Source organism: Salvelinus fontinalis, chromosome 30 (genome assembly GCF_029448725.1).
Source record: "Salvelinus fontinalis isolate EN_2023a chromosome 30, ASM2944872v1, whole genome shotgun sequence".
Classification (NCBI taxonomy): domain Eukaryota; kingdom Metazoa; phylum Chordata; class Actinopteri; order Salmoniformes; family Salmonidae; genus Salvelinus; species Salvelinus fontinalis.
In genome coordinates this window covers 27,063,647-27,194,176 of record NC_074694.1, presented here as the reverse complement: position 1 = coordinate 27,194,176, position 130,530 = coordinate 27,063,647, and the positions used below count along the sequence as shown (strand labels likewise).

At 44.7% G+C, this 130,530-nt stretch overlaps 1 protein-coding gene across 5 annotated transcripts; it reads right to left on the bottom strand.

The window, feature by feature from the left end:
• Positions 1-39,211: 39,211 nt before the first annotated feature.
• LOC129828911 (BAH and coiled-coil domain-containing protein 1-like) lies at positions 39,212-106,080 on the bottom strand. 5 transcript variants are annotated; one of them, XM_055890217.1, is made up of 23 exons: positions 105,319-106,080; positions 91,718-92,046; positions 78,212-78,361; positions 74,374-74,490; positions 72,005-74,194; positions 71,479-71,775; positions 71,163-71,312; positions 69,842-70,035; positions 65,347-65,686; positions 63,377-64,294; positions 60,340-60,506; positions 59,493-59,734; positions 54,307-54,542; positions 53,988-54,170; positions 51,455-51,855; positions 51,182-51,256; positions 48,514-48,649; positions 48,064-48,181; positions 47,591-47,892; positions 47,029-47,163; positions 43,708-45,125; positions 42,100-42,336; positions 39,212-41,941 (listed from the first exon to the last, which is right to left on the bottom strand). In XM_055890217.1, exons 2-23 carry the CDS (start codon positions 91,995-91,997, stop codon positions 41,732-41,734), a joined length of 8,496 nt encoding a protein of 2,831 aa, XP_055746192.1. In that variant the 5' UTR covers positions 91,998-92,046; positions 105,319-106,080; the 3' UTR covers positions 39,212-41,731. The 5 variants fall into 5 exon arrangements, with proteins under 5 accessions (XP_055746192.1, XP_055746193.1, XP_055746190.1 ...); XM_055890218.1 differs by lacking the exon at positions 105,319-106,080 and adding an exon at positions 104,784-105,256; XM_055890215.1 differs by lacking the exon at positions 105,319-106,080 and adding an exon at positions 104,664-104,777.
• Between the last annotated feature and the right edge of the window lie 24,450 nt (positions 106,081-130,530).

Sequence of the window (130,530 nt, the reverse complement as noted above, 5' to 3'; positions counted from 1 at the left end):
AATGTCTTCTGGTTTAATAAATGTCCCTTTTCTGAAGATCTCAGTCAAATGCCAGAGTATACAGGTTGTGTGGAGTACCATGGTGATAAGGAGAGTGACTGCACCCTGAGAATCACAGACCTGAGAGAGAGAGTGACTTGGCTATGTGCTGGTTCAGATTCTGGACAAATCTAAATGAAGGGAAATATAATGGAATTCCCAGAGTCTCTGTCACAGCTTTTACTTAAAGTCTTCAGGGGAAGGTGATACCTACAGGTACTACAATGACAGAAGGACAGAGAGATGTACTGACTTGCAGTACCACCTGTACTCTGAGTGACAACTCCATCTACATCTGGTACAAGAAGAGACACTCTCAACTGTGGCCTACTGCACAAGAATACTCTGTTTGGTCTAATACTGTATACAGCCACTGCTGTGCTGTGAAAAAGCTATGAAGATCTTCGCTCTCCTGCAGTTTGTGTCATGGGTCAGAACTGTAACAGAGTGACATACGCCAACAGGAAAATGTGTGCTTTAAAGCGCTCATCAGTGGACATATCCTGCACTTATAGTAGTGGTTCTAATATTGTCACATCAACTCTCTGGTTTAGTCCTACATGTATTGATCACAGTGCCATTTTTGTCACCAAAGCCCCATATACTACCCACCACTGCGACCTGTATGCTCTCGTTGGCTGGCCCTCGCTTCATATTCGTCGCCACACCCACTGGCTCCAGGTCATCTGTAAGTCTTTGCTAGGTAAAGCCCCACCTTATCTCAGCTCACTGGTCACCATAGCAGCACCCACCCGTAGCACGGGTGGTATATTTCACTAGTCACCCCCAAAGCCAATTCCTAATTTGGCCACCTTTCCTTCCAGTTCTCTGCTGCCAATGACTGGAACGAATTGCAAAAATCACAGAAGCTGGAGACTCATATCTCCCTCACTAACTTTAAGCATCAGCTGTCAGAGCAGCTCAGAGATCATTGCACCTGTACATAGCCCATCTGTAAATAGCCCATCCAACTACCGCATCCCCATATTGTTATTTCTTTTTTTGCTCCTTTGCATCCCAGTATCTCTTACTTGCACATTCATCTTCTGCACATCTATCACTCCAGTGTTTAATTGCTAAATTGTAATTATTTCGCCACTACGGCCTATTTATTGCCTTACCTCCCTAATCTTACCTCATTTGCACACACTGTATATAGATTTCTATTGTGTTATTGACTGTACGTTTGTTTATTCCATGTGTAACTCTGTGTCGTTGTCTGTGTCGCACTGCTTTGCTTTTTCTTGGCCAGGTCGCAGTTGTAAATGAGAACTTGTTCTCAACTAGCCTACCTGGTTAAATAAAGGTGAAAATACATTTTAAAAATTGATATGTGGAAGGATAAATCGATCCCTGAGGAACTGAACAGAGACCCAGGGTATGCAGGTCATGTGGAGTACCCTGAAAAATAGAGTGGTCACTCCACCCTAAGAATCACAGAGCTGAGAATTAGGACTGTTGCGGTGACCATATCACTGCCACACCGGCGGTCCCGAGTCATGAAGGCAGTCAAAGTCCACGTGACCATTTAGTCACAGTAATTCGGCTTTTCCAAACTCTGATGCTGCTGATGCTCATTAGTAGTCCACCAAACTTGCTAACTGCCTGGTACTCAGCACTCTATTGGCCCTCTAATCACTCTGACATCAATGCAAATGTTTCAAAAATCTAATAAAACACTTCATGAGAGCCCATGAGCTCATGTTGAGCAACATTTCAATAGGCTATGCAATTGCTTGAGAAAACAGAGTGATGGCCTCTACTAAAAAGAGGAGGATCAGCTTTCTATAGGCTAGGCCTACTGTATTTATTTTACAACTTTGCTAATATTAAGCACATTGCTTATATTTACATATTTCACATTTATATATTTCAACTTCCGCATTCAACAACCCGGTCGCATTCCGCTTCGCTCCACAGGTAGTATCACATTTCATTTCATTTCATTACAGTACAACGGTTTGATTTGTTTGATCTTAGCTAGCTACATAGCCGTCTTTGTATCAAAGATAATTGTGTAGTTTAGAGCAATTATCTAGGTTAGCTAGCCAGCTATTTTCGTCCTTTTAACGTAACGTAACGTAATCAACACTGCTAGCTAGCCAGCTAGCCACCGAATAGCAGCACTGTAGAAACTATTACATTCAACGGAACAACGGAACGACTTGATTAGTGTAGTGTTAGCTAGCTACATAGTTGTCTTTGCTGTCTTTGTATCTAAGATAACTGTGGAGTCTAGAGTAATTATCGGTTAGCTAGCCAGCTATTTTCGTCTGCCGCGCTGCCGTTCTCCTACCTAGTCAACACTGCTAGTCAACACTGCTAACACTGCTAACACTGCTAGCTAGCCAACTTCTACCGAATAGCAGCACTGTAGAAACTATTACATTACAATCGGAACGATTTGATTAGTGTAGTGTTAGCTGGCTAGTGTTAGCTAGCTACATAGTTGTCTTTGCTGTCCTTGTATCTAAGACAACTGTGTAGTTTAGACTAATTATCTAGCCAGTTACCGAGGTTACCTAGCCAGCTATCGAGGTTACCTAGCCAGCTACACTTTCAAACAAAGTCAACAACGCAGCCACTGCTAGCTAGCCTACTTCAGCAGTACTGTATCATTTTAATCATTTTAGTCAATAAGATTTTTGCAACGAAGCTTAACTTTCTGAACATTCGAGACGTGTAGTCCACTTGTCATTCCAATCTCCTTTGCATTAGCGTAGCCTCTTCTGTAGCCTGTCAACTATGTGTCTGTCTATCCCCGTTCTCTCCTCTCTGCACAGACCATACAAACGCTTCACACCGCGTGGCCGCGGCCACCCTAACCTGGTGGTCCCAGCACGCACGACCCACGTGGAGTTTCAGGTCTCCGGTAGCCTCTGGAACTGCCGATCTGCGGCCAACAAGGCAGAGTTCATCTCAGCCTATGCTTCCCTCAAGTCCCTCGACTTCTTGGCATTGACGGAAACATGGATCACCACAGATAACACTGCTACTCCTACTGCTCTCTCTTCGTCTGCCCACGTGTTCTCGCACACCCCGAGAGCTTCTGGTCAGCGGGGTGGTGGCACCGGGATCCTCATCTCTCCCAAGTGGTCATTCTCTCTTTCTCCCCTTACCCATCTGTCTATCGCCTCCTTTGAATTCCATGCTGTCACAGTTACCAGCCCTTTCAAGCTTAACATCCTTATCATTTATCGCCCTCCAGGTTCCCTCAGGGGGAGTTCATCAATGAGCTTGATGCCTTGATAAGCTCCTTTCCTGAGGACGGCTCACCTCTCACAGTTCTGGGTGACTTTAACCTCCCCACGTCTACCTTTGACTCATTCCTCTCTGCCTCCTTCTTTCCACTCCTCTTCTCTTTTGACCTCACCCTCTCACCTTCCCCCCTACTCACAAGGCAATACGCTTGACCTCATCTTTACTAGATGCTGTTCTTCCACTAACCTCATTGCAACTCCCCTCCAAGTCTCCGACCACTACCTTGTATCCTTTTCCCTCTCGCTCTCATCCAACACTTCCCACACTGCCCCTACTCGGATGGTATCGCGCCGTGCCAACCTTCGCTCTCTCTCCCCCGCTACTCTCTCCTCTTCCATCCTATCATCTCTTCCCTCTGCTCAAACCTTCTCCAACCTATCTCCTGATTCTGCCTCCTCAACCCTCCTCTCCTCCCTTTCTGCATCCTTTGACTCTCTATGTCCCCTATCCTCCAGGCCGGCTCGGTCCTCCCCTCCCGCTCCGTGGCTCGACGACTCATTGCGAGCTCACAGAGCAGGGCTCCGGGCAGCCGAGCGGAAATGGAGGAAAACTCGCCTCCCTGCGGACCTGGCATCCTTTCACTCCCTCCTCTCTACATTTTCCTCTTCTGTCTCTGCTGCTAAAGCCACTTTCTACCACTCTAAATTCCAAGCATCTGCCTCTAACCCTAGGAAGCTCTTTGCCACCTTCTCCTCCCTCCTGAATCCTCCTCCCCCCCCCCCCTCCTCCCTCTCTGCAGATGACTTCGTCAACCATTTTGAAAAGAAGGTCGACGACATCCGATCCTCGTTTGCTAAGTCAAACGACACCGCTGGTTCTGCTCACACTGCCCTACCCTGTGCTCTGACCTCTTTCTCCCCTCTCTCTCCAGATGAAATCTCGCGTCTTGTGACGGCCGGCCGCCCAACAACCTGCCCGCTTGACCCTATCCCCTCCTCTCTTCTCCAGACCATTTCCGGAGACCTTCTCCCTTACCTCACCTCGCTCATCAACTCATCCTTGACCGCTGGCTACGTCCCTTCCGTCTTCAAGAGAGCGAGAGTTGCACCCCTTCTGAAAAAACCTACACTCGATCCCTCCGATGTCAACAACTACAGACCAGTATCCCTTCTTTCTTTTCTCTCCAAAACTCTTGAACGTGCCGTCCTTGGCCAGCTCTCCTGCTATCTCTCTCAGAATTACCTTCTTGATCCAAATCAGTCAGGTTTCAAGACTAGTCATTCAACTGAGACTGCTCTTCTCTGTATCACGGAGGCGCTCCGCACTGCTAAAGCTAACTCTCTCTCCTCTGCTCTCATCCTTCTAGACCTATCGGCTGCCTTCGATACTGTGAACCATCAGATCCTCCTCTCCACCCTCTCCGAGTTGGGCATCTCCGGCGCGGCCCACGCTTGGATTGCGTCCTACCTGACAGGTCGCTCCTACCAGGTGGCGTGGCGAGAATCTGTCTCCTCACCACGTGCTCTCACCACTGGTGTCCCCAAGGGCTCTGTTCTAGGCCCTCTCCTATTCTCGCTATACACCAAGTCACTTGGCTCTGTCATAACCTCACATGGTCTCTCCTATCATTGCTATGCAGACGACACACAATTAATCTTCTCCTTTCCCCCTTCTGATGACCAGGTGGCGAATCGCATCTCTGCATGTCTGGCAGACCTATCAGTGTGGATGACGGATCACCACCTCAAGCTGAACCTCGGCAAGACGGAGCTGCTCTTCCTCTCAGGGAAGGACTGCCCGTTCCATGATCTCGCCATCACGGTTGACAACTCCAATGTGTCCTCCTCCCAGAGCGCTATGAACCTTGGCGTGATCCTGGACAACACCCTGTCGTTCTCAACTAACATCAAGGCGGTGGCCCGTTCCTGTAGGTTCATGCTCTACAACATCCGCAGAGTACGACCCTGCCTCACACAGGAAGCGGCGCAGGTCCTAATCCAGGCACTTGTCATCTCCCGTCTGGATTACTGCAACTCGCTGTTGGCTGGGCTCCCTGCCTGTGCCATTAAACCCCTACAACTCATCCAGAACGCCGCAGCCCGTCTGGTGTTCAACCTTCCCAAGTTCTCTCACGTCACCCCGCTCCTCCGCTCTCTCCACTGGCTTCCAGTTGAAGCTCGCATCCGCTACAAGACCATGGTGCTTGCCTACGGAGCTGTGAGGGGAACGGCACCTCAGTACCTTCAGGCTCTGATCAGGCCCTACACCCAAACAAGGGCACTGCGTTCATCCACCTCTGGCCTGCTCGCCTCCCTACCACTGAGGAAGTACAGTTCCCGCTCAGCCCAGTCAAAACTGTTCGCTGCTCTGGCACCCCAATGGTGGAACAAACTCCCTCACGACGCCAGGACAGCGGAGTCAATCACCACCTTCCGGAGACACCTGAAACCCCACCTCTTTAAGGAATACCTAGAATAGGATAAAGTAATCCTTCTGACCCCCCCCCCCCCCCCCCCCCTATATGCACTATTGTAAAGTGGCTGTTCCACTGGATGTCATAAGGTGAATGCACCAATTTGTAAGTCGCTCTGGATAAGAGCGTCTGCTAAATGACTTAAATGTAAATGTAAATGTACAAAATGAGTACCGCCTCCTGAGGATTGACCACAAGTTCTCAATGGGATTAAGGTCTGGGGAGTTTCCTGGCCATGGACCCAAAATATCAATGTTTTGTTCCCCGAGCCACTTAGTTATCACTTTTGCTTTATGGCAAGGTGTTTCATCATGCTAGAAAAGGCATTGTTCGTCACCAAACTGTTCCTGGATGGTTGGGAGAAGTTGCTCTCGGGGGATGTGTTGGTACCATTCTTTATTCATGGGTGTGTTCTTAGGCAAAATTGTGAGTGAGCCCACTCCCTTGGCTGAGAAACAACCCCACTACATGAATGGTCTCAGGATGCTTTACTTTTGGCATGACACAGGACTGATGGTAGCGCTCACCTTGTCTTCTCCGGACAAAGCTTTTTTCCAGATGCCCCAAACAATCGGAAAGGGGATTCATCAGAGAAAATTACTTTACCCCAGTCCTCAGCAGTCCAATCCCTGTACCTTTTGCAGAATATCAGTCTGTCCCTGATGTTTTTCCTGGAGAGAAGTGGCTTCTTTGCTGCCCTTCTTGACACTAGGCCATCCTCCAAAAGTCTTCGCCTCACTGTGCGTCCAGATGCACTGCCTGCTGCCATTCCTGAGCAAGCTCTGTACTGGTGGTGCCCCGATCCTGCAGCTGAATCAACTTTAGGAGACGGTCCTGGCGCTTGCTGGACTTTCTTGGGCGCCCTGAAGCCTTCTTCACAACAATTGAACCGCTGTCCTTGAAGTTCTTGATGATCCGATAAATGGTTGATTTAGGTGCAATCTTACTTGCAGCAATATCTTTGCATGTGAAGCCCTTTTTGTGAAAAGCAATGATGACGGCACGTGTTTCCTTGCAGGTAACCATGGATGACAGAGGAAGAACAATGATTTCAAGCACCACCCTCCCTTTGAAGCTTCCAGTCTGTTATTCGAACTCAATCAGCATGACAGAGTGATCAACACTTCCGGCGCCGACCAAGATGGCCGCCTCGCTTCGCGTTCCTAGGAAAATATGCAGTATTTTGTTTTTTTATGTGTTATTCCTTACATTGGTACCCCAGGTAATCTTAGGTTTCATTACATATAGTCGGGAGGAACTACTGAATATAAGAGCAACGTCAACTCACCATCGTTACAACCAGGAATATGACATTCCCGAAGCGGATCCAGTGTTTTGCCTTCCACCCAATACAATAGATCTGATCCCAGCCGGCGACCCTAAGCGACGCCGAAAAAGGGGCAAACGAAGCGGTCTCCTGGTCAGGCTTCGGAGACGGGCACATCGCGCTCCACTCCCTAGCATACTACTCGCCAATGTCCAGTCTCTTGACAATAAGGTTGATGAAATCCGAGCACGGGTAACATTCCAGCGAGACATCAGGGATTGTAACGTTCTCTGCTTCACGGAAACATGGCTCACTCAAGAGACGCTAACGGAGTCGGTGCAGCCAGCTGGTTTCTTTACGCATCGTGCCGACAGAAACAAACATCTTTCTGGTAAGAAGAGGGGCGGCGGTGTATGCCTTATGATTAACGAGACGTGGTGTGATCATAACAACTTACAGGAACTCAAGTCATTCTGTTCACCTGATCTAGAATTCCTCACAATCAAATGTCGACCGCATTATCTACCAAGGGAATTCTCTTCGATTATAATCACAGCCGTATATATCCCCCCCCAAGCAGACACATCGATGGCCCTGAACGAACTTTATCTGACTCTTTGTAAACTGGAAACCACACACCCTGAGGCTGCATTCATCGTAGCTGGGGATTTTAACAAGGCTAATCTGAAAACAAAACTCCCTAAATTCTATCAGCATATCGATTGTGCTACCAGGGCTGGTAAAACCTTGGATCATTGTTATACTAACTTCCACGACGCATATAAGGCCCTCCCCCGCCCTCCTTTCAGGAAAAGCTGACCACGACTCCATTTTGTTGCTTCCAGCCTACAAACAGAAACTAAAACAACAAGCTCCCTCGCTCAGGTCTGTTCAACGCTGGTCCGACCAATCTGATTCCACGCTTCAAGACTGCTTCGCTCACGTGGATTGGGATATGTTCCACATTGCGTCCAACAACAATATTGACGAATACGCTGATTCGGTGAGCGAGTTCATTAGAAAGTGCATTGACGATGTCGTACCCACAGCAACGATTAAAACATTCCCAAGCCAGAAACCGTGGATTGATGGCAGCATTCGCGTGAAACTGAAAGCGCGAACCACTGCTTTTAACCAGGGCAAGGTGACCGGAAACATGACCGAATACAAACAGTGTAGCTATTCTCTCCGCAAGGCAATCAAACAAGCTAAGTCCCAGTATAGAGACAAAGTAGAGTCGCAATTCAACAGCTCAGACACAAGAGGTATGTGGCAGGGTCTACAGTCAATCACGGATTACAAAAAGAAAACCAGCCCCGTTGCGGACCAGGATGTCTTGCTCCCAGACAGGCTAAATAACTTTTTTGCTCGCTTTGAGGACAATACAGTGCCACTGACACGGCCCGCTACCAAAACCTGCGGGCTCTCCTTCACTGCAGCCGAGGTGAGTAAAACATTTAAACGTGTTAACCCTCGCAAGGCTGCAGGCCCAGACGGCACTCCCAGCCGCGTCCTCAGAGCATGCGCAGACCAGCTGGCTGGTGTGTTTAAGGACATATTCAATCAATCCTTATCCCAGTCTGCTGTTCCCACATGCTTCAAGAGGGCCACCATTGTTCCTGTTCCCAAGAAAGCTAAGGTAACTGAGCTAAATGACTACCGCCCCGTAGCACTCACTTCCGTCATCATGAAGTGCTTTGAGAGACTAGTCAAGGACCATATCACCTCCACCCTACCTGACACCCTAGACCCACTCCAATTTGCTTACCGACCCAATAGGTCCACAGACGACGCAATCGCAACCACACTGCACACTGCCCTAACCCATCTGGACAAGAGGAATACCTATGTGAGAATGCTGTTCATCGACTACAGCTCAGCATTTAACACCATAGTACCCTCCAAATTCGTCATCAAGCTCGAGACCCTGGGTCTCGACCCCGCCCTGTGCAACTGGGTCCTGGACTTCCTGACGGGCCGCCCCCAGGTGGTGAGGGTAGGTAACAACATCTCCACCCCGCTGATCCTCAACACCGGGGCCCCACAATGGTGCGTTCTGAGCCCTCTCCTGTACTCCCTGTTCACCCACGACTGCGTGGCCATGCACACCTCCAACTCAATCATCAAGTTTGCGGACGACACTACAGTGGTAGGCTTGATTACCAACAACGACGAGACGGCCTACAGGGAGGAGGTGAGGGCCCTCGGAGTGTGGTGTCAGGAAAATAACCTCACACTCAACGTCAACAAAACAAAGGAGATGATTGTGGACTTCAGGGAACAGCAGAGGGAGCACCCCCCTATCCACATCGACGGGACAGTAGTGGAGAAGGTGGAAAGTTTTAAGTTCCTCGGCGTACACATCACGGACAAACTGAATTGGTCCACCCACACAGACAGCGTTGTGAAGAAGGCGCAGCAGCGCCTCTTCAACCTCAGGAGGCTGAAGAAATTCGGCTTGTCACCAAAAGCACTCACAAACTTCTACAGATGCACAATCGAGAGCATCCTGTCGGGCTGTATCACCGCCTGGTACGGCAACTGCTCCACCCACAACCGTAAGGCTCTCCAGAGGGTAGTGAGGTCTGCACAACGAATCACCGGGGTAAAACTACCCGCCCTCCAGGACACCTACACCACCCGATGTCACAGGAAGGCCATAAAGATCATCAAGGACAACAACCACCCAAGCCACTGCCTGTTCACCCCGCTATCATCCAGAAGGCGAGGTCAGTACAGGTGCATCAAAGCAGGGACCGAGAGACTGAAAAACAGCTTCTATCTCAAGGCCATCAGACTGTTAAACAGCCACCACTAACATTTAGTGGCCGCTGCCAACATACTGACTCAACTCCAGCCACTTTAATAATGGGAATTGATGGAAATTATGTAAAAATGTACCACTAGCCACTTTAAACAATGCCACTTAATATAATGTTTACATACCCTACATTACTCATCTCATATGTATATGTACTCTATATCATCTACTGCATCTTGCCATCTTTATGTAATACATGTAATACATGTATCACTAGCCACTTTAAACTATGCCACTTTATGTTTACATACCCTACATTACTCATCTCATATGTATATACTGTACTCTATACCATCTACTGCATCTTGCCTATGCCGTTCTGTACCATCACTCATTCATATATCTTTATGTACATATTCTTTATCCCTTTACACTTGTGTGTATAAGGTAGTAGTTGTGGAATTGTTAGGTTAGATTACTTGTTGGTTATTACTGCATTGTCGGAACTAGAAGCACAAGCATTTCGCTACACTCGCATTAACATCTGCTAACCATGTGTATGAGACAAATAACATTTGATTTGATTTGATCTCCAGTCTTGTCCTCGTCAACACTCACATCTGTGTTAACGAGAGAATCACTGACATGATGTCAGCTGGTCCTTTTGTGGCAGGTCTGAAATGCAGTGGAAATGTTTTTTGGGGATTCAGTTCATTTGCATGGCAAAGAGAGACTTTGCAATTAATTGCAATTCATCTGATCACTCTTCATAACATTTTGCAGCATATGCAAATTGCCATCATACAAACTGAGGCAGCAAACTTTGTGAAAATAAATATTTGTGTCATTCTCAAAACCTTTGGCCATGACTGTACACAGCTGTGACTATAACTGACGAGAATTCTCTTGGTAGGTAAAATGGCAGGGAAATGATTGTAAGGAATTCTAGATCGGGTGAGCAGAAGGACTTGAGTTCCTGTATGTTGTTATGATTACACCATGAGTCGTTAATCATAAAGCATACATTCCCGCCCTTCCTTTTCCCAGAGAGGTGTTTATCTCTGTTGGCGCAATGCATAGAGAAGCCTGGTGGCTGAACCGATTCCGACAACATTTCCCGAGAGAGCCATATTTCCGTGAAACAGAAAATGTTACAATCTCTAATGTCTCTCTGGAAGGCAACTCTTGCTCGAATTTCGGCTACCTTGTTGTCAAGAGACTGGACATTGGCTAGTAGTATACTCGGGAGCGCCTACTGGAATTAGCTCCATTGTCCTGGGTGGTGGTCCGAACAGAGGATCCACTTCGGGAAAGTCGTATTCCTGGTCATAATGTTGGTAAGTTGACGTTGCTCTTATATCCAATAGTTCTTCCCGGCTATATATAATACGACTTCAGATTTCCTGGTGTAACAATGTAAGAAATAATACATAAAAAACAGAATACTGCATAGTTTCCTAAGAACTCGAAGCGAGGCGACCGTCTCTGTCGGCGCCATAATGCATCTGGTACAAGAATGGATATCAAATAACCAACCCAAAGTTTCTAACCAACCACTTGTACCTAGACCCAGTGAAAAGAGGCAACCACTCTTGGAACAGACAATTACACCATCCCCAGCATTAGTCTTGAAGACCAGTACTTCTGTGAGGCTGGGAATGAGATGGGAGCTCAGCTCTCCTCTTCCTTGTTCCTCAACATAGAAGTAAATGACTCACCACCAACACCGAGCGGATAAGCAATGTATGTCTGGGCTTCTGTTGTGGGGGTTGTGGCTGTCCTGGCTTCTAGTCCTTATACTGAAGAGAAGATCCAAAGGAAGTAATGTCACAGCGGACACACCTGACCCAAACAGTCCTGACCAGAACATTGACACGTACACAGCTCTGAACATTAAGACCTGGTCCTCTGAGTGTGACACAGTTGCAGGTGTGAGGGACTTAGCCTCTGAGAGAGACACTGAGTCCCCAGGGTATGAGAGCATCCAGGGAAGAGAATCACGACAGAGCCTGGACTGAGGGCTTTTGGACAGAAATGGACTGGCCATTGGGAACAGCAGTAATGGCACCAAACCAAAGTTATGTACCTAACAGCTCCGCTTTTTTCTATATGTTATATTGATTTTGTCTATCCAATGGGCTTAAGCGGGTTTAAGCTTAATTTAGATTATATGCCTTGAAGTATATGGAAATGATTATTGCTAATTATTACTAAATACTTTTTGTTGTTGTTGATTTTTAACAGTAAATGTGATTATTAATGTATATTCTATGTTATGGAAAATGTTAAATATATTTCTGTCATTTACCATGGCAGGTTTGGATTACCTAATGCACCGTTCTGAGCTTCTAATGGGAATGAATTGAATGATTTTTCACTCACACAGCAAATTGGCCAGTGTTATCTAGTGTTGATTTTTCAGTATAACATAACAATTAACACTGTCAGTGTTAAATTAACACGTATTGGTGTAAAAATAACCACAGTGTTGGTTTTAATACCATAGTTTAACCCAAACCACGCCCATCATTATCATATTTCCAAGTGTGCTCTAATGCAGGTTGATTTTTTTAATTGTTTGTTTCAATATCAATGTTTTTGCATGTACATTGATCAATGAATCTTTTGCTACTCAAATATACGTTACATACATTTTCTAAACTAATGAAATATGTTACTTGGACTTATTGAACCCGTTACTGAAATGGTTGTTCCAGTTTAGATACTTTAGGTCGTCTCATCGTTTAATCCTCCCAACCCTGGCAGTCATTCTGAATGCAAGTTGCGGGTGAGAATTTTTTGGGGATTTCCTCACTCTGGCTTGATTCCAATAGGATTTACACATCACTTTGCAAGCCAGCATAATGTGACTTGCAGGCCTGCTGTGGCCTGTAAACCACGAGATTCAGGCCACTGTATTGGGGTGAAACTAGGTCCTCAAAATAAGGCCTTATGAAATACAAGTCAAGGGTTTTTCTTTATTTTTACTTTTTTCTACATTGTAGCATAATAGTGAAGATATCAAAACTATGAAATAACACATAAAGAATCATGTAGTAATCAAAAAAGTGATACAAAAATCGAAATATATGCATTCCAGGTGACTCATGAAGCTGGTTGAGAGAATGACAAGAGTGTGCAAAGCTGTCATCAAGGCAAAGGGTGGCTACTTTGAAGAGTCAAAAATCAAAAATATATTTTGATTTGTTTAACACTTTTTTTGGTTACGGCATGATTCCATATGTGTTATTTTATAGTATTGATGTTTTCACTATTATTCTACAATGTAGAAAATAGTTAAAATAAACAAAAACCCTTGAATGAGTAGGTGTGTCCAAACTTTTGACTGGTACTGTATGTATTGTATTGTGCTAATTATTTGCTTAGGATCTCACTTGATGAAGTCCACAGGACTTCATGAGGCAAGGCACTCTGGGAAATGAAAATAAAGCTTTACACTAAGCAGTGTGTTAATTCAACACTGTTCAGTGTCTATATGGGTCCACACTTTCATTGTTAAATCTAACACTCTCAGTGTTGATTTAACACTGGACATTTTGCTGTGCTTTTGATGTGGTAAAATGTGTGTGTGTGTGTGTGTGTGTGTGTGTGTGTGTGTGTGTGTGTGTGTGTGTGTGTGTGTGTGTGTGTGTGTGTGTGTAGCCCATCTGTGTCTGCTCAGTAGCTGGAGATAATGACATAAATAAATAAATAATGACATAAATCCAATGTTGGTTGTTGTATCAGAGAATGTAAACAATGTCTGCTGTGCCCTCTCCACCCCTCCCTCACTTTGTTTTCTTCTTTATCTCTCCTCTTATCTCACACTCTGATTCTGCACATCCATCTCGACTCTGTTCTCTATCTTGTCATCTGTCTGTCTGTCTGTCTGTCTGTCTGTCTGTCTGTCTGTCTGTCTGTCTGTCTGTCTGTCTGCCTGCCTGCCTGCCTGCCTGTCTGCCTGCCTGCCTGTCTGTCTGTCTGTCTGTCTGTCTGTCTGTCTGTCTGGTGCCTTTTCTCGCTCCCCCTTAGCATGTTCTTGTTCTCTCTCTCTCCCCATTTCTCATATTTATAAAACCTTCAGGTTCCAGAGAACCCTAAACACAATCCGCATTTGTTTTATTTTGTCACACAACACACACATATTTATTTTTCCGATACACTCACCGCTTCATTCATCAGTACCCAGTAGATTTATTCCCAGGTGTAACTGACTACCTAGGGGAACAGCATTTTTTTTTTAATGCCACTAACCCAGCCTCCATCTTTATTTGGCTTTGGCCTTAATGTTCACTGCCAGTAAGACGGTCGTACCCCGTTTATCACTTCATTGGGTGTGTCAAATCAAATTTTAGTGGTTGCATACACAGTTTAGCAGATGTTATAGTGGGTGCAGCAAATTGCTCATGTTACTAGCTCCTAACAATGCAGTGTAGTGTTAAACAGTACACCAAAAAATATTCAAGAAGAAATCAAGAAATGTCGGAACGAATCTAATTAACAACCCAAATAGTACTGTAACAATAATCCAAATACAATCTATACATATTTACACCAGATGAACTTACGAAACATACACTAAAATGTAGTGTACAGTAGTAGAAATTTTAGAATGAGCTATGTAAATTAACTTCCGGACCAGAGTCTGGAATATAAATCCAATCAAATCAAATCAAACTTTATTTGTCACATGCGCCAAATACAACAAGTGTAGAACTAACCATGAAATGCTGAATACAACCCCTTAACCAACAGTGCAGTTCAAGAAGAGTTAAGAAAATATTTACCAAATAAACTAATGTAAAAAATAAAATAAAAAAATAATTAAAAGTAACACAATAACATAACAATAACAAGGCTATATACAGGGGGTACCGGTACCGAGTCAGTGTGCGGGGGTACAGGTTAGTTGAGGTAATTTGTACATGTAGGTAGGGGTAAAGTGACTATGCATAGATAATAAACAGCGAGTAGCAGCAGTGTACAAAACATATAAATATATACTGTATATGTGTGAATGGTGTGTATAGACAGTATGTGAATAGAAAAGGTGTGTTCAGCAGTATTTATATAGTATGATCCACTACAATACAGTATATACATATAAAGTGGGTAAAACAGTATGTAAACATTAATAAAGTGACCAGTGTTCAATGACTATGTACATCGGGCAGCAGTCTCTAAGGTGCAGGGTTGAGTACCAGGTGGGACTCGCCTAGTAACAGTGTATGTGGCTCAGGGCAGGGTACTGGGCATAGGCTGGCTAGTAGTGACTGTTTAACAGTCTGATGGCCTGGAGATAGAAGCTGTTTATTAGTCTCTGTGCTCAGATTCATGTGACATTTCAAGTATTGGAGATCACTGTTACTGTAACTAAGTTTTTTTTTTCACAGAAAGAGTGGGTGGAGAAGAAGAGAGGGGGGACCGAGGGACAGAGTCCTCAAGGTATCTGCTCACCTGTCAAGAAAGAAGGGGAAGGGTGAGAGAAATGGGGGGGGAGATGGACAAAGGAAGCAAGGAGGACAATAAGTACAGTCCTGCTCTCAAACATCAGAAAACAGAGGCTTGTTCTTCCCTTACTGTGTTTACATTGTTATTTCTTCTTCTCCTCCTCCTTCTTCTCCTTCCTTATACCCCTCTTTTTCTCCCTCTCTCCTCCCTCCTCCCCTCCCCACTACCAATTAGCTGGGTGTCCATAATGGATGTTGTTTGCCGTGCTTTCCTGTCAGCAGAGTGAATTAGCGCTAGCTTGTCTGTGTCTGCATGTGTGTCCCTGTTTGTGTGAGTGTGTGTGTCTCTTTGTATGTATGTGTCTCTTTGTGTGTGTGTGTGTGTGTGTGTGTGTGTGTGTGTGTGTGTGTGTGTGTGTGTGTGTGTGTGTGTGTGTGTGTGTGTGTGTGTGTGTGTGTGTGTGTGTGTGTGTGTGTCTCTGTGTGTCAGTGTGCGTGTCTCTTTGTATGTATGTGTGTGTGTGTGTGTGTGCATGTGTGTCTTTGTGTGTCAGTGTGCGTGTCTCTTTGTATGTGTGTACGTGTGTGTGTGAGAGTGTGTGAGTGATCATCTTATCGGCTCTTAGTACTCTTAGTGTGTGTGTGTGTGTGTGTGTGTGTGTGTGTGTGTGTGTGTGTGTGTGTGTGTGTGTGTGTGTGTGTGTGTGTGTGTGTGTGTGTGTGTGTGTGTGTGTGTGCATGTGTCTCTGTGTGTCAGTGTGCGTGTCTCTTTGTATGTATGTGTGTGTGTGTGTGTGTGTGTGCATGTGTGTCTTTGTGTGTCAGTGTGCGTGTCTCTTTGTATGTGTGTACGTGTGTGTGTGAGAGTGTGTGAGTGATCATCTTATCGGCTCTTAGTACAGTAATGAAACACTGTTATAAATGGCTGCAATCCTGTTAACAAAACAGAACCTAAGTGCTGGCCGATAGATAAATCAAAATCAGGAGATTCCGACCCAGCGACAGTTGCTAAGGTGGGGAATCAGAAGTCACGCGAGACAGATTAATCACTTGCCTCATTGAAATCCCAGGTCTTAACCAATACACACACACACACACACACACACACACACACACACACACACACACACACACACACACACACACACACACACACACACACACACACACACACAGTGTGTATGTAAGTGCGTGGTGCCTGAAAGATGAAACAAGCATGCATTGCTAGTTTAAGCAGGACTGAGTTAGGATTATTCATAGTCACGCTTCCATTGAGAGATTGTTGAGAGATTGCATGTTTTTCTACTGGTGTGTGTGTGTGTTTTCTAGGTTGAGAGAGGAGTGTTTTGCAAGTAAAAAAGCCATCTGTGGACTCTCATTTTGAAACAAGTTTGCAACACCGTGGCTCCTATCTCAGATTGGATCAAATCCCAGTATTTTTGTGTCGCTCTGAAATGGTGAACTCTGTAAATGTTTTGTAACTCTTCTCCCCACACTCTCACCAGGCCCCAGAGCATGAGACAATGATACAGGAGTAAGAAAATAAAAAACACATAGCTCAGTCATCATGTGCTGAACATAACTCACTCAACCAGATCAGAGTAACGTCCCTGACTGTCTTCTGTCTGTCCTCACCTCATAGACGGAGCCAATAGTCATACACACTTTTTTTCACACACTAGCTTGACTGTGTACAACATTCTTGCAGCAAGCCATACAATTTCACTATCAATTGCGAAGGCCAATAAAATGACACTGAATAAAAATATTAACTTGTCATGTAAAGTGTTGGTCCCATGTTTCATGAGCTGAAAACACATTTGTGCACAAATTTGTTTACATCCCTGTTAGTGAGCAGTTCTTCTTTGCCAAGATAATCCATCCACCTGACAGGTGTGGCATATCAAGAAGCTTATTAAACAGCATTATCATTATACAGGTGCACCTTGTGCTGGGGACAATAAAAGGCCCACTCTAAAATGTGCAGTTTTGTCACAGAGCACAATGCCACAGATGTCTCAAAGTTTGAGGGAGCGTGCAATTGGCAATCTGACTACAGGAATGTCCACCGAAGCTGTTGCCGGAAAATGTAATATTAATTTCTCTACCATAAGCCGCCTCCAAGGTTGTTTTAGAGAAGTCCAACGGCCTCACAACCGCAGACCACATGTAACCACTCCAGCCCAGGACCTCCGCATCCAGCTTTTTCACCTGCAAGATCGTCGGAGACCAGCCACCCGGACAGCTGATGAAACTGTAGGATTGCAAAACCGAAGAATTTCTACACAAACTGTCAGAAACCGTCTCAGGGAAACTCCTCTACTTGCTCGTCGTCCTCACCAGGGTCTTGACCTGACTGCAGTTCGGCTTCGTATCAACTTCAGTGGGCAAATACTCACCTTCGATGGCCACTGGCATGTTGGAGAAGTGTACTCTTCACGGATTAATCCCGGTTTCAACTGTACCGGGCAGTTGGCGTCGTGTGGGCAAGTGGTTTGCTGATGTCAACATTGTGAACAGAGTGCCCCATGGTGGCGGTGGGGTTATGGTATGGGCAGGCATGAGCTACGACAACGAACACAATTGCATTTTATTGGAAAGAGAAACCGTGACAATATCCTGAGGCCCATTGTTGTGCCATTCAACTGCCACCATCACCTCATGTTTCAGCATGATAATGCACAGGGATGTCACAAGGATCTATACAATGTCACAAGGATCTATACACAACTGCTGGAAACTGAAAATGTTCCAGTTCTTCCATGGCCTACATACTCAGCAGACATGTCATCCATTGAGCATGTTTGGGATGCTCTGGATCATAGCCATTTGAAGAGGAGTGGGACAACATTCCACAGGCCACAATCAACAGCCTGATCAACTCTATGCAATGGAGATGAGTCACACCGCATGAGGCAAATGGTGGTCACACCAGACACTGATTGGTTTTGTGATCCTACATTTTTTTTACAGTATCTGTGACCAACAGATGCATATCTCTATTCCCAGTCATGTGAAATCCATAGATTAGGGCCTAATCTCTTGCACTGAGATGCAGTGCCTTAGACCGCTGCGCCACTCGCAAGCCGTATATGATTTCCATATATGAAGTGTAACTCAGTAAAATCTTTGACATTTTTGCATGTTGCGTTTATATTTTTGTTCAGTGTAGTTAAACTATTTTACTATCTGTTCCAATTACCATGGACACAAAAAAAAGAGATCACTGTTTTCGCACAAATATGATCGGTTACTGAAGCAATATATCACAGGTCCATATTTCATAGGAACTATCACTGGTGTCATATTGGGAAGCAGCGAACACTGAGTGGATATTTACTCTCTTTCCAACTGCCATGAAAGTTCCATAACATGTTTGTTGTCATGGCTGTTTGAGTATCTGTTTAACTGAAGACTAAAGCATTTAGCATATTCTGGAAATTAGACAATTCAGCACTTATTTTACCATCTATCGCAACTGCTGAAACTCCTCAATTGTGCTTGTGTGTATGTATGTGTGTGTGTGTGTCTTTAACAAACAGTATCCATGTCAAAGGTCAGTAACTGACAATTACAGCTAAACGGAAAGGAAGAATAAGACGAAAGAGAGAAACTGTGTTCGCGTGGGTTTGCCTCTGAGGTAGGCTACAAGGACACCACTGGTATGTGATATCTCCAGACTGTTGGGTTGGGCTTTGTAGATCGACTCTATAGAAAGAGACAGACAGAGAGAGAGAGAAACCAGACCACAAAGCAGGATTATCAAAATAGGATCCATTGATGTGTTTAATATGAGCAGCACCCAGATCAGAACATAGCCCTAAACAGACGTAATGAGCAGTGCTCTGTTGTGTCTACCTGGACATTTGTGCACTCCTTAATGTGTGTGTGTGCGTGCATGTGGTTGTGTGTATGTGTTTGTGTGTGTTCGTTCGTGTGTGTGTGTTTGTTCGTTCGTTCGGGTGTGTGTGTTCGTACGCGTGTTCTTGGGTTAAACGTCAGTGCTGTGATGTTGCATTAATTGCCTGCCTGCGTCCTCCCTGACTTCTCCGTTAATGAAGAAACAGCGGAGGGAAAGATCCAGAACGGTGCTTCAGTCACATGTCACACACACACACACACACACACACACACACACACACACACACACACACACACACACACACACACACACACACACACACACACACACACACACACACACACACACACACACACACACACCTCCCACCAGCACTCCTCTGTGGCCTGCTCTGCATTTAAACACTTTAATTTGTCTTTTATAATGAAATAAACGTGTCTGCTGGATTATTGTTATGATTATTCCTCCCTCTCCAGACTCCATGCTGTGATTGGATAATGACTTTGTGCTGACTGGCAGCCGTCCTATCGTGTCGTCCGGAGAGAAGGGGGCCAATGGACAGTTTTTCTAATGTAACACAATTATAATACCGCTGTTATAGCTAACTTTCCGATGTGAGCTACATGTGACGCAAATCAATTAAATTCTATCTTTATTGTCCCAGTAGGGACATTCAATAGATTAAAATGATGAAGGTCAGTGTTTGAGGTTAAGCGACAGTTTGGCCACCCGATCTCATCTGAAGCCAAGCAGGGTCTGTCCAGGTTAGTTCTAAGATTGGAAGGCATCAGTGATGTCCACTTGTTACTCCCATCCACTCTCTCCATCTCTCCATTCCCAACCTCTATTTTTTACTCTCTCACTCATCCCCTCTTCTAACAATTTTTCTCTCTCATCTCTTCTCATCTTGCTACCTCCTCTCATTCTCTTTTACCACCCCCCTCCGTCTCTCTCCCTCAATTCTCTGATCGCCCCCCCCCCCCCCGCTCCCTTTCTCCTTCTCCCACATGACTCTGTTGTTGTTCATGACTCTTTTCACTCCTTCTCTCTCTCTCGTTCCTTCTCTATAAACATCCCACTGTATTTATCCGTTTCTCTCCATCTCTGCCTTTCAACGCTCCTCTTTGTCTTTCCTTTTATAGTTCTGTAAGTGTTCAGGGCTCCACCTCCCCAGATACAAAACATAAAAGCACGCACACACACTCACCACACGCACACACACCTGACTATAGGGTATATGACTTAGCCTCTTGCTCAGACCACAGGCAGTTAACATAAGATACGTTCTAATATACATTACATACGCTAAAACATTTGGGTTCATCTAGGGTTCATTGGCAAGGGTGATGGTTCTCTGTGGAACCATACTGACCCAAAGAACCCTTTGAGCCCTTAAATGGTTATTTGCAATCCAAAAAAGGGTTCTTTCCTCTTTTAGTGATAATTCAAATACAGTGGCGGCAGTTCATTCAAATATTTTGGGGCGTGGTTTGCGCACAGCTCTTTTTGTGCAACCATGAGTGAGAGTGTCATTCCAGTTGGTCTGTTGTGTTGTGATATTGCATGTTATATATGACTGTGGTCAATGATGGTGTCTTGTGAAAGACTCACATATGGCCTTTCATCAATTGAGAAAGGTTGAATAAGTCTGTAGTTTTCAAGTCTCTCCTCAAGGACCCCCAGCTGTTCCAGAGCTAATTCAACTTGTTAATAAATACAATAATAAAACCTATGGAATTTTAACAATATAATATGGCTATTAAACCAGGATAAAAAAATTGTATGCTTCTAGCCTAGTGGTTAAAGCATTGGACCAGTAACCGAAAGGTTGCTGGATCGAAACCATGAGCTGACAAGCTAAAAATATGAAATTCTGCCTTTGAGCAAGGCAGTTAACCCACTGTTCCCCGGGCGCCGAAGACGTGGATGTCGATTAAGGCAGCCACCCGCACCTCTCTGATTCAGAGGGATTGGGTTAAATGCGGAAGACACATTTCAGTTGAATGCGTTCAACTCACTAGGTATCCCCCTTTCCCTTTCCCTTCTACAAATAACCTTTGAGATTGAGAAAGGTTCTTTATAGAACCACCTTCCATTAAGGTTATATAAAGAACCATAAAAAAGGGTTCTATATAGCCCCAAAATGCGCTGTAACGATAGCGTAACCCTTTTTTGGTGCTATATAGAACCTTTTTTTAAGGGTTCTTTATAGCACCATACAGGTTCCATTTAGAACCTTATGAGCATGGTTCTTTATAGAACCTTCAAAAAAAGATTCCATATAACACCAAAAAGGGTTCCGCTATGGTTACAAGCTGAATAACCCTAATTTGGCACTATATATAACCATTTGTTTTTAGTGTGTATATGTTAGAGTTAACTTCCCAGCAGGTGGACGGACGTTATGGGATGTGGTCAGATACCGCAGTTCGTATGGTTGGATGTCATAGGCCTGTATCTAAGCAGAGGAGATATTTAGAGAGAGAGGAGGGTCATATAAAATATAGGTCGTAAAGACAGGAGAGGTTGATTTCAACATGTTGAATAGCCTTGGCAAAGACAGTAGCCCTGGTTTCTGTGGTCGCTGCGGGATAGATGATTGTGTGTGTGTGTGTGTGGCATCCGAAGGACAGCTTATTAAAACCTGTCCTTATAAAACTGAAGAACAACATGTTCTACATGCCATACACGGGAGGGGGTCAACAGTGTGTGGGGGAGTATCGGGAGTACAGTATTTATTACTGTACTCCAGATCGAGATTCTGGCAGTCCTAATATGAAATGTTACTTCATTCCTAACCTTTGACCAAATTGCATTGAATACTTTCTGGTTACACAGCATATGTCGAACAGTGTGTGGAAATGCCACAGTGGCCTTCGCTTTAATTTTGCAATAGACAGTTATTAAATTAGATTTCCTGTCATAAAGATTTCTCTTCATACCAGGTGTGGGTTGGGTTTTTCCCCAGTGTGTGTGTGTGTGTGTGTGTGTGTGTGTGTGTGTGTGTGTGTGTGTGTGTGTGTGTGTGTGTGTGTGTGTGTGTGTGTGTGTGTGTGCGTGTGCGTGCGTGCGTGTGTTAATCTCAGCAGAGCCCAACATGCAGAGAGGAAGTGAGTCACATGAAGTCAAATCAAATCAATTGTACTTGTCACACACTTCGTAAACAGCAGGTGTAGACTAACAGTGAAATGCTTACTTACGGTTCCTTTCCAACAATGCAGAGAGAAAGATAAAGATTAAAACATAAAAATACATTTGAAATAGTGACACGGGGAATAAATACACAGTGAATAATGAACACATTGAGACGCAAACATGAGTCACTGAGCCACTTTGTAACATGGACCAATGCAGTAGAGCTGTTGTGCAGCTTGTTGTTTGCTCTTTGCATGCACATATATCACTGTATCATCTGCAGATATTTGAACTTCAGACCCAGTACAGACAGAGACAGAGGGCAGATCATTAATGTACAGGCTGAACAGGAGGGGCCCCAGTATTGACCCTTGGGGCATGCCCACATCTTAGCTAAGACTGGGAGACATCTCATTGCTCACTCTGGCACACAGGGTTCTGCCTTCAAGGTATGATTTCATCTATCTCAAGGCATCGGGGGAAAAGTTGAACTTGGACAGTTTTGTAATGAGAATCTCATGGTTAACAGTATCAAAGGCTTTCCTTAGGTCTAGAACACAGCCCCAACAACGCCCCCTTTGTCCATTTTGGACCTCACATTTCTGTGGAGCGTTTTGCGCTGAAGCCAAACTGCATGGAGTGTAATGTGAAGGGGCTGTTGTTGAGGTGGGCAATCATTCTCTGCTATACACTTTTCAGCAACCTTCGACACCACAGGTAGTAAACCAATGGGTCTGTAATTACTCACGTCAGCAAAGTCACCTGATTTAAAGATGGGCGTTATTATGGCCGACTTCCAGATCCTTGGAAACACCCCCTGGCAAATAGATGTGTTGGTGACCTTAGTAATGGGGCCAGTGAGTGACTCTTTGTAGTTTTTAAGAAAGGTAGAGTCCAGCCCAAACACACCTTTGGCTTTAGAGTTCTTTAGTGAGCCAAAGAAACCAGTGGAGGGGTTCTGTGTCAGTACCTTGACAGAGTCAACAAAGTAGAAATTAAAGGCTGTTGTTTCGACTGCATCCTGTGTTAGACTGTCCTTCGCATTGATTTCTAGTCTTTTTGCAGTGTTGCTATGGTCTTTCCCTGTTCACCTTTTTCGATTCTCCCAGATCATTTTAGAATTTCCCTTGGCTTCACCAATTATGTTGATTAAAATGTTTTCCTTGGCCTGTCTGATTTATTTCATCACCTTATTTCTCAACATGGTAAACCTACATCTGTCATGCTCCAATTTGGGACTTTTTAGAGCATGATCTTGTTCTTTCGTCAGTTTCCAAATGTCTCCATTTAGCCAAGGAAGAGTGCTCTTTTGGCCAGGTTTGGATTTCATTTTCTTCAGGAAGCCATTTACTGTAGTCAGGATTGTGGATAGAAAAACATGACTGTCAGCTTCCACATTTCTATAGGACAGAAGATCATTCCAGTTAATTCCCTTAATTGTGTTTTCAAAATCATTTAAATTCAGCCATATGTAGTCTGAGCTTATCAGGCTTTCTAACAGTAGAGAGGTTAAACCTGTTCTTAGAAAGCTTTCTGGCTATGAGTGTCAGATTATGGTCAGACAGCTCAGTAACCATATTGAATGATTTAGTCACTCTCTCTGGTTTATTACTGAACACCAAATCAATATGTGTTTTAGAAGAACAAGTCACCCTGGTTGGCCCTTTAACTAGCTGTGTAAGGTCAAAGGCATTAGTGATACGTTTGAGGGTTTTCCTACAAGACTTGTCTTCATAATTAATGTTAAGATCTCTCATTAAGATGACCTCTTTCCCTAAACCACATTTCCTACGTATGTTGTTAAACTGATTTATTTTAAAAACTTTTGGTGGAAGGTGGTCTGTACATTTCAATGAGGGTAAAAGACATTTGGGGAGACAGTGCAACGTTTAGGCCAATACATTCTAGTTCATTATCACATGACCACTCAATTTGTTTACATCGATATGTTCTTTAATGTAAATCATCACACCCCCTCCTCTTCCTTCAATCCTGTCTCTCCTGAAAACATTGTAGCCGGGCACAATCAAAGCAGCAGATGGAGAGTTTTTATGGAGCCATGTCTCTGAGAGGCAGAGGAATTCAAGGTTGGAGTCTGTTAGAAGATGTTGAATTTGAACACTTTTTGGAATGACACTACGAATGTTCAAGTTCCCCTCTAGTAGTCCATTGAGCTTAGCTTGTGGGTCCCAGATGACTCCAGCGTGATTGACACACTGGTGTTTTCTGACTGCTGGGTTTAGACCATTTTGTTTCGTTTTGATTAGGGGCAGTTCGTTAGTGCAATTAACTATCCCTTGCGCTTGCATTGGATGCGGGGAACTAATTAAAACAGCTTGCATGCCAGAAGCAGAGTCGGGGATCGAGTATAGCGACTTGGATATGTTTGTAGAGTCAAATTTCACCTTGGAGTCAGGTGACTCAAGAGAAATCATGGGACCATAACACTCACCCACCTCAGCGGCGGCGATGATTTGAGGACACAACCCTCCACTGCTTTCCACTCTGGTGAGTATTTCTGGTTCGGTGGTGGCCCAGGGTTGAGGTGCATCTCCCCAGAGAGCAGGAGGGTAGTGAATAGGTAGCTTAGCAGATTCTGGTAGGAGTTGGACTTGTGTTTGTTACTCCCAAGTGATTCAGTGGAATAGGGAGCGAGGTAGACTTGGCCATTATTCAGAACATTATGGTATGATGTGTACTGTCCTCTTGTGTGGAACGGTGAACCAAGGTGTTTGTCTGGGGAGTTTGCATTTCCCGACAGTATATTGATTGTGTCATCCCAGCAAGGACGCACTGAGACTATCAGTAGAGCAGCTACATAGCTGACAATCGTGGCAAAGTACTGGAGATAAAACACATAATTGCGCTTTAAATCTTTGCAAGAGTTATTTAGCTGGGGTCGGCGTACACCTGTACACACAATAACAGCATCTGGAGGAGAAACAGCACCTGCCGCACCGCCCTCTCTTCGATCCGCCATCTTTTTCTGTGTGAGGGAGAGAGGGATGTAGAAAGACAAAGTTTGAGTCCATATTAGTGAATTCAAGTGTAGACTAACAGTGAAATGCTTACAGGCCCTTCCTAACAATGCAGAGACAAAAAAATAGAGAAATGATAGAAAAGTACAACTAATAATAAAAGTAATAATAAATAACAATGAGTAAGGATAACTTGGCTATCTACACAGGGTACCAGTACCGCGTCGATGTGCAGGGGTAAGAGGTCATCTAGGTTCATATTTACATATAACTAGGAATAAAGTGACAGATAATAAACAGTAGCAGCAGCATATGTGATGAGTCAAAAAGGTTAGTGCAGGGCCTCCCGGGTGGCGCAGTGGTCTAGGGCACTGCATCGCAGCGCTAGCTGTGCCACCAGAGACCCTGGGTTCATACCCAGGCTCTGTCGCAGACGCACAATTGGCCTAGCGTCGTCTGGGTTAGGGAGGGTTTGGCCGGTAGGGATATCCTTGTCTCATCGTGCACCAGTGACTCCTGTGGCGGGCCAGGCGCAGTGCATGCTAACCAAGGTTGCCAGGTGCACGGCTGGCTTCCGGGTTGGATGCTTGATGTGTTAAGAAGCAGTGCGGCTTGGTTGGGTTGGGTTGGGTTGGGTTGTGTTTCGGAGGACGCATGGCTTTCAACCTTCGTCTCTCCCGAGCCTGTATGGGAGTTGTAGCGATGAGACAAGATAGTAACTACTAACAATTGGATACCATGAAAAAGGGGGTGAAAAAGAAAATAAAAAAAGGTTAGTGCGAGAAGGGTCAATGCAGTTAGTCTGGGTAGCTATTTGGTTAAGTAGCTAACTATTTAGCAGTCTTATGGCTTGGGGGGAAGAAGCTGTTCAGGGTTCTGTTGGTTCCAGACTTGGTGCACTGGTACCGCTTGCTGTGCGGTAGCAGAGAGAAAAGTCTACGGCTTGGTTGGCTGGATTCTTTGACTATTTTTTGGGCCTTCCTCTGACACCGTCTCTTATAGAGGTTCTGGATGGCAGGGAGCTCAGCCCCAGTGATGTACTGGGCTGTACTCACCACCCTCTGTAGCGCCTTGCGGTCGGGTGCCCTGCAGTTGCCGTACCAAGAGGTGAGGAAGCTAGTCAAGATGCTCTCAATGGTGCAGCTGTAGAACATTTTGAGGATGATGGCCCACGCCAAATTATTTCAGCCTCCTTAGTGCGAAGATGTGCTGTCTTGCCATCTTCACAACTGTGTGGGTGTGTGTGGACAATGTTAATTCCTTAGTGATGTGGACACTGAGGAACTTGAAGCTCTTGATCCGCTCCACCACAGCCCCATCGATGACGAAAGTGCTGTTTGAATGAATGCTTACGAGCCTGCTGGTGCCCACCATCGCTCAGTCAGACTGCTCTATCAAATCATAGACTTAATTATAACATAATAACACACAGAAATAGATCATTAATATGGTTGAATCCGGAAACTATTATTTCGAAAACAAAACATTTATTCTTTCAGTGAAACACGGAACCGTTACGTATTTTATCTAACGGGTGGCATCCATAAGTCAAAATATTCCTGTTACATTGCACAACCTTCAATGTTATGTCATAATTACGTAAAATTCAGGCAAATTAGTTCGCAATGAGCCAGGCGGCCCAAACTGTTGCATATACCCTGACTCTGCGCGCAATGAACGCAAGAGAAGTGACACAATTTCACCTGGTTAATATTGCTTGCTAACCTGGATTTCTTTTAGATAAATATGCAGGTTTCAAAATACATACTTCTGTGTATTGATTTTAAGAAAGGCGTTGATGTTTTTTGGTTAGGTACACGTTGGAGCAACGACAGTCCTTTTTCGCGAATGCGCACTGCATCGATTATATGCAACGCAGGACACGCCATGTGTAGTTATAACTAGTGATTATGATTTATTGATTGTTTTTTATAAGATAAGTTTAATTCTAGCTAGCAACTAGCAACAAAAATCGGCAAAATCGGCGCCCCAAATTACCGATTTCCGATTGTTATGAAAACTTGAAATCGGCCTTATTTAATCGGCCATTCCGATTAATCAGTCGACCTCTAGTATGCACGGTCACTGTGGGGATGACGTCGTTTATGAACTTATTAATGAAGCCGGTGATTGATGTGGTAATCTCTTCCATGTTATCATATGAATCTCACATATTCCAGTCTGGGCAAGTGAAACAGTCCTGTAGCTTAGCATCCTCTTCATCGGACCACTTCTGTATTGAGCGCGTCACTGGTACTTCCTGTTTGAGTCCCTCATTGTAAGCAGGAAGCAGGAGGATAGAGAGGGACCAAAGGGGGGGCGAGGGAGGGCCTTGTATGCGTTTTTATGTGTAGATTTTAAGTGATCTATTGTTTTGTTGCCTGTAGTTGCACATGCTGGTAAATATGAGGTAAAACGGATATCAGTTTACCTTCATTATAATCACCGGCCACGAGAAACGCCACCTCTGGATTTGCATTTTCTTGTTTGCTTATGGCCTTATACAGCTCGTTGAGTGCGGTCTTAGTGCCAGCATCGGTTTGTGGTGGTAAATAGATGGCTATGAAAAATATACTCTCTTGGTAAATAGTTTGGTCTGCAGCTTATAATGTCGTAGTCTAACTCAGGCAATCAAAAAGTCAAGACTACCTTAAGATTAGAGATCGCGCAACAGCTGTTGTCAACAAAGAGACACCCCTCCTCCCTTCATCTTACCCGAGTCTGCCGCCTGGTCTCGACGATGCATAAAAAAACCATTGAGATGTATATTATTCATGTCCTCATTCAAATCAAATCAAATCAAATTGTATTGATCACATGCACATGGTTAGCAGATGTTAATGCGAGTGTAGCTTGTGCTTCTAGTTCTGACAGTGCAATAATATCTAACAAGTAATTTAACAATTCCCTAACAACTACCTAATACACACAAATCTAAAGAGGTGAATGAGAATATGTACAGATAAGTATATGGATGAGCGATGGCCGAGCGGCATAGGCAAGATGCAATAGATGGTAAAACATACAGTATATACATGTGATATGAGTAATGTAAGATATGTAAACAGTATTAAAGTGGCATTGCTTAAAGTGACAAATGATCCATTTATTAAAGTGTCCAGTGATTGGGCCTCATTGTAGGCAGCAGCCTCTCTGAGTTAGTGATTGATGTTTAGCAGTCTTGAGATAGAAGCTGTTTTTAAATCTCTCGGTCCCAGCTTTGATGCACATGTACTGACCTCGCCTTCTGGATGATAACGGTGTAAACAGGCAGTGACTCGGGTGGTTGTTGTCCTTGATGATCTTAATGGCCTTCCTATGACATCGGGTGCTGTAGGTGTCCTGGAGGGCAGGTAGTTTGACCCCGGTGATGTGTTGTGCAGACCGCATCACCCTCTGGAGAGCCTTGCGGTTGAGGGAGGTGCAGTTGCCGTACCAGGCAGTGATACAGCCTGACAGGATGCTCTCGATTGTGCATCTGTAAAAGTTTGTCAGGGTTTTGGGTGACAAGCCAAATTTCTTCAGCCTCCTGAGGTTGAAGAGGTACTGTTGTGCCTTCTTCACTACACTGTCTGTGTGGGTGGACCATTTCAGTTTGTCTGTGATGTGTACGCCCACCAACTTAAAACTTTCCACCTTCTCCACTGCTGGCCCTTCGATGTGGATAGGGGGGTGCTCCCTCTGCTGTTTCCTGAAGTCCACGATCATCTCCTTTGTTTTCAGCTACGACTCTGAGAAACATAGAAATGTACAGTTTTTCAGGTTCCGTTGACAGGATAGTCTCATTGCTCCAAACGTAAAATGTTTTTTTTTTTTAAATGACACCCTGGATTGCTCCTCCTGCTCCACATCATTCCAAATGGTTAAGTTAAGGGTTCAAGATTTTGGATAGGGTTTAAAAAAAATTGAAGACAATCTTGAGCAATCTGGCTCAGTCTCTGGATGAAAAACAAACAGAACATGACAACTCCTCTTTTCACAATCACAAAAATACACCCCTTCTTCCCCATCCTTCCCTCCCTCCATCTGTCACGCCATCCATGTTTCCCGTAAGGCTACAGTCATGAAGGAGAGGCACCATTCAACCAGAACCAGCCTGACAAGTCAACCCAAACTGATGAATGTGTCATTTTCATACAGAATGCCAAACAATGTAACACTGTTGATCAAGGGCTGAATCTTAATGCAAACTCCCATTGACATTCAAGTTAAGCACGTTTTTCAAGGATTTACAGCATGTCTCCAAGTCAGTTAAAAAGCCTAGGGCTGATAGTCTCGACTGCTTGTGTATTAGGGGTATGGTGGAGTTGAAGGTATGGTGGAGTTGGAGGTATGTCTGTGTGTGTGTGTGTGTGTGTGTGTGTGTGTGTGTGTGTGTGTGTGTGTGTGTGTGTGTGTGTGTGTGTGTGTGTGTGTGTGTGTGTGTGTGTGTGTGTGTGTGTGTGTGTGTGTGTGTATGCGTGCGTGTTCCTCCCTCTCTTGTCATCACTAAAGGAGAGAGATGGAGAGATGGACAAAGGAGATGCCGCAAGGGACTCTCTACTCATCCAGCATGGCTGCCTATCTGTCGCCATGGAAACTGTGTGTGTGTGTATGTCCATTGATTTCGAGTGTGATGGAGGGGGGAGTAATGTGACTGTGGTGGGTAAGGTATATGTATATACCCTCTACCGTGTCAGAATACCTCCACTATACACTATACCGCAATGATTACATTGTGCGTGTGTGTCTGTGTATGTGTGCGCGTGGTTGTATGTGTGCGTGTGTGTGTGCGCGTGAGGGTGTATGCGCTTGTGTGTTTTCTAGGGGTGGAGAGATCCTATCGTTTAAATACAGGCCCCCTCTGTTGATGATGGATCAACAGAACAGAATGATTGATGAGGGATGGAGTGATGGGACGCTTGACGGGATGAAAGACGAGAGCTATCGGGACGCAAATGCAAACACACACACACACAAACGTGCACATGCACATGCACGAACGTCGAAAGTACGAGCACAGTCACACATACACAGTCTCAAGCGTGAAAGATGAAGAGATGATTACAGGTGAAAAGTTGAGGCGACAGAGATGTGAAGAGAATAACACAGTTTAGACTATAATACCACAAACACACACAGACACACCACACACACACACACACACACACACAGAAAGAGGAGTTAAAAGCAGCCATGACATCACATGGGTGACCAAACAAGATCTCACGGTCTCATGCATAATCATACATTTGTCCATAAATGTCAAATTTAGAAAGTTAAGTTTAGGCATTAATTCTGAATGTTTAAGTTAAGGGTTAAGGTTTGGTATAGGGTTAAGTTTAGGCATTAATTCTGAGTGGTTAAGTTGAGGCATTCATTCCGAGTGGTTAAGATTAGGCATTCATTCTGAGTGGTTAAGTTTAGGCATTCAATCTGAGTGGTTAAGTTTAGGCATTCATTCTGAGTGGTTAAGTTTAGGCATTCATTCTGAGTGGTTAAGATTAGGCATTCAATCTGAGTGGTTAAGTTTAGGCATTCATTCTGAGTGGTTAAGTTTAGGCATTCAATCTGAGTGGTTAAGATTAGGCATTCATTCGGAGAGGTTACGTTTAGGCATTCATTCTGAGTGGTTAAGATTAGGCATTCATTCTGAGAGGTTACGTTTAGGCATTCATTCTGAGTGGATAAGATTAGGCATTCATTCTGAGTGGTTAAGATTAGGCATTCATTCCGAGTGGTTAAGCTTAGGCATTCATTCAGAGTGGTTAAGATTAGGCATTCATTCCGAGTGGTTAAGATTAGGCATTCAATCTGAGTGGTTAAGTTTAGGCATTCATTCTGAGAGGTTAAGTTACGGGTGCCTAGCGATTTACGCCCATCCACCATCCCTGTCCACAATGCCCTAGCAAAATCCAAGGCTACCTAATGGTAATAGTCCTCACCACTGCCCCTAGTGGCCGGTTTTGAAGTCTAATTTCGCAGTGGATCTTGAGCAAGCTGGCTGGGGTGACGCAGTGGTGATAAAGTCCACTTTGAATGAATTGTTTTCCTCTTTCGCTGTCCCGTTTGAAGACAGAGAGAGAAGGCCATGGAGAAAGAAAAAGAGAGGGAGAGAGAGAGAGAGAGAGAGAGAGAGAGAGAAGGCGAGGGAGAAAGAGAAAGTGGGAGAGAGGAAAGAGTGAGAGTAGCGAGAGAGAGAGAGAGAGAGAGAGAGAGAGAGAGAGAGAGAGAGAGAGAGAGAGAGAGAGAGAGAGAGAGAAAAAGAGAAATTTTTCTGCCGTCGGGAGGCTATTTCAGAATGTAGTTCCCCTCCGCCCCCTCACCTTGTTGAACAGGCCCACCCAGCCCCCTGGCGCACGCACGCACGCACGCACGCACACACACACACACACACACACACACACACACACACACACACACACACACACACACACACACACACACACACACACACACACACACACACACACACACACACACCCTTGGCACCTGAAGAGTGTGTCCCGGTGCCAGGCTGTGCCAACATGTGGGAGCAGTTACAGCACTCACCCCCATGCCAAAACAACTCTGAGTAGGGCATACTTCTGCCAGACACACACACACACACACACACACACACACACACACACACACACACACACACACACACAAACACACACACACACACAAGTGAACACACTTGATCACAGGTACATCCACTTTGACCTGGCAAAAATAAACACACACAAAAATGTGTTACATAGTCACTCCCTGGCAACACCTTTCTCTCGCTCTATCTTTTTCTGCTCGTTCACTTTGTAAAATGTAAACCATATGCTATGGCCGTCTCAGTCACCAGGTCTCAACCCAATTGAACACTTATGGGAGATTCTGAAGTGGCGCCTGAGACAGCATTTTCCTCCACCATCGTCAAAGCACAAAATTATGACATTTCTCGTGGAAGAATGGTGTCGCATCCCTCCGATAGAGTTACAGACACTTGTAGAAACTATGCTGAGGTGCGTTGAAGCTTTTTGGTTCGTGGCCCAACACCCTATTAATACACTTTATGTTGGTGTTTCCTTTATTTTGGCTGTTACTTTTAGGTTTCCATACAGGGTTAACTGTCCATGTATTTTTAGATCCTATGCCAGGGTACGTGGGTAACCGTGTGTTGGCATTTTAAGAAATCTGACAATCCCTTAGGTGGATCGGAGAAGTTTGTGTTACATTCACACAGTGTGTGTGTGTTTATGAAATATTGATAAGCCATGAGGGAACTGGGTCTCATCCTCATTAGTTGTTCCGTTGTCTTGTCAGCACTGGAAAGAGGAAGCTTGTCACTGGCCAGAGGGCAAACACACACACATTCCTCATCTCACTGCCCAAGTCCTCCCGGACTCCTTACAGAGTGGATTTGGGTATCCCTGCATAACTCTGTGGTCTGGCAAGGGACTGGTAGGCAGGTCATCATGCCCAATAAGATCTCACAGTTTGACCAATTTCACTTCAGATTCCAACTTTTGTTCACATTTCTCCAAACATCAAATGTTGAAGTTGCACCAACCGTCAAATTTCTAGGTGTTTTGGACACCCTGGGTTGCTCCCCCTGCTGCAGTTGCACCCCGGGTTGTACTGCTCCTGTCACCAGTGCCTCACGGCTTGTTAAGTTCAAGCATTCATTCCAAATGGTTAAGTTAAGGGTTTAGGTTTGAGATGGGGTTAAAACAACAAAATAAAAAATGAGTGTCTTTCATTGGGATTGAATAAGCGACCCTCAGAGCCGGAGGTCACGTCTTACGCTCATCCGCCCCCCTCCTGTTAACAACGGCCTGGCAAAACCCAAGCCTACTTGATGGTAATAGCGCTTAACGTTGCCCGTGGTGGCTGGTCTTGAAGGCTTCTCTCGATGTCCTGGGTACCTGGACGGACGTCGGATTTAGAAGTGGATCTTGAGCGACCTGGATGACCATGCCGCACATAGACCAGCCATGTTAGTTTGACATAGACCGAGAGCAGAATGTGACATAGATACTGTGGGGGCATTGATTACGATGAGAGGCGCATTGCCCTGAGATGGTCCGTGGCAAGGAGAGCAGTTAGGGGAGAGGGGGCCATGGAGGGGCAAGATACAGAAATGGACACCGCCAGACAGGGAAGGGAATTTCTTAACTGTAGATATATGATGGCTAATATTTTATCTCTGCAATGTGGCTGCAGACACGATCGTAGGAAAGAACACACTGAGCGTGGAGCGTAATGGGGGATGGGGCAGGATGAGGAGAGGTCAGGGGAGGAATGGGGGTCTCCAGTTTCTGATGGATACCATACATTTACAGTACATTAACATTTTAGTCGTTTAGCAGACACTCTTATACAGAGCGATTTAAAGGAGCAATTACGGTTAAGTGCCTTGCTCAAGGGCACATCAACAGGTTTTTCACCTAGTCGGCTTGGGGATTAATCTCAGCAACCTTTCAGTTACTGGCCCGACATTCTTAACCACTAGGCTAACTGCAACCCATACAGGTGAAACGGAATGAGGGTCTCACAAATGAAAACAGTGTGTGTGTGTGTTGTGGCGGTGTTAGCTTGCCCTGTAACATTTACATTTAAGTCATTTAGCAGACGCTCTTATCCAGAGCGACTTACAAATTGGAAAGTTCATACGTATTCATCCTGGTCCCCCCGTGGGAGTTGAACCCTGGTCCCCCCGTGGGAATTGGACCCACAACCCTGGCGTTGCAAGCGCCATGCTCTACCAACTGAGCCATACGGGACAGAGTTGTAACAGAGTTGCAATGCCTGGTTGGGTCTTATATAAATATATGTCCTGTCACCTACTGTCTCCAGGGCAGACTAGAACAGCTTGGCACAGTCTGCCGCAGTTACTGTACACACACACACACACACGCACGCACGCACGCACGCACGCACGCACGCACGCACGCACACACACACACACACACACACACACACACACACACACACACGCACGCAAGCATTCCGCACTGACGCACACACACACACACACACTTCAACCACACACACACTTCAACCACATCCAGATCATATCCCAAATATCACACACATTCCCAAACAACCTCAGATCGTATCACTCATATCAGCTGCATCCAGTAAAAATGTGCACGATGTTTGACCTACACGATCCATTAAAACTCCAATGCCAGTTGGAAAAGTCCCCAGAGTTGGAACAGTCAACCACCACCAGTATCCAAGGCCTTAAATCTTCTCCTCGGAGGATCCAGTTCCTTCTCAGTATGTGGTGCTACGCCAAATTTCAGCCGGGTGAATCAGCACTAACTGGGAGTATTACCCGGGCTCTGTGCATGATATCCCTTTCAACATTAACATTGGTCAATCGTGGGTACAGTTGGTACAGCTGGGGCACACGATGAAGTTATTTTGAGTGCTGTGTGCTATCCCATAACTGGATCCACTTAAAAAGAAGTAGGAAGATTACTTGGACTTCTCTAGCATAACCTTCAAAAACGAATTGGTGGTACAACGGTATTTGTTACCCCACCTTCCCCTCCTCCGGAACTCATGCTTGTGACCCTGTGCAGAGTTCACAGCTCTCACTGCACAGCCATTGGCCAGTATCCAGGAAGAGGTTAGCAGGATCCACCAATCAATCACTCAGGCCTGAATGGGTATTCAGGAGAGGAGACAAGAAGGGTTAGGGTTGGGCCGGGGATGTAAACATGAAGTTAGGGTTAGGGATATGGTTAAGGTTGAGCCAGTGTGTGAACATGAAACTAGGGTTAGGGTTAGGGATATGGTTAAGGTTGAGCCAGGGTGTGAACATGAAACTAGGGTTAGGGTTAGGGATATGGTTAAGGTTGAGCCAGGGTGTGAACATGAAGCTAGGGTTAGGGTTAGGGATATGGTTAAGGTTGAGCCAGGGTGTGAACATGAAACTAGGGTTAGGGTTAGGGATATGGTTAAGGTTGAGCCAGGGTGTGAACATGAAGCTAGGGTTAGGGTTAGGGATATGGTTAAGGTTGAGCCAGGGTGTGAACATGAAACTAGGGTTAGGGTTAGGGATATGGTTAAGGTTGAGCCAGGGTGTGAACATGAAACTAGGGTTAGGGTTAGGGATATGGTTAAGGTTGAGCCAGGGTGTGAACATGAAACTAGGGTTAGGGTTAGGGATATGGTTAAGGTTGAGCCAGGGTGTGAACATGAAACTAGGGTTACGGTTAGGGATATGGTTAAGGTTGAGCCAGGGTGTGAACATGAAACTAGGGTTAGGGTTAGGGATATGGTTAAGGTTGAGCCAGGGTGTGAACATGAAACTAGGGTTAGGGTTAGGGATATGGTTAAGGTTGAGCCAGGGTGTGAACATGAAACTAGGGTTAGGGTTAGGGATATGGTTAAGGTTGAGCCAGGGTGTGAACATGAAACTAGGGTTACGGTTAGGGATATGGTTAAGGTTGAGCCAGGGTGTGAACATGAAACTAGGGTTAGGGTTAGGGATATGGTTAAGGTTGAGCCAGGGTGTGAACATGAAACTAGGGTTAGGGTTAGGGATATGGTTAAGGTTGAGCCAGGGTGTGAACATGAAACTAGGGTTAGGGTTAGGGATATGGTTAAGGTTGAGCCAGGGTGTGAACATGAAACTAGGGTTAGGGTTAGGGATATGGTTAAGGTTGAGCCAGGGTGTGAACATGAAGCTAGGGTTAGGGTTAGGGATATGGTTAAGGTTGAGCCAGGGTGTGAACATGAAACTAGGGTTAGGGTTAGGGATATGGTTAAGGTTGAGCCAGGGTGTGAACATGAAACTAGGGTTAGGGTTAGGGATATGGTTAAGGTTGAGCCAGGGTGTGAACATGAAACTAGGGTTAGGGTTAGGGATATGGTTAAGGTTGAGCCAGGGTGTGAACATGAAACTAGGGTTACGGTTAGGGATATGGTTAAGGTTGAGCCAGGGTGTGAACATGAAACTAGGGTTAGGGTTAGGGATATGGTTAAGGTTGAGCCAGGGTGTGAACATGAAGCTAGGGTTAGGGTTAAGCTTAGCCCGCTCTCAGGATAGGAAAATTAAGACTGCAACTCAGCTCCACCTGTTACTACTGCCAGCTATATTCACAGACACAGGTATGCACCCATGCACATGAACACACACACACACACACTTATCCATAAGCAGACAGATCACACAGGATATCAAGTGGACGATGGATGAGGCGAGTCGGAGTAGTGGTGATCCCCTTCTACTCTCTCCCAACCCATGTTCCCAAAATACCCCAACCACATACACGTAAGCACACACACACACGCACACACACACTGACACACACACAGGTTTTAAATACTGTGTTCTGTCTTTGTATCTGAAAGCCCTTGTCCCATTAACCCCAAGGTCATCCCTAGCTCCGCCCCTGGCCTCCTATTGTACCTCTATCTCCCTCGGCATGCTGGGTAAAGTAGTTTAACAATGTCAACAAGATAAGCCCAATGCAAACGTGCAGATAAGCAGTCAAAGACTGCTCTTAATGTCTGTGTTTTTTCAAGGCGTTGGTTGGATGAGAGGGCGAGTGGGGGGGATGTAGTAGATGTTAAAAGTAAGCAGTGTGTGTGTTCTCTGTGTGTACCTGTGTGAGTGTGTGTGTGTGTGTGTGAGTGTGTGTGTTTGTGTGTGTGAGAGAGTATGTGTATGTTCAGACTGGCAGGCACACAGCTTCATATCTCTGTGTTTCCGCCATAAAGAGGTAAACCGCCCACACATCCAGCTCTGAGAACAAAGAGGATAAACACACACATACCACAGGATAATGTATGGGTGCCAAACACACAGAAGTGGAACTAAACATACCGACCAGTGGAGGCTCCTAAGTTCGGATGTTCATTAATCTGATCCTCCTCAGTGAATTTCATTCATGTCAAACTTTTAAAACATCTAAACAATGATCCTTTTCAGATTAAACTATACTAAATACAGTGCATTTGGAAAGTATTCAGACCCCCTGACTTTTTCCACATTGTGTTACGTTACAGCCTTATTCTAAAATGGATTTAATAGTTTTTTCCCCTTATCAATCAATCAATACACGCAATACCCTATAATGAAAAACTGAAATATCATGTTTACATACAGTACCAGTCAAAAGTTTGGACACACCTACTCATTCAAGGGTTTTTCTTTATTTGTACTATTTTCTACATTGTAGAATAATAGTGAAGACATCAAAACCATGAAATAACACATATTGACCTTCAACGCTGCAGAAATGTTATGGTATCCTTCCCAGATCTTGGCCTCTACACAATCGTGTCTCGGAGCTCTATGGACAATTCCTTTGACCTTATGGCTTAGTTTTTGCTCCGATATGCACTGTATTGTGTGTAGATTGATGAGGATTTATTTTAATTTAATACATTTTAGAATAAGGCTGTAACGTAACAAAATGTGGAAAAAGTAAGGGGGTTTGAATACTTTCCAAATGCACTTTTTTTGCAATGAAGGTCTGCAGTAGCCTCAACAGCACTCTGTACGGTAGCACCATGGTGTAGCCGGAGGACAGATAGCTTCCTTTCTCCTCTGGGTACATTGACTTCAATAAAAAACCTAGGAGGCTTATGGTTCTCACCCCCTTCCGTAGACTTACACAGTAATTATGACAACTTCCGGAGGATGTCCTCCAACCTATCAGAGCTCTTGCAGCATGAACTGACATGTTGTCCACCCAATCAAAGGATCAGAGAATGAATCTAGTACTGAAAGCAGAAGCTATAGCTAGCTAGCATTGCAGTGCATAACATGTGGTGAGTAGTTGACTCATTGAGAGAGAAAGACAACAGTTGAACAGTTTTGAACAAATTAATTTCTTCCAAAATGAAGGAGAAGCAAGAGTGAGATAGAGAGATTGTCATTTCTTTTTTCACTTTCAGTTTCACTTACTTAGCTAGAAATTGCAGCTAACTAGTTTAGCCTACTGAAACACCCTGCTCAAACAGAGAAATGCTATGTTAGCTAGCTGGCTATGACTATCCAACACAATACTGTCACTCTTCCAAGTCAAGGTAAGCTTTTGGTTTAACTAATTTATTGCCACCGGGGCTCGCTGGTGTAAGTGCTAAACTGCTTAATGACTGTACACTGTAACGTTACTGCATGATTGTAGCGGGTTTACTAACGCGTTAGTTCTATTAGCAATGTTGACTAAAAAACTAAACCGTCCTCCCTCATCGTAAATGGCACCGACCGCCACTGGTCCCGACAAGGATCATTAGAACAGTCACTCAGGAAAGGAATGATTCAACTTTTCCAGTTTTAACCAGTCAAAAACACACCATAGGGGGCAGCACAGAAGCCATTTTGAATTTAAGAGCAGATCAACTTACATTCCCCAAATTCTGACCTAAAACATTACAGAGGAAAACAAAAGTGACCTTAGATCAGTGTTGAGATCCTCTACTCGTCCTCTGTAAGTTGCCATGAACCGACCACAGTAACATGAGGCTTTAGGCAGAGTATGGCAGAAATCCATGTGACAAAGGATACTGTCATAATGTAATAAACGGTAAGAATGTATCATGGGAAGTATCAAATAATATAATTCTCAAAGATATACACTTTGTCCTAGAAACTCTATACACTACAGGGGATTGTATAGGCTTTACACTCACACACACTGCGTGCTGCACACACACCAACGTGCACACACACAACACACACAGGTTTTAAATGAGTGTGTTCTTGCATGGGTAATGTGATATGGCTGCATTGTAGTCTTAATGGATCTGTTCCGTTTTTGTATTATTCTAAATACCTGACCCACCTGTACTGCTTAGAAAGTCTACCAGTAAACCTGTACTGCACACACACACACACACACACACACACACACACACACACACACACACACACACACACACACACACACACACAGACCATAGCTCTATCACTCTCACTCTTTCACTCAAACATGGTATAAAGTTTCCCTGCTTATTTTTCTTTCTGCACCTAACAGTGGATTGTGAAGGAATTGTAACTTCTAAACTAAATTCAGGTACTTGTATATGTACTATAAAAAATAAATTTAAAAACTTTGCTGGTATAATTTTTAGTGTTTTTTTTAATGAAACGCAACACAAAGGCAATAAAATTAAGATAAATAACTTTTCTTTTTTGTTTGTTTTTTACACAGGGGAAATATTTTAGTCATGTTTCCAACAATGACTGAGACAAATGTTACAAAGTATATATCAACCCTACAAAGTAAATTGTTTCCAGTGGGCTTCAAAAACAGGTTGCGCAAGGATGATGACACTTTACCCAATGTGATGTTTAGAACTGATTCCAGTGTTTCTTTAGGAAAATACAGCTTTTAAAAAAGTGTTTAAAGACCTACAAAAAGTAACATAATATGGATGTTCACATTAGATTTCTTTTATAAAGCTTTTGCTTCGCAGTGTAACAGCAACAATGTTTAAAAAAGTCGATGTATGTCGCAAACGAAAAGGCATTCATGTTCTCCTTGTAAAAACCTCAACACTGAAAACACAGTCATCTCAGGCTTGCATAACAGTCAGGAAAAAGACAATGGCAAAATAAAAATATTAAAAACAGAAAGAGACATTTTTGGCAATGCAGGAACAAGATTAAGCACAATTTTGATTTTATCTTTTTTTTTTTAAATATATATTACCCTCTTTTGATTGGCTCTGATTGTCCTTTACTTTCATGTGATGTCATATACGGTTGTCATGGAGCCTTCAAGTGCAACAGCCGGGCAATGTGCAGAAAGAAAACGTTGCTCCCATGGCAACATGGTGGTGAAGCGATGTTCTATGCCAACAGGTATGAGGGAACACAGGTATTTTACTTCAATATGATTGCAGGATCCCGGAATTTTGATTAGATTGAATATTTGTATATTTGTATATTTCTTCATATTGTATTCTAATGTGATCAAGCGTAAACATAGATGCGCTTTGGTTTTGTTTTTTTGAGGCCAGATAAATACCTACATAGATCTCCTCTAGGAATATAATATAGATATAGAACATCTAGAAATCTCCGGTCTAGATCTTTAAGGATCAGCAAATAGAAGAAACTCGGTTTCTGTCCAGTATTTCTATTCTGTTAAACCCCCTCAGGAGAATAAGCACATAACAATAGACACAATAAAAACCTATATGAAAAATATACAAAACAGACCAATGATGATGTGGACACAAAAAGCCTTTTCCACTTTTCTTATAAAAACATCCCCTTCTATCCCAAGTCACCAAATCCACCCTAATCCCAAAAATGGGACTTGAACCCTTCCCTTGTAGCATATTTACAGCTTTACCCCTCTTGGACCCCATACCATCCCATCCCCACCACATACTCAGTGCAGGAAGAGAGGACTAAAACCTCCTCCTCCCTAAGCCAAAAGAACAACTCAAAGAAAAGTATTTGAAAAATAACACAACCTAAAGAGCAACAAAGAGGGATATATTTCTCTCTTCATGTATATTATATATGTATACTATGTACAGTTTAATCATAACGTCTTTATACATAATGCTGTACAACACACAGAGATAGACAAATAATTAAGCTGTACATCTATGCACCTGAATAGGAGGATATGAGAGGTATTGAAGTGTATGGCTTGACTGGAGAAATAATCTTCCTTTTTGTCTTTTTTTTGTCTAGAGAAGAAGCTGTTAGTAAATCGATCTATATATTAATTAATATTTATAGATTTACGTTTAGTAGGTTTACTTTCTGAGTGTTAAAGACATTGAGGGTTTTCCATGGTGAGGTCTAGACTAGAGACCAATGCACGCACGCACAGACAAGCAAACACACACGCTAAAGCACTATTTACTCTGAGCTCTTCAAGTACCAAATGCATCCATTACAGCCACTCAGCACACAAACACACTCATACTCTCACTCTCTCACACACACACACTTCAGAACTACAGTGTTTTTGGTCCTGTTGGGATTTCTCAATCCTGCCGTTGTTCATTTATCAGTGTGGCCACCAGTAAGACCATTAAACTCTGAAGGGGGAGAGAAAAGTCTCTGCTCTCCTCATCCCCTCCTTACGTTCTCCCTCTCTCCCAGTCTCTTTCATGTATTCTATATAACCATATCTATAGGCTGAGAAGTGAAAACAACATATTCTCACTTACAGCAACAACCTGGTGAGTCTCTCTTTGTCAGATTGCCTGAGAGTCAGTCTATGACAGTCTTTGACTGACAGACATGACAGACTATAAAACAACTATTGGAGACAGAGTGTAGAGTGGGCACTGTTTGTCTTTGTTTTAGGTCAGTAGAGTACTGAAGTCCCTCTTCAGGTCAGATGACTCCAGTGCTGATAATAGAATCCACTGCGGTCCAAAGTGCTGTTATCCCTGTTGGGGTTTGGGATCGTCCACACCCAAATAAGACCAAGAACCAAGATCCAGAACCAGCAAGAACTAGAACCAGACCAAGGAAGATCCTCCTTTCCGGACTCTTCTAGTTCTGGACAGAACCATGCTTCACTGACACCAGCGCCAGTAGCTTGGTCCAGCCCTATGAGATGAGGTAGCCATCTTGAAGGCTTTGTTTTGTTTACACTCCATAGTTGTTGCTAGGGGACGATGGCCACACCTTCGGCGCTGACTAGCTGGCCTGTGGTTGGTTCGTAGGTCCCGGCCAGGTAGAACAGGTCCTGAGCTCCGCCCCCTGACTTGCGTCTGCGAATCAGGTGCTCGTACTCGGCACGGTTGACCACCTGACAGCGGTGTGAGATGGTCTGGACGTCATTCTCATCCTCGTGGCTTGATTGGTACAAAGCATGCTGGGTAGAGGGGGGATACATTGAAAATCAAAAGATAAATAAAGAGCCACTTCATTAATCCCATGGAGAAATAGATTTATGTTGATTATTTGTTGATCAAATAGTTGATACATTTGATCAAAAAGTTGATCAAGTTGTTGAATGATTATCCATCGTACCTTTCCGTCGTGGTGCCTCTTCCCCAGGCGTGTTTCCTCGGGATGGTAGAACCACTTGACCCTGACCACCATGCTGGAGGACCAGGACTCCCAGAGGCTCTCCACTCGCCCCACATAGGGCAGCTGGGGCCGACCGGGGGACAGGAATACAGCACAGTCCCCCACATGAACCGTCTCACCACCACGCACGATCGCCTTGTAGAACAGCTTACGGGCCTTACCCTTCAGACCACGCCTCTGTAGGGGGAGAAAGAGGGGGGAAGTTAGGAGGGAGTCCAGGTAAGAACATGGAACCAAACTTCTATGGTGGCAAAATGGTTAGGGCCAGAGCCTTTAAAGCCGTGGTACTAAAACCATGTATACGGGTAAGAGTCTAGCTACAATTTCAGATATCATAAGTTTCTAATTTTGTCAGAAAGTAGTTAACATTGCAAGTTAAAGCATACTGTTAGCTAGCTAGCGATTGTTATCTTGCTGGTATGATCTATATAGTAATATTATTCATATCTCAGAAATCCATTTGCATTGCTAGTTATAGCTAGCTAGCTAATATTGAACCTAGTTGGTTAGCGTTAGCTACTTGCAGATTCATACTCCAGCATGTCATGCTTGGTGGCTAGCTATGACAATCTGTTTGTACTGTAGCTACGGGTTGAGATTATGGTTAATTGTTTAGCTAGCAAGCTACATGTCTAAACAAAAGACTCCACTTCGCAAAATAATGATTGCATGACCCATCAAGTTAGCCAGGTGTGTCTGGGGGTGATTACGGCCATCTATTGTATTTCCTGAACATCTAGACAATAGTGACCATCCACTTAGCTAGATGTGGTTATAGGATTTCTTTCACATGACCCATCAATTGAGACAAGTGTCTGGGTAAGCTTCATCTAATAATTCTAAAATAATTAATAAAATATTTTTTATCTGAAAGTCATATTAGGATACTGGGCAAGGACTAGACAAAGTGTAGTTTTACATGGAGTTTTTCCCTTATTGTAGGCTACTACTTAAACCACTTTTAGTCTTGAAATCTTTGTTTGTTTACTACACCACCTTACTCACCCTGTTTAGCACATGGCCTCACATGTGAATCCTTAAAAAGATGGGTGGGGCTTAAGAGGGTGTGAACGATGCTGAATAGGTGTAGACAAAGAAGATCTCTCCAGTAGGTGTACCAAAACACCAATGGCCATTTTCTCAAAAGTTGGGTTATAAGTTTATGAACCTTCTAAGCAGAATTACTTTCCCATTGTTCATCAACTGCAGTGTATGATATACCATTTTATAGCTCAGAGTCTGTACTTTTTTCCAATGTAAAAAACCCCATTTAACAGGTAGGCCATCATTGTAAATAAGAATTTGTTCTTAACTGACTTGCCTAGTTAAATAAAGGTTCAATTTAAAAAAGTAAAATGTAAAATGTTGCCACGTAATACAGAATCGAGGCAGTCGGTCACAAATGTAGTGATCTTACTCAAAAAGTCAATTTAATAAGACCTTGCTCAATAAGTCTATTTCAGACTGTGTTAACCATCAAGCCTCCCACATACCAGCTTACAGGACAGGTTATAATGGCCTCTACTCTGACTCTGTGTGTCCTCTCACCTGCGTGGGGTTTCCAGACCACTTCCACAGCTGGCGACCCGGCAGGAGGGCGGACATATTGGGATGGGGGTCCGGTGACAACATCCTCTGCCTCTTGGCTGCTGGGTGGTCCTTCGGAGGTTTGGGCTGGGAGGCTGGGGTGTTGGGGGTCGAAGTGTGTGTGTTGGGAATAGCAATGTGTGTATTGGAGCCGGGACCATCTCTCCTCTTAGTTTGGCTTTTGGCTGCGTTACTGCTACTATTAGTCCTTCCCTTTGATGTGTACTCTTTCCTGTCCTCTCCTCTGTCACTTCCTCTCACCTTTGAACCTCCGGTGATGGCCATGGCTGCCTTGGCAACATAGGCGTGTGGTTGGGCAGAGGCTGAGGAGGCGGCGTTAGGTTTGGGGTTTGTGGAGGGGTCGGGGGTTAAGCGGTTAGAGGTCAAGCTCTGCCTGTGTTTGTGTTTCTGCTGCTGGAGCAGCGCTCTGTGGAGAAGGAGGGATGAAGACCCTTCTTCATCTGAGGAGTATGAAGAGTCATTGTCGGAAGAACAGAGGGAGGAGGAAGAGAGGGAGCCGGAGGAGGAGGAAGAGGATGAGGACGAGGAGCAGACGGAGAGACGGGAGAGAAAACGTCCCGCACCCGCTGCTGCTGCTCTCCTCCGAGCTACCTCTTCATCTCCATCATCATCATCCTCATCCAGCTCAGAGTAAGAGCTGGGGCAGTCGCTGGGGCAGTCCAGAGCTCCAAACTCTCCCCCCAGACCTCCTAAACCAGATGAGGGGAGGCCTTTTCTGAGGGCTGGAGCCCTCTTCAGGAGCAGCTCAGACCTGGACACTCCACTCTCTCCTCCTCCTTTCTTCCTGTCCTTCACTACCAGAGCAGGGTGGATGTACCTCAGGGGTGCACCCGCCACCCCTGCAGAGGGACCTTTGTGCACCCTGCCACCCCCCAGACGCAGCAGAGCTTTCCCATTCTTGGTTTTGGGCGACGTCACACCCTCGTGATCCAGCTTCACCAGGAACTGTTTTCTGTCCCTGTCGCTCGACTTCCTGTTGGAGGGTGCCGTTGTCATGGTGACAGAGTCCCTCAGCCCCAGAGGCATAACCGTGGTTACAGGCCGTTGGGTTCCGGTTCCGAAGGCTCCAGCGTAACCGTTGGCGATGCTACTGAAGGAGTCGATCTCGAATGGGGAACGGAAGATGCCCTTGAGGGGCGCAGGAGGGGCGAAGGGGTGTGTGGCGGGGCGGTGGAACACCCCCAAGTCTCGCTGGTGACCCACTCGGTGGGTTTTACGGGACGTCCCGTTGAACAGGAAGAAGTCCGCTGGAAGTCTCTTTGCTGGCCAGCTTAACGAGGAAGTGTTGCCACTGGTTACACTCTCTGATGTTGTTGAGGAACTATTGGCCCCTGGCTTGACCTTTTTGGGTCGTCCTACTGGAAGAATAAACAGAATAAAGAGAAAGGGTGAGAGTGAGAAAGAATGGTAGACAGCGAGAGAGAGATTTATAAACAAGATTGATCAACCTAACCTTCCTTTAAAGCAGGTAAGTCAATGAGAACAAATTCTTCATAACCATAAATAACAGCCCTTACTGTAGAGCTGGAGGCAACTTGTCACATTTAGTCTGTGTTGAGTTATGAGAATGCTGTTTGACTGGAGGGCATTCAGACCAGTGACAGTTGGAACAGTGATGACGTTAGACATGAGGGGGGTTCCATTGAGAAGGAAGAAGTGTTGAGATAAAATCATATTATATATGTGTATTATACATGAGTAAAGCTGGTCTGAATAGTAAGTTGGCCAGGCGGGCCTATGAAGCAGTTTGTCTTGGGGCTACAGTGACTGATTGGTTCTGGGATGGTGAATGATGAGATGACTGATGACTGGTTGTCTATGCTATCTATCTCACTGGTGCTGTAAGCCACAATTTCAAACAAATGGGAGGAACTGGCACCATCTACCCGGAAGAAAAATATAAACGCAACACACAACAACTGAAAAGATTTTACAGAGTTACAGTTCATATAAGGAAATTAGTAATTTGAAATAAATTCATTAGGCCCTAATCTATGGATTTCACATGATTTGAAATACAGATCTGCTGGTCACAGATACTTTAAAAAAAAGGTAGGGGCGTGGATTAGAAAACCAGTCAGTAGCTGGTGTTACCATCATCTGCCTCATGCAGCGTGACACATCTCCTTCGCATAGAGTTGATCAGGCTGTTGATTGTGGCCTGTGGAATGTTGTCCCACTCATCTTCAATGGCTGTGCAAAGTTGCTGGATATTGGCAGGAACTGGAACACGCTGTCGTACAAGTCGATCCAGAGCATCCCAAACATGCTCAATGGGTGACATGTCTGGTGAGTATGCAGGCCATGGAAGAACTGGGACATTTTCAGCTTCCATGAATTTGTTGTCTGTAGCTTATGCCTACACATACATACCGTAACCCCACCAACACCATGGGGCACTCTGTTCACAACATTGACATTAGTAAACCGCTTGCCCACACAACGCCATACATGCATGCTGTCTGTCATCTGCTCGGTACAGTTGAAACCGTGATTCATCGGTGAAGAGCACACCTCTCTAGCGTGCCAGTGGCCATCAAAGGTGAGCATTTGTCCACTGAAGTTGGTTACGACGTCAAACTGCAGTCAGGTCAAGACCCTGGTGAGGACACAGATGAGCTTCCCTGAGACGGTTTCTGACAGTCTGTGCAGGAATTATTTTGTTGTGCAAATTCACAGTTTCATCAGCTGTTCAGGTGGCTGGTCTCAGATGATTCCGCAGGTGAAGAAGCCGGATGTGGAGATCCTGGGCTGGCGTGGTTACACGTGGTCTGCGATTGTAAGGCCCTTCAAACATACTGCCAAATTCTCTAAAAACGACTTCGGAGGCAGCTTATGATAGAGAAATTAACATTAAATTCTCTGGCAACAGCTCTGGTGGACATTCCTGCATTCAGCATGCCAATTGCACACTCCCTTAAAACTTGAGACATCTGTGGGATAGTGTTGTATGACAAAACTGCACATTTTAGAGTTGCCTGTTATTGTCCCCAGCACAAGGTGCACCTGTGTAATGATCATGCTGTTGAATCAGCTTCTTGATATGTGACACCTGTCAAGTGGATGGATTATCTTGGCAAAGGAGAAATGCTCACTAACAGCGATGTAGATACATTTGCGAACAAAATTTGAGAGAATTTTTGTTGTTGTTGTGCGTATGGAAAATGTTTTATTTCAGCTCATGAAACATGGGACCAACCACATGTAGCGTTTCTGTTTTTGTTCAGTGTAATACCATGGAATTATGCTCTGAGCCATTACCTGGTCTCCGCTCCTGGCTCCTCTCTCCTGCCTCCCCATTGGTTGGTCTCTCTGTGGGCTTGTCTCTACTGTCCTGGGTGGAGCTTCTGCGACCACGACGACCAGGTGAGAGCAGGGCTGGAGATGGCTCCGCACCTGAGAGAGAGAGAGAGAGAGAGAGAGAGAGAGAGAGAGAGAGAGAGAGAGAGAGAGAGAGAGAGAGAGAGAGAGAGAGAGAGAGAGAGAGAGAGAGAGAGAGAGAGAGGGGGAGCGAGACGGGAGGGAGGTAGGGCAAACAATACTTATAGAGTGAAGCTGGATTGAATGTTGACAGACTCCAGTTTTCTCCAGACCATGTATTTACTCTCCAGGAATGTGTATATATATGAATATGAGAGAGAGAGAGAGAGAGAGAGAGAGAGAGAGAGAGAGAGAGAGAGAGAGAGAGAGAGAGAGACAGAGAGAGAGAGAGAGAGAGAGCGAGAGAGAGAGAGAGAGAGAGAGAGAGAGAGAGAGAGAGAGACAGAGAGAGAGAGAGAGAGAGAGAGAGACAGAGACAGACAGAGAGCCACAGTGTACTCACAGTGTATCTGGTAACCTGGGGGCAGCAGGCGTATGTTGGGCAGAGAGATTCTTCCTCTGTCTCCGTCATCAAACTCCACCATCACACTGCCCTCCTTCTCCTCCTCTCCCAGACCCCCTCTGTGGACGTATCCAGGGTAGAGGCAGCGGGAGCGTTCGCTCCAGTAGGCACAAACACGCATTCCGGCAGTCAAGATGGCTTCCGTCTGCGGCCGCACATCCAACACCGCTTCCTCTAATAGCTGTTCTAGGGAGTAGATCCTAGGTCTGTTCCCCCTCTCCCCCTCGATCACTACACGGAATCTAGGAGAGAGAGAGCGAGACGGAGAGAGAGAGCGAGAGAGACATAGTATTAAATGTAAATGTATTACATGTAATGTATTACAAGCCAGTCAGCCAGTCCTTTGCATCAACATGTCTATCTGTGATTAAGCAGGCCATATGAGTAGGTGTCAGTAGGTGTCAGTGCCTTACATGTCAGGCAGGTCCAGAGTGTGTAGTCGGGCAGCATACAGCAGCTCATCCTCCTTAGATATCAACACCTTCAGACCATCCACCAGCATCTCCCTGCTCAGCACACAGTTAAGCACTGCTGCAGAGAGAGAGGGCAGAGAGAGCAGAATAGAAAGCGAGAAAGAACGAGAGAGAAAAATATGAACATTTAGACTGGTTTGTGACCCTGTGGTGTGTGTGTGTGTGTGTGTGCGTGTGTATGTGTGTGTGTGTGTGTGTGTGTGTGTGTGTGTGTGTGTGTGTGTGTGTGTGAGTGTGTGAGTGTGTGTGTGTGTGTGTGTGTGTGTGTGTGTGTGTGTGTGTGTGTGTGTGTGTGTGTGTGTGTGTGTGTGTGTGAGTGTGTGTGTGTGTGTGTGTGTGTGTGTGTGTGTGTGTGTGTGTGTGTGTGTGTGTGTGTGTGTGTGTTCTCACCTGGTGCTCCGCGTGTGTGAGATATATGCTCCATGTCTTCCTCCTCCCCTTCGGAGAAGCTGCTCTCCTCGTCCAATCGGAATCCTTCATCAGCCGCAAAGCTCTCCAGCAGCCGGCTCACTGCACGCCCTTTAGCCTGCAACAGGAAATTACATCATTAGACTATATACATCTTTAAACTCCTAAACCAGTGGTCACCCTCTCACGTTCCTGGACAGCTACAGAGTGTACAGGCTTTTGTTCCATCGCAGCACTAATTCAAATGATGGTTTATTTTTTTATTTCACATTTATTTAACCTGGTAGGCCAGTTGAGAACAACTTCTCATTTACAACTGCGACCTGGCCAAGATAAAGCAAAGCAGTGCGACAAAAACAACAACACAGAGTTACACATAAACAAACGTACAGTCAATAACACAATAGAATAATCTATGTACAGGTTGTGCAAATGTAGTAAGGTTAGGGAGGTAAGGCAATAAATAGGCCATAGAGGCTTAGTAATTACAATTTTAGCAATTAACACTGGAGTGATAGATGATGATGATGTGCAAGTAGAGATACTGGGGTGCAAAAGAGCAAGAGAAAAAATAACGATATGGGGATGAAGTAGTTGGGTGTGCTATTTACAGAATGGATGTGTACAGGTACAGTGATCGGTAAGCTGCTCTGACAGCTGATGCTTACAGTTAGAGAGGGAGATATAAGTCTCTAGCTTCAGCGATTTTGCAATTAGTTCCAGTCATTGGCAGCAGAGAACTGGAAGGAAAGGCGGCCAAAGAGGTGTTGGCTTTGGGGATGACCAGTGAGATATATCTGCTGGAGCGTGTGCTACAGGTGGATGTTGCTATGGTGACCAGCGACCTGAGATAAGGCGGGGCTTTACCTAGCAAAGACTTATAGATGACCTGGAGCCAGTGGGTTTAGCGACGAATATGTAGTGAGTGCCAGCCAACGAGAGCATACAGGTCGCAGTGGTGGGCAGGATATGGGGCTTCGGTGACAAAACGGATGGCACTGTGACAGACTACATCCAGTTTGCTGAGTAGAGTGTTGGAGGCTATTTTGAAAATGACATTGCCGAAGTCAAGGATCGGTAGGATAGTCAGTTTTACGAGGGTATGTTTGGCAGCATGAGTGAAGGATGCTTTGTTGCGAAATAGGAAGCCGATTCTAGATTTAATTTTGGACTGGAGATGCTTAATGTGAGTCTGGAAGGAGAGTTAACAGTCGATTATCGTTAATTTATTGCTCATCGATTCATTTGGTATTTTAGTGCAGGCCTAGAACAAAAGCATGCACACCCTGTAACCTTTGCCATATACTGCTGTCAGAACTACCCCTGTCCACCAACACACACAAACACCTCTTCACCGACACACGCCCGCCCAAAACACACACACACACACACACACACACACACACACACACACACACACACACACACACACACACACACACACACACACACACACACACACACACACACACACACACACACACACACACACACACCAGCCCCTGTCCTATTCCGGTTTAAGCTGGTTTCCTAATGATGACTGATGACTGGTGATGGAGCTGTAAAATCAGCCTGTTCAACAGGTTTCTGCCTGTATCTGGGCTTTACAAAGAAAGGACCATATATTAGTGCCTGAAAGATGTGTGTGTAAGGGTGTGGTGTGTGTGTGTGTGTGTGTGTGTGTGTGTGTGTGTGTGTGTGTGTGTGTGTGTGTGTGTGTGTGTGTGTGTGTGTGTGTGTGTGTGTGTGTGTGTGTGTGTGTGTGTGTGTGTGTGTGTGTGTGTGTGTGTGTGTGTGTGTGTGTGTGCGTGTGTGTGTGTGTGTGTGTGTGTGTTTTGGGTGGGCGTGTGTCGGTGAGGAGGTGTTTGTGTGTGTGTGTGTGTGTGTGTGTGTGTGTGTGTGTGTGTGTGTGTGTGTGTGTGTGTGTGTGTGTGTGTGTGTGTGTGTGTGTGTGTGTGTGTGTGTTTGTTTGTCTGGGTGTTTTCCACATGAAGGGACAATATATTACAGTGACAGAGGTTTCATCACCAGAGGGTATGGAATATTACTCACCTCTCTGGGTTGGTGTGTGTGGAAATTGTGTGTATGCGCACATGAACAAGTGTATGTATTTAGCACGCGTGCGCGCATGTGTGTGAGTTTAGTAAGTATGTGTGTGTATATTGAGGTTTTTGTTCTGTGCTGTTTGCTTAGAGTCATGTGTTTGTCACATTCCCTCCGTATGACTATGATAAGGATCAGTCAGAGGCAACCACCTCAGGGCTGTTCTCACCAAAACACACACACACGACATCACCCTTATTCATCCGTCATATATCTCACCAGCAGACAGATTCACGGTTGTTTAAAACTGATCAGCTCATGCAGTTTGGTAATAATAAGATATGTCATGCAATAGCTTCTGACTTAAATTTGCCAAAGCACATTTACATCACCTTTCCAGTTACATTATGTACCTTTTCCCCATTACTCCATGCCCACTCATCCTTTCTATTCTACTCTACCCGTTGTTCCTGCTCGGGACTCTATCTCTCCACCAACTGCCATTTCCTGTTCCACACTGCCTCTTTTTGTTTGCCCCTATCCCTCCTTCTCTCATGACCCCCCTCCCTCCCCCTCCCCCTCCGCCCATGTTGACCCCGATCCTCACCTGTTTCTTCCTGCTCTTCCTGCCCCTGGTGGTGTCCTCTCTCTGGGTCTCAGTCTCCAGCCAGCAGCCTCTCCTCTGGAACAACCAAACAGGTCAGGACAGGTTAGCATTATAGACAATGATCATAATCACCATGTAGCTAGAGAGAAACCGTAACACGTGCATTTTAACAGTCTCAAGTAGCTGAGGGAGATTTTAACAGAGGAAGCTGTTTTTGATTAACCTAGAGACCCACAGTCCCTCCCCCCAGGTCCTCTCATTCCCCTTCCTCACCTGTCCCAGAATGCTTTGGGGTCCTGAGCTCTTCATCTCGGCCTCCGCCAGAGGTCCCTGGACCCCCCTGCTGTCCTGGAGGCTGTTGCCCACTGATGAGGCCCTCCAGCTAGGTACCGGTCCTCTCATAGCCCCCTGTGGCTCCTGGAGCTCTGGGCGTCTCTGGTCTGCAATAGCAGGACACGGCGTGCAGGGGGCTCCTCTCATCCTCAGCTCCGCACTGGGCATGCTTGCATCATCACCTTGCCTCTCCTTCTTGCTCCTGGCTTTCTGATTGGCTTGAAGCTTAGCGGCTGGGCCAATCGCAGCAGTGTTTATTGGCGTGTCTTTGGCGGATGGTGGCGTCATCTTGACGTCATTGGTTCCGTTGTCGCTGTCATAGCTCCCCTCATCTTCCTCCTCTGTGGAAGTAAGGGATCAATAAAATCGATTGGAAACTGTCTGGAGATCAGTTGTGACACAACCATCTCAAGCTCAGGCTCTAGTGAAAGACAGTGTAGAGAAGCTACAGTGGGGTCCAAAATTATTGACACCCTTGATAAAGATGAGCAAAAATGACTGTATAAAATAAATAAAACAAATACTGAGATATATTGTATGTTCCATTTTTTGGGGGGTAAATTATTGTCTTTTATACTAATACAATTGCTCAGAGAAAGAGTTTAACAAGTAATGTTTAACAAGTAATAATGTTTATAATGTAATGTTTAACAAGTAATGTTTAACAAGTAATTTGTTTAACAAGTAATAAATGTTTCTGTCAAAAAGGTAGGGGTAAAAATGATTGACCTCACCTTCCGAGGATAACAGCACTGAGCCTTTTTCTAGAAGGTTTTATGAGTTGGAGAACACATTGGGAGGGATCATTCCTCCATACAAAATCCTTTGAGATTCTCGATATCCTTAGTCTGCGCTTATGGACTCCCATCTTCAATTCAAACCACAGGTTTTCAATTGGTTTCAAGTCTGAAGACAGATGGCCATTGCAAAATGTTGATTTGGTGGACTATTAATAATTTCTTTGTGGATTTTGATGTGTGCTTGAGGTTATTGTCTTGTTGGAAGATCCACTTGCGGCCAAGTTTCAGCCTCCTGGCGGCAACCAGGTTTTTGACTAAAATATCCTAGTACTGTAAAGTTCATGATGCCGGTGACCTTTACAAGGGCTCCAGGACCAGTTGAAGCAAAACAGCCCCATAACATCAAAGCTCCACCACCATATTTACTGTATGAATGGGATTCTTTCCTTCTCATGCTTTCTCACCTGGACACCCAAACCCACCACTGTTGTCCATGGAAAAAAAACTCTATTTTCATGTCATCCAACATATGTAAATACCTGGAGTTTCCTAAACAGCATTGGCACTTGGATTGGAACTAGTGCTTTGGTCAGATGATATGAAAATAGAGCTCTTTGGCCACACACACCAGTGTGGGTTTGGTGTTGAAATGAGAATGCATGAGCAGAAAAGAATCCCTAGGTATTAAAAGATATTGAAAGGTATTGAAAACAGTGGTGCCAATAAACAAAAAAAGTATTACTTGTTAAACAAAGTCTCTTTCTCTGAGCAATTATATTAGTATAAAATAATATAACTTCCCAATTTTTTTACCATATAATATATCGCTGGATTTGAACTATTTATTTTAGACAGTAATTTTTGCGGTCAAGGAAACCCAATGGCTATCTCTCTTTCTCATGCACAGACAAGCATAAGCACACACACACGTACTGTACACACAAATAATCACGCACGCACCCATGCAAACACACAATCACACATGCACATATACACACACAGATCAGATCTTTATTGGCAGCTGTGGGTGGCTGACTGGGGGTCGTGTCGGGTGTCGACACGTTGCTGACACACTTGTCACTTACTCAGTGTCCTCGTCAACACTCTCTCACACACACACACACACACACATCACAAACACTCCGCTGCCTGCGAGGGGACAGGCAGATAGTGGCAAAAACACACACACACACACACACACACACACACACACACACACACACACACACACACACACACACACACACACACACACACACACACACACACACACACACACACACACACACACACACACCACACACACACACACACACACACACACACACACACACACACACACTCACACACACATACACACAGGACCTAATCAACTGACAGACATTGGGACACTTCACTTTATTTCTATGAAATGTTAATTTGAGATTATTGAGGAAAGGGGGACATTGTGTCTCTACTGGTTGTATTGGGGGGGGGGGGTGCAGGGGGGGGACGGGGGTGTGACATTCTAAAAGAGGCGATAGCGAGGTTCACGTTACAGCGCGGGTTTGGGGGCCGCATGCCAGTGGGCAGCCGTTAACGGTTTTAATGGTGTGACAGACGAGCCGGGAAGTGAGAGGAGGCCACCGGGATGGGAGACATCTCACTCACTTACACACACTCTCACACACACTCACACATTCACACACACTCACACACACAGCTGGGAGACATCTCATTGAGACGTAACTCACCCTGGCCGGAGGTCTCGCTATTGCTCTTCCCCTCGTTCACTTCCTGGTTCACAGAGGCCTCGCCCACTCTGCGGAGGACTCTGGTCGATGGTCCGCCCAGTTTGACCTTTGGCCGACCTCTCCTCCTCCTCCTCACCCCCTGATTGGGCGCCCAGTCCTGCTGGGCACTGGATGTATTGGCTGCTGGGTGGACATGGAGACATGGGTGTGTTAGTGTCAGGGAGTGTATGAGGTACAAGGTTTACATGTGTGTGTGTGTGTGCCTGTGTGTATGTGTACATACATGTGTGCATGTGTGGAGTGCATGTGTGTGTTTTACCTGTGTCACTCTCTCTGCAGTTTGCGTGGGCTCCAGGTCTGGGGTCCACTCTGTGGCGGTGCATGCCCCCTGATGGTGCACCTCTCTGGGCCACAGCCTTCTGCTTCAGCTGGGTCACCCTCCGTGCTAGTCTGGAGCTCAGGCTTGGACGACCTCTCCTCCTCTTGAGGAAGCCATGATTGGTCATCCTCTTCCTCCGCTTCTCTCCACCCCCTTCTGCTTCCTCATCCGCCACCCTAAAACAAATGAAGAAGAGAGAGAGATGGATTTTATTAAAGGGGGGAAGATGGAGAGGTGCAAACAGAAAGGCTAAAGAAGATCAAAAAAAAGGTAACAGGTCATGTCTTTCTTCTCTCTCTCTCTCTCTCTCTCTCTCTCTCTCTCTCTCTCTCTCTCTCTCTCTCTCCCCTCTCTCTCTCTCTCTCTCTCTCTCTCTCTCTCTCTCTCTCTCTATTTTTCCCTTCTGCTTTCTCTTTCTTTCTCCCTTTTTTCCCTTCTCTCTCTCTGGCCTTTGATGAGTAGAGAAGGGGGGGGGGTATTTTCCCGTACGGAGGCTGTTTGGAAGAGAAAGCATTCTGTCGGTAAACTCTGAAATATCCAAGAGGAGTGTGAATATGAGACCCTGCTGAATCACACCAAGAAAGTGGGAGAAATAGCTGGCGAGACAGCTACTGAAGAAAAACAGAGCGAGAGAGAGAGGGGGATGGGGAGAGTTGGAGGGAGCAAAAGAGAGAGAGCTAACAAAAGAGAGCACACAGAGCGAGAGTATGAGAAAGCGAGAGAGAGAGAGAGAGAGAGAGAGAGAGAGAGAGAGAGAGAGAGAGAGAGGGAGAGGCGAGGCGAGGCAGTCTCAGGGGAGTCTGTCCATTGACCTACGCTCCAGGGCTGGATCGATAAACACTAACCTCTATTGAACACCACTCTTCTCTCTACCCCTTTTCTCTCTCTCTCTCGCTCTCTTCCTCTCCTCTCTCTCTCTCCCCAGTGTCTCTCTTACTCTTTCTGTCTCCGTTTCTCTCTCTTTATCTCTCAAAGTGCACACACACATACACACACACACACACATACACACAGACACAACACACACATACACATGCACACACACACTGCTGTGAGCAGCTGGTGTCTGAGGCAGGTGAATCTTATATTCCCACAGAGTGCTCAGCATCTCCCATCAAGAAAAAGAGAGGGAGGGAGGAGGTAGATAGATTTGGGGAATGAGCGGAGTAAAGGGAGAAGGGAGGGAGAGGAGAGGAGAGGAGAGGAAAAGAGAGGGAGATTTTAGAGGATAAAACAGGGAATGAGTGGAGGAAAGGAGGAGCATGAAAAAGAGGAGGGGAAGATAGGATTTGTAATGTGAAACCTGAGAGAAATACGAGGTGGTCTAGTTTGTCATTTCAGACAAATTCAAAACTTTTCTGCTGAAGTTAAGATCTACAGAGAAGCCATCCAGTGGACACAGACGTCAATTTAACACCTATTCCAAGTTGGTTCAACGTAATTTCATTATAATTACTTGGAAACAATGTTGATTCAACCAGTGTGTGCCCAGTGGGCAGCTTCCTGAAACCCCCTAAACTGCCCCTAACAAAGTCCCACGTCCCCATACCCATCCCCCACATCAACCCTCCATGGCCCAGCCTTAACCTGTCTGTCACCATCACCCCTTACCACTCCTTTCAACCTTTGACCTTTTGACCTCCAGTCAGCCCTAAGCCCCAGCGTTAGCCCTTTGTCAGTGTGCAACGGCAGTCAGTTGACGTAGAATAATGTAAATCCACAGAGAATAGTGATTGGAGAAAAAAATCGGTATAGTTACATATCGGGATATTCTTTTTGACGATATATCGCATCATACCGTTTTGACAATATTGTTTTTGTGCTGGTTGGCTCTACCTGCACCAAAACTTCAGTATTTTTCCTTCATAGCTTGTTCTCCATCTTCTTTTTAAATATAGCTTGCCAGCTTGTAGTCCTAAAAATCAGAAATGAGTTACATCTTGTTCGTTCAGCTATTCCTATGGGAAAATGAATGGGAAAAGAATAGGGTTTTGGGATAAACGTCGGAAATAAGATCTGAGGTTAACACAGGCTTAAGAGATCTTATACGTTTTGTTCTATGAGATATTATCAGTCTGTTAACAAGACCTTTTTGAATTAGGAAGCCTTTATGTGCTTGTTTTGATGACATACATTCTTCAAAATTCACAAAAGGTGACGTAGCTGATGAAGATTATCTCATAGAACAAAACATATTGGATCTCCTAAACCTGTGGTAACCACAGACCTTATTTTCCGCGTTTATCCAAAAACCATATAAAAACTCCATTCATTTTCCAATAGGCTTTGTCCAACGAACCCTGGCGGAGTTGGTACCTACAAAAAGAAACCATTACTATTGCTCTCTATAGGGAGACAATTTGTTTTCAGCACTTTTATTTCCATGACTGATCAAAACTAGTTTTCTCCTGCTCTCTCTCGTCCCTTTGCAGCAGACATATAGTGGGCAATATGTTTGGAACATCAAATCGCAATAGAATCACAATGCATATCGTAATAGCACCAAAGTATCGAGATACTATCATAACGTGAGGTCCCAGCCCTAACAGAGTATTAAATTACAATAACAGCACCCTTCCCCCCTTTCCTCTCTCCAATACCTCTGTCAACAAGTACTGCCACCAACAGACCAGTCGCTAGAGACATTTCTACCTCTTGCAGCCCTCCCTCACTCCCCTCCCTCTCTCTCTCTGAGATGAAGGAATACACTATTGATACCACGTTCATTAATTAAGACAAAAAATACACCCTGTCACAAACCAGCCAGCTCCAGTAATTAAACGAATATGTCTGCGTGTGTGTCGTCTATGCATTTATCTGTGCAGTATGTAAAATCATGCAATGTGTGTATGTGTTTTTGTGTGTGTGTGTGTGTGTGTGTGTGTGTGTGTGTGTGTGTGTGTGTGTGTGTGTGTGTGTGTGTGTGTTTTGTCATTTTTCATTAGTTCGTTGTAATCAGTGTGGTAACCGTGATAAACCTTGAGTTTGTTTAATCAGTTTATCAGAGCGAGGGGAACATGCACTATCAGAGGTGGAGCACAGCCAGAAAACACATTCATCAATATGATGACTTAACACTGGAATGTAACACTGTGTGTGTGTGTGTGTGTGTGTGTGTGTGTGTGTGTGTGTGTGTGTGTGTGTGTGTGTGTGTGTGTGTGTGTGTGTGTGTGTGTGTGTGTGTGTGTGTGTGTGTGTGTGTGTGTGTTCGAGAGAGAGCATGTGTAGGGCATTAGGGGGTTTGCTTTGTAATCGTGTGTGTGTGTGTGCGTGCATGCCTTTGTGAATGCCTGCCTGCGAGCTCAAGTGTATGTGTTAGAAGAAGAGGTTGGTGAGTCATTCATCACTGTGATAAGTTTACATGGGGACTTTGTCCAGCCATATTAATATGTGCTGAGGGTGAGAGGGAGTCAGGACATAATCAATGGTGGTGATAAATATGATTAAATGTGATTAATGATGATTAATGAGTCTCTCCTCTGAGCTGATTAATCTATTAACTCCTCTCATTTAGAAACCACACCGGGTTTACTACCAGGTTCACACACACACACACACACACACACACACACACACACACACACACACACACACACACACACACACACACACACACACACACACACACACACACACACACACACACACACACACACACACACACACACGTACTGAGCATGTGTGTGTGTGTGTGTGTGTGTCTGTGTGTGTGTGTGTGCGTGCGTGCGTGCGTGCGTGCGTGCGTGCGTGCGTGCGAGCGAGCGAGCGAGAGATAGCAGTTCCTCCACTCAGCAGTAGCAGTTCCTCTCATAAAGATTCTCAACAAGGTTCATCTCAGAGAACAATACTTTATTGAAAACCATATAAGTACAGTAAATATACACTATATATATGCAAAGGTTTGTGGACACCCCTTCAAATTAGTGGATTCGGCTATTCCAGCTACACCCGTTGCTGACCTGCATATAAAATCGAGCACACTGCCATGCAATCTCCCTAGACAAAACATTGGCAGTATAATGGTCTTACTGAAGAGCTCAGTGACTTTCAACGTGGCACCGTCATAGGATGACACCTTTCCAAGTCAGTTCATCAAATTTCTGCCCTGCTAGAGCTGCCCCGGTCAACTGTACGTGCTGTTATTGTGAAGTGGAAACGTCTAGGAGCAACAACGGCTCAGCCGGCTCAGTGGTAGGCCGCACAAACTCACAGAACGGGACGGCCGAATGCTGAAACGTGTAGCACATAAAAATCGTCTGTCCTCGGTTGCAACACTCACTACTGAGTTTCAAACTGCCACTGGAAGCAACGTCAGCACAAGAACTGTTAGTCTGGAGCTTCATGAAATGGGTTTCCATGACCGAGCAGCCGCACACAAGCCTAAGATCACCATGCGCAATGCCAAGCGTCGGCTGGAGCGGTGTAAAGCTCACCGCCATTGGACTTTGGAGCAGTGGAAACGCGTTCTCTGGAGTAATGAATCACGCTTCACCATCTGGCAGTCCGATGGACAAATCTGGGTTTGGCGGATGACAGGAGAAGGCTAGCTGCCCGAATGCATTGTGCCAACTTAAATGTTTGGTGGAGGAGGAGTAATGTTCTAGGGCTGTTTTTCATGGTTCCAGTGAAGGGATAGCTTAATGTTACAGCATACAATGACATTTTAGACGATTCTGTGCTTGCAACTTTGTGGCAACAGTTTGGGGAAGGCCTTTTCCTGTTTCAGCATGACAATGCTCCAGTGCACAAAGCGAGGTCCATACAGTAATGGTTTGTCGAGAAAAGTGTGGACGAACTTGACTGGCCTGCACAGAGCCCTGACTTCAACCCCATAGAACACCTTTGGGATGAATTGGAACGCCGACTGCGAGCCAGGCCTAATCGCCCAACATCAGTGCACGACCTCACTAATTCTCGTGGCTGAATGGAAGCAAGTCCCCGCAGAAATGTTCCAACATCTAGTGGAAAGAATTCCCAGAAGAGTGGAGGCTGTTATAGCAGCAAAAGGGGGACCAACTGAATGTTAATGCCCATGATTTTGGAATGAGATGTTCGACGAGGAGGTGTCCACATACTTTTGGTCATGTAGTGTATCTGGATAGAAGAACCCCTGCGGAGACACTCACCTGAGTCTCTTGGGGCCATCTGAGGCGCTGGGACCGGGGGTAGACTTGCGTTTCCGGGGGCGACCAGGTCGTCTGCGAACAGGGCTGTGAGAGGTCTCTGCTTTCTGGTGGTCATGTTTTCTCTGCAGCTTGGCTAACTCTCTCTGTTTCTCTTTGTAACGTCTCTGGATCTCCGCTAGCTGCACTCGCATCGCTAGCTCTGCCTCATCCATCGTCTCCATGGCAGCCTTCACTGGACACACCTGCAATACAGACAGACATGAAATATATAGTAGACTGTATATAGTAGACTGTAAATGGACTGTACTATGTGTCGTTCAGAGAGATCACTCCAGATTCAAGTTGAAATAGGACGTTTTTGCAAGTCCCTAGGACGTCGGGAGACGCCGTCAAAACCATCCACTAAGGGCAAAAATATAGCTTGTGCCTAAATACAGGACGTTGCCACTAGGGGCAACGATGAGTGCTATTACAATCAAGTAGGCATGGGTTTTGCTGGGGTTTGTGAACAGGGGTGGTGGGTGGGTGTAATCTGCGAGCTCCGGCGGTTGCGTGTTCAATCCCAGTGATTAGAACTCATGTTTGCAACTTCGAAATTTGACGTTTGGAGCAACTTTGAAATTTGACGTTTGGAGCAACTTTGAAATTTGACGTTTGGAGAAACGTGGAAAAACGTCTCATTCTGCAGTGAAACTGTGCAAGCTTGTTGGTGTAACATATAAAAGGTAGCTTGTGTATCTGTGTGTATGTACATACCGTTCATACTGTGCATTATAAGTATAAGTGTGTGTGTTCAGTTCTATGTGAGTGTATACAGTTCTATGTATGTTTTGGCATACACACATACCGGCTCGTGGCGAGGCATCCAGCTGCATTTCCGTCGCAGGTTGAGGGTCCTTCTGACGGTACACTGCTGCCCCTCACCCGTCCCTGTAGCTCCTCCCCCCAGCTCCAGACTGCGGGCCGCAGCCAGGGTCGCCAGGCTACGCAGGTCAAAGGTCAAAACATCCTCACCTAAAAAAGAGAGAGGAAAAACGTTACTTCTTTGTGGTGTGAAATGTTTTTTAAAAAATGAAAGTGGTGTGAAAATAATATGACATGATTTGTCCTATTGCCGCCTCCTAAACAAGTGATTTACAAGCTAACTTATAGCCTTCACACCCACACCCACACGCACGCAGGACCACACACTCACTCATCGGCTGAGTGAGAGGGAAAGAGGTAGACGGACGGAGAGAAAGAAGGAGGGAGAGCGCTAAAGGAGTGCTGTCTCTCCATCTATCACTGTCATTAACTCTGTCATTGTCACCGCCTGCAGATCAACTAGAATATTCATGAGGGACGAGCCACCCCAGACACACACACACACACACACACACACACACACACACACACACACACACACACACACACACACACACACACACACACACACACACACACACACACACACACACACACACACACACACACACACACACACACACACACACACACAGGCTGAGCTGCACAGACACAGTCATATTGCTGCGTGCAAGAGAAAAGAAGAGAGAGAAGGAGAGAGAGGATGATAAAGACAAAGGGAGGGAGGTAAGGAGGGGGTGAAGGGAGGACGAGGGAGAGGAGAAGCAATAAGAGGCAAGGTGTTTATTGAGATATCTATTTATTCTCCTACATCTCCTCATTACCGACATGGACACAATCCAATTTACCCTACAGGAGGAGAGAGGAGGAGGGCAAGAAAGGGGACTGAAGTCTTCTGAGAAGGAGAACGATAGAGAAGGGGAAGACGGAGAGGGAGAGGGAGCGAGAGATCGAGAGAGAGCGTAAGAGGGGAAGAGAGGGTGGCATTGCAAGAGAAAGAAGGAGAAGATAGAGGGAGGGAAGGCGAGTGAGAGGCTAGACGACAGAGCAGAAGAGAAGAGAGATGGGCAATAGAGGAGAAAGAGAGAGAAAGGGATCGGTCTGCTAGGCCAAAAGGAAGCAGTGTCTGGTTTTACTACAGACCCACTCAGAGCTGGACCACTGGAGCTGAACGGCTATTCACTGACAATATTAAAAACCTGTGTGTGTGTACCTGAGCTCAAACCATAGAACAGGCAGGGTACACAGAATATATTAAAAGTGAGGAAGGCAGGGAGAAATAATAGAAAGGATGGGATGGATGGATGGATGCAGAGAAAGAGTGTGAATGAAAGAATGAGCAAATGAATAAATATATAAATGAATGAACCATTCCACTCGGAGAGAGAGAGAGAGAGAGAGAGAGAGAGAGAGAGAGAGAGAGAGAGAGAGAGAGAGAGAGAGAGAGAGAGAGAGAGAGAGAGAGAGAGAGAGAGAGAGAGAGAGAGAGAGAGAGAGAGAGAGAGAGAGAAAGAAAGAGGAAGGGTGTAAGAGGCAGAGAATGAAAGGGAGTGAGGGGTAGAGGGATGTATCTCTCCTGTCCTGGAGTGGAGTCTCGTCTGTCAGACCTCTGGGCCAATGAGAGGCTCTGGTTACCCCTGACTGGATGACATCACCGCTGACATCAACAGGCCTAGTTTAGCCTCCTCAAGGGCGGCAGCCACAGATAGATGCCTTCCGCCTGACAGCCACACACACACACACGCACGCACGCACGCACGCACGCACGCACACACACACACACACACACACACACACACACACACACACACACACAGGTGTAAACACACACATACACAGACTGTGCCTTATAATTTTTTGCACTTAGGTCGATTTTTATTATTTTATTTAACCTTTATTTAACTAGGCAAATCAGTTAAGAACAAATTCTTATTTACAATGATGGCCTAACCGGGCCAAACCCTAATCCGGACGACACTGGGCCAATTGTGCGCCGCCCTGTGGGACTCCCAATCACAGCCGGTTGTGATGTAGCCTGGAATCGAACCAGGGTCTGTAGTGACGCCTCTAGCACTGAGATGCAGTGCCTTCCGCCCGCAGGCCACACACACACACACAAGCAGGTGTAAACACACACAGACACGCACATGAAATCACACATACACACACAGCTGTGCTGCACGTTATAATTTTTTGAACTTATTAATTCTGTCATCAGGGCTTGCTAAGGAAGGATTTACACAGAAGATTACATCGCTTTTTATAAATGAAAAAAAGGGGGGGAACGGCAAACGGAGAAAAGCGCAGCCAGTGTGGTGAAGAGAAACACAGATGCTGATGGAGTGTAACAGGGATTCATCTGGGATTACTTAACAGCTTACACACACACACAAACACGCACGCACGCGTAAATAAAAACACGTTCTCTCAAAGGGAAAAGAAGAACGGTTTAAAGAAGAAGTGTTTTAAACAAGAGCTTCTAATTAGCCAAGCCACACTCCAGAGCCTGAGGGAGGGAGGGAGGGAGGGAGGGAGGGAGGGAGGGAGGGAGGGTACACTTACACTTTTGTATTGTGTTTCTTTCTTTCTCCTTTCTATCCATTTCCCCTCTCCTCCTCCCTCCTTTTGCCCCCTACCACTCCAAACCCCTCTCCCTCACCACCACATCTCCTCCCCCAGGGAAACATTTGATCTTTGGACTTGAACAGAGGCTCTAAGAGAACAGAGGAAGGAAGCTGGACAGTCAGTGGGGACGTTGTGTGTGTGTGTGTGGCATGCACATCTGGGTTCCACACTCATCTCTGTTTCTCTCTTTGCTCCTCTGTATTTCTGTCTCTGCATGTCTGTATGTGTGTGTGTGTGTGTGTGTGTGTGTGTGTGTGTGTGTGTGTGTGTGTGTGTGTGTGTGTGTGTGTGTGTGTGTGTGTGTGTGTGTGTGTGTGTGTGTGTGTGTGTGTGTGTGTGTGTGTGTGTGTGCGTGTGTGAATGTGTGTGCTCTCACACATTCTCTATCCACTCACTTCCTGTCTCTCTCTCCTTCTCCCTGTTCCTCTGCAGTATCCCCAGCTCAGCCAACTCTCCCAGGATCTCCATGCCTCGGTGTGGGAGTGGGCACGGGGCGGGCAGGAGTGTATTGGAGGGGGGCACAGGGGGGTAGCAGGCATCCCGGGTGGCACACAACGCTGCGGCAATAAGAAGCTCCAGACTCCAGATGCAGGGATCATCACTGAGGGTGAGGGTGGAGGCTGGGGTTGGGGCTGGAGAGGGCCGTGGGCTGCTTGGTATCCCCACAGAGGCTTCACTCGTACTCATCCTACCTTCCTCCTTCTCCTCCTCCACATCATCACCCTTCTCTCTCTCCTCCTTCTCCCCATGTCCAGTTAGCTCAAGAGGCAGGGAAACAGTACAATCTGGTAGGTGGTTATTTTTCAACTCTGCTGAACTTTCCTCCTTCTCATCTTTCTTCGCTTGTGCTGGTTGTAGGTCCTTCAAGCCAGCTGGCTGGACCAGGCCGCCCACAGAGACTTCTCCTTTCTGGGCATCCTCAGAAGCAGAGACTGGGGCTAGAGATGGAGCTGGAAGTGTGGCTGGGGATGTGGCTGAGGTTGAAACTTGGGCAGGACACGGCGCCATTTCAGGAGTCTTCACTCCACTGCCAAATAGTGGGGGCTCAGATACTGATTGCCCCTCCACCTCTACTCCTTCTCGTTCCCTTTCTACAACTGCACTAGATTCTACAACTTTACACCCGTTCTCCTTCTTCTCTGTTTTTGCCTCCTCATCCTCCACAATCCTCAAGGTGTGTGGACGGGGCTTAGGGCAGGGCTCAGCTGGCTCCACCTCCAGATCAGCATGTTCAGCCAATCGGGCCTCCTCTGGGGAAGGACCAGCCTTGTAACCCATGGTGATTTCTGGATAGGTGTAACCTGGTGGAAGATCTGAGAGACAGATAGAAAAGAAACTCCTTTAGTCAAGAGTGACTAATAATCAATCAATCATTCAATCAATAAGGCAACAGAGCTTTAGTTGAGGAAGCATTGATACAGCAAGTGTAGTCTATAGGCAGTAAGAAATAGGGCATCCCAGCAGCAGCAGTTTGTGCATCTAGGCTATATGTCCGTGTGTATGTGTAGGGGATATTGATGACACCCTGCTGCCTGGCTGGGATTGCAGTGCCGACCCTGTCACCCCACAACTCTGTTATTGATGGTATCCCTCCGCCCCCTGACAACGCCGCCAGATGAATGCATATCCTTCCGCCTGCTGTCTTTCAAGGACCTCTGAAGGATAAGGAGGGGCTATCAGAAGTGTTTCTGACCTCGCTCATATATAGTACACACACACACACATTCAACACACACACGCACAAACACGCACACACGCACACACACACACTCAAAGACACTTTGCAGAATCAAAGAATAACAGGCCAAGTATTCTTATCTTTCCTGCAGCATCTTCATCTCTCAACGTCTCTGCTACTATCGGTTCTCCTTCTTTTTTTCCATATCCTTCTTTCACCAATTCTATATAAATGTTTATTTCTCCCTCTACTCCTCTCGCTTTCTTGCTTTCTCTCTCACACACATTCTCGCTCTATCTCCTCCTATTTCCCTCTCCCTCCCTCCTCCTCCACAATCTCAGTAGTAAATGGAGGCTGGTACAGACTCTAACCTTGGGAACTGATGAAATGTTCCAGTGTTTCTCCTCTCTCCTCCACAGAGCAGAGGGAATCAGGGAGAAGACCGCTATGTGTCTCTCGGTTTATTAGTTGGTGTTGATGAATACTTTATCAGAAATAAAGACACAGTGCAAGAGAACGTGCCAGAGACTAAAGCTCAAGTGTTTGTCACAGTGTGGTGCATATTTGTGAGTAGAATGAAGAATGGGAGAGAGTGCGGATAAAGTTCGTAGGCTACTTGCGTGTGACAGGGTCAGAGTGCACCAGGAAACATACAGCTCAGACATCAGTCCATCAATCCAAACTCACCTGGCTCTAAGGATTGTGGGTAATCCTGAGGCGGCTGCCCCTCTCCTCTTTCTCCTCTTTCCGCTCCTTTCAACAGGTGTGGGGGGGCGGGGCTTAGAGCTGGGGATCTCGGGGCTGCAGCCGCAGGGCTGGGGGCGGGAATTAAACGGTTCTGGGGGTGTGTTCTCCTGGAAGGGGAGTTGCAGCAGGGTGCTTGGCGACTGCTGGGACTCACCCCCTGGGAGGGAGGGGTGGTCTTGGAGGGAGGGGTATGGGAGAAGGGCTTGGCAGCACGGGAGGTTCTCGAAGTGTCGTGGAGAGGAGGGTCGTCAATGGTGATAGTGGTGTCCTCTGCCTTCCTCTGTAGAGAGGTGGGGGGGGGGGGGGGGGGGGGGGACGAAAGGGGGGGGACAGAGAGGGGAAAGAAGTTCAATCTATTTTGAGCCTTAAAAAATAGCCACATACTGTATTCCTTAAAAACCCTGACCATTTGTGATGTGTGTGTCAGCTGTTCATTCACACACACGCAAATGCTAATATCCACGATCTTTAGACAGGGCTATGTTTCTGCTTCTAATTTACAACATTTTGGTAGTTAGTCAACTTGTCTATAACTAGACATACATACAGCTTTTCTTCTGTCATTACTTGTTGCCCTAGAACAGGGTCGTTGCCCTAGAACAGGGTTGTTGCCCTAGAACAGGGTCGTTGCCCCAGAACAGGGTCGTTGCCCTAGAACGTTTTTTTTGCCCTAGCACTACACAGCTGATTCAAATAATCAACTCATCATCAAGTTTTGATTATATGTATCAGCTGTGTAGTGCCAGGGCAAAAACCAAAACATGCACCCAGGGGGCCCCAGGACCGAGTTTGGGAAACACTGCCCTAAATGACAACAAAAAAACCTTGCGTACCAGAATAATGTAACAAATCGATAAAATGAATGATTCAATCTAGTTGCCATCGGTAAAGTTTGTTTTGTCTTTCCTCTTTCGTCTCTACTTCCAATGCAATAACCCTCCAAAAAACTCCTGTTTCAGAGTAAAAATTCACATTTGTTGTATAATTATTCTGCAAGGGTTAATATTCTATTAGGTTATGTGAAAGGTCATAGACCTACAGTCAGTGTCCAGATTCCAGTTAGGCTATTATTCCATCCATTTAACCCATTTGAACAGTCACCTACAGTTCCCTTGTTGTGCCATCTTAAAGTCCGGTCTTGTGACTTTGAATTTGTATAGTGCCTCACAATCATCACGCATGACATAGCCGGCACTGCTATCATCCTCTTTTGCCACTTTACCAAATCTTTCCCAAGCATTAGAATACTGTTCTGGCCCTATTTATATTTATTTTGAACTCTCCATTTCGCAGCTTTCCTCTTACTGAATTAAACTCTGGCAATTGTACTTTTTTCCTCAGAGGATCGACGTTAACTTTTTCTGCCCACGTTCCCAAAAGTATTTTGGCAATTGGCGTGTAGTTGGAGCACTACAGCTGGGCTCTATTGTTTAGGCTTGGGCTACGTACTAACACCAGATACAAATATTGAAAGAAGAACCTCAATGCACAAGACTTATATACAATACCAGTCAAAAGTTTGGACACACCTACTCATTCAAGGATTTTTCTTTATTTTTGCTATTTTCTATATTGTAGAATAATTGTGAAGACATCAAAACTATGAAATAACACATATGGAATCATGTAGTAACCAATTTTTTTTAAACAAATTAAAATATATTTTTGATTTTAGATTCTTCAAAGTAGCCTCCCTTTGCCTTGATGACTGCTTTGCACACTCTTGGCATTCTCTCAACCAGCTTCACCTGGAATAGTTTACCAACAGTCTTGAAGGAGTTCCCACATATGCTGAGCACTTGTTGGCTGCTTTTCCTTCACTCTGCGGTCCAACTCATCCCAAACCATCTCAATTGGGTTGAGGTCGGGTGATTGCGGAGGCCAGGTCATCTGATGCAGCACTCCATCACTCTCCTTCTTGGTCAAATAGCCCTTACACAGCCTGGAGGTGTGTTGTGTCATTGAAAAACAGATGGGATAGCATATCGCTGCAGAATGCTGTGGTAGCCATGCTGATTAAGTATGCCTTGAATTTTAAATAAATCACTGACAGTGTCACCAGCAAAGCACCCCCACACCATCACATCTCCTCCTCCATGCTTCACGGTTGGAACCACACATGCAGAGATCATCCGTTCACCTACTCTGCATCTCACAAAGACACGGCGGTTGGAACCAAAAATCAGACCAAAGAACAGATTTCCACCGGTCTAATGTCCATTGCTCGTGTTTCTTGGCCCAAGCAAGTCTGTTCTTCTTATTGGTGTCCTTTAGTAATGGTTTCTTTGCAGCAATTCAACCATGAGGGTCTGATTCACAAAGTTTCCTCTGAACAGTTGATGTTGAGATGTGTCTGTTACTTGAACACTGTGAAGCATTTATTTGAGCTGCAATTTGGGAGGCTGGTAACTCTAATGATCTAATGCTCTGCAGCAGAGGTAACTCTGGGTCTTCCTTTCCAGTGGCGGACCTCATGAGAGTCAGATTCATTATAGTGCTTGATGTTTTTGCAACTGCACTTGAAATTCTTGAAACTTTCTGCATTGTCTGACCTTCACATCTTAAAGTAATGACGGACTGTCGTTTATCTTTGCTTATTTGAGCTGTTCTTGCCATAATATGGACTTGGTCTTTTATCAAATAGGGCTATCTTCTGTACCTTGTCACAACACAACTGATTGGCTCAAATGCATTAAGAAGGAAAGAATTTACACAAATGACCTTTTAACAAAGCACAGCTGTTAATTGAAATGCATTCCAGGTGACTACCTCATGAAGCTGGTTGAGAGAATGCCAAGAGTTTACAACGCTGTCATCAAGGCAAAGGGTGGCTACTTTGAAGAATCTCAAATATAAAATATATTTTGATTTGTTTAACACTTTTTTGGTTACTACATGATTCCCTGTGTGTTATTTCATAGTTTTGATGTCTTCCCTTTTATTCTACAATGTAGAAAATAGTAAAAATGAAGAAAAACCCTGGAATGAGACTGGTATTGTATTTATGAATTTTTCATGTTTTTTCCCCTCTTTATTCAACCCGCCCACCACCCACCCGACCTTCATCCACACAATATCTCATGACCCACGTGGACTGCGGGTTATAAGTCAGCCCGTGCATCACTACAGACCATCATGTTAGGAACACAATGGGGTTTATTGGGTGAATGCCACAAGCTAGTACAGACATTTTCAACTAGCCAAAGGTCACTGGCAGTCTGCTAGGATCCTTTGTCTCTTGACAAAACGCTTTCTCTTTAAAAATGGCCTGGTTTTCCCCTTTCTCTGTGTTGAAACATCTGGCTCTTGTGGTTGAGAATCAACACTCTACAACTGAATATGCTGAAAATGGTGAAAACATGAACTCTGGGTTTGTTTCAGCATGTTGTTTCCTAACTTCCTGATCTATGTGTGCATACTGTTAAACAATACGAGTGTTGATCATGGTCAAGGGGGAAACTGCAGTGTAAAAAGCTCATTTGGGCTACTATAAATGGGAGCAAAAGTCACTGTGTTAAAGAGTATTCTCTCCATTAAACGTTACACACGAGTGCTGAGAGTGTGTGTGTTACCTGTGAATCGCGGGTGTGTTTACCTGTGAGAGTGTGTGTTACCTGTGAATCGCGGGTGTGTTTACCTGTGAGAGTGTGTGTTGCCTGTGAATCGCGGGTGTGTTGACCTGTGAGAGTGTGTGTTACCTGTGAATCGCGGGTGTGTTTACCTGTGAGAGTGTGTGTTGCCTGTGAATCTCGGGTGTGTTTACGTGTGAGAGTGTGTGTTACCTGTGAATCGCGGGTGTGTTTACCTGTGAGAGTGTGTGTTGCCTGTGAATCGCGGGTGTGTTTACCTGTGAGAGTGTGTGTTACCTGTGAATCGCGGGTGTGTTTACCTGTGAGAGTGTGTGTTGCCTGTGAATCGCGGGTGTGTTTACGTGTGAGAGTGTGTGTTACCTGTGAATCGCGGGTGTGTTTACCTGTGAGAGTGTGTGTTGCCTGTGAATCTCGGGTGTGTTTACGTGTGAGAGTGTGTGTTACCTGTGAATCGCGGGTGTGTTTACCTGTGAGAGTGTGTGTTGCCTGTGAATCGCGGGTGTGTTTACCTGTGAGAGTGTGTGTTGCCTGTGAATCGCGGGTGTGTTTACCTGTGAGAGTGTGTGTTACCGGTGAATCGCGGGTGTGTTTACCTGTGAGAGTGTGTGTTGCCTGTGAATCGCGGGTGTGTTTACCTGTGAGAGTGTGTGTTACCGGTGAATCGCGGGTGTGTTTACCTGTGAGAGTGTGTGTTGCCTGTGAATCGCGGGTGTGTTTACCTGTGAGAGTGTGTGTTACCGGTGAATCGCGGGTGTGTTTACCTGTGAGAGTGTGTGTTACCGGTGAATCGCGGGTGTGTTTACCTGTGAGAGTGTGTGTTGCCGGTGCATCGCGGGTGTGTTTACCTGTGAGAGTGTGTGTTGCCGGTGCATATGCTCCATGGCCCTGTGTTGTTGCTGGTGGTGCTGATGCTGCAGGGCGTAGAGCTCCTGTTGCCGTAGGAACGGCGAACGGGAGTAAACAGCGTGATGCTGCATGTGGGGGGAAGGACCTCGGGCTCCGTAGACCGAGGGCCACAGAGCTGACTGGTCCATCACATCTAAAGAGAGAGAAAGAGAGAGAGATAGTGGTATTGATAGTGGTATTTTCGGTCTGTTCTGTTCAAATCGATAAAGCGTGATTGAATTTTACTTTCAGAAAGGGACTGAGTGTCTGAGAGAAAGGAAGCGCAAGTAAGAGAGTGTGTGTGTGTGAGTGAGAGCAAGAGAGAGAGTAAGGGTGTGTGGAAGCAGCTGTGTTATTTCTGTCAGTGTGGCCTCAGACATCACTCTCTCCCTCTCTCTTTCTCTTTATCTCTCAATTTCTCATGGTGGTGTCTTTATGTGCATGGCAAGACATACATTCCCATATGCCCCACCCCTTCGTGGCTGCCACAGCCGTCGCTGGGAACCTTTGTTCTGTGAGATTAGCCTGAGTGGGCTTATGTTTCCCTGAGGAAGGGTTCAGTGGATGCACTTCCCCTCTCTGTAGGAACTCCTAAGGAGCGAGGCAAGGGAGCAGGCAGATAATTACATTTCACAGCCTGTTTGCAAAAGAGCAGTAACCCACACACGCGCACGCACGCACACACACACTCACACACACACACACACACACACACACACACACACACACACACACACACACACACACACACACACACACACACACACACACACACACACACACACACACACACACACACACACACACACCACAAACATCTGACTCCACCACACCACACACACACACCACCAAACTTCACCACATAGGAACACACCAACACACACTCATCCCACACACTGCATCTTTCTCTCTGTGGCTGAACCATGAGAAGCGGTGCCATCTCTCTCCCTGAATTTTAGTATCATTAGCTAATCATAGTAAAATGGTTGGCTAAGTCCCTCTGTCAGAGACTCTGTGTTTTATGACTCTGTTAATGGGAGCAGATATTCTAATGTCTCCTCTCCGAGTGTAAAGCATTATGCAAGCCATTCTAATGGAGGTTCATCTTTAGCGCTGGCTAACTGGCTGGGTATGTGTGTGTGTGTGTGTGTGTGTGTGTGTGTGTGTGTGTGTGTGTGTGTGTGTGTGTGTGTGTGTGTGTGTGTGTGTGTGTGTGTGTGTGTGTGTGTGTGTGTGTGTGTGTGTGTGTGTGTGGCCTGCATGTGTGTTTGTGTGTCTTACCCAGGTGGTGGTGTGCTCCAGGCTCTGAGGGTAGCACCACCAGGGAGCCAGAGGGGTCCTGGGACAGAGGCAGCACAGGCTGCAGGGGGCTGGGCAGGCCAGGGCCAAACCCTGGGCCCATACTCTGGTGGAGCGCAGCATGGCTCAGACCTGAGAGAGAGAAAACAGAAGATTAGAACATGAACTTTTGAGTTTGTTTCAACATGTTGTTTCCACACTTCCTGATCCACGTGTAAAAACAGTTGCACAACAATACGAGTGTTTGTCATGGTCTGTGGGGAAACTGTATTGAGGAAAACAAGAATGCTCAGCTCACCATATGAATGGCCCATCCAAAGGGAGGGACTTCCAGTCCGCTGCATCCAATGGTGGTGGGCATGAGCAGAAGGGTCTCCACCTAATTGGCTGGCCCCGCCAGGCACCAGAAGGTGAGAGGTCAGGTCACCATGGCAACTGCTGGATGGGTGGATCCTGGCAAACTCCCCTCTCTCCTTGTTTTCCCTGATGAGGAGTTCTCTGTCTCGGTCGAGGTGATGAAGGCTCAGCTGCTCCTCTGTCATCCTCTTCCTCTCTTCTGCCTCCCGGCCCAGCGGGTACACAGAGCGAGACATACCTGGCAACACACACAGTGGGAGAGAGAGGGTTTAGAAAGCAGATCTGGTAACCCTTAAACAAAGCTAGTCTGGCAATGCCTTAATTCTTAATAAGTCATGCCAGATTTCTAAACACAACGCAGCTGTTGAAAGAGTTGAAAAAACATTCAAAAAACATTCCAATACTGAACTAGACTAACATGCGTGCATAAATACAGAGACATGCAGATACATAGATCCAGCTCTCACCTTTGATGCTGGTCAGCACCCTGCCCTGTCGGCTGTGTCCTGGGGGGGTATCAGACGGGCGTTGGGGGGGCTCTCTCTGCCGGGCAACCGCCACAGCTATACCCACAGGGGGCTGTCGCACCTCCCCCTCCCCGTGTGTCTCCCCCGCCTCCCTCCCCCCTCTTCCCCCTCCGTCCATCCTTTCCCCCTCGCTGGTGGACCCTCTCCTAGGGGGTAGGGGCTGTTTGGGGGGATCCTGAGGGGCACTGGGTCTACCCCCCTTCACTCCCCTCTCGCCCCCTTGCTTCAGGCAGCCCAGCCCCCCGAAGGGACTCCTCTGGGAGAGCAGCAAAGGCTGCTGCGAACTGTAGTTCATTAGGTTCTTCATGGCGCTGCTCTCTCCCTCTGGGTTGGGGGAGGAGTGGGGGTGAGGTGCTGTCATAGACTGCTGTTGGTCATGGGGGTTTTGAGTCCTGTTATCTGGGTAGGACTCTGTGTGGGGGGACAACCTCCTCTCGTCCTCTTGAGGACCTCTCAGTACCCCCCAAGGGTGCAGTGTGGGGGGCGTTTGAACCCCGTACCCCATAACAACACCACCCTCACCATTCTGATTCTGACTCTGCCTACCCCCCTCTCTCCCCCTCTCAGTCCCTGATCCATCAGAACCCGACCCGCTGCCATGACTACTGTGCTGCTGGTGCTTTATCCTAGCAACCTTCTGCCCAACTCTTTGGGCTCTCCCTCCTGACCCCCCCTTTCCCTCAGGAGGAGCTGAGTGGGAACAGTCCCGGAAGGGCGGGGTGCTGGCGTAAGGCCCAGTCTTGTTGGCATGGTGCCCAACCCCGGGGTAAGCGCTCTGGGCTTCAAGAGGCAGAGAGGGCCGGTAGATCTCTAGGACCTCCAACTCTCCCCTGGAAGAAGAGGCCTCTAGGCTACAGGAGCGAGGCCCGGGCTTGGGGTTAGGGTGGTGGGACTGGGGGTTAGAGGTATGGGGCTGAGGCTGGGATTTAGGCTGGTTGTTCTGGCTGTGGTGGTGTTGGTTGTATTTGTGGTTCTGGTTCCAGTCTGGGGGCTTGTCTGCCTTGCCGTAGCCCAGCTGCTGTTGATGGGGCTGGGGCTGCTGCGCCTGGGACGACGGCTTCCTCTGGCAGTTACTAGACTGAGGATGATGAGGATTAAGAAGAGAAAGACTTTCACTAGACCCTCCTCCTCTTCCTCCCCCTCCGCTCTTCGCTGTCCCTTTTACATCCTTGGCTCCGCTTCCACCCACTCCTCCTCCAGCACCACGGCAGTCAGGGGACCCCATGTCCCCAAAAGACCCGACCGATGGGACGTACGTTGGGCCAGAGCCTTTCGCCTCCCTCCCTGATCCTCTGTCTTTAGGGGGGGTGAGGGTAAGGGGGGCGGGGGGAGGGGGGCAGTAGAACTCAGGGTGGGGGTGATGGGGGTGGTGAGGATGGTGCAGCCAGCCCCCTCCCACAGCAGGCCCCATATGTAGTGGTGGAGGAGGGGGCGGGGGCATGGAGTAGGAAGCCATGGCATGGGGGTTGTGGGGTCCCATCATGGCTGCTCGACGCAGACAGTCTGACGAGGAGGAGGGGACAGTTTCACTTATCCTCATTTCCCCGCTCACGCCCCCTTCCTTGGAGCATCGTCTCGCCCCCCCACTACCACTCCCCTGGGGTCTGTTACCCCCTTCACCTCCACCCCCACAGCTGTTCAGGGACCCGCCCTTGGACCCAGACCCAGATTCTCCATTGGATAGTTTACTTAGTTGCGCACAGTTAGTCATGTGTTTGGCACCCTGGTTTAAGGGGTCGTTTCCATGCTTTGCGGAGTCGTCCCTGTATTCCGTGGGCAGGTTGGGGGTTTTGTGTCTGTGGTCCTCCTCACCAATGTGAGTGGGGAGGAAGTGGGGGTGAGAAAGCGCATGAGGCTGATGTTGATGGTGGTGATGATGATGTCGCTCTTTGCTTTCCTGGGGCCTCTCTTTGCTGCTGGATCTCTCTCTCGACACACTCTTTTCCACCATCCCCGGTTCCTTGGAGCTCTTTTGGGATCCCCCTCCCCCTCCTCCTCCTTCCCCAGAGTCTGTTTCCCTGCTGCAGGACCCCAGAGGATGTCCAGTGGCGGTCCTAGACAGTGGTGGAAGGCTGTGATTGGTTGCGAGAAGAGGGGGCTGGGACGGCAGACTTCTCAGATAGAAGTGATCTGAAAAGAGAAAAAAACAAATAAAAAACATGTATACGGTTGCAAAATTTAGAAAATAAAAATAGGAAAATAAAAATGGATTTAAATTTGGCTGATGTCATTTCAATACAAAATTACAAAATTGCAAAACACAGAAAGTGGTTCTGTAGCAACAAAAAAAAACACACACACACACACACCTTTCTGAGTGTCGTAGAATCGGTGTTGTCCGTAGAGAACGCTGCTGTTGCTATGGTGATCCAAGTGGCTCATGGGAAGAAAGGGGGAGGTCAGACCTCCTGAATAACGGGGATACCCTGAGAGAGAAAGAGAGAGAAAGAGGAGGGGAGAGAGAGAGAGCAAGGACATAGAGAACAAGAGATAAAGAGAGAGAGAGAGAGATCGAGGAAGAGAGAGAGACAGGATGGAAGAGAGACAGGATGGAAGAGAGACAGGGGAGGGAGAGGGGAGAGAGAAGTTCAATGAAATTCAAAGTAATTTTGACCACAAGACCTCTATTAAATGGCCCCAACATGATTATCCCCATCATTTACAGTGGACACAGCGGTGACAACAACCATAACAGAGTGTAACTGACAAGAACGGACTATTTTTCAGGATGAACTTTGCTTATACAAAACAAGCCTGTGTTTTTCTCTTCAGGACGCTCATCCAAGACAAATAGTGGTGCCCATAACCCATTTCAACCCGCCTTTACACACACACACACGCACGCACGCACACACACACACACACACACACACACACACACACACACACACACACACACACACACACACACACACACACACACACACACACACACACACACACACACACACACACACACACACACACACACACACACACACATAGTTCTTCCCAGGGGGTCAGCGGGAGGTAAATAGTCGTTCTGCTCAACTCCTCGCCTCCAAGAACATTGAACTGCATCCTGGGATAGCGGAGGCCTCAACGGGGGGTGAGAGGATATTTATGTGAAAAATAAATATTTCTGTCACCATGAAGCAGACAAAACACACAAACCAGACACACACACACACACACACACACACACACACACACATACACACACACACACACACACACACACACACACACACACACAAACACACACACACACACACACACACACACACACACACACACACACACACACACACACACACACACACACACACACACACATATCAAACACATACAAACATGTAGTCCTGCACACCCACAAACACACGTTGCACACACCGGGCCTACTACACACAGTGAGAGTTGCCAAAAGGCTTGATGTGTGCGTGTGTGTGTGTGTGTGTGTCTGTTTGTGCCCTTTCCCAAACTGGTTTCCCAGCTGGTTTCAAGCCCCACAGTGTCCTTGCCGGCCGGTTAATTGACAGCAGTTAACAGTTTAACGGTGGTGGCCAAAGTAAACAGCACTCCATAAAACTCATCCTCCACATTCCTCAGACGCACAAAACCACCAACACCCCTGACATGCTGGTCCCACTCAGTGTGTCTGTGTGAGTGTGTTTGTGCGTGTGTGTGTGTGTGTGCGTGCGTGCATATGTGTGTTTTTTAACAACCAGTTAATCTAAATGGCAACAATTAACCAAAAGGCTCCATCGGCCATCTAGAGGCAGTCATAGGCTAATGGTGAGGGATTAACCTCACAGAGAGAGGGGGGAGGAGAGGGAGAGAGAGAGAGAGAGAGAGAGAGAGAGAGAGAGAGAGAGAGGGGGGGAGGGAAAAGGAAGGGGGAGGAGAGAAGGGGATCAGAGAGAGATGGAGGAGAAGGAGACAGGGGACAAGAATGGGGGGATACGGAGTGAGAACATTCACACACCAAAACAGTTTGAGAACTCTGTCAATAAAAACTCTAATCTGTAGGGTAGGGAGTTGGAGTAGAGGAGTGAGAGAATAAGGAGAGAGGGAATAGAGATGGAGAGAGGATGGAAGATGAAGGACAAAATGAACGGGAGTGGAGAGCTTTAAGAGAAGAAAAGAAGAAAGGAAGAAAAAGCAAGAACACATGGGAAACAGGGAAGACAAGAACAGGTGTTTCACAGAGAGTGAGTGAGTGTGTGTGTGTGTGTGTGTGTGTGTGTGTGTGTGTGTGTGTGTGTGTGTGTGTGTGTGTGTGTGTGTGTGTGTGTGTGTGTGTGTGTGTGTGTGTGTGTGTGTGTGTGTGTGTGTGTGTGTGTGTGTGTGTGTCCAGGCTCTCCTCTCTGTACTGGCTGTGCTTCACTCTCTGGACTGAGGCCAGCTGGCAGTCTGCCTACTGGTGCTCCCTGGCTTGGATTCTTCAAAACAATCATCTGTAGTGTGTGTGTGCATGCGTGTGTGCGAGCGTGCGTGTTCATACACACACACACATCAAAGGTGAGCCACACAGAGAGGAATCCTTCTGATACTCACAAACGTTTTCACTCGCTGTCTTTTTCTCCTCTCTCTCGCCCCTTCGCTCTCTCCCCCCTCGCTCTCTCCCCCTCTCTTTTTCTCCTCTCTCTCACCCTCGCTCTCTCCCCCCTCTCTTTTTCTCCTCTCTCTCGCCCTCTCTTTTTCTCCTCTCTCCCCCCTCGCTCTCTCCCCCCTCTCTTTTTCTCCTCTCTCTCACCCTCGCTCTCTCCCCCCTCTCTTTTTCTCCTCTCTCTCGCCCCCTCGCTCTCCCCCCCTCTCTTTTTCTCCTCTCTCTCCCCCTCGCTCTCTCCCCCCTCTCTCCCCTCGCTCTTTTTCTTCTCTCTCTCTCCCCCCTCTCTTTTTCTCCTCTCTCACTCCCCCTCACTCTCTCTCTCCCCCTCTCTTTTCTCCTCTCTCTCACCTCTCGTGCTCTCCCCCTCTCTTTTTCTCCCCACTCCCTCTCCCTGTATTTCTCCTGCTCTCACTGTCTTGCTCTCACAATTCAACTCTTCCGCTCTCTTTTACTCTTTCTATGAATTCAATTCAATCCAAATAAGCTCCAGGCAGTCTTACATTAACAACAAGACAACATTAGCAACACTCCCTCTCTCTGACTAGTATGCTGCTTTCACTCTATATATCTGCACCTACCTACACTAACATGCATAAACAGATACACAAACATACCTTTTCACACATATACACGCATGCAGTGAGTATTCCAAACCATCGTTGATTAGTTGAGAAACGCTGAAAACAGCATTCTGTTTTGTGTTATCTGTTGTAGCTCATCTCCCCTTGAAACTGCACACACACACACACACACACACACACACACACACACACACACACACACACACACACACACACACACACACACACACACACACACACACACACACACACACACACACACACACACACACACACACACACACACACACACACACACACACCTGACTGGGGTAGATAACTAAGACAACCTCTCTTTCTGACCGCAAACGGTTAACAGCCAAAAGAAGACATGGTGCACCCTTCCAAAAGACACAAAACACGTGTATGTGTGTGTAGCAGGAAGGGGCCGTTGGAGGTCGGTTAGCCCAGAGGGGCCCTGAGGGCGGGGCTGCGGTCTGAGAGAGGGGGGTGACGGGGTATAGGGGCTCCCGAAACCTGAAGCTACACTCCTGATACCCACAAGGAGGGCGGGGGGTAAGTGAGGAGAGATGAGAGGGGAGGGGGAAGACTATGAGAGAGGTGGAGAGAGAAAGGAGTGGGGCAACAGAGAGAGTGAGCAAGCATGCGCACACACATCCACACACACACCCTCCCATTCCCTGTTCCCAGAGAGTGTAATCCCAGGTCTGATAGATAGAGACAGAGACATTATATGCCTTAAAGAAGCTCTGAGCTGAAACAGGGACCAGTCACGTTTCTGTTTACACAGCAACACTCCAAGGCTTACACAGCCTGGTGTGTGTGTGTGTGTGTGTGTGTGTGTGTGTGTGTGTGTGTGTGTGTGTGTGTGTGTGTGTGTGTGTGTGTGTGTGTGTGTGTGTGTGTGTGTGTGTGTGTGTGTGTGTGTGTCTGTCTGTCTGTCTGTCTGTCTGTCTGTCTGTCTGTCTGTCTTACCTTCATGTGAGTGGGGGAACCAGATGGGAGAGGCACTGGAGTGAGGTACTCCCCTGTAGGAGGGCGAGGAAGGGGAGGCAGGGGGGCCGGATGGGTGAGACTGGGGAGAGCCCAAACTGCTGGCCAGGAATGAGCCCATGAACGATGCACCTGAGAAAAAGCGGGAGAAAGAGAGAGAGGGAGAGAGAGAGAGAGAGAGAGAGAGAGAGAGAGAGAAATGTAAGTTATTTCACTTGTAAAGCTTCTTGCGTTGAGAGAGATAGATAGAGAAAGACCGTTTAACCTTGCTAAAAACCTTTGACAGACAAAATAGCCACAACAGTCTGTGGCACACAATGCCTGCAAACACACACACACAAACGCACAGGCACGCACAGACACACACAGTCACGCCCTTGACAGTCAGACCACTACAAAACACCCAAACAACCACAAGAACTCTCAACTGCTTTTAATCTGAGCTGCTGTCTCCACACACACACACACACACACACACACACACAAACACACAAACACAGACACACACACACACATAGTGTTTGAACAGAATAGGGTCAATAATCATGTGATAGGATGTGATGTGAGGAGGGGGTAAGAGACTGAAGGGGACAGGAAAGGGGCGATGGTCTGTGGACAAGGAGGCGGGTCAGGGGGCGTTCTATTATTACAGCTGGGGCACACACACCCTCTCAATCTAAAAGGAGAAACCATATTATTTACCGTCTATAGTTTCTCTCAGCTCAGCGTAGTCAAAATAAACCGGATTTCTGGGTAAAACCTGAAAGCTGTTTAAAGAAACCCAGACATGACTTCCCATACCAGACTGTTGTTTTCTCTGTCTCTCTCCCCCAGAAGACAATAGTCTGTCTGCCCTGATGGTTGTACTAACTGTGAACTAGTGCCCATCCTAGAAAACACTCCAGACGTGTGTGAGGTTAGGTTCCCACGCTGCATCACAGGGGTTCAGATAGAGGACGGACACACACACACACACACGCACAAACACACACACACACACACACACACACACACAACACATCGATGTCCTGGAAACCAGTTCTCAAACAGAACAGGGTAAATTCACGCCAGATAGAGAGTCTATCACACGATTTCCATCTCTCACGTTCCTCTGTCTTTCACTCCTCTCCTCTCGTTCTGCTCTGTTTTCCGTCTGTTGAGGAGAAAATCATATTTGTTCTCCCTGTGGGCCGCTGATATGGAAAATCCTCTCAGAAGCCAACTGACACCATATTTCTCTCCTCCTTTTCCTCTCTCTCCACTTCCCTTTGTTGCTTACATCCTTCTATCTCCCTCTATCCCTCTCTCTGTCTCTCTATCTGCATCTCTCTCTTCTACTCCTGCTCCTCTCTGTCGCCTCTGTCGCTCTCTCCTCTTTTTCTCAATTGTAAAATGTCTCCCAAGCCTTGTAAAAACACACAGCTGGGCCCCCAGGGGGATCGTTCAAGATTGACATCAAAATGTGACATTTATCTATCTCCTGAGAACGTCGGGTAATGCCTTCACAATCGGCCACTAGGGGCAACGGTGAGCGCTATTACCATCAAGTAGGTTTGGGTTTTGCTAGAGTGTTGTGGACAGGGGTAGTGGATGGGCATAACTCTGGATCAGAAGGTTGAGTGTTTGGTCCCAGTCGTGGAGACATTGGATTTTTATTCCAACCCTATCCCAAACCTTAACCATTCGGGAATAAGTGCCTAAACGTAACCCTTGACCTCACGTTTGGAGAACGTGGATGAACGTCTAATTCTTCAGTGAGACTGGGAGAGATTGTTGAGACCCCACAGATGTGCTGTATATCACAACCAGAAATAACCCTTGTCTCAGATCTAAACCAGAGCTCCGGTACCTAACTGTTTGTTTCTGCATTCAACATTGTAGCCATGTTTATTAAGACAACCACATGTTAACATCCACAAGTTATAGTAGATAGACAGACAGATGGGCATACAGGCTAAGAGGTAGGAGAAAAGGAGAGAAGGAGGGTCTTGGTATAGGGAAGTGGCTGAAAGAGAATGTCAAGGACACCAAGCACAATATCTCTGATTGGCCTAGCAGATGCTGTCTTCCCAGGCCTCCTTCCATGACCTCGCATCTATGACCTTTGACACTGAACACATCATCTGGGAGATGGTTCTGGAGACCACATTACTGACGAGTATCAACAATACTTCCATATTCCAAGATTCCCAGATCTGGTTGTCTTCTGCAAATGGGAGCCCAGTTCTGTTAAAAGCCACAAGTACACAAACACACACACACACACTCCCTTTGGTCGGTTTCTTGTCCACAGCAGCAGAGTGGTATTTGGCTCGGAGAAGCAGAGTGAAAACATAACTGACCAGACGACTCAAGGTCTCTCTCTGTCTCACACACACACACACACACACACACACACACACACACACACACACACACACACACACACACACACACACACACACACACACACACACACACACACACACACACACTACTATTATGAAAAAAAGCAAGAGTGAGGGAAATTATGAGGAACTTTCAAACACATAGAGAGAGAAGGGAGGGATGAAGAGAAGTTTCCTTCAGTTTAGCTCACTGTGAATAACCTTCCTCCTAGTAGCCTATTCTTGCTTGAATGGACTGCCCCTGGTCAATGGACACACACACACACGCACGCACACTCCCTGGCACACACACACTCCTGGGAGACGGGAAGTTGGTAGATTCAATCGATCAGCAGCCAATCGGAGATCAATATCCCCTTGTGTTCTATTGTCACTTTAGCCAATTAACAGTGCCTCTATCCTCATGCTGACACACTGACCACTGAACACAACACACACTACCTCCACTTGACACAAATATACTGCAAAATAATGAATACAATTTTACTAATTGACAGAATACGAGTGGAAAAAGAGGACAAAAAGTGTGTATGTGTGTCTCCCTGCGTGTACCAGAGGTTCTGACTCTTGTTAGCTGAGCTGTTCCGCTCACTGCTGCACAGTTGGCACCTTCCCCTCCGTCCGACCCTTTCAACAGGCTCCAACCACCCACAGTCCTGGCACACCGCCCTCAGCAAGTGTGTGGCAGGTCTTTCTCATATGTTTTGATGGGAAGAAATTGCAAAAGTGACAGGAGTACTCAAATAAGGTGGCAGTGGTACACACGGACACACACACACTCTACAAATGTGAGCAGGCGCCAAGCAGTGTTTACAAAAAACTCACACACAGCCAGAAAAAGAGAGGCTTTTTGTTAAACAAGATCTAGATTGCTTTTCCCTTCAGTTCAACCTCTTTTGTCCCTCCACAGTTCTTTTCCTGACTCATTCATGTTACTTCATCAAAGAGAGAGAGAGAAAGAGAGAGAGAGAGAGACAGAGAGAAATGGTGAGAGAATGAATGAATGTGTGTGTGTGTGTGTGTGTGTGTGTGTGTGTGTGTGTGTGTGTGTGTGTGTGTGTGTGTGTGTGTGTGTGTGTGTGTGTGTGTGTGTGTGTGTGTGTGTGTGTGTGTGTGTGTGTGTGTGTGTGTGTGTGTGTGTGTGTGTGTGTGTGTGTGTGTGTGTGTGTAGGAGAGAGTGCTAGCGAGGCAGAGCGAGAGAGAGAGAGAGCATGTCGCCTGGGACAACCAGCAGTACTGAATTACATTACAGGAGCTGGAGAGAGAGAAAGAAAAAAAGAAAGAAAAAAATAGATGAAAAGCTACAAATGAGAGATTTCCCTCTGAGGCACATAAATCAGCAGAATATGTACAGGAGGGGAAGAGTGGGGGAACCTTCCTTTATTTTTCTCCCTTTCTCTTTCTCTCACCCTCTATTTCTCTCTGTACTGAAGGATTAAAGAAGGGGGAACCTTATAACAGCCCTCACACATTCAGGTCCACACTACCCCGTTACCCCTAGTATACCCCTACCCTGTTACCCCAAGATGAGAGTCTGCTGGTTCTCGGCATTTGATTGCTTACAGACGGCAAACAGCTGTTTCCCAGATCTGAGTCAGATGCTGATTTGAAAGAAGAACGGAAGTTGTGCGAATGACTCAAGTGTTAAACAGTGGATTGCAGAACACCATCTGCCCTGAGACATTAGAACCCCCGTTTCCCAACCCCTGGTCCATGGACCGGCATACCCAGTCCCTGCTGACATCACTTTCGTCCGTTTTCAAGTTAAAGAATCCAGCCCTGATTAACCCATTAGGAGAGGAAGAAATGGCTCCAGTATCATAACAGCCGAGTTCTTCTGGCTAGACCTCACCCAGCCCACAGTGGAAGGAACAACCATATATGGGCTTTCAGGAAGTAAAGGGATGAGTGAACTTTCCATGTTCACCATAGTAACAGGATGTGGGGATATGGGCCATCCAAGTCCACACTAATGAAAAGCACAAGGGTGGATGATATTTCTGGAGAGCCTGTGGTGATCTGCCTTTACTGCAGGAGACTGATGGGAGTCAATAGTGCAAGCGTGTGTGTCTAGTCTTCACTCCTTGGCCCAGATTTGTCTCTTGTCCATTCAGCCTCTAGCTGATTCAAAACACACAGGAACCATGCAAAGAGAGGAGACAAAGAGAGAGAGGAGAGAGACAGACAGGAGAGAGAGCGAGAGACAGACAGAGAGAGACAGACAGGAGAGAGGGGAGAGAGAGCACCCCTTTTTAAGAATCTGAAATGAACCCCTTTTGGGATTGGTCAAAACAGTCAGTAAATCCAGTATTGCCAATGATCTGTTCTGAGTGGAGGTAGGAGTTGTGCATGCTTATCTAAATGTAGAACAAACCCTGTACCCTCAGAGCACTACATCTACAACAAGCATCACTGTGTGTGTGTGTGTGTGTGTGTGTGTGTGTGTGTGTGTGTGTGTGTGTGTGTGTGTGTGTGTGTGTGTGTGTGTGTGTGTGTGTGTGTGTGTGTGTGTGTGTTGTGGTTTATGCATGCAGCACTTTGCTTTACCTAAATAGAACATTAACGGCGCTCTGCACAGATGTCAGTGTGCGTGCACTATATCTACACCAAGCAATAGCGCGTGTGTGTCTTCAGTCATGTGCCAGTGCAAGCAGCATACGAGAGGGGGATGGGGGAACGGGGGACGGAGGTTAGTAGGCTAAGATCATGAGAGATAGAGCAAATAGGAGAGGGAGAGCATATGAGTGAAAGGGAGTGAGTGAAAGAGAGTGAGTGAGAGAGTTGAGTGAGAGCGAGAGAGCAATAGAGATGAGGGAGAGAGAGAGGGAATGAGAGAGAGCCCAACCTAACCTCATCTATATGTAAGCTATTCAATCTAGTCCCATTTCATATTCCCTGACTTTGGCAATATTTACATGGGAATTTCCTGCCAATAAAGGCATTATTGAAGAGAGTGAGAGACGGAGGGACGGGGACAGGGGGGACGGGGACGGCGGCATTGAATCCAATGAGAATCCAAAGAGGTTTGGGTGCAACTCACAGACAGACACACACATAGATTTGCACACATATGCACAGAAAAACACTGACTGATAGGCACACATTCGACTCAAGCATGCATAAGTAAGCACAAAAGCACACACGTAATGCATGCGTGCAGGCATCCAACATAAAACACATATTCTTATGAAAATGATTGAAAAGGACAACAGATGATGATCAAAGTGACAAGAAACTAAAGACAAAAAGGAGGAGAAATACTAAACTTGCAATCAAAGATAGAGAGAACGAAGCAAGAAAACAAGGGTTTGGTTTTAATCAGCGAACAGCCAAAATGTAGATAGGCATACACACAGGCACAATGAGTCCCCAAAGGATTAGGACCCTGGCGGGAGTGTGTGTGTGTGTGTGTACGCGTGTGTGGAGGTGTAGGTGTGTGTGTGTGTGTGTGTGTGTGTGTGTGTGTGTGTGTGTGTGTGTGTGTGTGTGTGTGTGTGTGTGTGTGTGTGTGTGTGTGTGTGTGTGTGTGTGTGTGTGTGTGTGTGTGTGTGTGTGTGTGTGTGTGTCCCACGAGACTGATTATCCATGAATGACTGATGACAGATCTTTGTTGGGGTTTTTTCTCTTTTTTTCTCTCTGTCTCTCTCTTTTCTTGTTTCCTCACCCTCTTTCTCTCTCTCTGCACTCGGGTGAGAGCTTTCAGGAGACAGGAACACACTCACAGATCTGCATGTATATTCAACAGAGGATCCTGAATATACTTAACGCTTTCATGTGTTACGGTGTACCGTTCCACACTGTTCCACACAGTCACTTCCTTGTATGCACACAAAAAATACACACTCGCTCACACACACATCTACACACACACACACTGGCCATTGCTGGACCAGATAAACAACAGTTTAAACTCAACCTTTATGGATTTAGGTAACCCTCATGGCCAAAAAATATTTTCCAATATAGAGTTTGTCAGACTGAACAGTTTCCAGTCCATACAGGAAAAAGGGCTTGAGAGATAGAGTACATTTGATAAAGAGTTTGTCATGGAGAACAGGAGGGAAAGAAAGGACAGAAGAGAAAACAACAGAATAAACTCAAATGAAAGGATCATGCTCCCTCAACTTTAGGCAGATCCTCCATGCCCTTTATCCTCACTGTCCCTCTATCCTCCATGCCCTTTATCCTCACTGTCCCTCTATCCTCCATGCCCTTTATCCTCATTGTCCCTCTATCCTCCATGCCCTTTATCCTCATTGTCCCTCTATCCTCCATGCCCTTTATCCTCATTGTCCCTATATCCTCCATGCCCTTTATCCTCATTGTCCCTCTATCCTCCATGCCCTTTATCCTCACTGTCCCTCTATCCTCCATGCCCTTTATCCTCATTGTCCCTCTATCCTCCATGCCCTTTATCCTCCATGCCCTTTATCCTCACTGTCCCTCTATCCTCCATGCCCTTTATCCTCACTGTCCCTCTATCCTCCATGCCCTTTATCCTCCATGCCCTTTATCCTCATTGTCCCTCTATCCTCCATGCCCTTTATCCTCATTGTCCCTCTATCCTCCATGCCCTTTATCCTCATTGTCCCTCTATCCTCCATGCCCTTTATCCTCATTGTCCCTCTATCCTCCATGCCCTTTATCCTACATGCCCTTTATCCTCACTGTCCCTCTATATTCCCTCACCTATTTGTGAACCAGGACCTCTCCATTCATCTAAGACCCTGACATTAACACACAAAAACTGCTCAATGGACTGCATTACAATATGAATGAGCCAAATGAATCAAATAGAGCTGAGATGCAGTAAACAGAGCTGACATTAACTTAATAAAAAGCACACACATTTCAGCTGTACATTTCAGGGCCATTTCAGGTGGCTATCTCCAGGTATTGATGGTTATTATAGTGAGGGTTGCCGTGGCTGCATCTCTGGACAATAGTGTGTTTTTTAGGTGTCAGACCAGCCGCCCAAGGAGGAATCCCGTCGTGGATGACATCATGTCTGTCCCTGTTAAATTATGTCATTGCTCTGGCTCATTTAAACAGTGGATGCCTTGGCCTCAAGGCAAGAGGTAGCAATCCACAATAATACCATAAACACCAGGCACTGTACGCCTGCACACAGACGAATGCACACACACACACACTTAAAAGCCGTGTCCACTATTGCACAACTACTTCTATCCCCCTTTCTCACACACACACACCACACATACCGGTACACACACACACACCACACATACCGGTATACACACACCACACATACCGGTACACACACACACGCCACACATACCGGTACACACACACACACCACACATGCCGGTACACACACACACACCACACATACCGGTACACACACACACACAACACACATACCGGTATACACACACCACACATACCGGTACACACACACCTCCCCTTCATCCTAAAGAACAAGAAGCACTTTTAGCGTTGTGTTTTGCGGGCTGTTTAAAATGCAATTTTTCTCTCATTCTCTGACTTCAAAGGCGCTGCGCTGAGCTCTTACTCCCTCTGCCAAATCCTCCAATCGTTTCTGATTTAGTGAGCTGGCTACGAGCCGAGAGAGACCGGGATGGGCTATTAACAACATCGGGGGGGAGCGATCTAGAAAGAGATTGAGTGAAAGAGAGAAGTACAGACAAGAGAGAGAGAGGATGAGAAGTAGAGGGAATTCCTGCTGGTCTTTTCATTCATATAGATCTTCAGTCATCGTCCATCAGTACACATCCCAGAATTTTACAACCAAAAACTGACTGGTTACATTACGTTAATACGTGCTACAGCAGTGCCACTGACAAACACCCTACAGAACAGATGCAGAGTAGATTTAGTCACCCCATACAACAACATACCTGTGTGTGTGTGTGTGTGTGTGTGTGTGTGTGTGTGTGTGTGTGTGTGTGTGTGTGTGTGTGTGTGTGTGTGTGTGTGTGTGTGTGTGTGTGTGTGTGTGTGTGTGTGTGTGTGTGTGTGTGTGTGTGTGGTAGTAGAAGAGGAGTAGAGCTCTTCTACACCGTCTCCAAGCGTAGGCTAAACCACATGATCCCCACCACCAACCCAACCACCCGCTAACGCTACCACCACCATCTCCAGCTCCGTAGAGGGGGTTGCCTCAGCTGCCATGCCCCATATGAAGTCTTCTTCCCTGGGGAGGACGGTGAAGGGGGCTGGGGCCTGTCTCTGTCTCTGCCTATGGCTGAGCAGATCTGCTGACTCATCACTGACACACACACACACACCACTTAAGAGCCAGCGTGTTCCCGCGGAGACGCTCGGATGAGTTGCCGGGGACGACGGTCCGTGCTGTCAGGCGGCGGTAATCTGACTGGATTATCAACCAGGTGGAAACGCTCAGCCACTCTCGCTCTCTCTCTCTCTTCCCCCTCTCCACTCCTCCTTTCCCTCTCTCCTCCTAGCCTCCCCGCTCCACTCTCCCTCCATCGTCACCCTCCTGCTGTTTTCTACCCTCCTATCCTGCTGTTTTATTCCCCCTCTCCTCTCCTCCTTTCTCCCCCCCTCCCTCTCTCTTCACCCTCCAACTGCTCTCTCTCTCTTCGTCCAGTTAACTCCTCTCTTCCTTATTTCCTCCTCCTCTCTTACTCTTCCCTTCTCACTCATCCCTTTATCCTTTCTTCATATGCTCATTCCTCTTATCCTCCTTCCCACCTCCTCCTTCTCCTCCAAATATTACAACAATATGAGCAGAAATCACCAATAGTGAGACCTGTGGTGGGTGATAAGGGCTGGTGTGTCGGGCTATAAAGAGACACATTCTCCCTGCTCCCGTAGAGGCTTTTAAAACTGTTCTAGAAAAGATTCCCGGCTCTCCTTTTAACTATGATCAGAGGCCCACTCCACTGTTCTCCTCCACTTTCTAAAGACACACAGACAGACACACAGACAGACACACAGACAGAAGGCACTAACTAGTCTGCCATTGGATTGGGGGGGGGGGGGGGTAGAGGGGAGGGAGAGAGAACAGGGTGTCTTGTTTCTGTAACCGTGGCGATCAAAGCCATGGCACCCCAAGGCTAGAGCACCTGAAACACCTTAGCCAATCAGCTTGCTCGCTGGCTCTGAGTCGCAACGAGAGCTGTTACAAGAGCATCAGGATGACTGGACAGGGCTGCGGAGTGTGAGACAGCGTCTGATACATGCACACACACACACACAGCGCACACAAACACACGACACACAGCACACACAGACGGCACAGTGTAGGAGCCAGCGCTGACATAACCAGACACAGCACTTGAGGAGAAAGGAAGAGAGACGAGAGGGACAGAAAAGGGGGAAGAATAGAGTGAGAGGAAAAGAGATAGATTAAAGAAAGAGAGAGCCAACGAGGGTCTGATAGCCAGGTCTGCAGGTCTCTCTGAAACATGATTATTACAGCACTAAGCCTGAGCTGCTGTGTGTGTGTGTGTGTGTGTGTGTGTGTGTGTGTGTGTGTGTGTGTGTGTGTGTGTGTGTGTGTGTGTGTGTGTGTGTGTGTGTGTGTGTGTGTGTGTGTGTGTGTGTGTGTGTGTGTGTGTGTGTGTGTAGTGCAGCTTCAAGGGCACAATGACTACATCAGAGCTGGCCTCTTTCCCTCTCAAAAGTGCGCACACACACACATGCACACACACACACACCCCCGCCAATCCACACCTTCTGAGAAGTGACACACCTGTGCAAGGACAGGCTCAGCCACACCCTCTGTGATACAGCACACCTGTACAACTATACACCTCCAGACTAGACAACTGTGTCTATCTACACACACACACACACACACCTGCACTGAAACAACTACTGCCTAGAGGCTAACATCACAGAGAGGCGGGAGACAGGGAGAGAAAGAAAGAAAGAAAGAAAGAAAGAAAGAAAGAAAGAAAGAAAGAAAGAAAGAAAGAAAGAAAAAGAGAGAGAAATGCATACAAGAGAAAATGGATATGAGGAATAGAAAGACAAAGAGTCCTAGTGCAGATATCAAACCCTCACTGCCAACACTATATCACTGGTGTTCATCGGAGGGGCTGAGGTTTATAGTTACGCTATATAACAGTTATAACTCAGTCACCTCGTCAACAGACACCATGCTGATCCTTATAAGGACGTGGACGTTATAGATGGATCATGTTACAGATTTAGAACAAACAACAATGACAAAAGAAGGAAATTGTCATTTTTCCTCTCCATATCTAAAATTGAGATTCTGGAATTACCCTGCTGCAGAAGCAAAACATTGGTGAATCGGTGTGTGTGTGTGTGTGTGTGAGTGTGTGAGTGTGTGTGTGTGTGTGTGTGTGTGTGTGTGTGTGTGTGTGTGTGTGTGTGTGTGTGTGTGTGTGCGTTTTGGCAGGGGAGTAGTCCCAGGGAGAGGAGATCTAACTAACCCCCAAACCCTGAAACCCTTTCCTCCTCCTCCTGCCTCCCCCCTGCCCTGCCTGCACCTCACATCACATCAACCCCCTGCCCAGAGGCCTAGGCCAGGCAGACAGCTATCTGAATCTCAAGGGGGGGGGGGCAAAGTTCCCCCCTCCCCAGCCCCATTACACCAGAAGCCCATCCAAAAAACAATCCCCATCAGAATGTCAGTCGGCCATCAGGAATAATGAAGGAATACCGAAGCTCTGGTTTTCTAAATATAATAAAATACAATGTAAAGCACTTTGAAAACTATATAAATGTTAACAGACTATATAAATGCTAAAATACTATATAATAGCATTTAATATAGTTATTATTATTTCAATAATATTCTGTGGTTAGATAATAGCCTCACCACCAAAGTGACTGTACAAGTAAAGAGAGCAGCCAATTCCTAACACTCTCCAAATACACAGCTATATATGCTGTAAGATGATCATAAAGGCAACAGTGTTGGTTTAGAAGAGCAGGACAGATGTGCGCATGAGCATGATATTGTATGTGACCAGTGTCGTCTAGATATGGCCTCAGTAACCTCAAACTTTAGTACTATGGTTAGAACACCAATCAACCTTCAAACTTTACTATTTTAGAGTAAGGAAGGGCCCAAGATAACCCAGGCAGGCATATACACCACTCATTTACTACGATATTAGTATTTTCTCTATTGAGCGATTAAATTATATACAAACAATATAATAAAATGTCCCTTAGACTTCAAAAAAAGCAATAATTATAAAATATTCACAAACAAATGATTAAATAACGTCATGGAAATATTCTACATTATATTCACTTGGCATAACTACTGAATTCTTCTGTGTCAAATAGCGAAAGTCCTAAAACTTCTAAAGATTATTATTTTTTAAGCCCCAATTAACCTATTGAATAAGACACCTGCACATAATTGTAACGCAAATTGTTATGATAAACATGAGTGGTGAGAATAAATACAGTCTCTATATAATTTGTCAATTTAACCATAATTCTCATCTTCTTTTATTTTTACTTCATTCAATCTTCATTCAAAAGGTATAGTCACTACATTTGTATTTACAAAGACGGCCTGGCATTTCTTCTTTGAAAGTGAAGAAAAAAAGAAACGCATAAGCCTATATGACTTCCTTGGATGTTCCTTCTAGTATGCCATTAGTCTTGTAGATTTAAGACATATATGCAGTCTACGATGTCGTTCACTGTGAATCTCGCCTATTACAGGAGAGACAAAACGATTCAAATGCATAATTTAATTGATAGGCGTAATATATTTACACCAACATCTACGGCTGGAAAAGTCATTTTCAGAAATATTAGGACAACACAGGTTCTTAATCTCAACATAATAAGTAATTCATGTGATTTCACTCAAGACACATTTATTTTAGATTTCTACACACATCCGCTCGGTTATATGATTCAATACATGATTAGGTGCAGCAGACACCCCTCCCCCAACCCACACACACAGACACACACCTTACCAGTTCCCTCCCGCTTCTCCTCCTCCTTTGGGGCAGGATACCAAAGCTACTTTTAAAATCTAATGCATGCACTGTCAAACCATTCTCGCCTCGTCACGTCCGTGCTGAATAACAGAAACGGGATTTTCTGGTATTACGTGCACCTCTATTAGCGCGAGCTCCGCTCCCACCGGACTGATCCCCGGTCCCAGACACAGGACAGTCCCGGGGCCTCACGGACAACCGAATGGAACGCACCAGCTCGCGCTTAACCCCTTCCACCTCCACACGCATCACACTCACCCAAATAGGCCTGCAGTACAGAGCCTGCGCACATACACCAATCATTTTAGCAAATAACAAATGATTGATGGTAAACAAGGCAATATAAAGTTACAAATGGATTAAAACCCAATTATAACAGTATGATTAATCCATTTAATTAAACTGACATTTTTGAATGAAACTATCAAACCATATAAAATAAGATTCCATGTCACTTGAAAGCAAATCAATTATAATAATAATAATCCCATAGATTTCTGAATAATCCCATCATATTTCTGAATTATGCAATACTCTCGGTTATAATAGGCTGTAATCTAAAAATAGGCCTACCGTTGTATATATTGTTCTTAATAGAAATCCTCTTGTCTAGAATAGGCCTAATCTCACTAAATTTGCAATTCAACAAAATAATCTTATTTTGTGTTTAGTTTGACAAGATGCACGATTCTTTTTCATATTAAAGTACACTCCCACTGGGCACAGACATCAATTCATCGTCTATTCCACGTTGGTTCAAAGTAATTGGATTGAAATTACGTGTAAACTACGTTATTTTAACCAGTGTTTACCCAGTGGATTGGTTCTGACCAGGTAAGTAAGAAACAACACTAAACAGTTCAATAAAACGTAATTTTGCTTAAAACTGAAACATTAAATATCTAAAGAGTCCACAGCAAGTGCTAATTTCCTGAATGACCACATCGACTAACTAATTTCCTTTTCTAATAAATTCTCGTTCTTCACTGAAAAACGTCAGAGTTAAGTTTTTAAGGGGGTGGGGGGAGGGCGGTAAATAAGACAATATAAACTGCCTGTAGGTTAGCACTTTACAACAGCCAAAAAACACCATAGAGGATTTAATACAATTGTATAATTCATTTTATTTTGCACAACAAATTCGTATTCAGACCAACCTGAATGTGGGGCCATGGAGATGTGAGAGGGATAGTATTTTCCGGGCTGGAAATGAGCGGGGTGCTGCACGTTGCTGTGGCCGCCAGGAGCTATCCGAGAGGCGGCATGGTGAACCAACGCGCCCCGCTCTGTCAAGAGGTGGTGTGGAGGAGCGAAATCCCGGCTTTCCATTCTGTCGAGAAGAAATAAATCCCCCAATCCAGAGGAAAAGCCAGAAGCATCGAACGCTTCCCAGATGCAATAATCCCTTTTATGAACTTCGGATAGGTCGTCTTGCATTCAGTCGAGTTTTTGCCTTGCCGACCAAAAAGTATGTCCCGGTCATGTTCTACAATGAGAAAACACAAGACCACGTCAATGCACTGAAAACAATGGGACAAAAACTCTGAAATAATTATTTAGGCATGTACTTCTCACACGCATGCTGTGTAATGTTGCCAATAAAACTATTACCTTGCATAACAAAAGTATACATTTTAAGTGTTTTTAGATATCAGTAAAATATCAGACTGGCCTAGTTAAATAAAGGTTAAATAAAACAATAAAAATGAATGATATAGGTTTAACTAAATTAAACCACAAAACAAATAGCCTACAGTAAAGTATATGCTACAAGTCTGGTCGTTTGCCGAGACCCAAACCGCCTACTTTGGTCTCCATTGCAGACAAGAGACGGATAGGCTACAAACTGAATAACAAAAGAAGTGGTCATCCTAAACTACGGGTTGTTTTATTGTTGGGGACCATAAAGCTATACTGCATCAGCGTATTCTGAAACCTAGATGTGAGTCAGTCTGTGTGGGGGGGGGGACGCTATATCTCACCCTCTCTGATAGAAGGAACCAGATAAAACCTGAAGCAAATGTTTGATCTTTCAGTCAGCCCATTGAAGACCAAATGTTCCCCTTCTCAAACTTCAAGCATCAAAATTGTTTCCTCGACCATAGCCTACTGCAAATCATTAAAAGGAGCACACATTATACATATGTCGAGGTAAACAAAATACTATGAAGACTTAAATGTATGAAATGGATCAGCTACCGTATTTTGTTAGACTTGGGACAATTCTGACATGTCAGTGAAGTTTGACTGGCTCATAAATTGACTGTCTGTATATTTGTTTTTCTTCACTGACATGCCAGTGAATGTGCTTGAGAAGAAGCATTGAAATCGCTTGTTTAAAGCAAATGTAACTGAATAGTTAAGTCAGCATTGCATCTCACCCTTTTACAATGGCAATCACTTATTATGCATGTAGGCATGGGTGGGTGTAACCATGTATAATAAGACAACTAACTAAATGACGTTTACCGCCAGGGAGAGACGTAATAATAATATAGGAATAATAAGACAACTAACTAAATGACGTTAACCGCCAGGGAGAGAGACGTAATAATACATATAGGAATGGGAATCAACATGCCCATGTGTGCCTTATAGCCCTAGTCATTCAGTTCAATGGAACACCCCATGGCGCTCAAATATGGATAGGTGAGCCTATGTTCACAAAACACACCTCATTGGGCAATATATTAGTCCCCTTCTATAGCACATCCATTCAGCGCACATATAGGCTGATACGGTGATTGGTGAACCTCAATGATATCAATAAAATCTAAGATAAGAGAACAAAGAAAATATAAAATGGCGAGCTAAACCAACTGTTTCCCTTGCTGTTTCAAGGAGAAAAGTATACAGCGAACATTCTACTAGAACAGTAGGTCTTCTAGTCAAACTTTCAGGAATTCTATCCTGAGCAAAACATGGCTCTCTCAAAACGACAGAACAGAGGCCTATAAGTTCACGCAGCATAGGCTGCTGACGTGTGTGTGTGTGTGTATGCGCGTGCGTGCGTGCGTACGTACACGGTGCTCAGTGAGAGATTTGCACGTATCCAAATCCTTGAGCATGACAATGTGTATGGTAGAGAGAGTATTTGCATTCAAAATGTTGACAATCGTTTAAAAATGGTCTTGGTTATGAAGGGCCTACACGCCTCACACTGTGATCCAAAATGTTATGTTTCATTCAATTACATAAAGCTATAATTACTAAATGCAATTAAAAAATGCCATTTCAATTCAAATAGTCACATAAAAAATCGATAAACATTTCTGGTGACGTGATTAACGTTTTTTATTTTCTTTATAAATAAGTAGACTAATGGGACTATATGGAAAACAATTATGTTATTTCATGTTGCAACAATCAAAGGTACGTGGCTTCCTCTCATTTGACACTGATACATTTTTACATTATTCGTCGTCAACAAACGTCTAAAATGTTTACATTCTACGTTAACACGAAGCCACTCAAACTATGCAATTCGACCCAAACAACATTTACATTCAATGTAGGAGCCAAGGCCTACCGTCCTTCAAGAGCGTCACAGAGATGACGAGAGCCCATCACAATAAAAATCACTTATTAAAATCTGATTAAAAAACAAGGTAGCCTGGGCCTATTTAAATCTGGGATCAACGTGGGAGTAGGCTACTCTAGGTTAGGAGACGCTGAGACTTCCTTTCCTTCCACTCCTCTACGACAGACACTCTCTCTCTTTCACCCCCTCAATCGCTGCCCCAAAGGGTCAAACTATCAGGAGACAAAAAAATCCCCCTTCGAAAACTACCAGTCGAATGGCAATAGGCTACATGAAAAGCCTGCATAAGCACTGAGGTGGAACAAGCACTAATTTCTCCTCTCTTCCTAGTCCCCCGCATGAGATTGGAATACAAGTACGGCATTTTGGGCATAGAAAGCCCAAACATCTTCTGAAAAAGAATAGACTCTCGTAAGGACATAACTGCTATCATTGTCATGTGTTCTCTACACGGCTTTACGTTGGGCCCAAGAGCGTACTCAGTGCAATTCACTATTTTGCAGTAAAGCAAAGTCACAAGCCATAACTGGCATACTAAATCAAGATATTCAAATGCCAGTTAAGCGAGAGAGACACTCCAAGCACAGCGAAAACTGCCGGGTGGGACTCGTCAAGATCTCTCTACTGGCAAAGCCCCCTCGATAACAACTGTGAAAAACTGTAGTAGGCCAAGCCTATGTAATCAACTACTGATATTAAAACAACAAAACTACAATAGAATTAATACATTATTTAGCACCAAATGGTGGTATCTGAACCGCGAAAAAGAATAGAACGGATACAACCAAATAACTGTAAACTATATTAAAATACAATAAATTGCAAACGTGGCATCTCATCGTGAGAGAGTAATTGGAGATGATTGTTTAACTGTACAATAATAATTGTCTATACAACAACCAACGTTTAGGTTGTCAACAGCATGAGCAACTTGGCTCAAGTACAATTATTAAAATCGCTACATTGCCATGAACTGTTGTTGTATAATATAACACTATGCTCACTATTGTATTTGTCATTATACTATTTATAATTATAATTATTTTGTTAGCAATATTATTACTGTTATTACTTTCATTATTAATACTATAGGCTTACTGGACTACTACAAAACAATCAAATCTATGTGCGGTGTGAATTAAATTCATGCATATTCTTTACGAATAATTGCTCCAGACCTCTCAGTCTAAAATAACACATTTTCTACTACAAAGACTCTTAAAAGCAGCACTTGAAAGTATAAATGTTTATTATCACACACATTCAAGATGGATACAATAAAGAAATTACTTACTGGTAAGTTATTCCTTGCATAACAATTAAATGATTTAAAAAATAGTACGAAAACATACAAATGAAAAAAAGCGGCGTACAACAAAGAAAAACGTGGAAATAGTTACATCCTAGTCTGCAGATTGTATTGTGCAGTTGAGGTATAGAGATGCATCGTAGAAGTACAGGCTTCTAGTGAATCGAAGATCGCACATCCACACAGAAACTCTCCCACTGTATCCGCTAGTGCCACAACTACGCGCGAAGGAGGGACAGTAGGGGAACGCGCTCGCCCATTGGTTTGGTAAACACAATGAGAAGCGTGCCCGTGAGACGCACCCCGTGATAAACAGAGTCTCCGATTGGATGATGCCGTAAACCAATGGCTAAGTTGCTGGATTCGCAAAACAAAACGGCGGGCGTTTGATTCAAGCCCTTTCCAGAGAACAGCATGCCCTGCACGCAAATGCAAGGAGACAGGCAGCACAGCACTGTGAGTGAAAAGCAGAAAATACACACTTTTTGATCACTAGAAAGTCAACTGAATATTTTGTGATCACATTAACTAGGCCTACACGTCAATCACCAAACTAGGTTAAAACAATAAAAAATGTTTGGATAACATTGGTAGTTTTTATTTGTATTATTTTACAATAACATTTTTTTTATAGCTTCACACTTATGCCTTACTTGTGTCACCAGAAATAGGCAAAAGGTTTTGATGATCAGTTTAATTTATTTATAACTTGCTTAATAACACATGTATTAAAAGCTCTTAAACCTGAGTATCATATTTATAAATTATGCCTTACAAATATATGTTTGTAAGATTTGGTAAATATAATAGAAAATAAGTAGATTAAAAGGTCATTAGAGAACAACAGAAATGCAGGAGCAATTCAAATTTGATTCTAATAGACTAAATAACTCGGGATGTAAAAACTTTGGGGTCTGTTTATGTTTACTGTCATGACACACACACACGTGCACGCACGCACATACACGCACACGCACACGCACACACACACACACACACACACACACACACACACACACACACACACACACACACACACACACACACACACACACACACACACAGGGTTAGGGAAATCGAATCACAATGTAATTTGATAGCATTACTGTCCTCGGGGTTAGTTTTGCTCACGGTTCCCTAATTTAGTCAATTAAAAAAGGAAGGATATGGCCTTGTGTGTTTCCATGTTAAAAATCTATGAGCTATAGGCTAATATTCACAGTCCATTCCCAGTTTGTTTTTAATGGAAGTAAAGGGTTAAAACTCGAGCGTTCGGTCTGTGTAAAGTGTCTGATTGGTTGGCATGTTGCCAGAGTGCTGTCAATCACAGAGTGTAAACAAGGTTCTGATTGGCTGCTGGCCAGTCCGCACTGGGCTGCCTGAAAAAAGCAATTACTGGCCCTGCGGTTTCAAGGCGGCCCCGGGTTGAACGATGAAAGGAGATAAGGAGAGGCTGTTTCAAGGCGCCCCCACGGCGAACCCCGTTGGCCCCAGCGCAAAAGGAGAGTCAAGAGTGACTAAATCAAAGGGAATACGTTAAAAAGGGGGAAATTACATGTTGTATTAAATGTAGAGGCTAGATTTGCGGATTAATGCGATGGAATAACAACGTTGCATAAAGAAAATGGAAGGTAAAACGGCTACAATGACAGGAAACAACTATTTAGCTTTTATTTGAAATGGGAATGCTGTTTTTCCAAGATACGAACCACAAAAACGATTAGTTTGCAAAAGAGATAAAGAGCGAGAGCGAGGTCGATTCGGATTCGGTGGTAGAAAACCTTGGACTCGTGTCATTTCATCGGTGTTTCTAAAACGTTAGCGTACGTTTTTATTGCCAGCTATTCAATAACCATGCTTAAGTAAGTGGATATTTCCGACTTTACGCAGTAAGTAGGATACGTTACAATCGCAAATTGGAGTATTACCATAACTGTTCAAGGATACCTCACATGGGTGTGTGTTTTACTTGTTACCATTAATTGGGATTAGCTACATACATTGCTTGCTACAAGAAAACAACAATATCTCAAGAAGGGCTGAAAATAAGGAGAGAATAAATTGTTTTAAATGTTCTCTCTAAAGAATAGGCTAAATCCAATCTCGCATGATTCAGAATGGACCAGCATGGTCCCATTGGTTTAATGGTGGAGGATTTCATAATTAATTCACTAACCGAACAGAGCTAATAATAATAGCCTAATGATAATAATAATGAAAATAAATATAACATATTAGTTTATGACGCAATGCTACAACAATGCTGACATACAGCGCCTTCAGAATGTATTCACATCCCTTGACTTTTTCCAAATGATGTTGTGTTACAGTCTGAATTTAAAATGGATGAAATTGAGATTTGGTTGTCACTGGCCTACACACAATACCACATCATGTCAAAGTGGAGTTATGTTTTTCGAAATTTGCACAAATTTGCACAAATTAAAAATAAATGAAAAAATAAAATGTTTAACATGATTTTTCAATAACTACCTAATATCTGTACCCCACTGTAAGGTCACTCAGTCTAGAAGTGAATTTCAAACACAGAGACCAGGGAGGTTTCCAATGCCTCTATTGGTAGATGGGTTAAAAAAAAGCAGACATTGAATATCCCTCTGAGCATGGTGAAGTTATTAATTTCACTTTGGATGGTGTATCAATACACCCAGTCACTACAAAGATACAGGCGTCCTTCCTAACTCAGTTGCCTGAGAAGAAGGACACCGCTCAGGGATTTCACCATGAGGCCAATTATGACTTTAAAACAGTTACGGAGTTTTATGGCTGTGATAGGAGAAAACTGAGGATGGATCAACAGCATTGTAGTTACTCCACAATACTAACCCAATTGACAGAGTGAAAAGAAGGAAGCCCGTACCAAATACAAATATTCCAAAACATGTTTGCAACAAGGCAATAAAGTAATACTGCAAAAAGTGTGGCAAAGCAATTAACATTTTGTCCTGAATATAAAGTATTTGGGAAAAATCCAATACAACACATTACTGAGTACCACTCTCTATATTGTCAAGCATAGTGGTGGCTGTATCATGTTATGGGTTTTCTTGTAATTGTTAAGGACTGGGGACTTTTTCAGAATGAAAAATAAATGGAATGGAACTATGCACAGACAAAATCCTAGAAGAGATGAATTCACCTTTCAGCAGGACAATAACCTAAAACACAAGGCCAAATCTACACTGGAGTTGCTTACCAAGAAGACAGTGAATGTTCCTGAGTGGCCGAGTTACAGTTTGACTTAAAATCTACATGAAAATCAATAGCAAGATCTGAAAATGGTTGTCTATCAATGATCAACAATCAATTTGACAGAGCTTGAATCATTTTGAAAAGAACAGGCCTAATGGGCAAATATTGCACAATCTGGGTGTGGAAAGCTCTTAGAAACTTCTCCGGAAAGACACAGCTGTAATTGTTGCCAAAGGTGATTCTTACTGATTGACTCAGGGGGTTGGATACTTATCTAATCAAGATGTTAGTGTTTTAGATTTCATTTTTTTTATTTTTACAAATGTTAGAATTTCTAATTGACTGCAAAACCATAATTTAGGCAAAATTAAAAAATCCCAGACTACAAAAATGATCACTCTGCATCTCTGGGGTAGATCTAATGAGTAGTCAAACATCAGAGAAAATATTAGATATGCACTCTTTATATCGGCATTATTCAATCAATCTCCTTTTGGTAGAACTACAACAAACACCAAAATCCCAACATCTGACCAGCGGCATCAAACATGATCCAACATCATCCCCCGTGGACAATGGCAATGCCATTAACTAATAAATATAATTAAAATCAAATAATGTAAAAACGAGGAGCCTAGACTTGTACGTATTAATTCAATAATCTAATCGCATCGCAATCTACATATGCACCCCGCATTCCATGGGTCTTGACCCCATTGGCCTGTCGATGGATTGGAGCCACCACTTGTCCACACACACAAAATCTGATCATCGATATTGTAAGCACCGACTTGCTCCATTCCTCAAAATTGAGGATTCACTGTCCAGCCCCAAATGTGCCAAATATACATTTCAGTATTGTAATTTATGCATTAGTGCCCATTAGGCTGATACACGCAGACCTATAGCCTAAGTGTGAAATACTACATTAGTAAAATCACTCTAATGTAAGACAGGCAGTTTTCTATTCAACCTACATTTCCCATGCTTTCATCGAGTTAGGTGGTGCATGCATACTCAACGATAAACAGAATCGCCTTCCTCTAGATAAAAAATATATAATTTTCATTAATTTCGTTGTGATGTTTTTATATAGAAGAAATCACCTTCCAACCTCCCTCTCCCATTCCATTCTCCAGCACCGTTGTCTTTAAAACTAATGACATCGGGACAATAAAGAAGTATGTTCCTCGCCTGCACAAAAGGGGTCCCGCACTTAAAACAGAAATCTGCATTTAATTTATTTAGTGACAAGAAAAAGCCCTTTACTGCCTGATTTTTATTGGTTCTTTTTCACTTAAAAGGTGGGGGGTTGGGTGGGTGCTCGTCTGCTCGGTGTGTGTAGAAAGCATAACACACACACACTTTTCTCTTCTCTCTCGCCTGTGTGCCAGCGCGAGCTACACTATAAGGAGGGGACGCGCGGATAATTAATGCGGATTGACTGATTACTCTTGAAACAGACCGGTCCTGCGCGAGGGATTGTCATCGAGCAATAAAGCGTTCTTGACTGACACTTTCCCCCCTTCTCCGTCCCCTCTGACACCCAAACTACTAGAGCGGGGCGTTTTTGCCAGCAAAGGCCCACTTCCAAAAAGCCAGGCTGGAGTTTTCATTTCCGCTGGAGAGACGAGCGTCTTTCTGTTTGACCTGTGTTTTCACCGTGACCATTCTAGAACCAAAGGACGTCCGCACAGCACAGTTCACTCGCCTCCGCGCTCGAGGCAATGTCTGTAGGCAAAGGGAGCCTGCTGCTCCTAGCGTGTGCGCAAGTGTGTGCGTAAAACGACTGGGTATTCTAAATAAATATGGGGTGTCACGTATAGATGCAATGGTCCTAAGGTAAAGCTGAATTAACTTAGGAAGGGTATAGCTACATATTCCCAGTGCAATTCGCAGTCAACGGGAAACACTGACAGACAGGGCGAGGTAAATGAGGGCCAACTGAAGATCTCTACGGGAGGGCCTCTACAGCGGGCAACAATTCTATTCTTACGAAAATATTTCTGATGTCCACTAATGATGACGAATTCCAAACAGGGCTTTTCACCAGGGAAACGCCTTAACAAGTCGAAGGTATAGGCTGATCCCTCCGAGACATTGATGAAATTACTGACCGACTGAAATATGGCAAAATAGGTTTATTGAAATTTCTCTGCGGTTATTACTAAAATAACATTTACTGAAAACAAGTTCTTAAATGTAGGTGTAGTCTATGTCTGGGGCTCTAGGAGTAACATATAAACGTTAAGCCCTATATTTTGATGGCTGATTGGTCAACAAGGGTGTGTGGAGACTGCAGCTGAGCAACTCTTCAGTTTGTGTGTTTTTAGGCCTATACATCTATATCAATAAATTCAACTTTGCTATAACCACATGCACCCAGACAGAATGTGCAGGTCCTAGGACCCTGGTGAGGACACCGTCCCCAAAACACGACATGATGGACTAGAACTTCAGCCTAAAAGCAACGTGACCTTTTAAGCTCAGTGTGTGCATGAGAAGCTGCTATTTCTGGTCATCGTGATAGATAGCTACTTCACAACAGGCCATCGCCGATATGTTATTAAACACTACAAGCTACAGCAGGCATGGTTGTAAACCAAATATCTCCAATGTTAGCACCATTAAGCACATATTTGTATAAACATAGGTTAAAAAAAAAAAAGACAAATAAGATCTTTTTCTTCAACTTCATTTTTAGGTCTATAATTTCATAATGTCTGAATGCTTCTCTCACATCAACATATCTTGGTGACCACGCAAAATAGCCAAAGTCTACATGTATAACAGTGAGTCAATTATATTACACATCAACAAAATAAAATTAACCACAAAAGAGTATAAAAAATTGGTAATGTCAAGGACAACAGCCTAATTGTCCTCACAAACCTACAGAATGCCAGCATGTTTCAGCTTTTGAACAGCTTGCCAAACAACAAGGAGGTTACAATGGGCTTGGGCAATAGACTGGGACAGAATGCCATCCATTACCGAGGTCGCCATCATGTAGTCTAACATGTCCTCATTATCAGCATTTGAACATACATAAAACAGCTTTCTAAAGCCTCAATATAGAGCCTATTACCTGGACGTTCCATCAAGTCCCCCAAAAGAGTTGCCAGCTTAGGCCTGACTCTACCTTAAGCCTTTGGACCGCAACACAGATATTGGAAACGCAGTTTAGGCCAGAACAAAACTGTAGCACCGTCAGTAGATATGGACACAGAATGGGATTAAATATACAGGAGACATGCGTGTGGCCGACTAGTGACGAGGGTTCCAACCTGGACTAAAGACCTATACGTCCAAGTTAACGTGCATTCATCTGTACACCTCGGAGACTCGCTGCAAAGCTATCATTTTCGCTAATTAGGGTTCGAGCAGTTTTACTGGCATCCTTCGACCAGGGGAAGCAAATTGGCGTTCCCTTCTCAACAGAGAACAAGCCGGGGAATGGCCATGGGCTCTATGAAGACTTGCTTCATATAAAATATGACCGAGTGAAAAGTATGACACCCCTGGCTTCACACCTACACACTCTCAACACACACAACATGATTGGACACGATTTGCTTAGGCCTGCGTTCAGAGATGTGAGATATGATATGCCCTGATTGTCGGTTGCAGGAGAAGGAGGAGGAAGAGGCGGCTAAAGAAGAGGCTCGTTCTTGTGTGGACAGGTGACTAAAGTGTAGGTCTATGTTGAACGTGAAGTCAATAGTCAAGGCCTTATAAAATTGAGTTTTTTTGGTGTCTCTAGGTCGTTGATTGCAATTCAGGAATACACTGAATATTTCCCACCTAAACGTTCTATGTGCAATTGAAATAGTGCAAAAGAATACAAGAAGTGCATGACTGGATAGGAAGTACGAGTTATGAGATTGTAAGTTATTATTACTAAGCATACGTCTACAGGTTACATAGACCAGAGCATCAACATTGGTTAGGCCTATCAGATAAACATCGTTGAGCAGGAAGTCGCCAAGCTGCCAAGACCAACATTTGTAATTTTAAAACAGGGTCTGAGTCCCTGGTCCCGGGTTATCGATAGAAGCAAACCTGCACCTCATTAGTGGAAGTATATGCCCAGCTCCTATAAATGGCACATGCCTCCTTCATTACGACCTGTTTTATAGAAGAGGCTAAACGTTAAACTACGCAAAATAAAAAACTACTATAGCAACCTGAACATGCTAAAAGCTTTGGGTTGGCGCAAACTATTATTTAATCGATTTAAGGTGAAGGTATAAGCCAGTGGAGCCTACTGGATCATGTGTGGTTCATTATAAAATTACATAATTTAGATAATGAAACATGTTAATCGTTGAAGCTTGCTGTTGGTTTATTTCAAAATGCAATCATTATTAAATGTCATAATTAATTAATTGGTAATAATTGGCGTAATTAATGTAGGCCCTAATCGAAGAAGTTATTGTTTATGGATAATTGTATATTGAAATCATACTTTACAATTTAAACTTTACAATACGTTTTAGTTGTTCTGGAAGTGAAACTATAAAAGATAGGCTACTATAAAACAATTTGGGGAAAAGTGGCGTCACATAAGGCCTTATGCCACAAATGTTTTGCTTGTTGTATTAGCTAATCAATAATTGTCAAATTACGTAGTCTACTCCAAATCCTCTGACAGAGAACATAAATAAAACAGTGACTGCACGAAACCTCAATGTGCTAAGACAAGAGAGTCACAAAATGGTCACAAAATGTCGACATGTTGTTGTTTACCATCTCTGGGTTAAATCTCTCCCAACTTCAGGAAATAAACAACAATAACAACTGAACATTGCTTCAACCATTGATATTTTAAATAATCATGTGACGTTTGTTCCCTCAAGTGTGTGTGTTGTTCCCTCAAGTGTGTGTGTGAGTGTGTACGTTTCGGCTCGTGCGTGTGTGGTGGGGATTCAGGAATCAGCGAAGTGTTCTTTTCGCACATGACGCACTGTTAACAATCAGATACGCATCAACTTATCGCATTACCATATAAAACTATTTTAAGTAGCCTACCCAATTGCACGAAGAAAGCGACAAACTATCTTTACATAGTTCGATGGTCAGGCATCAACATCTCTATAGGCCTCATCCTTCCTCGAATAGGAGTGTGTGCGTGTGTGTGACCAATACCATAATAATAAGCAATCCATATGAAATGTTTCATGGATTAAAAAAAAAAAGTCCCTTGTTTATAACCATACATTACATTAGAGCGATGTGCTACCCGCCAAAACCATGCCGAATCAGTAAAGATTGTCATTATTCTACTTTTTAAATGTGGCCGACGTAAGAGGCTTACTCACAGTCATATCCAAACCTAAAAGTTGGCTACAAATGAACAACACAGGCTACATGATCGGTGTATGTAGGCCTACTTATAGCCTACTCTAAAGTCACCCTAAGTAATTTAGGTAGTCTACAACAAAGGTGGTCCGAATGTCACATGTTTCAATGTGCAAATAGGCTACAGGAAAACTGGTGTTGTCTCGAAAAAGGGCAGTGCTACGCAGTTAAAATTAGCCATAAAGGTTGTGCTATAAGAGCTGAATAAATAGCAACTCTGGAACAATTGACACAAGGTTATTACTACGAATGTTATATTTCAGCTGCTAGAGACTGTGGGAAAATAAATGCATGCTAAAATCATTATTGCAGTGTTATAATCGCCAATAGTGCATATTTAAATCGGATACAAAGAGCAGTAATTTATTTGATAAATGAAAAACATACAAAATATTTCCGTATTGACTAAATAAATAAAGAATGCGTTGTGATTTAAATTCATGTGTGTGTCCTTGCAGCGTTTGCAATCCATCTAAACAAAACACAATTAGAAACGCAAAGCCTATGACAAAATAAAAACATCTAAACCAGTTTATAACACGCCAGTCTATTCAAGCCGTTATGTCAGAGTATATCAACGTTTTAAAACGTCATCCGTGCAAAATACAGCAGTTTGTTTTTATTCTGTAATTCACAGTGACAATTATAAATAAAAATGTGGAAAGTAGAAAACACCTACCTATAAAAACGACAGTCGGTCCCGCACAAAACTGTAGCCTATTTATAACACACCGTATCCCTATTGATTTACGCAGAAGGGAGAATAAAATAAAAATATAGATAAGGTGTAAAACCTTACCCTCTTTAAAATGTAAATCTTCAAACAGTCTTAATCCTTGCAAGTGTAATCTAACTAGTCTATCTAATCAAATCAGTGATTTATTAAAGGTTATCCGCATTAATATACATAATGTTCTAATACCTCTCCACTTCCTTTCCTAGTACTGTTTATTCCAAAGAAATAACTTCAGAAATCATCTTTTGGGGGTTTTCCGTTCGCTCGAACTCTGCACCTAGTGTTTTAGAAACACCGGATCCTGTGCCTGTGAGCGCGCGAGACGGAATCCGTACGAACAGTCTCCTCGAGACTGTATAATCGCAAATTTATGGCTGGATGACGCGTCTCTCTTCCCACAATGGAGCTCGAGCGTTGACATTAAACAGAAAATTGATGGAAAGACGAACGTAACGCAATCCCCATCTCTCCCTCTCCTTGTCCAGGACAAAGCTTTCTTGCCGTTTTTAATTAGGGGTGGGGGCACATGCACACACCGACCGATAACATGTATGCCCCCCTCCCTCCCTCCCACACATAGCCTACCGAAAACACAAACCTTCCCCGTGCCATTATTGTTTTGTTTGCATTTCTGATTGTTGTCGTGGACCGGATCTATGGAGGAGTCTGAGACAGAGAGATTGAGAGCGAAGACTTCCCCATCTTGGAGAGATATAACGTTAGCTGGTTAACATCGAGTCCCATCGGAGCCTCCATTCAGAATTTTCACCTTTTCTTGCCTCTAAAAAAAGACCCTACATCTATCAAACTAGGCTACTGGCAGCAGAAAAACAAGTTTCGGCACACCCCCCCTCTCCCAGCTCGCGTCCTACCACAAGAATTTCACGGTTCTCAGACTTTCAGAAGCACACTGTTGTGCCATTTCAAAGATGACGAACGGACACAAACACACGGTCTGAGTTATAAGGAACCCCTAACTATTTAGCACACGCGTAAAAGTCCATGGCGTTTACTTGCGCCCGTCGAAGACCTTTTGATCAGGTTTAAACGGTTTCGACGAGCTTGTGCATAAAAGGTGCGATTTGGCGCGCTAAAGTAAAAAAGACTGATTATCAACTATTCGCCATGGAGAGAATACAACCCACATATTACCCATCTGGCTTCATCACGCAAATAATTGTAAAAGCAAAGAGGACACAAACACACAGTCCTGAGCCGTTTACTAATAAGTTTACTTTTGCATAAAAAAGCAATTCAGTACTAAATAGAAAAAAATATATACAAAAAACTTTCAAAATGTGCGTCTCGAAAATAATTGAGAAACGTGTAGTCTAAAGTAGGACGTGAGACTTGATAGTCAGACTTTCTTTCCCTGTCCTTCCTCCAGCCTAAACTGCCCCCTACATAGGTCACCGCCCCAGGAATCATGACGTCACGAGGTTAACCTCTACACTACCGGTTGGAGGGAAAGAGCGTGCTCTGTCTCGGGACCATGTGTGTGTGAGTGTGTTAGAAAGAGAGAGAGAGAGATAAAGATAATATCTCCATATCTCTAATGTGGTGCCATCTGGCAATAAACTGAAGCTCATATGAAAGCAATCTCAAAGCATACATACAATAGGCTTAAATAATTTCAGGTAATCAATTACATCTAAACACACACACACAAAGGAAAGCCCGTAAAATCTAAAAACACACATGCACACACACACCAAGGAAGGCCCGGGAAAATCGTTAAAGATTCCAGCCACCCAAGCCATAGACTGTTCTTTCTGCTTCCACACAGCAAGCGGTACCGGTGCGTCAAGTCGGACACCAACAGGCTCCTGAAAAGCTTCTATCCCCAAGCCATAAGACTGCTAAATAGCTAATACAATGGTTACACGGACAATCTGAGTTGACCCTTGTATTTAATTAACATTTTTGCACTGTCTCTAAGCACAGTCACAGGACTCTACACTCACAAACACTGACACTTCAACACATAACCTACACACACATTCATAATGACTCTACACACACACACACACACACACACACACACACACACACACACACACACACACACACACACACACACACACACACACACACACACACACACACAATCTTCATTTACGCTGCTGCTACTCTGTGTTATCATATATCCTGATGCCTAGTCACATTACCCCTATACCTATCTACCTCTATCTCTCCAGTATCCCTCCACATTGTAAATATGGTATTGGAACTGACCCTGTCTATAGCTTCTTACTTTCTTGTGCTCTTATTTCTTAATTTTATTTATTGAGGTGTTTTTGTTCTACCTTATGTTATTTTTAGTACTACATTGATATTGATTACTGCATTGTTGGGTTTTTAACTTGCAAGAAAGGCATTTCACTGTACTTGAAACACACACACACACACACCAGGGTTTTGTCATGCTTTTGGAATACAAATGTTTGGTAGGATTTATGGGGAAGGGAGGGATGGTCAGGTTGACCAGGGCCTCACTCAGGAAGTTGACCTCTAGCCCGCTCTAGCGACTAAACCCTGATGCACTGTGTGTTCTGTAATACAAAATAAAAATAAACCCCTTACAAATAGTGTCCTATACCACACAGGCAATATTAGCATGCAATCCAATAACAATTACAAATGCAAACTAAGTAAAGTAACAAAACTTTGTTATCACATTAATAAACTATTTGCATTGACCCCTCCCACCTTTGTTTTTACACTGCGGCTATCGCTGGTTATTATCTATCCATAGTCACTTTACCCCTACCTACATGTACAAATTACCTCTTCTAACCTGTACCCCCACACATTGAATCGGTACCGGTACCCCCTGTATATAGCGTCATTATTGTTATTTTATTGTGTTATTTTTTTACCTTAGTTAATTTTGTAAATATTTTCTTAACTCTATTTTCTTAAAACTGCATTGTTAGTTAAGGGCTCGTAAGAACACATTTTACGGTAAGGTATACATACACCTGTTGTATTCGGCGAAGGTAATAAATAACATTTGATTTGATTTAATGGGCAGTTTGTCCACAGATAGAACCAAACTTGGTTCACATTTGCTGGGGATGTGTGAATGCTCCTGGTATTGCTGAATGTGTGTGTGTGTGTGTGTGTGTTTGCATGCGTGTGTGTGTGTGTGTGTGTGTGTGTGTGTGTATGGGGTGTATAATTCAGTTGCAGGTTCCTAACAGGGCCATGAAAGCCTGACTGCGAGCGTGGGTGGAGCAGTGCGGGGGCGGTGCGGCAGGCAGAACCACAGCTGGAGCGGGTTAAGAATCAGGCGCACAACCTGTTTCTGCTTCCAATTTGCGCCAACAGACTGCTCTCTGGTAAACAGAAAACACTTCAAGGTGCCACGGACACTCTGAGTACAAGTTACCCTCAGGCACAAATCTAGGATCAGCTTAACCCTGCCTGAATCTTAACCTTAAACAATAGGGGTGAAATGGAAAAACGGACCCCAGATCAGTGTCTATGGGTAACTAAAGATGGTTCCTTGGCATCGGCCTCGTAAAATAAATACATGGTCACGTGAGCTCTCTAGAACTGGAGTTGAAGAGAGCCTGCTCCGGAAAAGGCCATATGCAAACACACTCACACTCAGTTCAGTTCAACCACAAACTTCACTCCCCCTTGTTTTTAGAGTCCTCATGATTCGTCAGGTGGGTATAGAACACACGCAGAAACGGTTTAACCACAGAAAGGAATGGACATAGAAAAACACTGGGCCGCCCGCGATCAGAACATGTGAGTCCATGATGTGTGGCTGCCTGGGTGGGTAGTCAGACAGACAGAGGGCATAGGAGAGAGTCTTATAGCGCCATAGTTAAGAAGCAGGCCAGTGCAAAGGCCCAAATTACAGAACCCCCTTTTATAAGTCTTTGACATGCTAATATGCATGTACTGTATGTTACATAAAATTCCAGTACAGCACAGTAGTCGAGGATGGTCAAGCTGCAAGCTTCCCATTATTGAGGATATAGGTATTTTTCCCTTTGACGTCCTCACATTATGCATGTACCCCATAAAAGAGTCCTACAGTACAGGATGCCGAGGCTGCGAACAGAGAGCCGTCTCTTAAACGCCAGGCTAGGCATTCTGTCCTCTCTGCCCTCTTTACCATTCCCTCCATCCCTCCATCCATCCATCATTCCTCTCCAGGGTTTCAGTCTAAACTCTTTTTATCGCAGCTGCTGGTGCAGCCTCCGGGACAGAGACAAGGGCTGCCTTGTCACCCTCCCTCTCTCTGCTGACGCAGTTGGTTGTTGCCTATACCCTTCATCTGTCCCTCTCGCTCTCTCTTTCTCTTCCTCTTCGTTCCATCGTTAAAAAACATACGTTTTATTTCCCTCTCTCCTCATATCTTCAACAGCATCACAAGGAGTGGCGTGGCCGGGGTAAGTAATGTGATCGATAGCGATGGTCACCCCACAGCAGCTGCCCGCCGAGAGAAGAAATAAAGTTTGTGTCCGAAACCTTTTTCAGACCCAGCAGTGAGTTGAGAGGTCAATGCAAACGCTGATCCAATAGGTTCGTCCCGACAAAGAGCCAACTCTCTCCCTCTCTCTTCTTTTCCAACGTTCCTTTCCTATTTAATTTCTTCCCCGTCTGATCCATCTCCATCTCTCCAGGCCCGAGGCAGATCTCAAGATAGCGCCAGCTGACCCGGGCATCACTGCCACAACATGGTCCCGAGACTTGGCAATTTAGTGTTCTTAGAACATCATATAAAACAGTTTGAAAAAGGAACAATTCAGGGCATTTCGAAGAAGGGAGAAGGAAATGATACAATACTAATCATTCTCTCTTTTATCCCCCTGCTCCGCTAAAAGGGTTACCTACCCACCACCAGTTTCTACTTCATATAGGTGCCTCCTAACCTTTTGATAACCCTGAACATCAGCATAGGCTTTTCATAAAGCTGTACCTACATAAGTTTGTTTATATGACATGTATTTTGATTTTACATGAGCTGTTGCATTAAAAACATTCATTCCATAATTCCATCCCACTGCTCCCTTCCTCCTCTCCTACTTCACTATTCCTCTGTCGTCCCTGGCAACAGGTGGCCTCTTCCTCAGATTAATTTTTACATTGGTAGTATCGTAGGGGAGTGTGTTCCTGACGTGAAACAGAGGGGTGATATTTCATAGATTGGGCTCATGGGCCTCCGGGAACATTGAGTTATATGGGACAGCGAGCAAGTGCACTAGAAGAGGAGGGGGTAGGAGGAATAAGCAGAAACACACACACACACACACACATACACAGATGAACGGTCAGAACACACACACACACAGAGGAACGGTCAGCACACACACCCACACAGAGGAACGTTTAGAACACACACACCCACACACACAGAGGAACGGTCAGCACACACACCCACACAGAGGAACGTTTAGAACACACACACCCACACACAGAGGAACGGTCAGAACACACACCCACACAGAGGAACGTTTAGAACACACACACCCCCACACAGAGGAACGGTCAGAACACACACACCCACACACAGAGGAACGGTCAGAACACACACACCCACACACAGAGGAACGGTCAGAACACACACACAGAGAGGAACGGTCAGCACACACACCCACACAGAGGAACGTTTAGAACCTTACTTGAGTTACATTTTTGTGTTGCAGTTATGCCTTGTCCTAGGGTAATGGTACTGAACCCCCTTACTACTACTACCCCCACCCAACCCCCATATGGTCCCCTACTGGCTACCTACCCCCTACGCTCCCCCACAGGTTCCCCTTACCCCCTTAACCCCTAGTGCTCTGTACCCCTGACCCCATCCTTTCACTGTTCCTGCTGGCTTTCCATTCTACAAGAGACTGAATATGCAGCACTGTGTGTGTGTTTTGTGAGAATGTACCCCAAATTAAAGACTTGGTTTATTCCACAATACCTACTGAGGTTTAAGAGTAAGGAGAAGCATTTTATCATAGAACATTGCAACATTTATAGATCTGCCTCTACTTTCCACAACAACAACAACTGTTTATGAAAATGTTAATCCTGCTGCTATCTTCCTCTGACATTTATAGGGTGGCAGGTAGCCTAATGGTTAAGAGCAAGTAACTGAAAGGTCTCTGGATCAAATCCCTGAACAGACTAGGTTAAACATCTGTTGATGTGCCCTTGAGCAAGGCACTTAGCCCCAATTGCTCCTGTAAGCAATTGCTCTGGATAAGAGTGTCTGCTAAATTACTAAAATGTAAACATACACCAAAATGCCATCTAAATCTTCAGCAGTGATGTGACTGTCAGTGAGTTTACTCTATATTATACATGTGAGTGGATTAGTGGCAGGCTAGCATCACATTGTTACCTCCTTCTAGAGAGTTATCCATTAATTCAGGGTTAAAGTCCATTTGCATCCAGACAAAAGGGACATGGGGAAAAGGGGAGGGGGGATTGTGTGTGTATGGGGATGATGTGTGTGTGTTTGTGGGGGGAGGGGGTGTCACAGTGTGTGTGAGCGAATGTGTGTGTGAGTGATATGGGGAGGGGGAAATGTGTTGTATGTGTGAGTGTAGATGGGGATGGTGTGTGGGCTGGTGAGGTTGAATAGTCCTCTTGCAGATGAATCTGTTGCCCTCAGGGGTGCGTTTACATAGGTGAGGACTGACTGTTCAGCAACCCTAGAGTGATTTATCTGAAATACCACCACCTACCCCCGACCCCCAGCCCCATCCCCCGGCCTCCAGCCCCGTCCCCCGACCACCTACCCCCGACCTCCAGCCCCGTCCCCCGACCTCCAGCCCCGTCCCCCGACCGGCACCGAAAGTGTTGGCCCATATAGAAACTGAACAGCGTTGAATTAACACTGTTTAGTGTAAAGCTTTATTTGCATATTTCACAGAATGCTTTGCCTTTTGAGTTACCACCCATGAATAAAAAATGTTTGTGACAGAGACATGCTTGTTGCATACATCCATTTTCAGTTCCATGGACTTCACCATGTGACATACTAGGTGAATATTTTCACAATACAATATGTATTTCATAAGGACTTATTTTGAGGGTTTACACAAAAAAATACTGGGTTGATTGGATTGGGTCACTTAGTTGGGTTGTTTTAAAAAGAGCAAGGTTGGTTTGTTGATGCTGGGTTATTGAGATATGACCCCACAGATAAACTAGTCTGGGTGGGCATTTGAATAATTGTTCAGCAGTCTTATTATTTTAATGATACCTTTATTTAACTAGGCAAGTCTTAAGAACAAATTCTTATTTACAATGATGGACTACCCCAGCCAAAGCTGGACGACATCCTATGGGACTCCCAATCACAGCTGGATGTGATACAGCTTGGATTTGAACCAGTCTTTTGGACCTAGACTTGGTACTCCGGTACCGCTTGCAGTGTGGTAGCAGAGAGAACAGTCTATGACTTGGGTAACTGAAGTCTTCAACATTTGTTTTTATAGAAACACAATTGATGGTCAAATTAACCCATGTTTTGGTAATCTGAACAACATAACATGTTGGGTGATTAACGCAACCTGTCACATTACGCAGGTCAGCGTGGGGATATCCAACTTTGTGAATGACTGCCAGGGTTGGGAAGACTGAAATATGAGAGTACCTAAAGAATCTAAACTGGAACAACCATTTCAGTAACGGGTACATTAAATCCAAGTAACATGTTGGATTATACTGAAAAAATATATAAACGCAACATGCAACAATTTCATTTTTTTTTACTGAGTTACAGTTCATATAAGAAAATCAGTCAATTTAAATACATTTATTAGGCCCTAATCTACTGATTTCACATGACTAGGCAGGGGTGCACCCACTGGGGCGCCAGGCCCAGTCAATCAGAATGAGTTTTCCCCCACAAAATGGCTTTATTACACACGCCCTCAGACGATTCCACAGGTAAAGAAGCCGGATGTGGAGGTCCTGGGCTGGTGTGGTTACACATGGTCTGCGGTTGTGAGGCCGGTTGGACGTACTGCCAAATTCTCTAAAATGACTTTGGAGGCAGTTTATGGTAGAGAAATTAGCATTAAATTCTTTGGCAACAGCTCTGGTGGACATTCCTGCAGTCAGCATGCCAATTGCACGCTCCCGCAAAACTTGAGACATCTGTGGCATTGTATTGTGTGGTGTGACAAAACTGCACATTTGACCTTTTATTGTCCCCAGCACAAGGTGTAATGATACTGTGTAATGATACTGTAATGATACTGTGTAATGATACTGCCATTTCATCAGCTTCTTGATATGCCACACCTATCAGGTTGATGGATTATATTGGCAAAGGAGAAATGCTCACTAACAGGGATGTAAATAAACGTGTGCACCAAATTTGGGTGAAATAAGCTTTTTGTGCGTATGGAAAATTTCAGCTCATGAAACATGGGACCAACACATTACATGTTGCGTTTATAATTTTGTTCAGTGTAGTTTTGAAATATTTGAGAAGCATAACATTCATTAATAAATCAATGTACATGCTAAAACATAGATATTGAAACAACCAATTCTTAAAATTAACATGCAATAGAGCATGCTGTAAAATAAGATAATAATGACCATTGTTTTGGTTCAACTCTGGTTATTAACAACAACATTGGGGTTATTTTACACCCATGAGTGTTATTTCAACACTTACAGAATTAAATGTTATGTTTAGAGTGTATGCCCTCAAAATAAGGTCTATGAAATATGTATTGTATTGTGTTTAATAATAAAATTTACATTTGTACATTCGCTCAATATCTCACTTGGTGATGTCCTAAGGACTGAAAATGTATGAATGCAATGTCTTTTTCACAAAAAAAAGAGGCACTCTGGGAAATAAGGCTTTACACCAAGCAGTGTGTTAATTTAACACTTTCCAGTGTCTACATGAGTCCACACTTTCAGAGTTAATTTGACACTCAGTGTTGATTTAACACAGGAGAAGTTGCTGTGCACACACAGACGAGACACACAGATGTCAACTAATCACCTACACACTGAGTGTTCAAAACATTAGGAACACCTTAATATTGAGTTGCAACCCCTTTTGCCCCCAGAACAGTTTCAATTTGTCGGGCATGGACCACAAAGTGTCAAAAGCGTTCCACATGGATGCTGGCCCATGTTGACTCCAATGCTTCCCACAGTTGTGTCAAGTTGGTTGGATGTACTTTGGGTGGTGGACCATTCTTGATACACACGGGAAACTGTTGAGCGTGAAAAACCCAGCAGTGTGGCAGTTCTTGACACACTCAAGCCGATGCGCCTGGCACCTACTACCATATCCCGTTCAAAGACACTTCCATCTTTTGTCTTGCCCATTCACCCCCTGAATGACACACACACAATTCATGTCTCAATTGTCTCAAGGCTTAAAAAATATTATTTAACCTGCCTCCTCCCCTGTATTTACACTGATTGAAGTGGATTTAACAGGTGACATCAATAAGGGATCATAGCTTTCACCTGGATTCACCTGCTCCGTGTATGTCATGGGAAGAGCAGGTGTTCCTAATGTCTTGTACACCAAGCGTATATCCACTACTTCAAGAGAGCAAGACTTAGCTGGTGATACGATTATAGCTCCAGTCATGTTGTAAAGCATTGCACAATAAATGTCAAAGATTCTGTTCACGTCCACAACAACTCTGTCTAACTGAGAGCTGCAGCAGAACACAGAACAGCCACTAATGCTCTCACAGCACGGGAGTGTGAAGAGGGGGGAGCTATACTTTGACGGAGCATAAATGTTGTAAATTTGGTGACTCCATACATTTGTAGGGGTATGTATTAGCTATGGTAATGTATGGCTTTTGACTAATCCACTTCACCCAATAATAGCTAGAGGGATTGTCTGACCTAAAGGCAAATGCTGAATCATGAGAAAAACATCTGAATTCAGAATGGCTAATTGATTTTCAATTAGATGTAATATTTATACTATAATCTATAGATGGATAATAACAACAACACAGTAGAATTTCCCCCATCAAACCAGCTGCCAATCCAACTCGACATCTCCTCTCCTCGCGTGAATATGCAGATCCCCCTTTAACCCACGTGCCCTCATGCGGGATTTCAAAGCAACGATTACAGAACGCTACACAGCTCAGCGCACCGGGGCTCCCTCCAACTACCACCCCCCCCCCCCCCCCCCCCCCCCCCCCAGCTCGGCTGAGAGAAGAGAAGGGGAGGGGGAGATCGCTTCTTCGCGTCTCTCCCCTGGCAGCCCAGCTGCCGTGCAGTCTGCAAGAACACTTGAACAGAGGTAATGGCGTTGTTTGGATATGGATAGGGCTACACGGCAATGAGAGAGGTAAAGCACACGGCTGGACCAGGACTGGATGAACCAGGGCAACGCGGGAGGATATTTATCTGAAGAGGGCATCTAGGTCTTCGATATGGGAGAATTTTGGCAAAGGAAAGTCGTCTTGCGGAAAAACTGTTCGCTTTTCAGAGAGGGGGGATGGGGACATTGGACACGGCACCATCGATACCCAAAATCAACCCCTTTTCACTTAGAAAAACGCAAGAACGCCAAAACATTTAGTCTGGTAACGTGTGTTTTCGTAAGGAACATCCTCGGCTACCGGCAAATACCAGGGATTGGTTTCATATTCGAATTCTACAACAACATAGGAACGCAGCCTATGCGCGCGACACAACGCCGTTTGGAACGCCCCCCATGACAAGGAGGTGTCAGCTCCAGGGCGCGAGATTCAAATTTTTGCATAATGTGGTATATTTGTATTCTTGAGCTAAACTGCATCCGTGCTCACTTCTCATGTTACATGCAATCTGCCAGCTCTGAATGAGTTTAAATCCTGGAAAATCGAACAATTGCGTTTTCATCCACTTTGCGTTAACATATATAGAGGAGTTCCAAATCAATTGCAACGCTTTATGGAAAATATTTTGTAAAATAATAATCGGAGCTGCAAAGGATTTATTTTTAACAAGAAAAGGTGGGCAATGTACTAAATGTGTTTCCCCCCTATTATATTATTAATTCATAGTTGTGATGCAGATTGCAGAGCTAATTCATTAATCTGAATTTATTTTGTATTCGATCATTTGGATAGTCTTTGCGGAACATAAAATGCATGAAATTATCTGCAACAATTTAATGTAGCATTATGAAAAAGCTAATATAATTTCTATAGTTAGTTTGAAAATGTAGGATATAGTAGGCTATTGTCCATATATTACTATAATAGGGACACTTTCAGAAAGATTATTATCCAGCATTTGTAAATTGTGTGCATGTTAGTAATTACATTATTTACCATACACATAACAAAGTATGTTGTTTAGGACGCGTTTCTATTCAATTTGAAATAATTAGATTTATTTCACTATGTACATTTAATTCTCCTTTGTTTTAAATATCAAACGTAGTAGAATACTAACCAGATATACTAATAATATATATACATATCTACAGAATTGTTGTGAAAGTGCCCTTTCACTCCTGTAGGAGCCATTGGTGCATTGAAGGCATAAAATCCACAGCAATAAAACCTTAAAATCGATCAAACGGGCGGGGTGAGCGCGCCTCTTTCGCCATGTTGAAATCCTTTGTGTAGCCTATATAGATAAAGACTATAGCCTGTTGTTAACCATAAACGTCTTTTTTTTTTTTACTTCAATACAATCAACTATATCTGGTTAAACATTAAGCATGGTGTGACCCTGAATTGTTTTTGAGGATAATAGGTTTAGAAGATTTGATTTCAAAATCAACTCATTTGACTTGATTTTACAATGTGTTTATAGATAAGACTACTTCAATTCCACTTTAAACTCCTTTCTGATCATTTATTTTCAATGTGTGAGTGTGATACAGTATAATTAAAAACCATGACTAAGTTTGCCAATTTTGTGTGCACATTAGTATGTTAATTGATTAATATCTAGTCGTTGACACTGCATTATTTGATAATGCTACAATTTATTTTGTATTACAATTAAGCCTATATATGATCTAAGAATAAACCATTTTAGTAATATTATTTCTTCATTTTTAAATGTGTTTAAAAATAAGTTATTGTTGTCAAGGCCACTGGAAAATTTAATCCTAAAGTAGAGTCTGCAAAATAAAAAGTTAGCTACAAAGGGTTAGAGTTGAATGATATTTTGTTTTAAAATAAAATCCTAAATGACCATGTTAGTGTTTATAAACATGACTTAATGTGAACGAACACATTTTGCAAAACAAAGAAACCTTAATGAGTTAGAGTTTAAAGAGACTTCTCAAAATGTATACAAATCTTTATTATACATGTATTATAATTATAATGATTATAATAATAAGGCTGTAACAAAAAAACGTTATTTTGGAACGTCTTGCTTCACTATCTTCTCCCATATCGTGTTCCCACATACAGGCCTTTAACACAGTTTGACTGCTTGGTTTAATCTTGGCCTAAACAAAATTCCACCATGCACACTACCATTCACATAGAATAAAAGACGTGTTTATTTATTGTCGATTATGAACGACATATAGGGCCTACACACACAAGTCTGCATTATGTGGTGTGCTTTTGATTAACAACAAGTGGGCATTGAGACAAATTAGAAATAGCTCTAGCTCTTTTTTTTGTCAGAACGTTTGAACGTAACGTTTTTGAGGAATGGAATGGAGCCTATGGAGGCTCAAGCAGGGACCTGTGCACGGCTGTAGTGAAGTTAATTCGAAGTGACTGCGGCAGGAGGGGGAGCTTTTGACTATGAACATGATGACGGCGATAATAGCAATAATAACAACACCGCCAGTCTGAACACAGGGCCTAACCTTAAATATATTAGGAAGAGAATATCAACATTTTCACGACATTGATCTCGTTTGAGTTAACATTGTCCCGTGTGGCTCAGTTGGTGGATCATGGTGCTTGCAACACTAGGGTTGTGGGTTCGATTCCCACAGGGGACCAGCACGAAAATGTATGCACTTACTACTGTAAATCGCCCTGGATAACAGCGTCTGCTAAATTACGTATATGAAGAAAAAAAATAACTTGAAGAGATAACTACAAGGCAGTCTTCAGAATTTCAATGTAGGTTATAGGACAAACCCTGAGTATCTTAAAACATATATTGTAGTTAGATGGTTATTGCATGACTCTTTAGGAGCATAAATGCACAGAAGGAAACTGGGGGCAGCATACTGGTGCGTCGATGTTGCATGTTTTACTTTTGGATGGGGGCACTTTCCGTAGCGTTTAGCTAGCCAAACAAACAATTCAGTCCCCTTAGATAAGATTGTCAGTAACAATGGCTTATTTGTTGAAAGAAAAACATATTATCAAAATTCCAGTAGGCCCAAATTCAGTGTAATATTAATAATAATATATAAATATTCATATTTATATAAAACGTAGGCCTACAGTAAATATAGTATATCACACATGTAGGTATGGCTGCAAGACCACCTCCCAGTTTAGAGAAATGTAGCCTACAATGTCCTTATTTGTATTTCGAGTATTCAAATACTTCCAAAATGTTACATTAGGAACATATTTTGTTGTGCGTAAAGATAAAACATCTCGAATTCGTTGTAGAATTAAAAAAATACCTACATCTAATATGTGAGGGAAAGGGGCAATTATAGCGTTGAGACCTGCAGAATCATGTAATGAGGTAGGGCTACTGATCAACAACTTGGACATGGGCAGGAAGCTATAGCCTATAAGCCCCTGCATTTAACTTGCAATAATTTACTACAAAGGCTAATAGAATATGTTTCTAAACAACTACATTTGTTTCACGAGAAGCACCGGTGTGAAGAAAACACTTCAAATCAGAAAGCAAGGACTATTCAGACTCCGTAGATGTAGGCTGTCCTTTGATGGCTTGCGTTCCAAACCCCCATTTTGTACTCTGGCCCTTTACGCACGATGTTTTGTAAGCTGAACGCGTCTTAAATATTAAAGAAACCCACCAGCCTCCTGAAACATTATTTGTTCATCAGGGGATAGGCCAAGAGAGCCTTATTTTACACAGCTTGGGGATTTCTCCACAAATAGGCCTATGAGCCGCTTATATGGGCGTTATACCAGCTGGCTACCATCTCGCCTCATACAACTGCACCATGTTTTGTATCACGCACAAACTTTTGACTAGAGGTTATGTGATTTTAAACAATAGTGGAGATAGTGTGGTCCATAGTAGAGGACAGCAGCAGCCACGTCGAAGTAGTCAACCGATTTCAGTTCAGATCATTAAGTTGCCTTATTTGCATAGATAAATCATTAGGCTACCGTCTCTGATAGTCTACAATACTTCCAGTAGGCCTGCTTTGCCTTGGGGACTTGGCTGCATCAGAATTTATTTCTTATTTTTCTCGACGTAGATGATAGGCCTGTACAGTTTTCTTAAGCAAGACAGGCCAGAACTACCCGTGGTCAAAGATACAAGATGCCTTCCTTCGCTACCAGTTGATTGTTTGGTGGCCAGCAAGGCAGAGTAGCTGCCTGCCTGCAGCGGGGGAAGGGGCCTCCATCGCGGCGGGGGCTTCTCTCGCCACCCCGCTGAGTTGGGACGGGCAGAGAGCGAATCCTCACCCTAGGCATACTGCGCCCAGCTAAGAAATACAATACAACGTCAATTAAATGCAGTCTCCGCTGCGATTTACTGCAATGAATTATAAATTGGTAGTCTTTCTCACATACTAGGATCTTTCAAATTGTAATAATAGGCAAAATCGTTATGTAAAATATGCATACATTTACCACATTTAGTCTCGCTGGTAAACCATCTCTCGTTTTTGTTGCAAATTCCAGTCTAAATAACCAGGTTTGTTTCAAGGCGTCAGTGTTTAAGGTCAAATGGTTTTATTGCTAGATTGCTAGTTATCCTTTTTACCAGACGTTGGAAAATAAAAATGTACACATTTGCGAATAACAAAATAATTTCGTTGCTGTCGACCGTGAAATGAGAACAGGGAAAATATGGTTTAGCGGTAAACAGTGTAAACAATAATTACAAACAGAAGGGGGAGGACGTGGCCTGACAGACAGACACGCAGGGCTTCTATCCCAGGTCTGCAGGCCATAGGGCTGAAAGAGAAGCGCGGGGGGGGGTCTACCTTCTAGACCTCAGGTATTTTAGAAGTAGACCTACATACGATATAAACTCGTACTTATTTAATGAAATAACTTCGATAATGGAACAGAATGACATGGTTTCATCATTCGGGTTTCAATCTAGTAAACTATGGCTTTCACAAGCTGTTGTTGCAAGTAGGCTTCCATGGATCCAACCATGCACATTCAATAGCCGTTTCTTCTATGTGCCTATACATACTAGGCAACTACAAGGCTTTTCATTTGCAGATGTACCATGATATGTTCACGTACAAGCCTTACCCAATTACCTCGTCCGTGTAGAAAAATGTGATAAAACAACAACATCGATTCAATGTTTCCCTCCTTCAGCCTTTCATTTCGCAGACACATTCATGTTAACAGGGCGAGACGAGGCGTGTTGGGAACTGTGAAGAAATATTATCAAGGTACATTTATTGAGGTAGCTAGAATATAGAACAATTGCGCCCGCGCGTCAGAAGCATATCTCCCTCGTGGATCTTGGCACGTGAAGTCCATGCCTGGTCAAGTGATTTTACCTTCTATTTTAAAAGTAGGACTGTTCAATGATTCAATTTCAATGGGTCAAATGTCTGTTTTAATCGTGTATTTGGAGATAAAAATGTCGATTTATAATTAAAGAAAAAATCTGATTAAACAATCTAAACTCACAGCAATAGCCTGCCACCTTTTCTATAATTTACATTCCTTAACTTTACAATGTTGATATGTACAAATTGATGCCCCTGTCAGAGTCAATGCCTTTTATGGGTTTTGTTTGGTACGATTTCTTAATCTGTAATTGAGCCAAATATGAATTCTTGATTTTATGATGTTTTCAATTTACATAATACAATTCATCAAATCTTACTAAAATATGATGGGGACAGAAAGTAATTTAATGATAGATAGTCTGGACCTTTATATAGTAGCTAAGTCATTTCAGGATTTCCTATGTAAACTGTAAATGGGATTGAATTTATTTAGGCTATGACAAATGTTTTGTCAGACTTGTACCCATGGACATGCCTCTTCTTCCGGATCTCTTTCTTTGCATTCACTCTTTCTTTCTCTCAATCTCCTCCTCAGCGGTATGGGCCATGGACGAGAGGCGTTTTATACCTCTCCTCCACCCTCCATCCTGTATTAAATCCCACTACAAATGTTTTGACAGCAATAAAAATCATTTTTAAAAGATCAGCACACGCAAATCCTCTGTTGCTGAACCTTTAGCTCTCTGTCTCTATCCTGCTCTCCCGTCTCTCTCTCCCCTCCTCCCTCCCTCTCTCTTTCTCCAGGGTGTAGGAGAGTCGGGTGTGGGGTTGTAGGGAGAAGAGCAGTGGTGCTTATTTAATTAGTTGTGGACCTCCCAGAGTTTCAGTATTTCCAATGAATGGTTAGAACCCCCTGTGATCAACTATTTTATGCTGATCTATTGTAATGGACGGTTTGCATTGAAATGTGCCAAAGTCTCATGTCATTTTATGTTGTTGTGTTACAATGTAATGTACAATGTTATCATAATATCCAATAATAAAGAGATGAACTCACATTTGGCCTTGTACTCATTGCCTTTTTTGCACTGACACATATGTAGGCCTACACACACAAACAGACAGAAGCAGACACAAACATTTTCTATCCTTGTGGGGACCTACAATTTTCCCTAACCTTAATCCTAAACCTAACCATAACCATAACCCTAACCCAAAACCTAATTTTATCCCTAACCCCTAAACTTAAAATAGTCTATGTCCTCATGGGGATGTGGGAAATGTCCCCACAAACGATAATTTTCCTTGTTTTACTATCCTTGTGGGGACTTTTGCAGATTTCAGATCCGCAGGAGGATAGAAGAACAAGACCACACACACACACACACACACACACACACACACACACACACACACACACACACACACACACACACACACACACACACACACACACACACACACACCACCAGGGGGCAGTGTCAGATGTTAAGGTCATGGGTGAGTCCAGTGGAACCACACACACCTACCTATCCCAGGCACCAGACCCCAGGCAGGGATAACCAGACCCCAGCCAGCAGCAATGCAAGCCAGGGCCCATGGCTGAGACTGACAGGCCAGAGGACCACTGGGGCAGACGAAGGGGGCAGGTGTTCTGCTTTCAGAGGAAGGAAGGAGACAGGGGAGGTCAGCAGGGCCAGCAGAGGAAGAGAGGAGGGAGATGGCTGGGGAAGAATAAACGAGGGGAGAGAGAAGAGGTGAAGAGAAAAGGGAGAGAGAGGGAGAGAAAATAAGAAAAAGATATGAGAGAGTGAGGGAATGGTAGGGGGTCTTTCCTAACGTGTGTATCCGGTGTGGGATAGTCCATTTATTACCCTCACGTGCTGGGGGTTTACTTTGCCAATGATCGAGAGTGGAGAGACCAGAACACTACGGGGAGAATTAATGTGTGTGTGTGTATGTAGAGGGGGGAGGGGTATGGTCTGGGCCCCCTCGAACAGAGACACAGACATTCAAGTTCGAGTTGCGTCTTCTTTTGTACAGGGGTGCAGTCAGTGTTACTAGCTCTCTTGGACCACATCCCTCCCTCCCTACCAAAACGAACCCCCCTCCTCCTTGCCTGCCTAACGGCTAGGCGCACAACTGCATTGTCGGGTGGAAACAGGGTGTTTGTTGCTAGCCTTCTGTCTCTGTATGCTGACTGCTTGACCATGGGATGTTTTTTTAATACGCAGACAATGAAAAGAAATACAAATTCCTCCCTCCTGTCTGTTGTCACTTTTTAAAAGCTCTGCCCTTCTACATTTCCCTCTTTTTTCTTCAGACTTTCTTCAGCTTTATTCAACCCGTTTGAATCTTATGGTACAGCTGAAAACATTTCATGGCATTTGGCGTTGAAAAAGTTAGCACTGAAAAGTTTAGTGCTGAAATTTGGGCATTGTTATTATCTCTTTATACAGTATTATTCCCTAGTTTGACATCAACCAAAACAATTGTGCAAAGGTTAAGGTTGTCATTATACTTGAACGTTTTTTTCTAATGACTAGCTTAAATAGCTGATGCAACAGTTTATGTATCATTCATGGCTTCATTATAACCTATACAGCAAGATTTCTAATTCTCGAATAGAAACAGTGCTGCCAATCTACCTTTAATTGTTTAACAGTGTTCTTTTACCTCCAACAATGTGTGCAGTTTGCGGTCGTGGGGGGTTTAAGATGGATCTTCCCTATGTAACTGGACACTTAATAAGTCCTATTTAGTATTCATATTTGTAACTTCACATTTAGTGTTTGCGAGGGGTGAGGAGAAAGGGGGAGGGGGTACATCAGTAGAGAGGAAACGATTGCCAAACCAGATGTTTAAGGGGGGGGGGGGGGGGGGGGGGGTTGAGTCTTTCCCCCTCCCCTTCCCTACCTGCCGATGAAATGAATGACAATAAAACACTGTCACACACGTAGGTGTTTACGGAACCTATGTACAGAAACCTCAACCCAACCATTACTTCTCTCTCTCTCCCAAATACACACACACACACACACACACACACACACACACACACACACACACACACACACACACACACACACACACACACACACACACACACACACACACACACACACACACACACACACACACACACACACACACCACACACACACACACACACACACACACACACACACACACACACACACACACACACACACACACACACACACATCAATAGGACATCATGGCAGAAGATCACACTGTTGCAGCCACAGCCCTCTCCAGGAACTGACTCTGTGTTTGCAATGACATCAGCCTGAAAGAGTGTGTGTATGTGTCTGTGTGTCAGAGAGAGTTCAGGGTGAGATCAGGTGACATAACAGATGACTTGGTTGGAATCTCAAACAATTCAGCGTTGCCATGACAAACAGAAGATTATGCAACAGGCTGGAATGGGATGAGAAACAGAAATGGAGGGAGGAGTAGGGAGATGAAGGTGCCTCTAGATACTGATCTTAGGTCAGTTTCCCCCACAGCTTCCCCTCCCCCAAACCTAAACTTAAACATTAATTAACGTGAAAGCACAAAACTGACCTTAGAAAAGGATCTATGCGCAACCTCAATTTATACTTCAATGATATCACTCTCTGAATGAGAGAATGAAAGGATGCTTTGGGGCCCCCCCTACTGGTAAATACACAAAACTACATGTTGATGCAGGAAGGAGGCAACAGAGGAGTATGGATAGTGTGTGAACAATATAATGTTCTAATGGTGGCAAACAGATATTTGTAAAATATTTAATGACTATCATTGGTATACCAGCTGATCAACATACAGATCTACTACAATTACTACCAAAACTGTTGATCAATCTGCATGGAGATCTGTGAGTCTGCATTGGGATGTCTGGCAGCCAGCTGTAGAATAACAGGACCGTTTCTCTTCAGTTTATGGAGGAGGGAAAGGGGGGAGGTTCATATCAGTAAACTGTAACACCTGTAGGATATACAGCATATGATTGGTCATAACATAGACATGTGCACACACTCAGAAAGAGGCACGTACGCACACACGCGCGCTAAGAGGCGCACGTGCAAGCACACGTGGCGTGCACACACACATACGTGGGCGCACACACACACAAACACACACAGACACAGGGACACACACACACACAGGCATGCACACACACAGGCATGAACACACACAGGCATGCACAGGAGGCAAACATCTGTAAGGGATTTGTACAGTGAGATGACACCCAATAATAAATAATGCCAACATTTGAAACTCATTTTGGTCCCCCTCTGTGTGTCAGAGGTGTGTGTGTGTGTATGTGTGCGTGTGTGTCAGTGAGTGACTTCAAGAGAAATGAAGGATGATCTTTGTGTGGTAGTTTACTTGTTTTTGAATGCAGGTAACTCTGAGCCCCAGGGGAGAGGGCTCCAAATACAGCATGTTACTACCAGAGGGCAGGCACACAGAACTAAATATACATAACGTTACAGAGAGTAGCATAGAATAACCCATTGCTACATAGTATTTTGTATTGGACACACACACACACACACACACACACACACACACACACACACACACACACACACACACACACACACACACACACACACACACACACACACACACACACACACACACACACACACACACACACACACACACACACACACACACACATACACACACACACACAGCAGGATTGGCCGAAAAACCCTCCATGGCCTAACTACTAACTATGTGGCCTCTGGACAGGAAGGGACACTGATCAGCGGCTGGATAGCAGCTAAGGATTTAGGGAGAGGGGTCAAATAAAATAAAATTGTATTTGTCACATGCTTCGAAAACAACCGTAAAATGCTTACAATATAGGCCCTTCCCAACAACGTAGAAAGAAAAATATAGAAACAAATAATAACACTGAATAAATACACGAGTAACAATAACTTGGCTATATACACGTGGTACCAGTACTGAGTCGATGTGCAGGGGCACGAAGTAATTGAGGTAGATATGTATATATAGGTAGGGTTAAAGTGACTAGGCAACAGGATAGATAATAAACAGTAGCAGCAGTACGTGATGAGTCAAAAGAGTTTGAGCAAAGAGGGTCAATGGAGATAGTTTGGGTAGCTATTTGGTTAACTATTTAGTAGCGTTATTGCTTACCGGTAGAAGCTGTTCAGGGTCCTGTTAGATCCAGACTTGGTGCATCAGCACCGCTTGCTGTGCGGTAGCAGAGAGAACAGTCTGTGACTTGGGTGGCAGGAGTCTCTATAGGCGGTCTCATCGTCGTTGGTGATCAGGCCTACCACCGTTCTGTCGTCAGCAAACTTAATGATGGTGTTGGAGTCGTGCATGGCCACGCAGTCATGGGTAAACAGAGAATACAATAGGGGACTAAGAATGCACCCCTGAGGGACCCCCATGTTGAGGGTCAGTGTGGCGGATGTGTTGTTGCTTATCCTCACCACCTGGGGGTGGCTCGTCAGGAAGTCCAGGATCCAGTTGCAGAGGGAGGTGTTCAGTTCCAGGGTCCTGAGCTTAGTAATGAGCTTCAAGGGCACTATGGCGTTGAACGCTGAGCTGTAGTCAATGAACCGCATTCTCACATAGGTGTTCCTCTTGTCCAGGTGGAAGGGCAGTGTGGAGTGCAATAGAGATTGTGTAATATGTGGATCTGTTGGGGCGGTATGCAAATTGGAGTGGGTCCAGGGTGTCTGGGATGATGATGTTGATGTGAGCCATGACCAGCCTTTCAAAGCATTTAATGGCTACAGATGTGAGTGCTACGGGGCGAAAGTCAATTAGACAGGTTCCCTTCACGGTCTTGGTCACATAGACTATGCTGGTCTGCTTGAAACATGTAGGCATTACAGACTGGGTCAGGGAGAGGTTGAAAATGTCAGTGAAGACACCCGCCAGCTGGTCAGCGCATGCTCAGAGTACGCATCCTGCTAATATGTCTGTCCCCACGGCCTTGTGAATGTTAACCTGTTTAAAGGTTTTACTCACATCGGCTACGGAGAGCGTGATCACACAGTTGTCCGGAACAGCTGGTTCTCTCATGCATGGTTCAGAGTTGCTTGCCTCGAAGCAAGCATAGAAGGTATTTAGCTTGTTTGATAGGCTGTCACTGGGCAGCTCGCAGCTGGTTTTCCCTTTGTAATCTGTGATAGTTAGCAAGCCCTGCCACATCCGACGAGTGCCAGAACCGGCGTAGTAGGATTTGATCTTAGTCCTGTATTGCCGTTTTTCCTGTTTTTTCCTGTCTCGTCGGAGGTCGTAGCGGGAGTTATTATAAGCGTCCAGATTAGTGTCCCGCTCCTTGGAAGCGGCAGCTTTAGCCTTTAGCTCAGTGTGGATGTTGCCTGTAATCCATGGCTTTTGGTTGGGATATGTATTTACGGTCACTGTGGGGACGATGTCGTCAATGCACTTTATTAATGAAGCTGGTGACTGATGTGGTAAACTCCTCAATGTTATTGGATGAGTCCGGGAACATATTCCAGTCTGTGCTAGCGAAGCACTCCTGTAGCTTAGCATTCGCTTCATCGGACCATTTCCGTATTGAGCGCATCACTGGTACTTCCTGTTTGAATTTTTGCTTGTAAGCAGGATTGAGGAGGATAGAGTTATGGTCAGATTTGCCAAAGGGAGGGCGAGGGAGAGCCTTGTATGCGTTTCTGTGTGGAGTAAAGGTGATCTAGGTGTGTGTGTTTGTTTCCCGGGCGAAAGGGGACAGAGGAGGTACAGGTCATATATAAATGCACCCACATGTTGCAGGGGGATACACATCTCTCTCCCCTATGGGGTTTTTCCTTGTGGGTGGGTGATTGGGGTGTTGAATATCAGAGGCATGCATATACGCATAACTCCATACTCCAACACAGAGGGATACGACAAAGAGTCTGTAAAAGAGAGAGAGAAAGAGAGAGACGGATGTAGAGATAGAGACAGAGAGAGAGAGACACAGGGAGACAAGAGTCCCTGGCAGAGGTTGCATTCAGGAAAGTAAATAAAAGTCCCCATTATGTGGGCCTACAATAGCTAGCTGCTCCCTTGTTTCTCTTCTATTCAAAAAGAGGGGCAGAACATGTAATCACAAAGGGAACCCGTGTCTTTTCTTCTTAAACCACAGCGGTACTGCTCTCCTCTTCTCCCCCTCTCGCTCCCTTTCTCCTCTATCTCATTTCTCTCTCTGATCTAAAATAACCCTTTAAGTTGATGTTTCTCAAATATGTAGGAAGCAGATCAATCAGGTCCACCGACAGTGAATTAAACAGCTGAATTTTGATGAGAGAAGAAGAAAGGAAGGAGACTAGAACTAAGTATGGGAGAAGAGTGGAGGGGGTGATGTGTGTGGGTCATCTGGACTGTAAAGTGTTTAGTGTGGTCAGGGTTGTAGGCGACAAATATTTATGGAGTGCGGAGTACACAGACAAAACACAAATAGGATCTGGGCAGGAACCAGGAACACACATTCAGTGTTAAGTGTACACATCTCAAGTTATGATTCAGACCTTAATGATTTAGACTTCATTGCACAATTTCTAATCCATTACACATTCCCTTATAATGAAGATCCACATTCTCCATCATGATCTGTTTACATTGCTGTACATAATGTTCACTGCTGCTTCACATTTTTGTCATGAAGTAGGACAAGCAGCCATGTTATGAGGTCAGGGTTCGCCTGGGATAATGAATGGCTGCGTCTGTGTTCTACTTACTGGTATTAAAGAGATATTTCCTGTTTATGAGAACCTTAATGTTTTTTTCCCCAGAAGCAACTGCTTCTCAGCCACCAGCTGCTGTGGGGCCATCCACACGCATAGTTGAGTGACAGAGGAAAGGGGGAAGAGGAAGGAGAGAGCGAGAGAAGGAGAGTTTGGAGAATGAGAGAGCAAGGAGGAAGACATACAGAGGAGAGAAAGAAAGAAAGTATGAGGGGTTGCGGGATGATGCAGAATAGTGAGACAGAGGAGGGGGAAAAGGAGAGAAAGGAGGATAGGTGTGCGAGTTAAATTAACTAATGGATCCAGTTAATCTGCCGGTAACTCATAGTTGATGAATATTGTCTATACAGTCAATGGGCTTAACTGCAAACCAGCGGAGGCGAGGGTTCAACAACAGGACCAAGATGGCATCGACTTCTCTTAGCTCAGTAAGAGTTAAGGTCAACTTCACCCCAGTAAAGACAGTAAAGTCTAATCACAGAGTTGGTAGACTCAGTTATGAACGAGAGAAATGGAAGGATGGAGTGAAGGATGGAAGAAGGGATGAAGGGAGGGAGTGGGGGGGGGTGTCAATTAAGGAGTAATATGGCAGGGTTCATTTCCGCCAATCTCTGAGTGACTTCAGTTTTACCCCGGCCAGTTAGTGTGAAAGTGAAAAGCCTGTGTAAATGATCATACCTAGATCCCTGATTTTCTACATTTCGAACTCCACCAAAGAGACCTCTATCTCCATTTAAATGTGAAGGAATTTCCTCCCTACACTGAACTACACTCATCACCACACACACACACTGACACACACAGGCTGTAGATCATAGGTGTGGGCAGGAGTGTCAGCACTCAAACACACACTGTACCTTATAGCCTGGTTTAATAGAGGAGACCCAGCATGAATCCACACAGACGCTCTGTTCCATTCACTCACACAGGTAACAGTCTCCGCCATTCACACTGCACGCTGTCCCCGGAGGGTAATATACCGTCTGTGCGTGCGTGTGTGTGTGTGTGTGTATATACATCGTTCTGTGTGTGTGACTGTGTGTATGTATCTGTACGTGTGTGCATCCCTATATGTGTGTTCCCATAAGTGTGTATCTGTGTGTGTATCTGTGTGTGTGTATGTGTGTGTGTGTGTGTGTGTGTGTGTATCTGTGTGTTTGAGCTGATGTAGACAGTGTAGAGGGGCCATCAGTGCAGCGTTTCCACCTCTCCTCTTTATGAGTCTGGCCTTTTAAAAACACACTGGATTTATGGTCAGTTTAGGCGGTATTTCATAGAAAGAGGGTGTGTGTGTGTGTGTGTCCAGGCCTAAAATAGGTGACGGTTAGAAAGAGGCACCATTCGTATACGAGAAGAGTGTTAGAGGGAGGATTGAGCTGTCCTCCTTACCAAAAATGTTACACTGACACTTTTACTGTCCCAAGCTCCCCCTCCACACACTGGAAATAGATGTTATTTAGACAGGACCATAACGGAACTTTATTAAGACAATATAAGAGTGTCTGTATATATTTGACATAACAACTGGATCATAATGCATTAAACCTGCCAACATTAAGAAATGGATTAAGGATTCCACGGTAACGGAATTATGCTTTCAGTCAGTTTCTTTTCACTTTAAAATGTATGCCAAACAAAAACCATTGATTTCAAAGTTTAACGAACCATATAACTCTATGCACAAGGACTATTTTTAACAATTTCCATTGAAAAATTACAATAACTAATTTAGTGGAAGAACTGTGCAATGCTAACTTTTAGTTACAGTAAAATTCCCTTATTCTATTCCCTGTACTGTACACTACCTTTCTTTACTGTACTGTTGTCACGCCCTGACCTTAGAGATCCTTTTTATGTCTCTATTTTGGTTGGTCAGGGCGTGAGTTGGGGTGGGCATTCTATGTTTTTGCTCTATGTTGTCTATTTCTATGTGTTTGGCCGGGTGTGGTTCTCAATCAGAGGCAGCTGTCTATCGTTGCCTCTGATTGAGAACCATACTTAGGTAGCCTTTCCCCACCTGTATTTTGTGGGTAGTTGTTTTCTGTTTTGTGTCTGCACCAGACAGGACTGTTTCGTTTTTGTTCCACTTTTGTTTTTTGTTTCAGTGTTCAGGTTATTAATTAACATCATGAACACGCACCACGCTGCACCTTGGTCCTCTTCTTCAAACAGCCGTTACGACTGTACACTACCTTTCTTTATTGTACTGTACTTTACTGTGCTCTACTCACTGTACTGGTACTGTATTGTACTCTACTGTGCTTTACTCACTATACTATCCAAACTTGTGAAACATACATCTATGATTGATTTGATTTGACCAAATCTGAACCTATCAAATTAAACTAAAGTCTGTGGGCGTTAACATCAAGGCCAGGGTGGACTGACCAAATGTCAACTACTTTCCAACGTCCATGGACGTCCCGTGTCGATAGGTGCTCAGTTGGTTCTGGTTCCAGTACATGGGAAAAGA

Bases quoted from the DNA above. Each gene is read 5' to 3' on its own strand.
- LOC129828911 (XM_055890217.1), bottom strand. From the start codon at position 91,997: ATGCAAGACGACCTATCCGAAGTTCATAAAAGGGATTATTGCATCTGG. The intron at 78,362-91,717 runs GTTGGTCTGAAT...GCTTTTTCTCAG, and splicing joins CTCCATGGCCCCACATTCAG to GTGCATCGTTCATGGGCTCA. The intron at 59,735-60,339 runs GTATGTGTGTAT...TCTGTATTGCAG, and splicing joins GGATGCCTCGCCACGAGCCG to GTGTGTCCAGTGAAGGCTGC.